The 139,283-nt window shown below is 41.2% G+C and overlaps 2 protein-coding genes across 5 annotated transcripts; both read right to left on the reverse strand.

Moving 5' to 3' along the window:
- Nucleotides 1–11,164: 11,164 nt before the first annotated feature.
- LOC115049893 (storkhead-box protein 2-like) lies at nucleotides 11,165–75,233 on the reverse strand. Of its 4 annotated transcripts, XM_029512491.1 has the most exons (6): nucleotides 30,565–30,702; nucleotides 29,986–30,067; nucleotides 28,189–28,229; nucleotides 24,798–24,950; nucleotides 17,607–20,013; nucleotides 11,165–16,638 (listed from the first exon to the last, which is right to left on the reverse strand). In XM_029512491.1, the coding sequence occupies exons 4-6, from the start codon at nucleotides 24,928–24,930 to the stop codon at nucleotides 16,434–16,436; spliced, it is 2,745 nt and encodes a 914-aa protein (XP_029368351.1). In that variant the 5' UTR covers nucleotides 24,931–24,950; nucleotides 28,189–28,229; nucleotides 29,986–30,067; nucleotides 30,565–30,702; the 3' UTR covers nucleotides 11,165–16,433. The 4 variants fall into 4 exon arrangements, with proteins under 4 accessions (XP_029368351.1, XP_029368350.1, XP_029368349.1 ...); XM_029512490.1 differs by lacking the exon at nucleotides 28,189–28,229; XM_029512489.1 differs by lacking the exons at nucleotides 28,189–28,229; nucleotides 29,986–30,067; nucleotides 30,565–30,702 and adding an exon at nucleotides 74,323–75,233.
- Nucleotides 75,234–91,298: 16,065 nt separating this feature from the next.
- Nucleotides 91,299–93,702, reverse strand: LOC115049906 (trypsin inhibitor ClTI-1-like). The gene is made up of 4 exons (XM_029512521.1): nucleotides 93,622–93,702; nucleotides 92,635–92,708; nucleotides 91,572–91,681; nucleotides 91,299–91,475 (listed from the first exon to the last, which is right to left on the reverse strand). The coding sequence occupies exons 1-4, from the start codon at nucleotides 93,668–93,670 to the stop codon at nucleotides 91,427–91,429; spliced, it is 282 nt and encodes a 93-aa protein (XP_029368381.1). The 5' UTR covers nucleotides 93,671–93,702; the 3' UTR covers nucleotides 91,299–91,426.
- Between the last annotated feature and the right edge of the window lie 45,581 nt (nucleotides 93,703–139,283).

The following is a 139,283-nucleotide window of genomic DNA, read 5'->3' on the forward strand; positions in this document are numbered from 1 at the left end:
TACTGAACTACTGGCAGTGATTGGATCTCCTTTGTAATTTCATGTACAGTTTTTTTTTACTGACAATTTTAAGGACCACATTTTGAAATTTGGTGCTGCTGTAATTATTGTACTGCTGAAGCCAGTGTAGGGGAAATAGATAATCAAATATGAATAATATAATGGGGCACCACTAGTCTTTAAAGCCTGAAAATGAGGAACATACAGTCTCAATGATCTTTAAAGAGCATATTGATAGTTAAATATTTTTCAAAATTTATATATAAACTATATATATATAAACTAAAAAATACCATTTGAAAAGTTAATGGAGGCTCCAAAATTTTTTTCAAGACCTGAGAGCGCAAATTTAGTCCAAAAAGTTACACTTTTTGAACTAAATTTCTAAAAATGCTCTTTTTTTCATTCATATTAAGCACCTCTGTCCTCCCCCACAGTAATAATGGTAAGGTTGTCCATCTATTCAAATCATCCCACACAGTTTCTAATAATTTGGGGCTGGAAATTTCTGTCAATTGGAGATGTAATATTAATATTATTACCAAGATATTACATATCTTCTGACTTTCACTCAATAGGGGTAGAGCTCAAATGACCAGGGTATGTGAGACGATTTAAAGAAATGGCCTCACTCTTGGACCAGTTGATCTTGTACCCAGAAAACCTGCCATAGTCACTGATAAATTTAAGCAGATGGGGCACAGAGTGAGCAGGTCCAGACAATGTCAATAGAATATCGTTTGTGTACAGGTTAGCTTTGAAGTCATGACTGAACAGAGTAATACCCGTTATCTTCTGGTTTTTCTTAATAGAGTGAATATGACTGGAGAAACTGGGCAACCTTGTCTAGAAGATCTAAAAAGCTGAAAGGAGGGAGAAATTAATCCATTGTTTTTGACACGTAAGACCACTCTATCAGGTCGAATGCTTTTTCAGCATCGAGCGAAATTGCAATTGCAGGATGTTGAAGAGATTCAGCCTTTGACATTACATGAAGAAAGCTTCACATATTATCGGCGGAATAACGCCCAGCAATGAATCCTACTTGGTCTAAATGAATCAAAGTTGGTTGCTGGTTGCGGTAAGCGTGTTACATTGTTTCTGGTAACTGGTGGTTGTGCTCTGTGTCACCTCATGTGTTGGCTATGCTATTCTTTCTTACCCAATTAATCCGACAGCAAACTGTCCTGTCTCCTTTCCTAAGCTAAAAACCGATATTGTTGCTCTGCTCATCAAACTACACGATTAGCGATATCCTCTAGCTCTCTCTCTCTTCTTCCTTCTCCCTCTCCTCTCCTGTACTGTCTGCCTCATGTCTACCTATTCTGCCTCCTTTTATGATAGCACCCCTTGTCCTAGATGCAGGAAGATCATATAAATGGAGGCGAAAATTAGCGCGTTAGAGTCGCAGCTCCGCACCTTAGCTAGCTCAGCTTATGCAAGTGTAGCTAGCTGCCCCCTGCAGCCAGTGCGGGCCGACATAGACCAGCTCCTACAGCAGCCGAGAGAGTTCCATACCTGAAACTGCTGGCTAAGGGTAAATGTAAATATGCTAATAATGTTATTCATGTCGGCAGTAACAACAACCAACTTCACCAGTCGGAGGTCACAAAGAATAACGTGTGTGTAATTTTGTTAAAATTATGTTGGACACTGTAGTTTTCTCTGGCCCCCTCCCCAATCGGACCAGTGATGACATGTACAGCCGCAGGTCGTCATTTAACTGTCGAGGTGGTGTCCCATAGACAATGTGGGCTACATAGATAACTGGATGAATTTCTGGGGGACCAGACCTGGTCTGATTAGGAGAGATGGTGTCCATCCCACCGTGGACGGGACCACTCTCATATCTAGGAATATGGCCAATTTTATTAGAAAGCTAAAACCTGCGATTAACGGATTGTATACAGAAACAACTACAAAGAATAGTTTACTTTGCCTCTGCCACGCAAAAGAGCTTTGTCTTCTGATATTTCCTGGGATTTCTGTTTACACCATGGGGAAGTAGGCCATTAGGTAGGTAAGTCGGCTGCTTTATTTTGAAAGGTGAAGGAAGTTTTATGTATAAACTGTATCTGACTTCCTGTCTTTCCCACTCAAACTGGAAAGGTGAAAAACCAGTTCTGTCAGTTAGAGTATACCGTCCACCTGGTCTGTACTCAAAAGGGTTAGGGTTAGCTAACAATTTTTCCTCAAAACTCTCTTTTGACCAACTCTTTCCTCATTACATTTGAGTTTACATTCATTGACTGCAAAGCAAATTCAGCTATGGAAGTTGTTTTATCTGGAGCTGCTGTGGCTAAATTTAAAGAGAGCATTCAGTCATCATTTCCAACAATGCCATATCTAAATTCAAATGAGGATTTCTCTCATACACAGGTTGATGACGTGATTTGCACTATGGCCACACTGTGTTCAAATCTTGATGATGCCGCCCCTCTAAAAAAGAAAGTAATCAAACAGAGGAGGCTGGCTCCCTGGTATAATTCCCAAATTCATGCATTAAAGCAGACATCAAGGAAATTAGAAAGATGTTGGCGTTCCTGTAACTCAGAAGAGTTTCAACGAGCCTGGAAAGATAGCTTAAAAACATATAAAAAGCTCTTCACAGTGTTAGAAGTTCATATTACTCAGCACTAATAGAACAAAACAAGAACAACCCCAGGTTTGTGTTCAGCACTGTAGCCAGGCTGACAGAGAGCCATAGCTCAGTTGAACCAGTGATCCCCTTAGCTCTAAGCAGTGATGATTTTATTAACCTTTTTACAGATAAAATTGTCACGATCAGAGTAAGAATTCATCAGCTCTTACATTAGACAATAATCTACTGAATACAGCAACTCCTGAATCAACTGCAACGCCTATTGTACATCTGGAATCATTCTCACCTCTGAATCTCTCAGAGCTAGCTTCTATAGTCTCATCATCCCGATCATCAACCTGTCTATTAGACCCAGTAGCAACTAGCCTCTTTAAAGAGATTTTTTACTTAACCGAGCCGTTCATTCATTCATTAGATCTGATTAAGTTCACCTTATCTTTGGGTTATGTACCTCAGACTCTTAAGACCGCAGTCATCAAACCTCAGCTTAAAAAGCCAAATCTTGATCCAGATGTTTTGGCAAACTATAGACCCATATCGAACCTTCCATTTATTTATAAAATCATTGAGAAAGCTGTAGCAAAACAACTACACAACCATCTGGATGGGAACAGTTTGTTTGAAGAGTTTCAGTCAGGATTTAGAGCCCATCATAGCACAGAAACAGCGCTGGTTAATGGCTTCAAACAATGGATCAGCCTCCATACTTCTCCTTTTAGATCTCAGTGCTTCATTCAACACCATAGATCATAACATTTTACTAAAGAGACTGGAACATGTAATTGGAATTAAAGGAACTGCACTAAGGTGGTTCAAATCCTACTTATCAGATAGACATCAGTTTGTTCATGTTAACAACAGCTCCTCCTACTGTAGTCAGTCATGGAGTCCCACAGGGTTCAGTCCTTGGGCCAATCCTCTTTACGCTTTATCTGCTTCCTCTAGGCAACATTATCAGGAAACACAGCATCAACTTCCACTGTTAACAGACGATACTCAGCTGTACCTATCAATGAAGCCAAATGAAGTTCAGATTCAGATTCAGAGTCAGACTGCAGACATGTCTTGAAGACATAAAACTCTGGATGGCCCAAAATGTTTTACTCCTTAACTCTGACAAGTTATTAGTTATTGTACTCGGCCCCAAACACCTCAGAGAAACGCTATCTAATCATCTAATCAGTCTGGACGGCATCAGTTTGGCTTCCAGCTCCACTGTAAGAAACCTTGGAGTAACCTTTGAACAGGACACGTCCTTTGTCCCTCACATAAAACAAGTAAGGAGGGGAGCTTTCTTCCACCTGAGAAACATAGGCAAATCAGAAACATCCTCTCTCAAGATTATGCAGAAAAACTAGTCCATGCATTTGTAACTTCTAGGCTGGACTACTGTAACTCATTACTATCTGGATGTCCAAACAAATCTCCGAAAGGCCTTCAGTTGATTGAGAATGCTGTTGCACGAATATACTATATATAAATATATATATATAGGAACTCGGAGAAGAGATCACATCTCTCCTGTCTTAGCTGCTCTTCTTTGGCTGCCGGTAAAATACAGAGTAGAATTTAAAATCCTTCTGTTTCTTTCTTCATCTCCACTCCTTGGTTCACCCCCAATCTCCATGTTATGAAAGCTAAAGGTCGGCAACTGGAACACCTCCATAGATAAAAACTGGTCTCACTGTCCACAAGGAAATGTACAACAACCACATGCTACGTTATGACACCATTGCCTGCACCAAAGCCCACTACTTCTCTAGTACAATCACTGCCAATAAAGGCAAACCCAAGTCATTCTTCTCCCTACCCAACAGTATCACCCAACCCCAGGACTCACTCCCTTCTCACTTCTTCACAACCTCCTTCTGCAACTCCATTATGAACTTTTTCACTGAAAAAAAATCAAGAACATCCACGAGCACCTTGGATCAATCCCCTACCTCAGCTTCTCAGCTGACTTCCACTCATCCACACGCCCATTCTCCTCCTTCCATCTCCCCACTCTGTCAGAAGTCTCAGAACTAATCCAGAAATCCAAGCCAACAGGAACCCATTCCCCACACAACCTGTCTGAACAGTTCCAGTCCGGATTCCGCCCACTTCCTAGCATCGAAACAGCACTCATCAAAATCACCAACGACCTACTCATGGAAGTTGACTCTGGACTCCTCACCATCCTCATCCTTCTTGACCTGAGTGCGGCCTTCAATACCATCTGTCACACCACCCTCCTCAACAGGCTATCCTCCATCAGCATCACCCACACTCCATTGGACTGGTTCACTTCATACCTCTCTGGCCGCACTCAGTTCAATCAACTAAAGTCCCTGAAATCCATCCCCTCCTCCGTTACTTCTGGCGTGCCCCAGGGCTCTGTCCTGGGGCCGCGACTTTTCATTATCTACCTCCATCCCCTCGGCAACATCTCTCGCAAATTCAACATTCATTTCCACTGCTATGCTGATGACACCCAGCTCTACCTCACCACCTCACCCTCGTCCTCTCTCCCACCCACCCCTCTCACTGACTGCATCTCTGAAATAAAAATCTGGTTCACCCAAAACTTCCTTAAACTAAACAGTAATAAAACCGAGGTTCCCCTAATTGGCACCAAATCCACTTTATCCAAAACCGACAGCTTTTCTCTCACCATTGACAACTCCACTGTTTCACCTTCCCCCCAAGTTAAGAGCCTGGGTGTCATCTTGGACAGCACACTATCTTTTCAATCCCACATCAATAACATCACCCGGTCTGCCTATTTCCATCTACAAAACATCAATCACCTCTCCCCCTCCCTTACCCCCCACACTGCCGCCATCCTTGTGCACAGCCTTGTCTCTTCCCACTTGGACTAAGCAACTCCCTCCTCTTCGGCCTCCCTCATAAATCCCTCCATAAACTTCAACTGGTCCAGAATTCAGCTGCCTACATCATAACTCAGACACCCTCCATCCACCACATCACTCCTGTCCTCCAACAGCTCTACTGGCTCCTGGTTCAGTTCCGCATCCAGTTCCCCCTTATTTGTCTGATCTTCTCCACATCCCCACTCCCTCCTGAACCCTAAGATCCTCTACCTCCATTCAACTGGCTGTCCCATACGCCCGTCTCACCACCACCACCAACTGTTCCCACCACCAGCGACTGAATGCTCTGCTCCCCATCTCTGGAACTCATTACCACCCCAACTTCGAAACACTGACTCTTTCACACAATCAAATCACAGCTCAAAACCCATCTGTTCAAGACTGCTTATCATATTTAATTTAATTTCTCTGCCTCTTGCTGTTGTTTTTATTTTTAATTTTATTGCTCCTGTTTTTAAATCTGCACTGTTTATATGCGTTGTACAGTGATCTTGAGTGTCAAGAAAGGCACTTTAAATAAAATTTATTATTATCATTATTCTGTTAACATATGAAGCTCTTAATGACCAAGCTCCATCATATCTCAGAGAGCTCATAGTTCCTTACTGTCCTAGCAGGCCACTCCGCTCTCTAGATGGAGGTTTACTTGTGGTTCCTAGAGTCTCCAAGAGTAAATCTGGAGGCAGATCTTTCAGTTATCAGGCTCTTCTTCTATGTAACCAACTTCCAGTATCGGTCCGGGGGGCAGACTTCTTTAGCAATTTTCAAGATCAGGCTTAAAACTTTTCTGTGTGACAGAGCTTATAGTTAAAAAGTTTAAGTCTATCTACTCTTTAGCTATGCTGCTATAGGCCTAGGCTGCTGGGGGAAGGACTGAGCATCCCCCATGCACTAACAATAACCACGCTTCTTAGAAATCCCTGTTTCTCCCAGTTCTAAGCATTTGTACTGCATTTACTAACCATGTTTTCCCGAAGGCTCTGTTTCTCCCAGCTCCTCTCCTCTCTCTCCCTGTCCTCTGAACACTTCACTGTTTTTATTTATTTCTATACCATTCCTTAACTTATTGTTCTTGTTGTCCTTTTTCTTTGTTGAATGTTTGTTATGTCATGTCTATTTATTTTTGTTCATGTTTACGTTTAAGTACAGTGAGCAAAGAATAACCGGATTCTAATTATTTGTGTGTTCACATACTTGGCCAGTTAAAGCTGATTCTGATTCTGATTATGATTATCCTGCAGGTGGTGACTCATCACCATCCCATGTTCCTGCGCCTTCAGCTCCCTTATCCTCATTAATTCCTACAGTAAGTAACAGTAATACAATACAGTAACTACTACAGCATCATCTCCATGAACTTCATGCAGCATCATGTTCCTGCCTACACCTGTTTTGAATATCCCCCTCTGCTGCTCTCATTCTAACCCTACTCTACAACCCCTCCTCCCCCGTGCCTCTCTGTCTCTCTCTCTCTCCCACTCCCAATCCAATCGGTCAAGGCAGATGGCCATCCACCCCCCCGAGAGCCTGATTCTGCCTGAGGTTTCTGCCTCTTAAAGGAAGTTTTTCCTTGCCACTGTCACCAAGTGCTTGCTCATCGGGGGATCTGTTGGGTCTCTTTAAATAAGTTTGGTCCAGACCTGCTCTATATGTAAAGTGCCTTGATGTAACTTTGTTATGATTTGGCGCTATACAAATAAATCTGATTTGACTTTGATATTTGATATTCTCAAAAAAAAAAAAGTTTTAAAGGTAATTAATTATTAAATTCTCTGACATGCGGACGCCAAACGATTCAGTGCGGCATACCCCTTTGTCACATGACTTTGACTTTTTAAGTATAAGCTCTGTCATACAGAGAAATTTTAAGCCTGGTCTTAAAAATTGTTAAGGAGTCCACCCCCTGGACCGATACTGGAAGTTGATTCCATAGAAGAGGAGCCTGATAACTGAAAGATCTGCCTCCCGATCTCTTGGAGACTCTCTGAGATATGATGGAGCTTGGCCATTAAGAGCCTTATATGTTAACAGAAAGATTTTAAATTCTATTCTGAATTTTACTGGCAGCCAATGAATGAATCATGCAGTTATAGTGCCTTACTAAGCTAAGCAACTTAAAGAAAAACTCACCTTTAGTATTTGTGTGCTATACTAAATCGCTTTACTGTTCCCATTTGGGGCAGCACGGTGGCATAGTGGTTAGCGCTGTGGTCCCACAATAAGAAGGTTGCGTTTCGGTTCCCGGCCTGGGTCCTTTCGTCCTTTTGTGCGACATGTACAGAAATGTCAATTTGTTCATTTTATTGAAAGGTGATTAATATTTACTCTTTAATATTTTTACTCTTTGTATAAAGTGTATAATGTGACTAATTTATTCGTCTTCTACCACTTATCCTTTTACAGGTCACGGGGGTTGCTGGAGCCAATCCCAGCTCACATCGGGCGAGGGGCAGGGTACACCCTGCACCCTGCACATGAACCTGCAACCTTCATGTTATGCGGTAACAAAGCTAACCACTATGTTGCTGTTCTGTTTGAGCAAATTAATCCTGTCTCAAGTTAGTGCTTTGAGTTGTTTTCACATGCACAAGCTCATAATTGATATGTGATTTTGTTCTTACCTATTTGTGTTGAGTAAACTTTAGTCCAGAGAACTGAATTAGGTGAGCACCATCATGTATAGAACTACCTATGGGCCAACAATTACGCAAGTTCAACAGCTTTTCTTCCTTGCACCATGCTGTTGCTCATAATTGATTGTGGTTAATTGTTGTGCAACACCGCTATCTACTGTTTTATTTCAGTCATGAGAAAAACAATAAAGGAACAAGTGTTGAATATGTTTGAAGAGTTTAGTCTCACTCTTTTTTGTCTGTTAAGACTTTGCAAGCAGTTACATTGGAAACATTCATATGTACACAAACCGCATATGAGATACAAAATATTCATTCATGACTACTTCAGCTGTTGCAAAATATGATGGCTATACATTTACATTAAGGTTATGAATGCTCTACCCCAACTGTGCAATATATACTGAAACTACTGTTACAGTCTTTCCAGTCAATATATTTGTTAGCAGTGTTGAAGGAACTGTCAAACTACCCACAATGGATGAAGTTCAACTATAACCCAAGGGACATCAGCAACACAGAAAAAGTCATTTTATAATTATAATAATTCAGTGGGAATGTATTGAAATGTTTTCAAGGCTTTTCAAGTGCTTTTCAAGAGGTCTACCCATGATGTTGCTGTGTGACCATTGAACAGCAGCTGAGCAATTGCACTTGGCACATGCACTACACAAGGATCAAGAACATAAAGGTGTCTAACAAATGTGTTGGCTGAACTGCTTCACAGTGGTGAGCATGAAAAAAGCCAAACTGGTCAAAGGGGATCCAGTACGACCTTGTGTTCCTATTGAGGTTAGACCAGTATTGTGGCTTTGGTGGAGAGGCCATACAACAAATGGCTTTCCATCATGCATAATCCTTCCCATCCCATTTTCCAACAGAATGTTACAGCTTTGTAGTTATTGCAATTGATGTACTCACCTTCGATGGACAGAGAGAACTCTCAACTCTGTTCTGGATAGATTTGTTTATAATGCTGGTGTTGGTTGTGTCCCTTTGCCTCTTCACAGTTTATTTACACCTTTATTGTTTCGCCCACCGCTTTTCCATTTCCGGGTCGTGGGGCTCCTGGAGCCAATCCCAGCTCAGATAGGGCGAGGTGTGGGGTACACCCTAGACAGGTCACCAGTCCATCAGAGGGCCAACACACAGAGACAGACAGAGACCAACAACCACTCATGCTCGCATTCAGACCTACAGACAATTTAGAGTCACCAGTTAACCTAGACATGCATGACTCCCTCCGGTGAACTCCATTTGCCGGCTCGGCTATTCTGTAGTGATATTGTAACAATGAACTGGGGTGACGTCATCCGCAATCTCTTTCTCCTTCTTTTTCCTCCCCTCACACACACCCGGCGACCAGCCGCCATCTTGGCTCCGTTGGGTGCGTAATTGACGTCACCCGATCGCCATCTTGGCCATTGTAGACGTCACTCACGTGACTCTCTGGCCATCTTTACTACTCACCCACACACACACACACACACACACACATTCCCTCTCTCTCCCCCTACACGCACACACACACCCTCAAGATCCATTGGTTCGATTGCAGTTGCTGTGCTATTATGATTATCATTGCTATCGCTGTTAGTGTTGCTGCATATGATGTTACTACTGTTACCACTATAGCTATCACTGTCGCTAAGGCTATCCATATTACTAACCCATCTTTATTACATGTGTTATCTGTTGTAGATTAGTAGCTGATGTGTGCCATTGAATAATCAACTAAGCCATTTATCCAGAGTGATGTCATTTAGAATAATTATTGCTGTGAATAAATTCTGTTATACGTTAAACCATCATTTGTGATTATTGTGGCTACAATTCACACTATTGCTGGATTTATAACAGCAATGCAACAGTGCTGGGATTCACTCCTTCTGTTAACCTTTTTGAGACTTGATATTGATGTTGCTAATTTGGACATTTGTCCGTGGTAACAGGGTGGTGCCCAGAAATGTACTACTTACAGTAAATAATTTTAGATATCAATAATCAGTTTCATAATTATTTATATTAATTGCCAATCTCGAAATTACCCCTACTAGTGCACAACACCGGGTTATATTATTCATAGACAGCACCAATGAAACAATTCACTCTCTCAACTTTGTTCAAAATCCTCAAAAGTCCCGGTGCCAAATAGGGTTGAGTGTGGCTTATGTATTTCCTTTGGACCTGAATGTCCATGGGTTTTGACCCTCAGTTCCAACCATGATTTTGAAACAACCTCACCTCAGACAGTGAAGTGTAATATTGGTTAGTGCTGTTGCCTCACAGCAAACAGATCTGGGTTAAATTGTTCTGTGTAGAGACTCCAACAAATTTTCTGCCACTTTCTGCCCCTCTGTGAGGGTCTTCGGGATGCTGAAGCCAATTTCAGCCAATGTTCTGAGGTCACCAGTCATACGACTGACACAGACAGAGATGTGCAACCACTCAGAACCTCACCATCTTCTTGCTGTGAGGAAACAGTGCTAACCGATGTGCCGCTGTGCTGCCCAACCTTGGAAATTACAAAAGTTAAAATACACTCCTAATTCTGATTCAACACACTAATGTGTACTAAAAATCTGCTAAATCAGGGTGAATGGTTGTTCACATCATTCATCACAGATCTATTGGCTTAGGTAGTGTCGAGGTACAATAACATTCTGATCTGAAGAAATTGTGTCATGGATCAAACTGTTTCTCAGTATCAGTGTGTAGTAGTTAATCTCCTGTAACACCAAGTTCTTGTCAGTCTTGGGAATTCAGCAATTGAGATAGTTGCCAATAGGAATTTGGGTATGGCTGTATTCTTCTTTTTCCATGCTCATGCAATAGAATTTTTCAAAAAACATAATAACCCTAATTCACTTGAAAATATCTGCCAACCCCAACTGAATAACAGAAGGTTCTTCAGAATTGGCGCCAGAAGGTCCAATTCTCTCTACCCATATCTCTGTGCTGTTTACCTGAGACCCCACCCAAAGCCACGCCCAGCACCTGTAGTGTTGATTTCTGAAAAGGCAGCAACAGTGATCACATTAAAGCGCAAACAGTGGTATAACCAAACTTTGTTATTTTATTATCTTAAAAAGTAACACAATCTCCATAGGGTATCACATACACTACAACAACAGCAACACCAGTACTACACATCAAAGGGACTTTCAGATATTATAGACATTTAAAAAATCCCTCTCTTTATTGTTTAAATTATTTGACTAGGCATGACAGATAAACATCATTTACAGGTATGACATACCGTCACCATTAGAAACAATGTTATTGTTGAATCTCCATTTTAATATACTGCCGCCAATGTTAAGGGAAGACATTTGATGGACTGTCAGTGTAAAAAAAGGTGTAGAAGTTCATAGGACTGTGGCTGGAGAAGGGATGGTGGATTGATAGTGGACCACTGGCCAGAAAAATATGGAGAGGATTGGGGAAAGGTGCCGTATAAACATCAGATGTGAGGGCTGAAACCCATGAACTCCACTGGGCTAAAGAGCCCTACTTCACAAGTGGAACAGAGACAAATTCCCCACTGAAGCGACAGTGCCACAGAAATTTTACTCCACCTTAGGGATGAAAAAATTTAGTGTTTAACCCAAGATAAGCGTAACATTAGTAACAAAATCTACTATTTGTTGGGACAGGGTGAAGATAACAGAAAGACAAGCAAAAACTAGCACTTGACTAACATAGTGTGGACTCCCTGTGTGTGTCTTTTTGTGGTCATTGAATAAGGGTAAGGCGCATCTGTATGAATATACCTGGCACTTCAAAGCTTTCTGTAGAGGTATCACTTGGACCTATTACAAGCATGTTGCAGGGGATAAAGACTTAGTGTTGCAGGCTCTGTAAAGGATTGTAAATAAACTCAAGAAGAGGCAGGAATGTTAATGCTGATATAGAGATGATGTGCAGTGTACTTAATGAATATTTGCATTGTGGTCACTTGAATCCCTGTGGACTAAAACCCAAGAGCAGAAATGGAACAGAAACTTTCATTCATTAGTAAATTAAAAAGAGAATAAACAGAGAATAGGGATCATATTAGTAGCTCAGTGCTCAGGGAGAAGAGGGTAATGTAATATCGTTAGTTTTTGGCATGTTGAACCTTTTACTATATAGGTAACAGACAGGGTTGGTTCATTGGCTAATGGGATGCAGGGAAATGTATTCCAGTGCAGTTTCTTGAATTTTTCATGGCAATAAAAGGTTTGAGCGCTAGTCTTCCAAAGCAGAATTTGATTCCGAATGACATTATCTCAGCTTGGTTTGTGTATGCAGCATAATGCACTCATAATGTACTCACAAGTAGAAAACCCATACAGGGTCTTGACACCCTCTATTAGTGCTATACTACTGACTCTTATTGACTGGTTGTGGTGTCTCCACAGTCACCAGGATTTACAGTAGTCGTGTGATGGCAAAAAAATGTAGGGACAACAACCTGAGCACAATTATATCACACAATAATATAAAACAGGGAAATCTCATTGTGTCACAACTTTCCTGATACACATTGTTCAATGTCACAGAATTTGGTGTTTTTGATCAGATGTGATCAGATGCGTCTAATGCGATCACAAAAAGTGGTGGCATTTACGATTGTGTTTGGTAGATTTTATAATTTCCTAAAACCAGACCCACCTCAGCCTGTCTGAACAGGCATATGAAGCTAAGAAAGTGCAGGCTTAAAACATTTTCTTTATTTTCTGAAGAACTGTATGGAACACATTGTATGTCTTTGATGAACTGAAAGTGTGCATCATAGTCACCTTTTATATGATTCATAATGTTGAGACCACAAAGACAAACAAAGAAAACACCGAATTCTTGCACATACTGTCAAGTCAGTGAAGTGCAGCCATTAAGAGGTTCTGATGGCCTTCCAGTGTGGATACTGAGAACATAGTTTAAGGTGGTTTTAGGAATTCAGAACAGGAATAAACACTGCCTGTACACTTGATCAAATGACAAACTAGTTAATGTCAAGCACACTGAACCCCCAAAGGCTTATTACTGTATATACAGTGTCCTGCTTTGTTTATGAATCTTTTGCAACTGGGTTTCAGTCCCTTTCTGGGATCCAGGCAGAGGAAGCCGTCAAGCACCACTCAAGGCTGTAGTGGTGATGAGGAGGAGTGGAGCTGCTAGGGGTGCGTATTGGGGGTTGTGCTGTGTGTAGTTGGCAACTGAAATAAAAAGCCATCATATACCATTAGAAGAATTGAAGATGGGGAAACAACAGAATTAAGTCCAGCACTTTGATGCATGATGTGTTTGTTTGTGTAGACATTCACAGGCAAGAGCCTCATGACAGCTTGACAGTAGAAATGGGCTGTGTTTTTGCTGCTGTGGAGGTAGTTGTAGAGGAGCCTATAAGAGGACCATACTGGGATGACAGCTCCCTGAGCCTATAGGTGAATGAGAAGTGACTGACCTATAGGACTGCAAGACATTTTCTGGACGGTAAATCCAGCTCAGCTCTGGACCAATTTTTCAGCAAAACCAACACATTTGAAGGATCTCAAAAATCTTTTTTCACACCTGCCTCTGCTATGTTCTTGCCCATCTGTCTGTCTGTTCAATCAACTCCTTCAAAGAAGGGACTGAATAGTCATTGCCAAAAGTACATAGGTGAAACCTATCATATAAGTGTAAACAGCCATGTATCATTACGTTCCAATATTATCCTTACTCTTTCTTGTGATTATTACCATGGCCTTCACTGACATTAATACAAATATCACCTGGAGAAAGAGCAGCTCAGGGATCTGATTCAAACTGTAATGATCTTTAAAGAAATACAAATAAAAGGTAAGGTTGTGTGACAATAAAGGGAACAAAAGATAAATTAACATTCCTGATTTTGTATAGCAAGCAGGGATGCTTTCACAGATCACTATTGGATGTACCTGGTCTGAACTGTACAAGCAGAAATAAACAGGCAGCACAGCTCCTCTGATTCAACGATTCATTCTTTACATTTTAGATCCATTACCCATTGACAGAAAATAGTAAGCGGCTTTTGCTGGGTAAAACATCACTAAAGAACAGCTTTGTTATGAAACTAAAATGTGACTGACCCTTGGGTCAGCTGGATGCAGCTGTGTCTTCACACTGCTAATATACACGTACTTAATGTTGTTGGGGTTGTTTCAAGTCTTTATTTGAATAAACTTGCTTTGTCTAACATGTTTTGGCGGCATTTCCCTAACCCTAACCAACCCTCACCCTTACTTCATGGAAATACATGTTCAAAGGTTTTTGAACTTTTATTGTAATTAGGTTTCATGGAGGGTCTGCTGGCACATTGCAAAGAGCCATGAAAGAGGTGAAGCAGTGGCTTCATAAACAACAGCTAAATAATAGTTACTAAATAGGGCTTCACCTTCTCTGACGATCTCCCTGAGCCTCAAGGATTTGTGGAAATACATGTATTTCTTTACTGCTCCTACTCAGATGTTTGTACATCCAGGCAGGTGATCTGCAGGTGACCTTGGCTGGCTGCCATGTTAATAAAAACTGCAACCTCATGTTCATATCAGTGCATGTTCAGATTTACCACATGAGCTGCCTTTTAATCCTAAATAAGCTAATGTGACTAACATTACAACAGATATACACCAGGCAGCAAAACCTAAAGTTTTGAAAAGTTTGGACAGAATATAAAGGTGAGATGAGTTAGCTCAAGGACGGATCATTAAGGACCAGTATTCAAATATCCTGTGAATTTGCAGTGCTGCTGAGGTTATCTAAACACTGAGTTTAGTGGTCACAGCAGTTAGATTCTGTTAGTTTCCTCAGCAGTCAGCATGAATACATGTACATTACAACAGGACAGATGATAACAAACAGCAAGCTTTCTGCAAGGTGTTACCAGCTACCAGTTATTGTCTAAAATACTTCATAAATTAAAGTTACATCATTTATCCTTCAAGGGCTGCAGGGCCTGATGCTGGATAAGGGTTGGGCAAAACCTGGACAGGTTGCCAATGTATCACAGGGCTGATAGACAGTGACACGCAACTACTTCACACTTACAGGAAATTAACTTACATGTCAGCAGGAAACTGAGGGCTGGGAGAATTTCACACAGAGAGGTCTGATCATTGTTGCTATGAGGAAAGCTATGCACTCTGCCATACAGCCTGGGCAAAACACACCTGGCTACAAAAGTGTGGAAAGCCATATTTGTCAAGTGACACATCGGCGAGGAGACTGTTTCTGGCAATACAGCTGAAACATAATGCAGCTGCACCTGATGGACATGACCAGTAAAATAAAAAAAAGGGCCAAAACTGAAAGATCTAAACAGTCAAATCAAATCCCATCTCCGCAACTGTGCTTCAGGCTGCCCATATATGTCACCACAGGTGGAGGAGATTATAAAAAGTTGAATGAGAACTGGAAACAGTGTTTGCACAGTTCAGAAGAGTGTTATGGCATCTAGCAGACAGAAGAACTGCTCACATTCATTCTACAGTGTTGTGGTACAAATACAACAAGTTCAAGCAGGTCCCGCATTGGACTGTCGAACCACCTCACACTATTGCATTTTGGAATGATGGTAATTTCCTGTTGTTGACCCCTCAGAGGGGCTCTGCCAGGGATGAATGTGAACAAAGAGCTAACAGAGCTGCATCAGTGAATTTTTGTGTAGTATCTATAGGAGCACTCAGCAAAGCTGTATCTCTTCAGTGTCTAATGCCAGGATGCACCATTAGAGGGAAATGTACTATCTATCTGAAGCAGTTGGAATGGAGGTGGAAATAACATGACCTGAGATTACAGATTATTCAAACATATCCACACACAATCACACAAGCTCACACTCACACCCTCTCTCACACACACACACACACAAACACACACGCGCGCGCACACGCACACACACACACACACACACGAGAACCTACATAAGTGAAACAACACGACAGCAGTGTGTGGTATGGTCAAGTGTCTGCCCAGTGGCCTTGTGTATGTTTTTTATATGCGTATGTGTGTACATTGTGAGCGTGTTTGTGTGTGTGTGTGTGTGTGTGAGTTACTGTGAGCATGTATGAGTGTGTGTGTTTTTATGTGTGTCTGAGAGAGAGCAGTTTCCTAGGGTTCTGAATAGGTTTGTCAATGTGTGTTTGTGTGTGTGTGCACACATCTCTGTTAACAGCTATAGTTCCACAGTGGGCCAGTTGCAGTTCCACTGGTTCAGTCAGTCTATCAGTCCAAAGATGAAACAGTCCTTGGGGTGGAGCTTGTATTTTGTGGCATCTGTCCATTTGCTCTCAGCATCCCGCCCAGCCCTTAGTCCCACCCCTAGACGCTGGTGATCGATGCAAGGCAGGTGCTGGGTTTCTGGAGTTTCTCTGGTTGGGTGCCAGGAGGTTCAGGGATAGTACGGAAGGAAAAGGGGGGGCCGCTGCCAGAAGTGGTGCCAAGGTGGCCAGGGCTCAGTGCCAGGTTCTGTCGACGGTTACTCTCCACTATGGAAGAGGTGTTAGATGCTAGGCTCTCCCGTGTTCTGTATAGAACAAGTAGACACGTGAATGAGAAAGGATAGAACCAAAACATCAATGGAAAACCTTAAAAATTCTACTTATCATTGAAGAAATAGTGGTAAGTCAAAACGTGGTAAGTCCTAAAACGTTTAACACATCTAGTTGTAAATACCAGGAAATAAAAGCTGAAATTCTGGACTCTTGTCTCATATTCATCTTTTGATCATAAACCCAAATGCCTTCAGTTAACAACAAAATCAATGGAATTGCCATGCTGTCACAACAATTCTGTGGGGACTAGCCTTAAATATGAAAAAAATTAATTTGACAGCTAGATGGCAAGTTAAGGGTGCTGTGAAGGGACAAAATCGAAACATATGATTAATGCGATTAAAAAAATTAATCTTGGTCATTTAATTGATCAACATTAACAAATGAATAATGACAGCACTAAATATTGCCTATAGCAAGGTTAGACTCTTTTGTAGGTTACTTAAATATTAAAACAAAACATAGATCTAATATTAAATATTCTCAGTCATTTTCTACCACCACTGCTTTTCTAATTTTAAGGATCAAAGGGGGTGCTTGAGCCAATTCCAGCCAACGTTTTGGGTGAGGGTGGGGTACATCCTGGACAGCTCCAGTCTATCAAAGGGCCAACACATAGAGACGGACAGAGACCAAAAACCACTCACACTCACACTCAGACCTACAGGCAATTTAGAGTCACCAATAAACTGAGACATGCATGTCTTTGTACCTTGTTACCCCACGCAGGCGCAGTAAGAACATACAAACTCCACACAGAAAGGTGCCAGGCTCAGGAATCAAACTCATAACCTTCTTTGTATGAGGCAAGAGCGCTAACCACTACGCTTGTATATTTTTGTCTTCAAATCAAACTTTCAACCAAAATAATCATTTGAGAAAACTACAAAATTCTTTGTTGTACATGAAACATTTTGATTTCGAGTGTAAACATTCTCACCGTGGTGAGTTGAATCCACTGTCAACAGTGATAGAGCTGGAGTCCATGCTGTCCAGTCTAGCAGAGTGGGCAGACTGCTGGTTCTGACTGGACTCAGGAAGGTTATCTTTAGCACCAGGGAAGGTCAGGGTTCTTTCAAACCTCCTCTGTAGATCCCTCTCCTTTTCTCTCTCCAACAGCCACTGCATGGTACCTGCTCCACCACCTCCAATCCCAACCACACCTCCTCCTGCCTTATCATTCTCTCCTCGATTTTTAGTTCCTCCCTCCTCCAGTTCATCGTCATCAGAGACATTGTAGTAATCAAAAGATGCCTCTGCAGCACTTGTAATGGGTTCAGTCCCTTGTGGGGGGGCAGATGGTGTGGCCACAAGAGGTTTGGGAGCATCAAAGGCCTCTTGGGAGTCAAGTGCATCACAAGATGAAGACATATTAGAAGAGGTGAGGGCTGGGGGTTTTCTCAGAGAGCTGTAGCCAGGCAATGGAAGGCTAGGAGGTTTAAACAGTGTGTCTTTACTAAAAATCTCCTTGCGCTTCTCCTGTCCAGAGGAGGTACTATGGGGAGGTCGTCCATTTGGAAGAGGTGGATCAGGAATGGAAAGAGGTATTGGAGGCAGGCTGCTGCCCTTTGGCCCCACCTTTAAGTCCTCCTTATTTTCAGTAGGATGGATTGTCTGTCGGTCTGTCTGCCTATCAGTGTTGCCAACTTTTAATCCATCATGGCTACTTTTGCACAGAGTTCCCAGTGGGTTTGCTGTTGTGAAAATAGCCTCAGAGGAACCAGAGCATTGGAAGTAATCATCAGGAGGTAAGGAGGTGGGCAGTGGTTTAGGTGAGTATGCAGGTAGGCTGTCCCTGCTCTTACTCTTCTCTAAGCTCCTGACACCATCCAATGCAAGAGAAACCCCAGGCAACTTAGCTGAAGGGGGTGTAGCATGAGAGTAGTGAGAAGAGCTCTGATTGGCTCGCAGAGTGCCATCATCAGTGTAATATCGGCTCCGGTCATCGTAATAATCAGGTGGTCCGATCAACCCAGCTCCGAGCGGACCTTTAGAATTGTCCATAGATCTAGAACGTTCCTTGGCCTTGTCACTGCGTTCATTCCTAGACTTCCTTTCCTGGGTGTGGGAGTGTGAGCGGTGGACTTTGGAGTGGTGGGTTGATGGGCCATGGCTTGGCTCAGGGAAAGGCATTTCTGTGCGCCGCTTGGCAAGCTCTCCAGACACATCCCACTCTGGTGTAACAGGCAGGTGGGAGGAATCAAGGATGTTGGGGTTGCTGTGTGCCAGGTGAAGGCGAGCCCGTTGCCGCTCCATTGCCAGGGCGTGTTCCCTCGGTGACCTAGCCAATGAGGACGAGTAGGCTCTATAGTCCCTGTCACTCAGTTCCAGATGAGGGCCATCACTTGGCTCACCGCGGGATGCCCTTGTCTTGCTATGTGAGCGGCTGAGCTTGGCCTGGGATTGCTTTCTGTGTCTACCCCCACTTCTCCTGCTCCTTGAGCTCTGATTGGCTGATGATGCTTTGCTCCTCTGAGCACGTTCTTCTTCAAGACGTTTCATGACTGCTGTATGCCTGGCAAGGTTCTCTACAGTAAGGTCAGGATTGATCCTCCGGATTATCTCCATCTCAACATGGCGGGGCAGCTGGCTGGGTGCTTCTTCATCACGCAGCGGCCACTCCTCAGGGGGAAACTGTGCAGAGAAAGTGGCTAACTGCTTGGCTTTGTCCTTCTTAAAGCTCAAACGGAATAACTTCAAGCCAAACTTTCGACTTCCTGTACCACTTCCACCACTAGCTTGTTTTTCTAACTCTGCAATTCCTCCCCCAACTCCCCCTCCCCCACCACCTGCACCACCTCGATGCTTGGTGAGTGTGTCCGTCTTGAAGGGGAACCCGAGGGTGCTACGGCTCTTTTCTGTGTTGCTTCCTGTTTGTTGAGGAGGTGTTTGTGGGGAATGTGGGGATGAGTATGCTTCCCAGTGGTCTTTGGGGGATCTGCGCTGTAGGGTAGTGTGGTGACTTGGGGGATCTTCTCCACAGTAAGTGTTGTAAAAAGAATCTCCACCACCTCCGCCACCCCCACTGTGGTTTTGGCCGGACTTTGGGTGTGTTCGATCTCGCACACCTCCAGAGGTTGATGGAGTGATGGTGCCAGAGAGCGGGGAGGTGCACTGTGTCTGCTGATGCTGTTGTTGGTTCTGTTGTTGCTGCTGCTGCTGGTGTCGATCAACAGATAGCTCATCAAAATGGTACCACTTGGAGCTCGTTCGGATTAGACTTGGAGTGATAAAGTAAGTCTGAGGGGTTACGATGAAATATCCGTCAGGTGTTGGGTAGATTTTCCGCTCACGGACAAGCATGCTTAGGGTGTGGTGCAGAACCTCCTCTGTTGGTGTTGGAACACCTAATTAAAATAAGAGGTATGAAGCAGTTAGTGAGTGGACATTTTATACAAGTAATTAGGTTCAATCACATGTTAAGAGATGTTTTTGAAGTGATAATTAAGAGTTTAGAAACTTTTTTGAAAGGGCAGAAATACTTGGCAAGTGATTCGATGCACTGTTTATCTATCATGCAACATCGTAGGAGAGCACTGGAGAGGAAACACAATAACAAACCAGCCAGTTAGCATGTCATGAGAGTTAAAGAAAAGTTACTCATTAAAGTTTCTTGGAAGGAAACCAATCCAGTAGCTGCAACACAACTTCAAGTAGGCTTCTATCACAGAAGGCTGATTTGTCTAAACCACTGAGCTTCATTTGGAAGCAAATAGGTTAACCTCACAAGGTAAGCAGAATAAGGGATCGCCAGCCATTTCTATAACTTTCTAAAACAGATAATACCTCCTTTTCATCCACTTCATACAGTGAATCTGAACTTTTCTCTTATTTTTCCACTCTCAACGCAGCCTCGACTTTTACTGAGTACTCGAGCCACATATGAAGACATCTGTCTGCATATGTTCTTCTCAGTTTCAATCAACTTTTATTGTGCCTCTGGTTTCTACTGATCTTTCCATGAATATCTAACGAAATATCTATTTCTATCTTTTAGATCTGATTAAATCTTTTCAGTCTTGTAAAAGTTGAAAATAAATAATTCTTTAGACATTGTGTAGTGTAGAGTGTAATTGCCCACTATTAGTAAATTGCAAGCAGCCGTATGATGGAGGTTATGAGTTTATGAGACAGGGTACTGTATGTGAATGTATGGGTGTTATGGAATTATTGCTCTCCGCTGCTGAGTGAGAGTATGTCAAAGGTCAGTACGTATAAAGCATAGTGTGACAATGGCTCAATTACTTTTGTGGAAGGAGATGCACAGCCAACTCAATTGCCAGCTCTCTTTCTCTGTCCTCACCATCTCCCTCCCATGTTTCTCCCACCTTCTCTCTCGCTCTCTTCGGCCTGCTCTCTCTCATCTGTTTTGCCTTTTCTTGATGTCTCCTCAGTATCTTTCACTCGAATTAGTATCTTCCACTCTCCATTCTCTCTTCAGTGTCTACTGCTCTTTTTCCTCAATATCCCCTGCTCTTTCTCTCCTTAGTATTTCCCATTCTCTCTCACTCTCTTCAGTACCTCCTGCTCTCTCATCCCCTCTCTTGCAATGTATTAAGTCCCTCCCTCTACTCTACTCAGTATTTCCTGCTTTCTCTCTCTCTCACCTCGGGATCTTCTGCTCTTTCTTACTCCCCTAAGTATCTGATGCTCTTACCATCTCTCTCTTAAGTATATTTTGTCCCCTCACTCCTTAATATCTCCTGTTGTGACTCCTTGGTATCACCTGCTCTCACTCCCTCTACACCCCACAAAATCTCCTGCTCTCTCCCCTTTCTCCTGCACTCTCTCTTCAGTCTCTCGCCCCCCCTCTCCTCTGTATCTCTTGCTCTGTTTCTCCCTCTCTCTATGTCAGTCTGGAGGTATTACTGCCAGTTACATCATACAAGCCTTCAGCCCAGCAAGAATGATGCAACACGATGCAGACAAACTGATGGCACACAGACATATGCGTTGTTTGTCCATCTATTGTACTCTCTATGTTGGCCATGCAGATGAAACAAGTTAGAGGCACGAACAGGAGGCTGGATTCAAGTTCATCCTGAAATCAACACATTTACATGCCACCAAAATAATACACAGGTGTAATGTTATCATCACAACCTCTAATAATACACTATGAGCAAGGACACAGCCCTTATGTAAAAACTGAGAGCAGGCTGAGTTTACTGTCTCAAGGATCCGTCCTACTGTGCTACAATCACATGCATAATATACACACACACACACACCAAAAGTGTGTGTGTGTGTATATTTTGTGTCAAGATATACTTTTTGATGATTTTCATTTGTACATGCGGTAGCAAACACCTATTTTGTTAACCTCCTGTCTTGAGAAATATTTTGAGAAATAAATCTGAAACAAAACAAAAAAGTTATACTTCATATACTTTTGTGGCATGGTGGTGATAGCTAGTTTTACAATCATTTGTCAGAATACTTGCTAAAGCTCAAACTGACCTTTGGAACACCACTTTCAATGCTTCAGCTCAATTCTATTGACCTTTTGCCGCTTTCATTTACATAAGTAAGCAGCTATAATGCTCAGGGTTCAGACAGCACAGCAATGAACAACAATATACAAGCCATAACAGTATGATCACCTGCCTATTATTGTGTATGTTCCTCTTTTGCCACCAAGAGGGCTCTGACCCTTTGAGGCAGGAATTCAGCAAATCTTGAGGCCTGTAAATTGAGAGGTGGGACTTTCATGGATTGCTTTGTTTGTTCAACACATGTGCATCAATCACCCTTGGCCACCTATGACTTACCAGTTCACTGGTTTTCCATTCCTAAACCATTTTTGGTAGGTGATCACAACTTCAGCACACTAACCCTAAATAATTATTATTTTATTATTATTATTATTATTACCCAATATAAACAATTAAGTTATGGCAGTTTGAGTGGTTGAATGGTTCGTGTGCATGCCATGTTATTGCCTTGTCCTGGGTTTGGTTCTGGGTCTGGGTCAATGCGCACAGGTCATTCCCCTCTCTCTGTGCCTGTTTCCTAGTTGCCTCTCTGCCACTCACTCATATAAATAATAATAAAAGCATAGAGGCCCCAAAACATTAATAACTAACTAAATAAATAAATAGACTTTATTTACTTTGTGTGGAAAAATGCTTAAAGTCTGAACGTGTTCAAACATATAAGCATTAATAGTGTTTTATTTTTATTATTTTTTTAAATCAATTTTTATATTTTTATTTTATCACTTAACAAAATGCAATGCAAAAGTGAAACAACACAAGAAAAATCTCAGTCAATACTTGACTGATTATTTGATAATATATTATTCACTTTTTGAAAGCATTCTTACTTAAAGCATTTTTTTCACACCTGAACTCTTACATAAAAGTTTTTCACAGTACTTTATAGGCCTATCCTCACAACTCTAGAATGGCGAACGTGCGTCCGTTACTCATCATTACATCATAAAAGTGTAGCTGCTTTGCTGACATGATGCAAGTTTCCAAACGAGGGAATCCCAGCACTGGCTGACAATAAAATACAAAATGAACAATAAAAAGAGTACACCTGCAATCACCAACACACTGAGACACAAATTTGTATTAATATACTTGTGGTGGACACTCATTAAAATCACATGTAAGTCTCCATTCTAACATGTCTGTTTTCAGTTTTAGAAAATAGCATTCCGTCTGACAGAAAGATGTTCAAATGGGATTAGAACAGAGCTGAAGTTGAAAGATGGTTATCCTAATTTAGCATAACAACCCGGAATGGGGGAATCAGATAGCTTATCAGCCTTTTATAATCTGCTCATTTAAATGTCATACTTACATCAAAGCCTGGTTCACCTTTACTTTGCAATTCCAACAAGGTCATCATGTTCATAGTAAGGTATGGTTTTGCTTCATTCACACCTAACCATCACCAGCTCACATGCCTTTAATTTCCACACTGTAACTGGCCCGCCTACTTCAAGCAGCGTTCAGCATGAACCAAAAAAATTCTTAAGCTCTCCAATGTCCAGCCTATGAGACAAGGTACAATGCTCTCAGCTTCCTGAGAGCATTGTACAATTGTACCAATTACCTTGTCTTCAGACCTTAATAAAACCAGCCTGAATTGGTCTGTGTTCCAAGAGTCATGTTTAGAGAAGATCCGATACAGTGGAAGCTGCATGGTAGAAGCAGCGCCTGCGCACCCATTTTATTAGGTGAAATAAAAGTAGACTGATTGGAGATCATTAATGTTACCCTGGCCTAGATCTCAGGGCTTTGGACTGGGCTGACGGTTCACCTTCAAACCCTACAATGACCCTCAGCAGATAACCATGATGATGCAAAGGACAACTCTTAGGGGCAACTCTGTACTGATCTGAATCCAATCAATCATTTCTGGCAAAAAATTTTAATGTCTTATCTTCTACAGTCTTGATACCTGTCAGAGGTTAAGGCGATCTGCAGAGAAGAATGAAGGTTGCCTTTATTTCTCCACCAAAGTCTACATTGTAAATGCTGAGTTCCCTGACTGACATGCTCCTTGATGTTTGACAACATAATTTAATGACATTGATAATGTTTGTAGCAAAGTGTTAGTGTGAAACATGTATGGCACAAACAATCATACACACTTATTAACAGGTCTTATGGGATCTTTGCTGATCAAAAGTTGGAGCTTTACTCAAACTGTACTCTTGACAACTTGTGAGGTATAGTTTCTAGCATCTTTTGGTTTTCCAAACCAGAAAACTTCACAATATATTTCCATAAATTGGTGAGATGATTTTCCTGTTGCTGATTTGCTGCTCAAGACAGCTGTTACACAGGTTAAATTACCTCAGACCATCCCTGTTGGCCCCTTCATTCTTTTATACTCAGCCATCAGGTGTGTACAATGGTACAAACATGACTGTCAAAAGAGGGCACAAATTCATCATATACATTATCAAAACCCTATAGATAAGGGAAAATAGGCTGCGAAACCAAACATGAAAACTTGTTCTGTAACTGTCAATACATGTTGATGTATTGACTGGTCAGTAGTATCTGACCCAAATGGGCAAAGGGGTCCACTTGGAACATGGCACCTCATCAGCACCAGATAGAGGCTGGTATGTGACATTATAGCTCAATGGAAGTGTGTGAGCTGATGTTACCTGGAAAACATGTCTGCAGGTGTTCAGTTAGGGCCTCCTGAGTAACAGGCTTATGGGCGGAGTTCATAGCAGAGATAGCCAATAGCAGTACCTCTCCCAAAGGGATGAACTGCGATTGGCTGATGGGGGACATACTGATGGGTGACACATCACCTGTAAAAAGACAAAAATGAAGTTCAAATGAAGTAAATCATATTAAAAATTCATGATATTTGATTAAGTTGCATCAACCCTGTTGACAACATGAGACCAAACAAGAGACCACCAGCTATTAATGTGAACATTCAGTTATTTACACCATTTGGCTGGCTGGTGCCTTTCTGTGGGGACTGTCCGGGTGTGTTTACTCTGGATGCTCTGGATATCTCCTGGAATTAAAGTGATGGTTGCTGGTCTCGAAATGAGACTTACTCGTAGCTTGTTCAAATGTACAGCTTTATTCTGGTCATCTGTATGAACGTTGCAAACACACGTGGAGGAGTGGAGGAGCTCTCTCTCTCTTTTTCTACATCTACATCAGCCAATCCCAGCCAATGTTCCAGGCGAAAGTTGGGTATACCCTGGACAGATCGCCAGTCTATTGCAGGGCCAATCATACATTTGGGCAAATTAGAGTCAGCATTCAATCTGGACATGCATGTCTTGTGCAAGGAAGCCGAGGAAACCCACACAGGCATGGAAAAAACGTCCAAACTCCTCACAGAAACGCCTCAGACCTGTGAGTCTATTGGAGCCAACCAATATTCCACCATGCTGCCTTGGGAGTATTGTTGTTTTCCATTTATGAGCGTAAAGGTGGGACCAAAGTTTATCCTGATTCTTGAATGTCAGTAGACTATCTAAAAATCATATTCTGGCCATTATACCAGCACGTTTCATTGAGTGTAAATAAACGAGGGGAGCATGATGATGGATTTTCTTAGTGCTGATATAGGGAGATCTTCACGTAAGCAATGCTGGTGATGTGTTACAGGCAGAGGCTTTATCTTCATGTTAATTGGGCCAGTACGAAGCAACAATTTACTTTGAGTTTTGAGCCTCTAAAACTGAAATCTTTGGTAACACTACTGCCCCTGTTTAAGTTAGTCTGCAGTTGTGTTTTAACCTAGACAAACAGGAAACACATGAGCAAACTTCCTGCATGGATCTTATCCGCCCATACCTTGCCTTTTCTGGTTATTGTGGTCCCATTCCTTTGCCCTATTCTGGATTAAAAGAACAATTCTCAATCGTTTTCTGCCACCATGACACCCTATGCTCATCTGTTACCATCTGTTCATCTTTCACAATTGTGCTTTATTCTCCCCATATCATTAGCTGCAACTGACCAGCTGACAATGAACAGTGTACCTCCGTTTTAGACAGCATGTTCACCTCCTGTTTATGTGAAAGCTCACATGGTGCATGTTTTCAGGTATGTAGATAGATGTAGGTAGATTTTGAGCTGAAATGTTCTTCTCATAAGACATCAACTTTTATCTTGTAGTTAAATTGTTCCTTTCTGTGATATTAAAACTTTATTCATTTTTTTACATGATATTAAGACTTAATTCTCACAAATTTATGAATTCAGTCTCAAATTCAAATTTTTTTCCCCTCAGTGTGGCCCTGATATGCCATCTTAACATTCTTGCAACTCACACATTTTACATGGTGCTTCATTTTATTCTAGAATCAAAAATTTTATCTTGGAGATGCCAAAGGAGCAGAAAAGATATGGACACTGGATGAAAGATGCAGTCTTAACTTTAGTCAACATTAATGCAGTGGTTTTCTTCCCACTGCTACCTACTGGAAAGATGGTTAATTGCAGTTACATTGATTGCTTTTCTATGTCATTGGCCTGATTAGTATAATCTTCCCAGGACTTCAGGCCACAGTCATACATGGGTGACAGAAATTTTTTGTTCCTGCAAAAGATGTACCAAGAACAAAAATTTCCTGGTACTTTTGGTCAGAAAGTGGATCTATACTGAGGGAGTTTTGTTTTCTAATGCAAATGTATTTATGAAGAGAATTCAAAAACACCAGTGTGTCAGTCTGAGTTAGTACTTTATGATTTCCTTCCCTTGTCCACTCCATGGTTACAGCTGGGATGTTTAAAATCCAAAATAAAAGTTTCAGTCTAGAAAGACTGATTACTGCAAATGAGCATCTGTTGGGGTTTATTTTCAGCAGAGGATGACTCCACATTTTGTGCTGTAATGAGAATTTGGGTCAGGGGACTGCATGCACGGATCAATGAGTCAAATTACAATGTATGTTCAAGGCGATAAAAGAACAATATCATAGTTCTTGGGAAACATTGGTGCTTCGTGGCTTGTGGAATAAGATCTAGCACACACACATTCAATGTTGTCCCACACCAGGCCAGTGTGAGGCACTGTTTGGAAAGCAGCTTCAAACAGCAGCAGGATGCAGATCTTAAGTGACCTTTTACTCCGTTGATTTGGTTTCTACCCCTGACTAAGATCTGATCACACTGATTACCTTATCCAAAATTAAGATGAATATATGCCTCCCTATTTTCCTTTCTTTAAATCCTCTACAATTAAAACTCCCAAATGTTGTCTCTTTTTCTGGTCTGGCTTATTGAACATCACATCTTGGACTGAACAGTTAACTGAAATATTGTCAAAAAAAAATCATAATATAGCCAACTGCCAAGTCCAAATTACAGCAACTGCAACTGTTTGAGATAGTAAAATGGATCACAATGCATCGTAATGCCTTGGACTTATATTTTCCACTTGCAAAGTAGCATTTTTGTTAGGTTCCCAACAAAAATCACATCAATAAATTTTCTGTACTTTTTTCTTGAAAACGAAAATACTAAATTTAACTTTTTGGCTTCCAAAATAAAGACAATATGATCTTTTTGTATTTTTCCAATGGCCCAAATTAATAATAGAAGGAACTGTCAAGTGACACTGAACCAATAGGAGTGGCAGAGATGTTGGTCTGTGAGAAATCTGGAGGGGAGTGATTTAAACTTCAGAATTTATGTTATGATATGTCAATTTTATATACGTGTCATGCAGCTAGGTGATCCCAGAAAGGACAAACCAGCACAAAGTATGTCAGTGACTGCTCCTTGTCAGCGATCCTCCATGTTTCTGAACTCTGCAGATCCATGAACCATTGTTCTTGAACATATTAACTGATGTGGTGTTTTGATGATGATGGTGATGGAGAATAAAGTGAAACAGAATCTCCCACAGGCATTCAGTACAGGTCTTCCTTATCAAACTATGATTTACCCCTTGTGTCCTCTGAATGAAAGCTCTGTCATCTTGTCTCCTCTCTGTAAATCAGTTATCATTAAATAATGACTCCATATTCATTATTCAATGTAGCCATTTTACTAGCCCTTGGTACATTTGAAACTCACCTCATGGTCTTCATCAATAGATTGAGCTGTCATGATGTGACCTAAAATAAAAAATAGGTTTGGAAGAGTAACCCTGAGCTAGTGCCATCTGCAAACAAAGACCGTCAATCATAATCAAAGCTAAAAGGTAGTAAGTACAAATACAAATTAATTTTAAAAGCCTACAGAATAAACAGAGAATTACTGTTTTTGTGCCATACACAGACCAATGAACAGAGTTTTTGCTGAATTTGGTGAAACTGTTAAACAACAACTAAAAAATTTGGAACCAAAGAATTCTAGATGGATGCACAGAGGAACACAGGACAGAACACTGCAGCTGTCAGAGTCACTATGGTGACCCCTTCTCTGACAGCTGCAGGGACCAACCCGAAATCCAACACACACACAATGAGTGTGGAAGGGGGTAAAATGCATGTGTATTCGGAAGAACAGCTGCAGGACATGGAGCTGTGTCTCCTGTTGCCTCTTGTGTTTCTGCAGGAAAGTAATTAGTCAAAATATCCAACCACATTGGTTTCTATTGACTTCCTAAGAAAGGTATTGATGATGCATATCGGTCTGATGTGTGAGACTAGACACTGCTGTTGATACTACAATGGCTGTCATTACTACTGCTGGACTACTAAGGTCATTATAGATACAGTGCTGGTGCCACTACTGCTAGTATTAGTCAAAGCAACCATCACAGTTTTATTGCAGAATGGCTAATCATACTACTGTGATACTGTGCTAAGTTTACACCCACCAACTACTACTGCTCCTGTCCCTTGGCTCAACACTGCTGTTTGGAAGTTTTCTCTATAACTCTCTAACTGAACACGTCGTCTTCCTCAGGAGAGAATGAAGGCTTAGAAGCCACTTTTGGAATGAAACCCACTCTAAGGAAGTGGGCTAGACCAGGAATAGCTGGTTAGCATGATAACATCAGCAGAAAAAAAAAAAAAAACACTTGATAGAAACGTCAGTTACCAGTGGGGTTTGTTTCCTCCTTGGAAGACAGATCACAGCAATGACTCCTGTTGTTCAGCTGTATCCGAACATTAAAAATCAGGACCAGCTTTTTGTCAACTTTGGTTTATGACATTCCCATCACTTTCAGCTATTCTTGATCAGCTTTCTATGATCAGTGCTAGCTTGGTTGTTCCATACATTTGTATTTTGTCTGAGTCAGGAAGATCAGAACTTACTAGAATCGAACAGACCGTTATAGAGGAAAAGAAGAATTACGTATAATGTCCTTCAAGTTCCTCCTTAATTATGGTCTGGAAAGTATGTAGTTGCTTCTGTACTGCGATAACACCAATCATCCAGATTACTTAAATCAAAAATTACAAATCTGTGCTCACATACGTTTTGACATTTTGCCAATAAGAAACATGGTGCACTATTATATTGTGTATGTTTTACTGCTATTAGATATTCAACATTAAAGGGGCAATTAAAATTTTGCAAAGTTGTAATGACTCGCATATTATAAAAATGTTTTCACAAGCTAAATAGATCTGATCATCTGTGTTGACAAAGACTCAACTTGTAAAAAAAACACTTTACATCCACCAACAGCACCACTATTATTATCCCACTTCCTTTATTACCACTACTGGACATAGTGCTACTGCTGCTGGTGGGTGCTGACAATTGCTATTACTGCTTATATCACATTTGGTTGTGTTCAAATACTCCATTGGTTCCTACTGCGTTTGCTTGATTTGTTTTGATCACACTGTCAAACAGAGGGCAGCTAGCTGACACACAGACAGGGCACAATGTGTAATATTGGGTGAAAATGCCTACCAGTGACTTGTACTGGTGTTTTTCAGGATCTGCATCAGCAACACAGTTTGTTATATCTGGGATTGGCTGTAAAACCACTGAGCTGGAGGTAAAGAGAAGACATTTTGTAGCATTAGCTCACAGATCTGTTTACTCCCTTACTACTACACTGTCTATCACTGAAACGGAAAAAGCTGATAGGCAAGCAGGAAAAGAGTGTTGTGAGAAGGGAAAAGAGAGTAAAAGTGAACAAATGGACCACTGATTGTTCATGTCTGTTTCTGCAGTAGTGGTAGTAAACAATCAGCCAGCCTCCTTTGTGCATTGAACGAAACCACACCCCCTCCTTTTGTCATGCTCTCCCCCCTGTATTGCCCAGTCTTTCTCACCCTCCATTTCTCCTTTACTCTTTCCTTTTATCAAACCTCCATTATCTCTCTTTGCTATAGTAGCTTAGCATTTATCATTCTCTCACTTGTCTCTCTCACTCTCAGCAGGGCTGTGAGGCTGTGGTGCTAATGCTAATTAGCAGCTTCTGCTAACATGCTAGCTAATGGCAGGCATGCAGGCAGGTAGACAAACAAACAGACAAACTCATACCTTGGGTGATAGTAATCCACTATTTCAGATAAAGCATAATCCTGCTAAAAAACCTCTGTTGGTAGCGTTTCTCCCTCTCTGTCTCTTTCTCTCTGTCTCTCTCTCTCAAACACACACTCGCACTAGCTCATCCTTCTCTCTCACTCTTCAACACACTCTGGAGCTCCACCCCCTCCTCTCTCACACACAAACTCACTGGTGTAGCCCACCTCTGTTCTCTCTCTCTCACACACACACACAAATGAACATTCACTCAGGGGCTACCCACAATTCCCAGCGCCACACAAAGACAAGGGGGTGTGACCAATCACACACTGCCTCACTCTGCACAGTGTTTTTTTCCTCCCTTACTGTATAATGCCCACTGACATACAATCTGGTGGGCGGGCTGCTGAGAGGGTTGTCATGACAACGCATCCCCAGTTGCCCTTTGTTGCCATCAGTCAGATATTTAGATACACATGCATGTACTCTTACACAAATAAACACACAGACACACACAAACATTCCAGAGTCATCTTGTCCATGTCAGCGCTCTGCCATATATCCCTGCCACGCTGCATGTGGATGCATGCTTGCGTGTGTGCATGCTTAGTATTGCAACACTGCAGCTGGGTTCTGGTGTGACCCAGTTAGAACACTAAGGCTGGATGTAGGACACACACAACTGACGGAACATTCCTTAACTATGAAAGAATGGTTTGTATCAATAGAACAGAGCAGTTACTGTACATTATCATTATGATGAAACTGAAGTAGCTCTACATATTCTAATTATTACGACACTGTTCACTGTGCTGTTACGTAAGTAGTGTAATGTTAAGTATATATTGTAGTAAGAATAAAGGTTAGACTAAGAAACCATCATTTTTGTTTTCCAGCAAAAAGACAGCTCTCCACTAGCTCTGCATTTTCTGTGTCATCGTGCTGATTAACCTTTCTTCCACACTGCACCTGTGTTTCAACATTATTTTATTTTTGACTGTTTAACTGTACAAGGAACAACAAGGTTAAAAAGAACAGACTTGTTCTTCTGAGAATATTTCATGTTCTGAATGTGCTAGCACTGTTTATTGATACTTTTAATTCAAGATAAGAAAAGAAAGATAGTCTGTGTTTTAGTGTTATTACATAGCTATAGTTTAAAACAGTTTCAAACCCCCCCAAACTCTTGGCTGGGAGAAACACTGAGGCTTTGGCAATATGTAAAAGGTGAAGTAAAACTAAGTGAGGGACAGAATAAGATTGAAATGATTGAACACCAGACCAACGGGACAACACTTTTTTAGTGTATTGGCTGTTACTAACTAATAGGGAACAACCACAGTAGTGATTAGCATGTGAACAGACACCCCTGACTATTAGACTGGTTGGGGCTTGTTAAGCTGGGCTGTACTGCAGGGATTGAATAGTTGACAGGAAAGAAAGAAAGGAAGCGCCTCCCCTATTATTCCTAGGGCCTCCCTTTCTGCACATTCTAGAAGTCCCATACCATCATTTAAAGTTTCACACAGATTTACACACTTGTCAGCTCAGTCACTGTGTCAATCACATTGACTCAAACATAATTAATGGAAACTATACTAGCAGGGCAACACGTTTGCAGTAAGATGCAACCTGCTCAGCATTTCGTAGCATTGTTCTAGTAGGCTAATTAAATACTTAAATCCTTAGAGTTTGTCACCACCCAATAATGTGTCTAATGATTCAAATATCCCTATAGCTATTGCTGTAGCACAATTTGAATTTCATGGGAGTTCAGCTATAACTGAGAACTTAGAGTTGAGTGTTAACAGTGTTCTTTCCATGATTAAGTCTATTTCTTTATGTTGCCTGTATGTCCTGCCATTATTTATTGTGTTGCCTGTGGAGTTTGCTACACACACCTAACAAAGCTTACAAACTGTATTTTTCTTCTGACAACATTGTTGATATGGCTCAGAGGAAAAACATGTCCACACCGGTAATTTGAGGAAGGTTTCAGCTCGGTTGGAAGAAGCTGTCACCTCCTCTTTGCATTCTAGAGGTTTAAGCTGCATTTATGGATTGCACTGTAGATTTTTGTTTACAAACAATAATTCCTTGAAGTGTTCCTACACCCATGTCATTTTTTCCAGTGGTGTATTGTGACAAAGTAATAATCGTAAGTACTTAAGCTGTTTTTTTATACAATTACACATTCTTTTACTCAACTACATTTACCATCGCTGTTACTACAAAAAAGAAGAAAAAAACAGGCATGTTTATCAGGGTGGTCTGGTTGATGTGCAGAAAGCTCAGCCTGCCAGACCAGCTTCAATCAGGTTAACTGTACTTTTGGCTTTTGGGTGCTTTGTATAAGATTGGTGATTCCTTTTACAAAATTAAGCAATGCTGTCTCAAGGGTTGAAAATCATGGGCATCCAATACTGATTTCCTGATTATATTATTATTTTGCTGATAGCATGGAAAGTGGATGTTGAGATATTCAAATTCTTTATAAATTTCATTATTCTGAAATTGTTTCATAATTTATAGATGCAGTTGTTTTTTTGCAGATTTGTAAGCCTCTGCTCATCTTTACTTCTGAGACTTTCTGCCTCACGAGGGTGCTTTTTTATACCCTATCATGCTAGAGATCTACTGCCTGTTAACCTCATTAGTTGCATAATTTTCTTCCAGCTGTATGTTTTAAGTGCCACTTACTTTTAAGCAATTTCTTGTCAAAAATTTTGAGACATGGTGCTTACTTCTCATGAAATAATAAAATGTCTCAATGTTAAATGTTTGATATGTTTTTTATGTACTATTAAGAAAAATATATGGGCTTATGAGAATTTCAAATCACTATATTCCATTTTTATTTACATTTTATAGTGTCACAATTTTTTTAGAACTGGACTTGTAATTCAGCACATTAAAAAACTTTGATGATGCTCATAGTTGTCTGAGTTTGATAGATGGAGCTTTCTTATAGCATGAGGAATAAAGACGTGGTCATACAAGTGAACAAAATGGTGATAAGGTTTAAAAAAGAAACATCATTCAGGTGGTGGTAGGTAGAGTTGCAAAAAGCAGGCATCCATGGAAAATGTTAAAATGAGGAGCACAAGTAATATGGATGAGGTTATAGGGGAGACCCCTTTGACATCAGAACCCTGATAATATTACAGAATCAGAAGATTTCTACCACTTTTGTTCAGTTTCCTCCCACAGTCCAAAGATATGCATGTCTAATTGGTAACTCTAAATTGTCAATAGGTATGAGTGTGAGTGGTTTGTCTCAGCCTGTCTCTATTTGTTGGCCCTGCAATGGACCGCAACTTGCCAGAGTGTAACCCGCCCTCTCGCAGGGCATTGGCTGTGATTGGCTCCAGCAACTGCCGCAACAGTGAAAAAATATGAGGTAGAAGATGAGTATGTGAGGTAACCTTGGTATTGGTTGATACTAAAATAAGTGTTTCCATCCACAGTTGACATATGCTGAATCAGACTTGGATGCTTGGTCACCAGGCTTAAATCTCCATTTCTTCCACATTTCTTCCATGAATCAGTGCTAATTACAGGCGAGTGTATGTGTGCTGTCGCGCTGCTTGTGCTTGTTAGAGTGATTATAGCATTGTGGACAGGCTGTCAGCAGTAATTGCAAAAGTTCAGCTCTCAGTAGCTGGATTTGTACATGAACTCATCTCTCAGTCATGCTTAGCTATTCACTAATACTTGAGTATACCAGATGATACTGTGTATAATTATTAATATTTTGCATAGACACACATTTTATGATACTGAACATGGTTATTTAAGACTGTGACCTGTATATAGAGGAATGGAAAAATTAAGTAAAATCTAATAGTCTAATAAGTTGCATTTCAGCTTAAAATGATCAGACCTAGATTCAGTGAAACCAGACTTAACCTTGTGGGTCACAGACATACAGACAGGGGATGAAAAAGAGGTGACTAAGAGTTTAAATCCCCTACAGCCAGATTCACTTCAGTGGTTACCTTCTCTATGAAGTGAATTAAGTCCAGCTAAAATGACTCTGCCAACTCAATATAAATGATCAGTGATGTCACAAACGCCCAGAGCAAAGTTATGCATCTAACGGAATCACTGAAGCCAGTTCACTTCTCAGTCCTTCAGCCCACCACAAACACACACCATGGGCCCTATTAGGACCCACAAATTCTATAAAACTACATGAAAAATGTTATTGTCGAAATTAACATGTTACTGTGGAAAAAGGAGCAGCATTACCACAGCTGTCTACCTCATAACATCCTGCAAGGCCCAGGAATGCTGCACTTATGAGAGGTATTCATTAATTTAAGCTGAAATATGAGTCTAACTGAATAAACCTGATTCTACAACAACAGTTGGGAAATATTAAATACCAAACACTTAAAACTGCTGGCTGAATGTTGTGAATTCCATTGGAAATGTAAATGCTTACATTAAATTTCTTATTACACTAAAGTAGAAAGCTCCCATGTTTTCCTGTGGGCCCTTGCATGGGTTGGGCCTGAGGTTGTCTCCTGGGGCTCCATATGCCCTGGGGGTTGCTGGGTGTCCATGTGGCTTAGTCCTGACCTGCCTGGGCTGGGGACGTGTTGTTCCATCCCCCCATGTCAGCTACAGCTACCCACAGCATCCAATGAATAACCATAGCATACGCATACACAGATACATACACTCACATAGATACGCAAGGTGCACAACTGATATTCGGTCATCATTTGCAGCAATGCCATATCCAAAGTCAAATGAAGATTTCTCCCATACACAGGTTGATGAACTTGCGATTAGCACTACGAAGACACTGTGTTCAAATCTTGATGATGCTGCCCCTCAAAAAGAAAGTAATGAAATAGAGGAGGCTGGCTCCATGGTACACTGTAAAAAGAAAAAAAAAAAGTAAAATTATAGGATATGTTCTGTAATTTTTTTTTACTGATTTTTCCTGTTTTCCAGTAAAACAATGAAATGCCAGTAGTTTTACAGATATTTTCAGTAATTTTAGGTTTTATGTTTAAAATTAAGGTTAAATTATTAAAGTTTTGATAATGATAAAAATAATTTTTTTTCATGACAATTTATTGTATTTGTATATCTTTAACTGTAATTTTACATATACGTTTCTCTATTTTTTACAGGCTTATTACCATTTTCCATAAGACAAATGTAATAACTGTAAATTAACAGATACTAGCAGTAATTTAATGATTTACCTTTAGAATTACAAGTAATTAACCATAATATAATATTACATTATCATTCACTTTTTAAAGGTAATTTAATGCAATTTTACATTAAATGTGAGGTATTAGTTTAGAGATCCCTGCCCATGATAATGAAGACATACAAAATTACAGAAAACCAGTCATTCAAGTGGGTTTTCCTAAAATTGCGGGTAATTGTGATTCAAATTTAAAAAGTTGGCGCCTGTTTCCAGTTTACTCGGTCCCGCCCATAACGACCGACCTTCAGACAACCAAGTCTGATGAATGACAGATGGGATTAGCGCTCGTGTCAGTCCAGTCAGTCATGCAGGGGAAAGACGTGCCCTCATGGGCACATGAACTTCAAGGAGGATGTATGAGAGAACACCTGTGATGTTTTACAATATTTTAATTCATTTTCATACCTCCAGTGGACAGCCTTGAAGCTAACGTTAGCATCCCTCTGATAAATTGCTATCCTCACATAAGCTATTGTTAACAGATAGTTCTTGTTTTGTTTGGTTTTGTCATTAAGTGACTGACGGCAGCCATGTCATTTTGTTTTACAGATAAAGTATTCATTGTTAACACACACTTTCGGTCAAAGCCTTTTCTAACGTGGCCAAAGGTTAGTCATAATTGTGTTGCTGTCTGCTGATGTATGTTCGTGATTTGAATGCGGTCAAACGGCTGTATGCTGCTTTGTGTAATGTCACACTCGTCTTGCGTGAGTCCCACAGAGACTGGAGATGGTTTATTTAAGTTTTTTAATTAGTTTCATTCGAGCATTAGCATGCTAAGTTAGCCTGCTCACTACCGTCTTCCCTCGCTAGTTTATTTCTGTATATCGCCACAGGTGTGGAGATGTTTGTTTGTTTGTGTTTAAATGTCATGAGTGTTAATCTCCGGGTCTATTTGCTCTGTACAAGTAGTTGCTGCTAATTGATACAGATGGCTGCTGAATGTGATATTGGTCCATTGGGATTTAAATGTTAAACTGAGGGAGTGAAATGCGTTTCTGGGGACCATATTAAGTTTGGCTACCTAAATGTTTGATCTATAAAAAAAAGGCAGAATTACTGATATCATCTATATTTGGGTTTCCTGTTGAACTTTAAATACAGAAGCATTGAAAGCAGAAACTAACATCTGTGTTATTTTTTATTTACCATTTATTTTTTATTCTTGACAGTTTATTGACAGTTCATATGTTTTCTAGCTCACACACTACTCACAGTTTCTGTGTGTTTCTGTCTGTTGCTACAGTTGCAAAGATCCAGAGATCCAGTCTTGACTCGGGACACAACAGACACATAAAGGTTACATATATTGGATATATGTTAGAGGATGACTTGCAGTGAATATTTGTTCAGTTGACCAATATGACCATAAATTTACAGCTAGAATCTTTAAATATACCTATTTGATGTACAGCGTTTAATTTTCCATTGTCCAATTCTCTAAAATAACTTCTGTCATACTGTAAATTTGCAGACATTCCTATTTGATTAAAGGTACATATTTTGTTTGTACATTGTGTCTTTTTTTTTTACTTGGAGAAACCACAATTATGCAGGAAATCAGTGTAGATTGACAAGAAATGACTACCCTTAAAAAAAAAAAAAACTTAATTAACAGGGATTGTCCTTAAATGAATCTGTTTTTGATGCATTTGCAATGTATTTTGCTTGTTTCAACAACCATTGGACCACTGTCCAATTGTCAACATGAACAAACTGTGTTTTAAAATAAATAATGTATACCATGAAATTACAGAGATTAATCTGAAAAGTATCTGATTTGAATGTTTTTTGACATATGTATGTCATTTTACAGTGTAATGGGAATTTGTCAACTCTAATATACTTTACTTTAATTGATTTTGACTGTAAAAATCTACTTCGTATTTTTATGGTTACTGTATGAAGTTTTGTGATAGTTATTTACTGTAATTTTACAGTATCAATTTGGAAAATTTGCTGCCAGTGCTTTCACAGGTTTTTTATAAATAGAGTATAGTTCCCAAATTCGTGCCTTAAAGCAGACGTCACGGATATTAGAAAGAAATTGGCGTTCGAGCAACTCAGAAGAGTCTCACCGAGCCTGGAAAGACAGCTTAAAAACTTATAAAAAAAAGCCGTGCTAGAAGCTCATATTATTCAGCACTAATAAAAAACAACGACAGAGAGTCATAGTTCAATTGAAGCAGTGATCCCCTTAGCTCTCAGCAGTGATGATTTTATGGGTAAAATTGTGAAAAATCAGAGAATAAATTCATCAGCTCTTACCTACATTAGAAAGTGATCTTCCACTGAATACAGCAACCCTTGATTCAACTGCAATGCCAATTTTACATTTGGAGTCATCCTCATCTCTGAATCTCTCAAAGCAAGGTTCTATAGTTTCATCATCTAAACCAGGCATGGTTTAGACATGTGGCCCCGGGGCTGTATACGGCCCGCCAAGACCCGTGTTTAAGTTTATAAAAAATAAATATCGATAACCTGTCATTTTCTGCGCCATGTTCATTTGTGGCACTAGCATAGCAACGTCTCCGGCGCCTTCTCCCTGCCTCCCGCCAGAGCAGATGCATTAAGATTTGGCGCTATCAAACGCTCTTATTGTTTTGACTGGTGGCTGTGACACCCTCATCAAGAAAATGTCTCTGTTGAAAAGGAGAAAAGTGGACATCGAGTGCAGGATTTTCCAAGAAAAATGGTCTAATTCCTATTTGTTCACGGAGGTGAATGATGATGGTGAGGTGTGCTTGGTTTGTATGCAGCAAGTTGCGGTGCTCAAGGAGTTTAATCTGAAATGCCACTATGAGACAAGGCATGGTGAAAAATACAATGATTTGAGTGGAGAAATGAGAAGACAAAAGGTAAATGAATTATTGCTGGGACTGAAGAAACAACAATCTGCTTTCACCCGGAGTCAAGAGGTTAGTGATGCCGCCGTCAAAGCAAGCTACCTAATTGCTAGCAAAATTGCATTATCATCGAAGCCGTTCTGTGAGGGCGAGTTCGTCAAAACTTGCATGTTGAAGGCTGCAGAAATTGTGTGTCCGGAAAAACGACAAACTGTTGCCAACATCAGCCTGTCAAGAAATTGTGTGGCAGAAAGAATTTCAGAACTAGCGACAGATTTGGACAGCTAGTTAAAACGCAAAGTACAGTCATTTGTGGCATTTTCTGTCGCCATTGATGAGGGCACTGATATTACAGATGTCGCTCAACTGGCCATATTCATTCGTGGCGTTGACGAGACTTTGACTATTACGGAGGAGTTTCTGGAGTTGGTGCCTATGTTAAGTACTACCACAGCTGAAGACATTTTCTGCGCTGTCATGGTTGCGCTGGACAGGGCAGGTACTGGTCTCGCGCCACCAGCTAGCTACTGATGGTGTGCTCTCAATGGTCTGGAAAAAGGCAGGTGTTGTGGCAAAGTTCAGAGAGAAGGTAAGAGTTGCAAAGGAGGGTGGTGATTTTTTTTATATTTAATTGTATTTTGCATCAGGAAGCATTGTGCTGCAAGTCACTGAAAATGGATCACGTCATGGAGGTTGTTGTCTGTACTGTTAATTTCATCCGAGCCAGAGATCTAAATCATCGTCAATTTGACTGCTTTCTCAGCGACACTAACATTACCCATGGACTGCCATACCACGCTGAAGTGAGGTGGTTAAGCCGAGGTGCTGTACTAAAGTGCTTCTTCGAGCTACGTGAGGAGATTGGACAGTTCATGATGATTAAAGGCAAACCTGTCAAAGAATTACAATGCAAACAATGGCTGCAGGATCTTGTTTTTATGGTCGACATTACAGAGCACCTGAATAATCTTAACAAAAACTTGCAAGGACGCAAAAAAATAGTCACACAATATCATGATAATATACGTGCGTTCAAATCCAAGCTGACATTGTGGGAGATGCAGAAAGGATTACAACAAACCTGTTTGTTGTTCTTTTTTCCAAATGAGAATTCATCAAGAACCGAATCGTTAAGCAGAATTAAAAATGGAATGGGAATCATAAAAATCTCATCAATTCCCATCCCTAACATTGACCATAATATTTTATTGCAGAGACTGGAACATGAAATTGGCATTAAAGGAACTGCATTAAGGTGGTTCAAATCCTATTTATCAGTTTGTTCATGTTAACAATAGAGCCTCCACATGCACTATATACGCAGGTTATACGCAGGTTGATGACCTTGTGACTAGCACTATGGCCACATTACATTTGAATCTCGACAATGCCGCCCCTCTCAAAAAGAAAGTATTCAATCTGAGGAGGCTGGCTCCCTGGTATAGTTACCAAATCCGTGCCTTAAAGCAGACATCAAGGAAATTAGAAAGAAACTGGCGTTCCAGTACACTCAAAAAAGTGAACTCTGTGAGTTGTTGAATTAAATAAATGATCATATATTACATTTAATTAACATTTCTGTGTTTGGTTTTAAAACCAAGTCCACTTTAATAAGTCTAACTTAAAATGAAAACTTCTCAAAGCAAAAGAAGCCAGTTAAGTAAATGCAACATAACACTGTTGAGTGAATTGCACAATCAAACTAAGAATGTTCTAGATGGCTTTCTGCGCATGCTCAGAAGCTGATTCCACAAACTGTTGCCGTGTGCAAATTGGCGGGGGCTGTGTTCTGGTCAGGTTTTTACCCTTCATCCATTGGCATCTATCTCTGTCTGAGTAAGTATATTTTTTTGATGTTGGAACATTTGTGAATGGTTAGAGTGATATTGTTGGTGCTATTGTACTTGTCTTGCTAAAATCTAGCATATATGAGCACATGTTAGCTCATGCTAGCTAGCTAACAAGCTAGCCAATTAACAAAATGGCAGATGACAGACATACATTAAAATAACAATTTAATTCTGGAATTCTAGTTTTAGCATCTCACCAAATGCAACATTACATTGGTTTAGTTTTAATGGCGTTTTTTAAACAGCTTGGTTAAAAACAGTGTCATTAGCTTGTGTTTTAGCTGCAGGCCAGCAGCTAATGGTAAGATAGTTGAGTGACGTTTTTTTTTTTTTTTTTTTTTATGCTAGCGGAGTGAGTGAGTGGGCGTCCAAGAGTGAGGGAGTTCAGTCAGGGCTTGGTCAGGACAGACTGCGCTGCTCACTCAGAGCTGAGTCAGCATTTGAAAAGGAATATAGCGTTGTGTGTAAGTATAGAGCCACATTTTGTGATAAAATATACTATGCAGTGCCTTTGAGGAAAGCAGAGTTTGAGAAATACGTCAGATGTGGCTGTATGTTGTGATAGAAAAATGAATTTTGGACCGTTTTTTACCCCTAGCCTAAACGATAGCAAAATACAAAGGACATTTTAAACTAGCATGGTTAGTTTTCCACCACTACGTAACTGTTGCTGCGTGCTTCAGAATTGGGGCAGACACCATAAAGGTCTACTGATTACCATTCTGCTTCTTCAGCCTTATGTTCTCACTACAGCCGTTTTGGTACTACTGAATTACATAACTGTTAAATGATTGGCTGTCTGTCTGTCTCTCATAGCGTACAGGGATATGGTAGGCTGTTTGAATGAGCCAGGCAGGGATCCCTGCACACGTGGGACTGTCAGATGATTGTACTGCAGGAGTTTTGAAAACATTACTGATGTAATATATTATCCTAGTATATATTATTATTCTGCATGTTTATGAATACAAAAGGTTATTCTGTATCATTAATAATACATAACTAAATGTGGATGATGGTGCAAAATGCATGAAAATAATAATATTACTAATGAATAACCAATTTTATATAAAACAAATAATGCTTTCTTTACCACGCCCAGAGTTGGTTATGTGTTGAATGATGATCACTTTCAGGTTTCAGTGCTATTCCAACTGTAAAACTGAACATGTGCTTGCTCTCAATATGTTATAATAGTTTGCTTATCACAAGTGTAACTGATATTTAATAGACTGTACTTGTATTTTACAGGTCTTCATTTCTGAGCTTGAGGACTGGACAGTCTGGATTTGTTTGTGGCTCTTCAGTAGTGGTAAGTACAGTTACGAAGTAATACATCCAAACTTACCCTTTAAGTATCCACAGATGTTCAAATCGAATACTCTATATGGGATGGTCATTTTTTTTTTTTGGTTGTGTTTCATTTCCAGTATTATGAATGTGGAAGTGTAGAGAGTGTGCTGCAGAGGAAACGACAAGGTATCAGTTATTGAAGCACTATAGCTTAAAACATGGCCACTTTGGCCGCAAACACCCTTATCCATGCACATATTCAAATTGCCCGTGCACATTTAAAACGTGGAATGCACTGCGAAGTCACCTGTGTAGATCACATTTTGATCAGACCTCTCAAAAATCAGTAGATTGCACAACATTCAACTGCCACCATTGTTCAAATAGCCACATTGCTTCGTTGAAAGAATTTTTAACTCATGTTAATAGCCATCTAAAAAAACACGAAACTATATGTTGCATTTTTGAGAATTGTTCCTTTCAAACAAATATTTACGGAACATATCAAACTCACAAGAACAGAAAACATAGGACATATACACTGAATGATTTAAAAGCTGGAATTGTGAAAAATGCCACAGCAGATTCATTAAATTGTTCTTTTGGAGGAGCATGTCTGACAGATAGTAATGAGTCACTTGACAATGCTGAACTTGAAGATGATGCACTGATCCCAGAACCTGAGGATGTGCCCAAAGTTATAGAACAGAAATTGGCATCTGTCTTATTAAAGTTGGAGAATTGTTTCCATGTACCAGCCTCGGCTGTTGATGAGCTGTTAAATGAGTTGCATTATTTAGTTAATTCTGCCCTGGTGCCTGTAGCTAACAACATTCTTGCTGACTTCTTTAGGAACCGTAATTTGCAGGTTGACCAATTACTCATCAAAGAGTTAAAGTGCACACTTTCTTCATCTAACCCTTTGTCAAAAGCTTTGGGAAAGGAGGGGCCATTAGCCACTGCATTTAAGCGGAAGCAATATTATAGAAATCATTTTAATATTGTTGATCCAGTTGAGTTTATACTTGATGCAAAAGCTAATAGAAGTTTTCAGTATGTCCCTTTGCTAAAGGTTTTACAGCAGCTACTTAATCAAAAGGATGTACTTAGCAAAGTTATTGAAAAGAGAAGACTCCAACAGAGAGTGAGTGACCAGCAGCATTACAGATTCTTTGAAGATGGCCAGCACTTTAAGAATAATCTATTTCTGTCAGGAGAGGAACTAAGAATCTCTCTCTGTTTATACATAGATGATTTCGAAGTTTGTAACCCCCTCGGTACATCACGGAAAACACACAAACTGTGTGCTGTCTATTGGGTTTTGGGAAATTTGCCCCCTGGCAGCCATTCCTCTTTGGCCTCAATATACCTGGCTCTCCTATGTAAATCTGATGATGTAAAGATCTTTGGCTATCACAGAATATTTGAGCCACTACTCCAAGATCTTGTTACCTTAGAGCAACAGGGTGTTTTTGTCTCACATTTGGGTACATTTGTGAAGGGGACACTTCAGAGTGTGGTAGCAGACAACCTTGCAGCACATGGAATAGCTGGGTTTGTGGAAAGTTTCTCTGGCCAGTATTTTTGTAGATTTTGCACGGCTCAGCGGGAAGAAACTCAAGTCAAAGAAGTAAAATCAGGTGCATTTACCCTCAGAAACAAAGAACTTCAACACTTACATGTTAATACTGCACAGGCAAAAGGAGGTACTTTTTTTGGTGTGAAGAAAGCTTGTATTTTCACAGAGAGACTTGCCCACTTCTGTGTCACATCAGGGTATCCCCCTGATGTTGTCCATGATCTTTTTGAGGGCATAGTCCCTGTTGAGCTTGCACTGTGCTTGGGACTTCTCATTTCCAAGAAGTTGTTTTCACTTGTTGACCTTAATAATCACATTAAAAACTTTCAATACAGGTGGGGTGACAAAAAAAATCGCCCTCACTTGGTGCCACATACTTTTGCATGTCGCAAAACAATTGGTGGTAACGCACACGAGAATTGGTGTTTGTTAAGATTGTTACCATTTATGATTGGTCATTTGATCCCTGAAGATGAGCCAGCCTGGAAAGTGATTCTAGACTTAAAAGATATTGTTGAGCTGGTGGTTGCTCCTGTCCACTGTGATGAGTCTGTGGCATATTTAGAGTATAAAATCTCAGAGCACAGACAGCGATACCAGGAGGTATTTCCAGGTCACAGACTCCTACCAAAACATCACTTTCTGGAGCATTACCCAGAAATTATAAAGCTGTTTGGCCCCATAGTAATGTTTTGGACAATGCGTTTTGAGGCCAAACACAGTTTTTTCAAACAGGTTGTCAGACACACAAAGTGTTTCAAGAACATCACACTGTCTTTGGCAAATAAGCACCAGCTGATGATTGGCCATCACATCTATACAGGGAGTTATGCGAGATCAGCCTTTGATGTGACACATGTCTCGTCAATTCCTGTAGATGTCATGAAAGAGGATGTGGCGCTTCATCTATGTCAAAAATACCCTGATCTCACAACAGTTACTCTAGCACAGAGTGTCTCTACCAATGGCATACAATATAGAAATGGAATGATTATTGTGCATGGATCAGTTGGTGGATTGCCTGAATTTGTGGAGATACTTCAAATGTGTATATTGGAAAACACATTGATCTTCATATGCAGAAAATTGGCATCATGGTACAGAGAGCACTACAGGGCTTTTGAGATACAAGCATCCTCAGCAACAGAGATTGTGTTGGCTGAATTAAGTGAACTAATTGACGACTATCCCCTGGTTGACTACAAGTGTGGAACCCGCCGAATGGTAACCCTTAAAAGATACATACACGTGTCTGGTAATTATTCTTGATTATTTTTGATGTTGACCGTGTTTATGGGAATACAGTTAAAATGATACACAAGATAACTCTTCAAAGAGCTATTTTTACACAGGAACATGAGTGCCTTTTAATGTGTCAGAAGTAGAACAAGACTTTTTGTGGCTTCAGGAGGAGGTTATTTGAGCCAGAACAAACACTACAATGACACTACACTGCATCATAAAATAATGTTGATGACGACTTTGTAAATTTATATAAAATCAAGATTCATAATAAACAGTAAGCTAATTTAGAAGCAAGTGTCTGACTTTTGTGCGTCATTCTGAGGGATGCTTTCTTTACACTATCCCTATGCTTTTAATCTCCATGATAGTCATACTGATGATGAATGAATGCTGTCTGCTCAAACTTCTGTTACATATGGTTTTAATCATTTTTTTCTGCTTTTCTTCAGAATAACCTGTCAAGCAATATGGCTACATTGGCAGTGCTTCGCATCATCCTTGGACAAAATGACTCTTCCAAAATAAGCCTGCCTTCAGGAATACCTGATTCTGTTGAGGAAATAAAAAGTGAGATAAAGAGACAATGTGAGGTGTCAGGAGACTTCAGACTGCAATACAAGGACAGTGACTTTGATGAGTTCATAAACCTGAAGTCCACCTCAGACATTCAAAACAAAGCTACTCTCAAAGTGATTTACCTCCCAAGTGCTTTGTCTCTTACTAGCCCTTGCCTGTCTTCAGTGGAACCCAGTTGGGATGACACTGCTTCCATTTCATCTGTGGACACTGACATTCTCTCATCTTCTAGCTCATCATCATCGTCCCTCAGATGTGAGCCATGGCCAGACGTCTTCCCTGTGCCTGAGTTCGGCTATGATGTCGAGCTCCAACTCCAGCGTGCTAATACTGACTTTCAAAATAATGGTATCCTCTTCAGTCCAAGTCCAAGAATGAAGTCAGACATTCTTGAAAGTTTGGCATCCCAGATAATCAAATATAAAGCTTATCCGTACAATGCTGAATTTGATGCAGTAGCTGAAGCACTCGTGAAGAAACACCCATGTTTAAAGGAGCAAGGTTCTGTTTCTAGCTTTTATGGGTGGAAAATAAGCTTGAAATATAAAATGGCAAACTACCGCACAAAACTGCGCAATATTGGATGTTCTGAGCTGAATGTGAATTCCTTCAAGCGTAAACAAGGTGATCCACGCACATCTCCAAATCAAGTGAAGAAAGCTAGAAGAGCAGAGGTGAACTATTGTCCAGATTATCCAACAGGACAATCCCAAGAGAGCTTTGAGGAAGAGAGACTGGCATTATTGTCCGAAGTGAGAAAGAGCAACAACCAACAGGTGGTTAAGGAGAAAATGGAAAAAACATTTGCTTACAGGCGGCATGAAGTGATTGAAGAAAAGCCTTTCATTGCTGAATTCAAAAGAAGGTGGCCAGCTCTTTTCTCTGAACATGAGGTCAGTCATAACTACGTTTTTTACATTTTAGGGGGTGAAGGGATGACATTAAAAGGAATCTTCACTAGGGCTGCAACAACAGATTATTTTCATCAATTTGATTATAAAAAATTATGTCTTCAAATGTCTGTTTATTTGCAACACAGACACTCAGAGTAAGAGGGAAACTGGACAATTTTGGCATTTTTTTGTCTGCAAAAAAATCTCAAGATTATTTGCTGCTCTAATCTTCACCCAAAGATGAAAATTAGAATTATGAATTTAAAAGAAAATAATTGTGTCAAATTTGTTGTACTGCAAGCATGTGGTGGTCATTGGAACTGGGCAACAGAATCATATCTGAAAATTATAACTTTTGAGATATTTTGAGAAATAACTAAGGGATATCCTTGTTGTAGTTCTATATTCACACAGTACCTGATCACGTGACAACATTTTAATCTTAGGAAGTCACAACAACATTTTGTTGGTCCGGTAATTTGATTGTTTTCTTTGACCTGTATTGTGTTGATGTTTTTATACTTTCTTAAATGTCTGTAGGTAGAAGCAGAGTTTACTCGCATCACCACTGTACCACTGAGATCGAAATTCATGCAACAGCTGGATCATCATTCTACACGGCTGATGACAATCTTCAAAAGTAAAGGAGGAGTAGCAGGGCGGAAAATAAGGACTATCATGGCAGACTTGGATAAGGTACTTTTTATTTTATTTATTTTTTATGATGAAGATTAACCAGCTGGCTACTGTAGGGCTGAAAATTAGTAGTCTGACCAGTTTGGCTGAACAGTGATGATCTGTAGTGGTAATTGCTGCACAATGCAATGCCAATATAACCTCTCTTACACACTTCCCTTGTTCTCTGCTGCAGAATGATGCTGTTGAAACAAGAAGAGCCTGTGTACTGAAAGCACTAATGGTTTACCTCAATGAAGACCCTGAAAATCTCATAAGAGAGTACATGGTGAGTATTTTGGCCTTTGATTTCTACTGTACTTTCTCTCTAGAAACTGAAAATGTGATTGTTATTTTAGTAGTTTTTGACAAGTCTATCACACAGAAGAATAAGATACCATGCAGGCTTAGGGTACACATACAAAACTTCTTAGTTGGCAGTTCCTTAGTGCCTTGGATCCAAACATGATATATATGGACAACAAGAAAAAAGCATCAGATTGCCTGAAGGCTGGATAGATAATAAATGGTATGTATGTTGTAACTGAAGGTGTATTTGTTTTGTGTTTGAGGATGTTGAAGACAACCAGGAGGCTATGGACCAGACAGTCCTGGGAATCTTTGCCATAAAGATGGAAGGTGCAGAGTCTACAGATGGCCTGGCAGATGTTGGGATGATCATTGAAGGTGTGGAAGTGCTCCATGACCTTGATAACATTTGAGTACACATTTGAGGTTCTGCAAAAACTTGTGATGGAACTAGATGGCAAGAAACTCTCAACAAAGGCCCAAGTGCTAAAAAACAAACTACTTGAAGGAACATTTTAGACAAGTGTAGTGCTCCTAAGCAGCACAGATGAAGCTTGGAGGACAAACTCCATCTCAGACCATCTGACATAAAACTGATTTTTGGACCCTGCATGTTGAACTGTGAACAGTGAAGAGTGGATCAGATGCACTGAATGTTAAGTTGTTAAGTTAAGAAAATGTTTACAAATAGAAGAGACAGTAACAAAATTGAAAAACACAAACGAGAAGTTTGAATTCATGTCAGTTGCAGAAGTGGACATCAACAATGTGAAATGGAGAGTGATAGGTGAATATTGAACGTTGTAGCAAGGAGGATGAGAGAAACAAATGGAAATCGTGTTTATGGTGCTGTGATCAAATGTTGACCAAGTTCCTGTTCATAGGATTTGGTACTGTCTGTTGAAAATGTATGTTGGACTTTTTTTCCCTTTGTGGTTTAATTTTAGAAAACACTGCACTGATTTTTTTTTTTTTTTTTACCCCTACAATGCTGAAGTGGCAGGGAGGAAAGAAATATTTTTGAAGTATTTTTACTTGACATTTGTTCACCCTATTCATGTAGATGGTTCATCTTTAAAAAATCAGTATCTAATGTTTCATCGTACAGTGTTCAGTAATTGTGAGGGGAAAAAAGGGAAAAGAATATAGCTTTAAGGTTTGGTTTGGTTTTGTAGGTCCTGGAAGAGATTTTTGTTTTCATTGGGCATTTTATACAAATTTAACTGTAAACAAAACAGAGTACTTTATAGCATAAAAAATATTTTAATATAAACATTTTTATTTAGAAATGGGGAAATAAAAATAAGCTATACATAAGCTATACATAAGCTATACAAACAATGTTTGTTTGATATGCAGGAGCATTTTTAAAGGTATAACTCTCGCAAATTCAAAGTTTGTGGTTTTAAATTTGTTTGTTTGTGCTTGTTGGCAATAAATAACATTTTTCTACAGAACTAATGTATTGTAATTTGAATTTACTTAACTACATTGTGTGGAAATTGTTGACATAACTAGGTTTAGTAAGTCCAACGCTATTTACTAACTTGATAACAATGAAAACTGTTTAAGTACGGATTATTCAAGTTAGTTAAGTTGGAACTACAAGGGGTTGTTCAATTAGTGTTACTCAATGCAGCTCAGTTACATTTACATTAGTGAGTTAGGTCAGTGTTATGAACACCTGTTTAGTTAGCTGAACATTGCCTGATCAATTAAGGCTAACTTGACCAGATAATATTGAAATTACTTAATACAGTCTTGTTGGTTTCACATAAGGTTATTATTTTCTCTGTAATAGTAGTATTAAATTAGTTTGAACACAACACAGTTTTGTGGAAATTGTTGACATAACTATATTAAGTACATTGAACAAATTATTTTTTTGAGTGTAAGTCAGAAGAGTCTCACAGAGCCTGGAAAGACAGTCTAAAAACATATAAAAAAGCTCTCCGCAGTGCTAGAAGTTCATATTACTCAGCACTCAAAGAACAAAACAAGAACAACCCCAGGTTTCTCTTCAGCACTGTAGCCAGGCTGACAGAGAGCCATAGCTCAGTTGAACCAGTGATCCCCTTAGCTCTAAGCAGTGATGATTTTATTAACTTTTTTACAGATAAAATTCTCACGATCAGAGACAGAATTTATCAGCTCTTGCCTACGTTAGATAAAAATCTCCTTCGGAATACAGCAACTCCTGAATCAGCTGCAACGCCTCTTTTACATCTGGAATCATTCTCACCTCTGAATCTCTCAGAGCTAGCTTCTATAGTTTCATCATCCAGATTGTCAACCTGTCTATTAGACCCAGTACCAACTAGCCTCTTTAAAGAGATCTTTTATTTAACGGAGCCATTCATTCTAGATTTGATTAATCTGACTTTATTTCTGGGTTATGTACCTCAGGCACTTAAGACTGCGGTCATCAAACACCAACTTAAAAAGCCTAATGTTGATCCAGATGTTTTGGCAAACTATACACCCATATCGAACCTTCCATTTATTTCTAAAGTCGTTGAGAAAGCTGTAGCAAAACAACTACACGAGCATCTGGATGGGAACAGTTTGTTGAAGAGTTTCAGTCAATATTTAGAGCTCATCATAGCACAGAAACAGCGCTGGTTAAAGTCTTCAATGACATTCTAATGGCCTCAGACAATGGATCAGCCTCCATACTTCTCCTTCTAGATCTTAGTGCTGCATTCGACACCATAGATCATAATATTTTACTACAGACTGGAACATGAAATTGGAATTAAAGGAACTGCACTAAGATGGTTCAAATCCTACTTATCAGATATACATCAGTTTGCTCATGTTAACAACAGCTCCTCCTCGTGTACTGTAGTCAGTCATGGAGTCCCACAGGGTTTGGTACTTGGACCAATCCTCTTTATCTGCTTCCTCTAGGCAACATTATCAGGAAACACAGCATCAACTTCCACTGCTATGCAGACGATACTCAGCTGTACCTATCAATGAAGTCAAATGAAGTCACTCAGATAGTCAGACTGCAGGCATGTCTTGAAGACATAAAAGTCTGGATGACTGGAAATGTTTTACTTCTCAACTCTGACAAAACAGAAGTTATTGTACTCGGTCCTAAGCACCTCAGAAAAATACTATCTAATCATCTAATAAGTCTGGACGGCATCACTTTGGCTTCCGGCTCCACTGTAAGAAACCTTGGAGTAATTTTTGACCAGGACATGTCCTTTGTCCCTCACATAAAACAAGTTAGTCAGGCAGCTTTCTTCCACCTGAGAAACATTAGGAAAATCAGAAACATCCTTTCTCAGGATGATGCAGAAAAACTAGTCCATGCATTTGTAACTTCTAGGCTGGACTACTGTAACTCATTACTATCTGGATGTCCAAACAAATCTCTAAAAGGCCCTAATTTTCAAGACCAGGCTTAAAACTTTCCTGTATGACAGAGCTTATTGTTAAAAAGTTACAAGTCTACTACTCTACTCTTTAGCTATGCTGCTGTAGGCCTAGGCTGCTGGGGGAAGGACTGAGCTTCTCTCTCTCTCCTTTCCTCCCCCCTTGCATGCACTGATAAAAACCATCCTTCTTAAAAAACACAGTTTCACCCAGTTCTAAGCATTTATACTGCATTTACTAACCATGTTCTGCCAAAGTCTCTGTCTCTCCCAGCTCCTCTCCTCTCTCTCCCTGTCCTCATCCTGCAGGTGGTGACTCATCGCCATCCCATGTTCCTGCAACACCTGCTGGTCCCATATTTCATGAATTCTGTACTACAGCTCAACTCCATGAACTTCATACAGCAACATGTTCCTGCCTACACCCCCCCCAAATGCCTATCTCACTCTCTCTCTCTCTCCCACTCTCAACCCAACCGGTCGAGGCAGATGGCCGCCCCCCCCTGAGCCTGGTTCAGCTCGAGATTTCTGCCTCTTAAAGGAAGTTTTTCCTTGCCACTGTCGCCAAGTGCTTGCTCATCGGGGGATCTGTTGGGTCTCTTTAAATAATTTTATAAAGCATTTGGTCTAGACCTGCTCTATATGTAAAGTGCCTTGATGTAACTTTGCTATGATTTGGCGCTATACAACTAAATCTGATTTGATTTTGATTTGATTTGACTATAGCCAATTATAGAGTTCCACAGGGCTCTGTACTTGGACCACTCTCTACATCTTCTTTAGGCAATATTATCAGAAAACACAGCATTGATTTTCACTGTTATGCTGACGATACTCAGCTGTATTTATCAATGAAGCCAAATGAAGACAGTCAGCTAGTCAGACTGCAGACATGTCTTGAAGTCTGGATGACCCATAATTTTTTACATCTAAATTCTGAAAAAACTGTAGTTATTGTACTTGGTCCTAAGCACCTTAAAGAAAACCTATCTGATCATCTAATCAGTCTGAATGGCATTACTTTGGCTTCCAGCTCCACTATGAGAAACCTTGGAGTAACCTTTGACCAGGACATCTCCTTTGTCCCTCACCTAAAACAAGTTAGTCGGGCAGCTTTCTTCCACCTGAGAAACATTAGGAAAATCAGAAAGATCCTCTCTCAAGAGGATACAGAAAAACTAGTTCACGCATTCCATGGTCCATTCCAGGTCCATGCATGGGTTTTTGTGTTTGTATTGCTTAGTTTTTCCTGTGCTCTGTTCTCCCCCTCCTTTTGTGTTAGGTTTACAGGGTGTGTGGCAGGAGACGTGGCTGGCCAAGTTCCACCTTCCCGGGCTTTCACGAGGTACACCTGTCCCCATCTCACCTTCATCAAGCTCTCCATAAAATACTGGTTCAAATCCCACTACACTGCCAGATAGTTCCACCTTGTCAGTACATTGCGCTTGCGTACTTTTTGTCCCTCGCCTTTGCCTTTGTGCCAGTGTGCTTTCGTTACTTTCTGGAGTTGATCATTTTGGTTTTCTCCTTTTGTTTTTCTCTAGTGTGGTGTGCCCCATGTCTGAGTGTTTTCATTCCTCTTTGTTCCTGTGGCCAGCCTGCCTTCTGCCACCGCCCTCTGGATTTTGCTTTTCTTTTCCTTGAGGAGCTGCTGTTTTTGTGTTTTTCTTACTATGAACTGATTGACTATTAAATACTGGAAGGCTGTTCCTGTTTCCATTCTCGCCTCTTGCTACTCTGGTCCATATCAAAACTTACTCAAACATCACAAACTTCTAGGCTGGACTACTGTAACTCATTATTATCTGGATGTCCAAACAAATGTCTGAAAGGCCATCAGTTGATTCAGAATCAGGAAAAGAGATCACATCTCTCCTGTGTTAGCTTCTCTTCATTGGCTGCTCTTATAGAATTTAAAAATCTTCTTTTACCATATGGCTGAGCTCCATCATATCTTAGAGAGCTCATCATTCGTTACTGTCCCAGTAGGCTACTCTGCTCTTTAGATGGAGGTTTACTTGTGGTTCCTAGAGTCTCCAAGAGTAAATCAGGGGGCAGAACTTTAATACTACTAACCATGTTTCCCTGAAGCCTCTGTCTCTCCCACTTCCTCTCATCTCTCCCTTTTCTCATCCCACAGGTGGTGAATCATCACTACCCCATGTCCCTGCAACGCCTGCTACTCCCATATTTCTATATACTTCATACATTATCATATTTTCCTGCTTTCATCTGTATTGAGTATCCCCTCCTTCTGCTCTCATTCTCTCCCTACTCTACTCAATTCCCTCACCCCCCACCCCCACACGTCTGTCTCTCTCTCCCTCTCTCTACCCAACCAGTTGAGGGAGATGGCCGCCCCACGAGCCTGGTTCTGCCTGAGGTTTCTGCCTCTTAAAGGAAGTTTTTCCTTGCCACTGTCACCAAGTGCTTGCTCATGGAGGGATTTGTTGGGTCTCATTTTTTTTAAAGAGTTTGGTCTAGACCTGCTCTATATGTAAAGTGCCTTGATGTAATTTATGATTGATGATTGGCACAATATAAATAAATCTGATTTGATTTCATTTGATTTACCTCTCTGGTCTCTGATAGCTCTTTCTATCCCCTCCTAAGGCTCAGTCCAGTAGCTTTACCAGGAGCCTAATACCATTGCCAATAAAGGTAAACGCAGATGGTGACAGGAGTATGTAATACTAATCTCCCCTTGAAGTTTTCTGTCTTCTTTTGTAGGAAATTAAAACAATTTCCAAGCAAGACATCCTGATTAATAATTGCCATTCAAACATCAGCTTGCAAAAGAGCACTCACAGGATGCTGCATCTCCTGAAACCCATTCCAATGAACAACCTCTCACACTGAACCACGGGCAATTTAGTCACCAATTAACTGGAACATGCATGTCTTTGGACAGTGGGAGGAAATCAGAGTACCCAGAGGAAACCCACACAGGCACGGAGAGAACATGCAAATTCTTCACAGCAAAGACCCAGGCCTGAGAACCATAACCCGCAATCTTGTTGTTGTGGGGCAACAGTGCTAAAAAGTAAAAAAAGTAGTTTTTTATTTTTATCCGTATGGACTCAACTTTGAAGTACTTCTATTAAAACATGAACTAGCACAACACTGCACATTACAGTAGAGGAGCACCCATTACATCAGCTTATCCGTTTGTCCATTTGAGTCTGTGTGTGATGCATCAGCTTTACGTGAGGAGCAGTGGAAGAAGGTGAAAAGGAAGAAAGTGTCTTTCAAAGTAAAAAATGATCTGTGATCAACCTCTCCTCTTCCTGATTTATTCAGCATTCAATAAATTATAGTTCATGTATCTTGACAGAGCAAAGTGTGGTAAAAGATACTCAGAAGAATTTCATCTGCACACAGCTCCAATGGAAGACCTCCAACTTTACAATGAGGACTCCTGAATGCACATGTACCTGTCTTCCAAACAGACCTTTGGAATCATGACGCTGCCATTCTCCTTTGTTGGTAGCTATATCTGTAAATTTCAGGTCCAATGACTTAAATATCAAGTACAATGATTTCAATTCCCATGGCTTACTTCTTGTAAAATTAGAGACATATTGCATCATCGGTGCTGCTATAGTGAAATCTTGCCAGGCAGCAAGTATGAAGATAACAGGAGTCAGGGCTGGACCCTGAGGGCCATCACATGACAGAGACTCTTTGTCTGACATAAACTCACCCATAGAAGAAAAACTATGATTCGCAAGAGTATGAGAGGCAGTTCTCAGCAGACCCAGAAATAGTCACCAGCCACTACTCATTTATCTAAAGTTAAAAGCAAAGCTGGGGTAAAGTGAAACATGGAAAAAATATATATATCTTTCCCATCATTTCTAATCATCATAGTGACATTTGTCACTATTTTCTATTATTCACAATTCTGATTGAGAGAAGCAGCATAAATAAAGACTTATAGCTAATAGAAGTTATTCATAGGAGAGGCTGAATAGTGAGCTTGAACTTGCTATGGACAAAACCCATTCAAAGCAATTACCTGATCATAGTAAAAGAAAATAGTAATTATGTAATCAATACCTGAACCAATTTCTTCACATTATCACATTTGGCTGCACATCAGAAGATCCACAATTCAAAATAAAAACAAATAACTCATAGCACACATTGGAAAAAAAACTGGAAACAGGACAAAAAACAGGAACAAGAAAAAACAGGGAAAAAATATTGAACAGACTAAAACTAACCATGTTTTGAATAAAAATATTAATTAAAACAACCAGAATACCATATTTTGCCCACAATATATTCCATATATATTTAGTTCTCCATGAAAATGTCATGTCGGGAAAACTTGAAAGCATAAATAAAAATAGAAATTTTTCAATTCTCAAATTACAGCCACATTAGCTCCAGAAACAAGACACATTTTGTACACAACTGAAAGCATCCAGTAGTATGAGTTTTACGTGCGCTTCATACAGCTGGCCCATTAAAAATTCAACATTTGCAACGATCTTGCTTGCCGGATATGATTGTATCCTGGGCCGGATGTGGCCCACAGGCTTTGAGTTTGACACATGCTCTAAGTCAGTGCTCCTCAAACAGTGGGGGGCATGCGTGCCCCAGTGGAATGTTTTTTTTTTTGCTGTACTAGAATAAAGTGTGATCTATATTCCTTTCTTTATTCTTTTTTTGTTTTCTTTAATGATAATAAGAATAAAATGTGTACTTATAACAATTTTATAGACAAATGATACTATTTATAGTCACGGCAGAGAGTGGGGGGGTATTTTCTTCTTCCTGGGGGGGCGTAATAATTGAGAAGCACTGCTCGAAGTGAACATCATCCCTAGGTGTTCCAATGTACAGCATGTGTGCTGCTCAATATAGACGCCCAGAAACGTGTTGTATAAAATTCAAGACTCAGTAGTATTAATAAATTGCAACATTCACTATTCAGGCAGGGGAGCAGACCAATCTGCCAGCTTGATTCACTAAGGACTTGAGTTGAGCTGTTCTATGTGTATCTTCACCCCAGTTAAGAGATTGTTAAAACCGCATTAGTTATAATAGTATATTGCTTCAAACCCTGGCATAAAATTTACAGCATTTCTTGCCATTCTCCCTGCATTCTGTATCAGTGCAAACATTTCCTGGCATTATTTGATATATTTGAAAATGTGTTCAGGAATTACCTGCCTTATAACTGCTCTCCCATCAATAAAATTATGCACAATACCAATAAATTCAAACACGACCCTCATAGTTTGTGTCATGCCTTTGCTTCATGCTCACATCCTCCGATCAGAGAGGGATGTACAAGAAAGGATGGTCTGTATTTTGTACCTTAAAGTGGACTAAAGTTAGAGTTTACATTATGCAGCTAATCTCTCATATACATTTATATGTAAACAAATGTAACATTTTGAAGACCTGACATTTAAAAAAAAAACATTTTAAAACATAAAAACATAGTCTGATATTTGTTTCCTTCCAGAATGATGCGGACTTGGTGGAGTATGAATCTTTGAGAAGGAAAAAAGCAACCTCAGTGCTACCGAAGGTCTGATTTGCATCAGTGAGCCCAGGAAGGACCCTTCCACCGGTCGCACACCAAAGACAAAGAAATGTGCACTTGATGATTTCACTGGACTGTCATTCAAAAAGAGAAGCATGAGAGAGCCTGTGATTTAAGCATAAGCCTTTACAACTGAGTGGCAGATTGCATGCCACCATGAGGCTCTGCTTTACCACAGATGATTGGACTGAGGTGTGTGTGTGTCTCCCTGGGACAAGTGTGTTGCATAAGAAATATTCCATGTGCTGCGAGCATCATCACTATTCAGGGGGATTGTGCTCATCTATGAGTATAATGATCAACTGAAATCATTATGTGGATCTATCAGTATCTGTTTTAACAAATGGGAAAAAAAAAAAGTTTTTTAATTGGTGTATTTGTGTTATACAGGAAACATAAAATACAAAACTTCAAAACATAAAGTCAAATCAGATTAATTTTTATTGCGCCAAATCATAAAAAAGTTACATTAAGGCAGGTCTAGACCAAACTCTTTATGGAATTATTTAAAGAGACCCAACAGATCCCCTGATGAACAAGCACTTGGCGGCAGTGACAAGGAAAAACTTCCTTTAAGAGGCAGAAACTCGGGCACGTGGGGATGTGGGGGAATTGAGTAGAATAGGGAGAGAATGAGAGCAGAAGGAGGGGATGCTCAACACAGATGCAAGCAGGAAGATATGATAGAGTATGAAGTATATAGAAATATGGGAGTAGCAGACGCTACAGGAACATGGGGTAGTGATGATTCATCACCTGTGGGATGAGGACTGGGAGAGACAGAGACTTCGGGGAAACATGTTTAGTAGTATGAAAGATCTGCTTCCAGAATTACTCTTGGAGACTCTAGAAACCACAAGTAAACCTCCATCTAGAGAGGGGAGTGGCCTACTGGGACAGTAAGGAACATGGTTAGTAGTATGTTGGTGCATGCAAGAAGGAGGGGAGAGAGGTACTCAGTGCTTCCCCCAGCAGCCTAGGCCTATAGCGGCATAGCGAAAGACTAAATGAACTTTACCTTTTTAACTATAATCTATGTCATACAAAAAAGTTTTAAGCCTTGTCTATGAGCCCTTTGTGAAAACTGGGGGCGCAACAGTAACAATATAATAAGTTATTTCTCCAAAGCAGAATATGATCAGTGAGACTGGAAAATAAACCATGTAGGCTACTCATCCCAGCAACAGCCCCCGTGGCACTCAAAATTTTCCTGGAATTTTCTAGTTAGTTATTCTTCTGCCCAATTTCAGAGCGTACACGTTCTGCAGCTTTGAGAAAACCCCACCAATGTATACATCAAAATGTGCAGTTCAATCAGGAAAGTTTCCAATTGGAAATGAATGGGAACTAAAAAATTGATTGATATGTTGGGTCTATTTAAAAACTACATAGAGTTATGTCTGGGCATGCTCTATGTGTAAGGCGCCTTGATGAAACTTTGTAATGATTTGATGCTACATAAATAAATTTGATTTGATAATCATTGGAAAGCACATAAATGTGTTTTCAGTTCAGAGAAAAAAGTATTACTTTAATTCATCAATTCGTCTCCAGGAAATTACAATTCAGATATGAAACAATTTTCATGTTTATTTGAAGAGTGTGCTAATTACTCTGTTAGCGTTCTGTTAAGATTGTATTTTGTGTTATAGTTGAGAGTGTTGCAGAGCTGTCAGTGTTTTGATGCATTGTTACTTTTGACATAATGTATTGATAATGCTGGAGCAACTTAACTTGTGATCCCCCTGGTCCCAACTCTAATCCAGTTTGATCGTCTCATTTTCAGAAAGAAGGAAAGAAAATAAATGAATAAAAAAATTCAAACTACTACTACTACTGATTTTGAAATTAAATTAAGAGAAGTTGTCAGCTTACTCTCTAAAAAGACTGGTTCATCATCTTGAAGACACTGACTATTGAACTAGGTCTATAGGGGCAGAGCCAGCAGTCCTGTTGGGATGTCAAACTGTCCCAGTCTACACACAAGTTACTGAATGAACACCAGTCAGCTTCTCCTGCTGAGAACTGCTGCCTTTCTGAGGTTACTATGAGACCAAATGAAGCTCTGAGAGTATGCTCCTCATCTCTTTTTTCAATTGTGTAAGCAATCTGACATAATACAAATATTCTATTCACAACATTTTAGTTTGCAGCCCACTGCTTTGTCACACAACCTGAGTGCCTTCCCAGCCACATCTTTTGAACATTTTGTCTCTCTCTCAGCCACTATCTGCCATATAACTGGGTTTGAGATTTAAACAGTCAGGCTCATTGAAACCTTGTTCCAGTTTTTCTATGCTGTTGGACATGTAAAGGACAAATCTGTTCTTTCTGTTCTTTTGAAATTTCAGTATTCATTTATAACAGAACAACACAGCAATAATCAAAAGAAATTAAATAAAAATGAATATAAAGGAAGGTCAGTATTGATCAAAACATGTTAATCAGACCTTGTCTCCTTACTTACAAAATGTCCCCATCAATGGCTGCCCCACCAAGGACTGGTTCTGCCTCTTAAAGAAAGTTTTTCCTTGCTTGCCATTGTCGCCAAGTGCTTGTTCACCAGGGGATCTTTTGGGCCTCCTTAAATAACTTTAGGAAGAGTTTGGTCTAGACCTGCTCTATGTGTAAAGTGTCTTGATCTTACTTTGCTATGATTTGGCGCTATACAAATAAACCTGATTTCATTTGATCCCGGAGGGCAATTGTTTCAGTCTGCAAGAGAAATTCAACTTGAAAGCCCACATTTCAATTCAATTTGAATTTAATGGTAGTTAACACCTGATTCCTATGCAACCTCATACAGCTTAAAAAAAAAAAAAAAAAAAGAGTGATTGAGACCAATCTATATCTAGAGTACACAGTACTCAGTACTGTGACTGCAACCAAAGATGCATCTACTAAAGCAGTAAAGCAGTTCTCACGAGGGCACCTTGATTGGAATCAAATGAAGCTTGAAAACATGACAGATGACAGATAAGGTGAGTAACTCTGGATTATCTCTTCATCATGGTACCTGTTAGTGGGTGGGCTATATTAAGCTGCCAGTAAACATTTTGCCCTCAAAGTTGATATGATAGAAGCAGGAAAAATGGGCAAGTGTAATGACTTGATTGAGTTTGACAAGGGCCAAATTATGATGGCAAGACAAATGATTCAGAGCATCTCAAAAACTGCAGCTTTTGTGGGAAGTTCCTGGTCAGCAATGGTCAGTACCTAATAAAAGTGCGCAAATGAAGGAACCGGCAACAGGGTCATTGACAGCCAAGACTCATTGATGCCCGTGGGGAACAAATGCTGCTTGTATGGTCTGATCCAACTGACTGTTGCTGAAATTGCCAAAGAAGTTAATGTAGGTTCTGATAAAAAGGTGCCAGAATACACAGTGCTTTGCAGTTTGTTCATATGGGGTTGCATAGCTGCAACCTAGTCAGGGTGTCCATGCTGAATTGTGTACCGCCAAAAGCCCCAACAATGGCCAGGGAAGCAGCAGAAATGGACCATGAAGAAATAGAAGAAATGGAAATGGAATTGAAGAAGGTGGCCTGGTCTGATGAATCAATCTTTCTTTTACATCACATGGCTTGCCAGGTGTGCTTGCATCGCTTACCTGCGGAACGGATGGCACCAGGATGCACTATGGGAAGAAGACAAGTTTGCAGCAGTGTGATGCTTTGGGCAATATTTTACTAGGAAACCTTGGGTCCTGCAATCTGCGTGGATGTTAATTTGACACGTACCACCCACTTAAGCACTGTTACAGATCATGTACACCCTTTCATGGAAACAGTATTCCCTGGTGGCTGTGGCCATTTTCAACAGGATAATTCACCGTTCCACAAAGCAAAAATGGTATAGCAATAGTCTGAGGACCAGAACAACAAGTTCAGGTGTTGACTTGGCCTCCAAATTCCCCACATCTCAATCCAATTAAGCATCTGTGGGATGTGCTGGACAAACAAGTTAGATCGATGGAGGCCTCACATCACAATTTATAGGACTTCAAGGATCTGCTGCTCACATTTTGGTACCAGATACTGCACAACCTCAGAAGTCTGGTGGAGTCCATGCCTCAAAGGGCCAGGGCTGTTTTGGCAGCAAAAAAGGGGAAGAGGTTTTGAGGCTTGTCTCTGTGCTGTTTGGTGTATTGTAAGAGGGATGCTTTGTGGCATTTGCATAGGAATGGCTTTCCTCTGGCGACTCGACCATGCAGCCCATTTTTCTTCAAGTGCCTCCTTATTGTGCATCTTGAAACAGCCACACCACTGTTTTTTGAGAGAGTCCTGTATTTCAGCTGAAGTTATTTGTGGATTGGATTATTGTGGATGGATCTTTGCATCCTGAACAATTTTCCAAATTTTTTGTTGGTCTACCTGACCGTGTTTTGGTTTCCACAGAATCCCTCATTTTCCACTTCTTAGAGTTTGAACACTGCTGATTGGCATTCTCAATTCCTTGGATAGCTTTTTTTTTCCCTTTCCTTTTTAATACAGTTCAATTACCTTTTCCCGCAGATCCTTTGACAATTCCTTTGCTTTCCCCATGACTCAGAATCCAGAAACGTCAGTGCAGCACTGGATGAAAGATGAAAGGGTCTGTCAGGAGCCCAAACACTCACTGACCTTTTATACACACACACACACACACACACTGATTGCAAGCAAACAGATCACAGGTGAGGATGATTACCGTTAGTAGCCATTCAAACCCATTTGTGTCAAGCTGTGTGCATGTTATCAGGCCAAAATCTCGAGGGTATGTAAGCTTTTGATCAGGGTCATTTGGGTAGTTTCTGTTGTCGTTATGATAAACACAGTTGTTTGACAATAAATGGCTCCACCCAACCACTAACCATGAGTGAAAAAAAGTTTGTCTCTTGTTCATATTTTCTGGGAAGAAAAAAAAAAAAAAAATCACAAATTCTGCCAGGGTATGTAATCTTGGTATGTAAAATGAGCACGACTGTAAGTAAGGCACTGCAGAGTTTATAAGCCTGGTGCTAAGCTGATGCTCTATGACTGTGTTACCGATTAATTTCGATTTATTCATTCATTTATACTGCTAATCAGACATAGAATAACTAATAGAAGAAGCTGCTGCTCAAACCAAGAGATGCACAGCAACACAGGTGATGTAATCTGCAGTTGTTCCACTTCATCTTCTCATTCCTCGTCTACAAGCAGCAGAATGACTTTCAAAAGATCCATGTTTACAGATAATATAATACTTTTGTTAATTCTTCTTGGTGATTTTTCAGCTATCACACATTATGAATTAACTGAAGTAATGGAGGATCAAATATGTCTCTTGATTAGCTGTTGATTTTCACATGTGATCAGTTCCAAATTTTACACTTAAATAACTGTAAATAAGAGGGAAATCAATATTATGTGTAACTCCTTCATCACAACAATTTTTCTCTGAAGCTGGTATTTACACACGTCTTCGTGTAAAGGGTGATCAATACTGGCCCTGATCAGCAAGTTCTCTGGCAGGGTCCGTTTCTAATAGTACAAACGTTTAAAATAATAATAATAATATGTGGAAGTTAATATTGCTATTGTTGTTATTACGATAACGTGAAATATGTAGTTGGTCTGCCTGTCTTGGTCTTGGACCAGGACCAGCCAGACCATTCATTAAAATACACATCTGAAGCTGCCCAGTACAAACAGTCTGACCTGATACTCACCATGTATTTCCACAGGACTTCATTCAAGGCCTTTTAGTTAGCAATACATGTCTAGATTTATTGTGCTGGCTAGGGGATCAAACTAACCCTCAACCCACACACTTCCTTCATTACTTGCACTTGGAAACAGCTTAATGTTTTTTCTGTTTGTGGAGAAGCTGGGCCAAGTCTGAAACTATATGTCAAAGTGGTCAACACCACTCTGCAAAGAAGAACTACTGAAGGTATCAGCTCGCATTTGATTATATACACTCATTCAGAAGGGTTTACTGAACTGTTCCACAATGGTGTCTACTTTTATCTCACTCACAATACGCTCACAGCCAAATGCTTTAAGAACATTATCTCTGTGTATTCATTTAACCACTTAACCATTTCCGGGTTGCGGGGGCGTTGAAGCCAATCCCAGCTCACATTGGGAAAAGGCAGGGTACACCCTGGGCAGATCGCCAGTCCATCGCAGGGCCAACACAGAGACAGACAGAGATGAACAACCATTCACACTCACAGCCATACAGAGTCACCAATTAACCTAAACATGCATGTCTTTGGGCGGTTAGAGGAAACCAGAGTACCCAGAGGTAATCCACACAAGCACAGGGAGAGCATAAATACTGTGCACAGAAAACCCGGGAATCAAGCTTGCAACTTTCTTGTTGTGGGGCAACAGCACTAAACACTATGTTGCTGGGCTGCCCCTCTGTTCATTTATAACACATTAATAATGTTTATGAAATTTGACTCCTGTGATCAGACAGTAATATTTTTGACAGCCCAGCTAGAATGAGATATCCAAACCTACACATAAACAACAAACGACTCCTTGCCAAACCAGTACAAACACACTGTCTGCTGTGGTAAACACCAACACTGTACCTGGGTGCATGTAAGCAGGTATACTCCGATACTGTGGAGGGTGGTGGCTCCTCTTGCTGTGCTTGTAAATTCTATAGTCCTTCTCACTACGAGAGTGTTGTCTTCTGTGAACTTCAACATAGGCTGGTGGTGGCAGGTCAGAGTTGGGCCATGCCCACCTCAATGTGCTGCTGCTTGTCCTCTTCATCCTCACCACTTTGGTTGTGAAGAGCACACACAAAGGCTATCTATATATAAGTCAGAATTGGTTTTCCACAAGAACATGTCTGGGTAACTTGGTCCAGGGGTTGACCCAAGGCTGCATGATCCTCATGTAAATTCCATTATGCAGCTTGAGTAGTATGGAATCAACCGAAAAAAAGAAAAGGACCACCATGATGTAGAATGAAAGAATTTCAATTCCAGGTTGGCTGAAGTCCCTCATGGTCATGGCACTGGTCATATGATGAACTCCAGAGAATGATTCAGGAAGGCACACTGAGCAACACGTGTTGGGTGGTGTTACCTTGCACCCTGCATACACACCTCTGTTTCCGCTAGTTGCTCCTCTCAGGTCAGAATAAATCCACAATGGAACATCTATTTATCTGTCAGCCAGAGTTTTTCTCATGCACACCCTAGCAGTGACAAGTTGAGGTGCCTTAACAGCTCCAACAGCTAGCTGTTAGCCTGGCCTGGTGCTTTAGCACAGTCAGTCTCGTCTTATCTTTAGCCAAAGCAGGAAGAATGAGGGGAAAGTGCTAACTGAGTCAGTATGAAGGGGTTGCTGGATGGAGAGAATGAAAAAGCCAGAAAGCCTGATTTCCTGTCAGACAGACAAAAGGCTGTGCTGCAAAGGGAGGGAAGAAAGCATTAAGGGAGGGTGTGCTGATACAAAAGAAAGCAAAGGAAAGAGGCTGCTCAGCCAACAATGAGAGAATGACACAGTCTTCATAGGAAAAGCAGATGCACTCCTCCTCTCTACCTACATCCTTCCGTGATCACTCCTCCAAGACTCCCTTCACACACCCCAGGTGTTAATCAAGAAAAACAAGTATGTGTCCTGTGTGTGTATGAGAGAGATGGAGAGAGAGGGGTAGAAGGAGGCACACAGAGAGAGTGACAGAGCTGAAGGGTGATGAAAGACATGTAAAAGAGAGAAATCCACAAAAAGCAAAATTCAATCAAGAGAAAGGGTTAATCCAGAGTGACACAAAAGCTTCCCCTGCCTCTCCATTGTCTTCTCTTTTGTCCATTCTTCTCCCTCTCACTGCTTGCAGCTCGCCATTCTAGGCTCACTGTCGCTCCCCGTGTTGATGTGGGAGGGGGGGGGGGGGGGGGGGAGGGAGAGTCAACGACTACCCACTCCCTTGCATCTTGTTCACTCCTGCTGTAAGAGCTGAAGGTTGCTTCCCATTCATAGAAAACGCATCTAGGTTGCATAGTTGAATACTTCTCACACACGCTCAATGCGTTGTGTTGTTTTCAAGCTGACGGGGGAAATGCTCAGAGATGTGTGTTGTTGGATAGAAGCCAAGTCCACTCACAAGACAGTCAGCAAGGGGCTCTTAGGTTGACTATTGAGCGAGCTGCACACTGACCAAATGTTGCAACACATTTAGCAACCAAGGTGTGGCCACTCATGATCTGTGGTGGATGTGCTGTCCGAGTTGCTCTAAGTCCCCAGCTCCTGCATTATAATATTTAAGCACCATGAGCTCTGCTACCACTCAGGTTCAGATTCTGTCCAGTGTGTCCATGTCATGGCCATATACATTCTCCTCACTATCTCCTAAATTGGCATTAACCCCATTAGAGTTTTAGACAATCATTACCGTCATTATTTATTCACTAGAATTTTTGTCAGCCAACATTTTCAACTTAATGGCACAAACAATGTAAAACAAATGCTGTGTGTTTGTCAGTGTGTCTCTAAGAAATTGTGAAACATATTAATTTCTTTACCTGTAGAACTGTATGTAGAACTGTAGAACTGTACCTTTACCTGTACCTGTAGAATGGCAGCCATCATCTGCCATTGTATATGGCAGATGACATAAGAGACAGCGTTTGTTCTTTTAATGCAGTTCTATGAAACAGTGACTTAAAGAAGAATAAAATGTTTGACATCCTTCTGTCTGTTTGCTGTGATGATGAAAATCGTAGCGCACATGTATTTTTGATGACATATATGAGCCACTATCGTATGAGCCAGTATTCCACTCTGTTTTGCAAGACCCTGACCACCCCATCAAATAGAAGCTCGGCTTTTTTTGTCTTCTGTGTTAATTGCTGTTGAGAAAGAGATGCCATTGAATGCTAAATAATAAACTGGCAGTTAAATATTATGAATATTAATTTCACAAAAATTAGCCTGGTATTTTTATAACTTTTTCCAAAATAAAACAAGTCCCATTAATCTCATTTATGTGATACAATTTGTTCTGAAATTGTTTCATGGTATTCCAGACATTAGGGCGGAACAATTAATTGCATTTGAAATATTGTAATATAATTATATTTTTTCTTTTAAAACAAAATTTTCCAGTAAGATAACATGCTAGCGAGAGGCGAGTGGTGCAACTAAATGAGGATGCAACACGTTACACTACACAGTCAACAATGGCCTTGGCTCGACAGAACCTGGCAACGTGGAAACTTTGTCTAAGAAAAATAGTACTTCATATTTGTGTATATTGGCTTTTCCCTCTCTCTTTGCCCCATGCATGTACATTACAACCTAACATCTCTAACTTTGTCTGTTCCAATAGTCTGTTTTGTCCCTCCTGTCCCCATCCTCCAGGTGCTGAATCATCTCTGCTCCATATTTGTGCTCAGTACTTGCTGCTGCATGAGTTACCTTTATTACTACTCACTTCCCATTGTAAGTTATTCTTCTCCCCAACTCCCAATATTTACTAGTGCACATTTAGAAGTTCCAGGTTGAAATCATTGTATGTTTTCTGTATGTTTTGTTTGTATTTTCCATGGCATCTTCTCTTCTTTGTTCTTATTCTCTCTCTCGCCATCTCCACTGAGTCCCCCCCGGTCTCTCCTTCAAGCCAGTGGCAGCTCCAGAGATTTTCTGTTGCAGGTGCTATGGGGATGCTCAACACGCAAGAGATTGTGCCTTGAATTTTTCAGGATGTCATACTGAAACTATATAAAAAAAAAAAAAAAAATGCAAGTAGAGAAATGCTGCAGAGCTGAAACACCAGTTTTTCACTACAACTGACGTGATCAAGCCATATGGTGGATAACGTATCTGCTATATGAACATGAAAATGTGTCTTTCATACCTATTCATGCATTATGTAATTTAATCATAAAATATAGGCCTGACCTACAGAAACAAAATATTGATGTTCAATATATGCAACATTGTGTTGGTTATAGAATGATTTATTTCTTGTTTGTTGAACAATAAGGAATATAAGTAATTTATTTATTGAAATTTTAAAGATGTTTAATGATGTCTTTAAAGTGCAACACTACACAAGATCCCGGGGTGGCTAATGGCACTGTTGTGCGTTAGCTATTCAGCTGTCAGATCCCCATTAGCTGATGGCATGACATGCAATGCATTTAAAATCAAAACTTACAAAAGAGGAAATGTATGCATACGTTAAAATCTATACAAGAAAACAAATATCAAAAATAATCCCATCAAAAAAATATCTTCACAAAAAAAAACAAAAAAAACAAACTAAAACCATAATACGGATATCATACGAAGATTAACATTACAGTTCAATCAACTGATCAAGGTAACAACAGGTGGGCAACAGTTATGCAGTCTTCTTGTAAAGTCTTTTTATTGCTCCTTATATATTTCATAATTTTAGGTTTAGGTGTTTATTACCATTTTAAAACTGTATTTTGCATAAATTCTTTTGATATGGTTAGGCAAGGCGTTCCACTCTGTAAAGGCAGTATAATCAAAAGCAGTACCTCCCCCCAGCACATGCTACTTGATGAAAAAAGTACTTTTGCTTTTCATACTTTATTGCATTTGTAATAAAGGTAAAAAGAATGAACTTTAATCTGTTTAATTCAACTGGAAGCCATTTCTAAGATGATCGTGCACAATGAGCAAATAATTCAGGCAGTTTTATTCTTTGAAGTTTCCTGATATCTTTGTAGCTGCAGATGGCCAAATGGCCAGGAAATATCTGGTTTCAAGATTCAGTATATCAGATAGCTCTACATTTGTCTTCACCCCAATCTACATGGTAGAATCATCTGCATACAAGCACTTTTCCACCACCCACAAAAATGGAGGGTAATTTGTAAAAACAGGATACAGGAAAGTCCTAGTACACTTCCCTCATGAAAACCAAACTGCAAATCTCTGTTATCAGATCAGCTACCATCAAAAGACACTCTGCCTTCTACGGGTCAGGTAACTCCTCACCCAGGACAAAGCAATAAATTGAAAACCATAAACCCGGAGTTTATCAAGCAAAATAATATGATAAATTACATCAAAAGCTGCACCAAAGCATCCAGTCTTTTGTTATCCATCACTTATTTGGATCAATGCTGTTCTAGTTGAATGTCCTTAGTATATGTGCTGGAAGCTTGTAAAAGACTGTGGACTGTAGTGTGTGTGTGTAAAATGGCAAGTCGTTTAGGAAATAATTTATATGTACGATGCAGTTTATGGAAAATATCGAATTAAGTTGAAATACATATTGAATAAAAGTCTGAATATATTGAATGAAAATTTGAATATACGGAATAAAATTGGAATGTACTGAATGAAAGCTGGAATATATGGAATGAATTTTGAGTAATGAATTGCATCTAATAGTGGCAAGGGGCTTCTATTTTTTGAACTCCAGATTTTATCTGACTTTTATTAGCAGGAAGGCTAATGTTAGAGAGAGAGCCTTTATTTAATGAATTCTCTGCTGCATACAGCAGCATTTTCTCCTTACACTCCACGGTTAGCATGTGTCATCTGACGGCCACTATGTCTGCACACTGTGTTCTGTAGAACTGACACCTGCTGATATGTGTGGGAGGCTACCAGATATTATAGTAAAGATAGCTACAGTCAGTTACTTAGTCACGGTACCTGTTTTTTTTTTTTTGTTTGCTTTATTTTGTTTGAATGAGGGCCACTATTAGAGGAAATATGGTTTTCAAACTTCATTCCATATATATATGCATATATATAAACAAACAAACAGGCAGATGGTTTCTCCCATGAGCTTATACTGCTAGTCAGTGATTGTTGTAACTGTCAAACAGATGCCTGATGGCTAAATTGCAATTCAGACATCTAATTTAATATAAAATGCTATAAGTGGATGTTGTGCAGACCAGAGCTGTAGCCCTGGTTTTGGTGCAAACTGTAGTGCTCCAACATAGGAGTGGTGAAGCAAGTTATCTCTGCCAAATCTTTCTCCTTGAGCACTTTATTTTCCACATGGACCACCGTGGTGTCAGACAGCTTTGGGGCTATAAGGGAGGTGGGTGATCTAGTAGCTGGGGCAGCAACAGTGGAATATGATGAATGAATTTAAAGGAGAAGGACCACTGTACCTTTTGCAAATGACAGACTGATGGTGACCTCAAGGTGAGTGCATTAAAGGAACTTCCGCCAGTGGCGACATGATGTGATGAGACAAAGCTATATAGCAGTTCATTCCTTTTTAAGAGCTATGTTTTCAGAAGGTGGATGTCAGTGCTTTACTGGGAGTAAGCAATCACTCTGCTGGGAAGGCATAGGATCTGTTTACAGTGTGTATACTGTATTACATCACACTACAGGCAAGGTAGGGGAGAGAAAAGAAAGATAGATAACCTGTATTGTCCCCTGGGGAAATTTGTTTTCACAAACTGTGATACTGAGCAAACAGAAGCGAAAACATCACCACCAACCATCAAGTACACATATATGAATACAAACACGCTATATAAGCACTACTGAAGGAATAAGTGCAAATCAAGTTGAAAAAAATTCAAATTCCATATCCAATGACCAAGTCCATTGATCTGCGCATGAATGCCAATTATAACTTTTCACATTGACAGTAAGGGGGGTTGTGAGATGTTTTTTGTGCTACATAAAAGGCCTATTGTCAAAAAGGTCCTCCTGAGAGTCCTGAGAGTAAAACCTGAAGCCACAGAGAATGAACCCTAGACAACTCTCATTGAAAGAGGGGCTGCATGATATTCAGAACCTACCTTTTAGGTTGCCTTCTGTGTAACAGTGAAAGACAATACAGCGCAGACAGGAGCTGTACATAGCTGATTAAGCTGCTGTTCCTCCCAGGTTATGGGCTTTTACAGGAGTGTGTTTGCTTCAGGACTTCATTTTGAATGTTGCCATAGTGATTCCATATAAATCAGTATGTTGGACAAATCATACTTCACTCACTTAAAAGTGTATGAACAATCAGAAAAACCAACAGACTCCCTGCAAGAAGAGGAAATCCTGTAACACAAGTACACTTGCAGCTCTGAGTTGAGTAGTTGAGTTGAGTTGAGTAGTGAACAGAGAGAAGATGAAGTTGCAAAAAAAATCCTAACCCTAACCCTTTAAATCATAGGCCAGATATGAAATATTAAAATCAAATCAAAATTCCACCCTAAAGAAATAAATCCTGTCAGAATAAACAATACAGTATTTAGACAAAAAATGAGAAACAACAACACTACACCAACTAGAACACTAGAGCACTGTCACTTACTGTGATGATTTCACCACGGTTTGTGTTCTCATATGTTGGTTTTTTTTTTTTATGTATTACTGGCACATGTTCTGGTGACAGAACATATGACCACTGCAAGTACAGAGTGCCCTGGGTGAAACATTCAAGCATGCTTTTCTACTGGTGTCCAGCTGGTGGCAGCAAGGTACATGATTAGGTGTCTCTCTGGGCAGAGAAAGGGGTTAAATGTGTGCGTAAAAACCATAGTTTTGCAACTTCATCTTCTCTCTGTTCACTACAACTCAGAGCTGCCCAAGTGCCCCTAAGCCAAACAAATATGAATAATTTTGCAGAGGAGTTGCATAGACAACGAGTGAGATCAGCACACAGAGCAGGACTGAAACTAACAAGATGCAACATTGAAAAAGTATACAACATATAAAAGCACCCAAAGCAGTGTAAATCAAATTAGTAACTATTTAGGTAACAAGACCTAAGAAAAGGCAAGAAAAAAAGATTCCCCCCTGATGCCTCATTAAAAAAATGTAAATAAATAAAAAGCTTTATTATCTCCTTTTAGCTGAACCTAATCACTAAATTTGAGATATTCTCAACTTTCAATTTAACAAAAATCAATAACTCCAATATACTGCTTATAAAAATGAAAAAAGTTGTTTGGTCTTTTCTGTATTTCAGTAAAATATCATGGAAAAAATATATCTGATGAATAATGTGTACCAATGTTGGTGAAAAACAACTATGTATAGCTTTCAATAAAACCTGTAGCTTAGTTACTACTTCCTGTGCCAACAGGAACCAATTACTTCCTCAGATGGCATTCACCATAATTAACAGAGTGAACGTGAAACTAAACAGTGATGGTTTCCCAGGTGAACGTGTCACCTCTCTCCATTTTTAGCTGGGTAAAGATTCAAACTCACTCACAGCAAACTGTCAGGTAAATCCAGTGTTGTATTCTTATTCTTTCTTGCCCGATATACTAAGGTATAACCACCTCACAAAGAAACTGCTTGTGTCCTTTTATCATTGCTCCATTGAGAGCATTTTAACATACTGCATGTGTGTTTGGTTTTCCAGCTACAAGGCTGCAGACAGGAAAGTGCTCCAGAGGCTCGTCACCACAGCACAAAAGATCGTTGGCTGCCCTCTCCACTCCCTGAAAGATCTTTATAGTTCCCACTGTCTCGGAAAAGCACACAGCATTCTCAAGGAACATCTCACCCAGCACACTCACTCTTTGAACTGCTGCCCTCAGGTAGACATTTCAGGACAATAAAAGCAAGAACAAACAGATTAAAAAACAGTTTTTTATGCCAGAGACATAATTGCACTTAACTCAGAGAATACTTCAATACAATCCTTACTATGCAATTAGAAGAACAGGACCCATCAGCAGCCTCAACTGCTACACAGATACGGGTAGGACTTCAGTCTGCTAGGAAGTCATACAACTTCTCTGGACTTCATAAGCAGAACTCGTTTTCTTACATCTACTAGGTAAAGTTAAATATGTGCAAGTTCACACGGATACATGCAGTAGGACTTTCATGCTGCTAAAATTTTACATACAAAAGCTAAATATATCTAAAGTTTAACTTCATATTCACAAAGTTGAAGTATGTGATTTTCAGTCAAACAGGTCTTGAAAGTTCAAACCCTAACCCTCACACCATCTTTGGAAGAGAGCTGTCATAAGACAGTTTTTTGCATGAGGGCATATAAAACTAAGCAGTACAATACAGACTTTTTTCCAATTAAAGATTCATGTTAGACTTTAAGTTAGCTGTGTGAACTATAATATTAATCTAAGCAATTTAAAAGTGAGACTCACTTTGGAATAAAGATGCCAGATCATCTTCAACAACAAAAGAAATTTCAAGATGACGCATCTTTCTTAACCCACATGAACACAATTACTCTGTCAGTGCTGAAGACAAGGAGCCAAATCTTGGTCACTAAAGTCTGCCTTTCAAACTTATTGTGAGTTGACTACACTTATATAGAGCTTTTCTATTCTTATCAAGGACACAAAGCTACATTTACCCATACAGCACTTCTCCATGCACATCAACCAAAAAAGGTATAGTACAAATACCACACATAGACACATTCAAAAACCTAAGATACAGTGGGTAAAATAAGTATGAACACATCACCATTTTTCTCAGTAAATATATTTCTAAAGGTCCTGTTGACCTTTTTGTTGTATGAAATTTTCACCAGATGTCGGTAACAGTCCATGCAACCCACACATGTAAAGAAATTAAACCTTAGATGTCCATAAATTAAGTTATGTGTGATAAAATGGAATGACACAGGGAAAAAGTATTGAACATGCGAAGAAATGGAAGTGTAAAAAAGCAACAAATGCCAAGACACCAGCTGCAATCTACCAGTAATCAGAAAGCAATCCTGCCCCTTGTCAGTGCAAATATCAGCTGGTTCAGTCCCATATGACAGCCTACAAAAATGTGCCTCATTGTCACACAAGAAACATCTCATGATGGGTAAAAGCAAATAGCTCTCTCAAGAACTTTGTAACTTTATTGTTGCAGAAAATACTGATGGCATTGGTTACAGAAGGATTTCTAAACTTCTGAATGTTCCAGTGAGCACTGGTGGGGCCATAATATGGAAGTGGAAACAACATAATTTTACCATAAACTGGTTGCAACCAGGTGCTCCTCACAAGATTTCTGACAGAGGAGTCAAAGGAAATATTAGAAGAGTTGTCCAAGTGTCAAGGAAGACTTGTGTAGAGCTTCAGAAAGATCTGGAATTAGCAGGTAAAACAGTTTCAAAGAAAACAATAAGTAACGCACTCAACAGCCATGGACTATATGTACGTTCACCATGCAAGACTCCACTGCTGAAGAAAACTTTAAAATTGTATTGTAAAATGTATGCTGCCGTAAACATGACTATTTCAGTTACAAATGAAACATCTGGATGTCACTTCTTTTACAGAAATAAACTAATTCAAGAGGGGTTTTCAATCTCTTTGCTGGAAATAAAAACTATGGTTTTCGTGTCCAAAGAAATGAGCTACCAGAAGGAGGGAAGAAAAGCATCTTATGTTCTTAGAATAAAAGTGTAAGACACATATTGGGGATGCAATGGTACAGGTACAACACAGTACGGTCCGTACCTTGGTTTTTGGGTCACAGTTTCGGTATTTGTCTTGTTTATAAAGAGATGTTTTTTTTCTACCAAAATGAATTATTTATTTTTTCTTGTCGGAACAAGTTCCAACCAATTCTGGTACTGAATAACACTTTAACAGTTGGTTAACAAATACAACACTTAAACTCGAATAGTAGATGTGTCTCTTTTTCCTTGCCTACTACTTATACCTTAGCATAAATTATGTATAAAAAATTAGAACATACAAAAATGTAAACAAAAAACACTTTCAAATGTTGAAGTGCCTCTTAGTATTGACTATTAGTATACATAAATAGTAGCAGCGATGGAAATAAAGAAATTTTTTTCAGTAATGGCTAATCTAACTAATTTCTATTTCCATCATTACAACGCCGTTACCGTTACCGACAATTAAATGTGGTGCGTTATGAAGTGTGAAGTGAAGCAACTCATTGAAGCTGCCATCCGACTTGGCTTTCAGACAGCCAACCATGAGAGCTGCAAAGCGCGGGGGGGTGGGGGGCCAGCAACCACATAAGCGATGATAATTGGCTAAGGTAGAGTAAGATTTTACAGTAAACCAACCAGAGGGGGGGTCTTGTTTACACACAAACACACACGGGCACAGCAACCTCACACAAACTATCAGAGATAGCCTGCAACAATGGGGAGTCCAGAGGCGATATTACAAATCCTACTACTGCCAGGCCAAGACCCACCTTACCCGCCAATCAGAGGCAGAGTAAGGCGGGTCTTGGCGTGGCCATAGTAGAATTTGTAAAATCGCCATCCAGAGCATTCAGATGTAAAGTTGTCGTTTCCAAGGTAGAAGTTTTCCTTCTTCTGTGTGTGTGAGCTACAACGGCGCCAGTTGCAACAGTGTGATGATAGGTTAGTCACCGTGACTGGGCGGGGGCACAACAGTCAAGGCATTTCATTTTTGACCATCACTCTTCATATCATATGCTTTACTGATGTTCTTGATCAGCAATGTGAACAAAGAATCAGATGAAATGGACCCATCTCACTTGTCGCTTAACCAGTCATTTCACCAACCTAATCACTTCCCAGTTCACTTCACTGGTCACCAAATCAGTCATCACCACCTACGAAGATGTATCGGTTCAACCTACAAATATCTGTAACATTTATTTTGGAATTAATCATTTGATCAAATAATTCCATCAAGTCTCATTGAAATAAATATCTATGTCTAAATATATCCTATGTCTATTTACACCTAGCCAAGTTTGTGCACCTTCTGATGCTGACTAAGACACTGAATGTCCAATTGATAAGAACCTCTTGCAGCATCAACTGGCATGAGTTCAAAGGTCATTGACACTGGACACAGCTCAAACCATCCAGTGCAGTGAACACCACTACAGGGAAAGAGTAGAGTTAAGTTAACCTCTCAGGGATTCAGGTAAGAACTGCGCGCTTGCTTATAGTTGGAAATCAAGGTACTGAATTTGAATTTGTAGTTGCTGGGACAGCTGTGAGGGTTGGAGGAGCAGACAAGTCTTTTTATCATTATAGCCTGTGATGAGTCAAAAGACTTGATCAAAATTGACTCACTTGTCTGAGATTGTGGCTTGTTTTATTTCTTGTTGTACTTATTTATTTGTTTTATTAACTAAATTTATTCAGTCTGGTTTTGAACAAGTACAAACAGAAAAAAGATAAACCAAGTGTAAATTAGAGGATGAAGTATCAATCCACCTTTGTGATTTTAAAGCCTGTGTCTTAAGACATTCAAATTTCTTTAGTTCGAGTTATATCTGAATGTTACAGAGAAAATGCTCAGAACATGAGTGATAGCGATGATGATAGTGGTGATGAGCATTGTCATGGTATGGTTGCTTCAAGGAGGGGTAATAGCATGATAAGGTATGAACGCGCACTAATCAGTGCGTCTAATTCTAAACAGGGGGTCAAACAGAGAGCTTACCCAGGTATTTGATCATGAATCCACGAGGTGGATTGAGGGACCTCCGCATCCATCCCTCCCTTAGCACCTCCAGGTGGTCCTCCTTCCCCTGGATCAACAACACATGCTCGTCTATCCAGCCAAGGAAGAAGGTCTCTGACACAGCCTCGGTAATCCGCTGGCTCCACAAATGCTGCTGGGAATTTTCTGCTTTAAAATCGGCAAAAATCTCATAGCCTGTGTGGTGCCTCGGCAACTCGTCGCTCTCTAGCACCCCGGCCGCCCCCACCGCCTCCCCAGTTCCTACCCTGGACAGCACTATTGCCAGGGAATGGGGAGCTATCTGCAGGAAAGATTCCATTATCTTGTTGGCCTTTTAGCTGTCTGAAGAAAAGAGTGTTCTCATTGCACTGACCAAGGTGTCACACCGTGAGGTTCAGCGGGAATCACACCATCCATGTCAGCTAGCAGGGCGTGTAGCGAAAGCTACGCTCTGGAGACTACCTCTATATTTCCATGAAGCTAGCCCGCTAGCTTCCCAACGTTACATCAAACCCATTGCCATCCTCTTCGCTTCTCCGGAAGTGATATATCGCCACGTTGTCCGCCCTGCTACTTACTGCAGACTCTTGTGGAGCGCTGTCCACCTCAGACAAGAGCTGACATTCGTGCTTTGTAACGTTTGGTACCTGGGACAACAGCCTAACCCTAACCCTAGCTAGATGCTAACGTGTTAATGAATTCACCGAGGCAACAGATGCGTCCAGCCCCCCTTCTGTCGCCAACAGCAGCACCTTGCTCGTGGGACACCTGTATGTTTTTTCCGCCCTTCAGGGTTGACTGAAGATGAGGTGAGATGTCTCTGGCCTGGCACGGTCCGGTCCGGTCCTGTCCAGAACACAGCGGGATTCTGTCGTTCAGGTAAAACGATGGCAGGCTCTGTACGGAGTTTGGTAAAGTCAGTAACGATGGACATCAGCTTCCGGACAGACTGTCAAATTAAAACTCACACATTTTACATGCAACCATTGAGCGGTGTCAGCGCTCTTGTTCATACATATGGACGTGTGGGTGTGCCTATTGAAAACGCATGCGCAAATGACGAAAAGAATATAGATACATAATTTAACACAAAATTTAGACATACATACATAAACAAATGCATTTATTAACATGAAATTACACACACACACACATACATATATAGTCAAGACTTTCTGGCCTGCTGAGTTCTGTGCTTGTCTTTATATTCTGTGTGGAAAGCTCTACCCTTTTTACTCAAAGGACGGGGCGGTTCCTTGGATTTTTTCTCTAAAATTCAATGGAGATTTTCTCCAAAAATATTGATGTCACCTTTAGTAATACTGGACGTGTCCGCCAGCGTCTTTCCTTATTATCTAATGGTGTTGCGTCTTGGTCATGTGCTCAGGTTCATCCCAAGTTTAGTCTCCACATTTGCTTCCATTATTTCTTGACAAATTACTTCACTGCACTAAAAATTTGAATACGCAAAATGTGTTCAAGTAAATACACAAAGCAAGTTCCATTGATAGTTTTTTAGATTTTCGGTATACAATTAGCATCTCAGCCTGGTAAGCACATGTACTGTATTTTCGCAGGTGGGTCTTTTCAAAGTACTTTTCACTTCACATACATTATCCAATCTGCCCCAAATTTGCGCCACATCACCAGACTCCTGCCCTGAACAGGAAACTGTCAATATTGTATCAGCATTAAATCATCAACTGCTGGCACCATGAAGCTCATTCTTAGTATTCACTTGGTATTTACTCCTAAGAGGTGGGCCAGATACACCTAAAATTGGCTGGGCTTACACCTAGCAATTTTTACATTCACCAACTAAAAACTCACTCAAGTCAAATTGAAATTGTTGGAGTTCTACTGACGTGATACCATCAACAAAAAGAGATGAGCTCAAACACAACTAAAAGGGGAAAACTTTGCAGAAATTGCTATTCACATGGAGTGGCATAGACAAACAGAATGCAAACACACCTGATTGGCCGATGTATCAGAAACATACATTTGATTGACAGCTTTATCAGCCAATCGTGACGTTGGTTGACCTGCGACATCAGGGCAGTCTCAAAATTCAGCGTACAGATTTTGTGAATGCACATCCAGTAATACGTATGCTCCTTGAATTTATATTGCAAGTGTGCCTCAAAATTACACTTGGGAAGTCCAAAATGCAACTAAAAAACAAAGCATGTGCATTTGTGAGTCCGAAGTCTTCTGATGTAAGGTTGCATTTGTTTTAAAACATTGATGCATTTCCCTGAAGCCCATGACCCTTCATGAAATGTTGACACCATGGCACCACTTTTTTCGCCAAGAAATACGATTATTGGTTTGAGGGGCAAGGGATGCTTCTGTAGTCCTGACACTTGACACACACACGGAGTGACCCCTTTGAACATCCTGTGCAGGACATTGGCTTGGACAGGGCTTAATGGCTCAACACAGCCCCCTTGACAATTTGTTATCTGAAGCCCTGTCTTCTAAAGTGATGCAGAAGAATGACATTAATTATTGCTATTATTATTATTATTATTTATTTTATTTTATTTGTTGATTGTCCACCTGCTGAACACTGTCAGGGTTCGTCATGTGTCTTATTAAGTTATCTTCCTTTGTGTACACTTTCAGTGTATTGCTTTATTTTAATAAGTTGTGTTTTCTTTCTGCCTCTGTAATCACCAGGCCCCGCACTGATGTGTTTCACCTGTGTCTCGTTAACCCTCCCCTTTCCCTGTGTATATAACCCATGTTCCCGCGTGTGCTATTGCCAGATTGTCTTGTCTCCTAGAGCAACAGCCAGCATTATTGTCTTCCCCATGTCTGACCAGTTTGTTACTTGATTGTGCGTCTCTGTCTGCAGTTTTTGTACCTTTGCATGTTTTTGGACTGCCTGTCTGGTTTTTGAACTCACGCACGTTTCCTGCTGATTTTGTACCTGCCTAACTGCTGCACTGGTTTTTGACCTCAGACTGAATTAAAGACCCTGAGATCTGAATCCCGCCTGCCTGCATTTGTGTCTGCCAGTTTCATTGACAAAAACAGCATGTTCACGTTGATTCAAAATCACCCAGAGCTCTTTTGTACAACGAAATGTCATCAAAATTTGATAAATTTTCCAATCTCTTTATTCAGTTGCAGACATGAACTTTTTTTTTCAACATATATTAATGCGGCCATTTTCTCCATAGCAAGCCTGACAAGCAACATAATACATTATGAGGGATTTTTTTTGGGTAGTTTGTTGACCTTGATATTGAGTGGAATGACCTTTGTGTGACAAGGAGAACAATACTACACCTCAATGAATATAAGGGGGAAATGAAGGACAGAGAAGATACAAAAGGATACACAGGGGAAGGGAAGCAGGTGGTGCTGGTAGGGACTAGTTGAGTGAAGGATCCTGTGCTTCTCCAGTTACCTAACTTAGGGCTGAGTCGAGAGGGTTACTGTGTAGATCTCTAGAGATGGTTATCCAGGTACCCCAAAAAAGGAGCAGAGTCAAAGAAAGAATACATAGTGATGGAACGAAAGAGCAGCTCAGCCCGTTTTAGTCAGGATTCATTCATTCTTGATGTGACCCAACACAAGCTGGAAAGTGACACCACACATGCATGTGTGTATTCCCTAAATATGAGTGAGACCATCACCAGGGTCCAGAATCAGGTCATCCTGTGCGCGGGATGAGGGCATGAGGTACCAACCCAGAGAGCCACCACAACCACGTGGAGCGTTACAGCCCCCAGTTTTCCAAGTAGGCAACAGCGAGCATCACTAGACGTCCCAAGAAAGTGCACAATGGAACAGGACAGGAGGGCCCCACGCCCCCCACAGACATCTCACACCCCAAACCCCACCCCCAGTCCAACAAACAAGCTGGAAGCACCCCACCAACCAAAGAGACCAACCCGGGACCCAGTGCATCCGCAGGTGGAAAGCTGTGAAGAGTTACGGTTAGGAAGGACTGCAGGGGCGGGGGGCCGTGCAACCAGACCCGTGCCCCCAACATAAATGGACAAAAGAGACCGCAGGAGGAGGAAACCCTGCAAACACAGGGATTAGCCCCCTATCCCCCACACAAGGGCAAGAGGAAGTGGCAACAACACACCGGCCAGCGCCAGACCCACAGAGGCCACCAGCAAGCGCCAGCACAGCACCAGGAGGAAAGTCCCTCAACCAGACCCCGCCACCCAGCACAGCACAGAAACACCAGCTCATACTGCCACAGCCCACAGGGCAACCCAGGAGGAGCCGACCATCAACATCCCCAGACCATGGGACAGAGAGCAGACCCTGGAGCCACGGGGAACCCCATACAGGGTGCCAGAGCACACCCCCACATGGGGGGGAGGGAGGCCGGTTGGGTAGACCCTCCTGAGCCAGAGATCCACCCATCTCATGGCATTCTCAAGGTGTTGCAGTCTGGGGATCCAACATTGCAATCCTGAATGTGGAAGGTAATAAAAGTATTGCTATAAAAAAGGGTTATCACTTTAGCAGAGAAAGTAATATTGTAGTGCAGGGAAGGTAAATGTAGAGATGGCATATGCTAGCAGGCTATTTCAGAGGTTCAGAGAGTTGCTGAATGTAGCCCAAGTTTTTATAAAGCAAGTCAAATAGTTTTTTGGGGTAGCAGATATTTTCTCCAATAATATAATAATAATAATAATTATATATATATATATATATATATATATATATGGTGATGGCTCGAGCTATGAGAACAGATTGGGATAGATGGTTAGGTAAATTGGTTGTTGTCAGGTCAATAAAAAGGCAAAAGTTCAGGGCTAGTGGGATTCTACAGTCCAAGATGGAGGAGAGTTACTCTGTTACAACTGACCAGAAGTGCTACACAGGAGTACAGAACCAGAGATCCTGGAAATAGGAGTCTGATGTGTTCTGAGTGCATTGTGTGCACATATCAGAGTGAGAGAAGCCCATTCTCCGCATCTTGTATTGAGTTGTGTGTCATCTGTTAAGTACCTTGAACTGGATGAGATGTAAATTCAAGTTTTTTGTCATTTTAAATGTATTTTGGCAGATCTGAGTCCAGAAGTCGAAGTCAGCAGACAGAGACAGATCTGTAATCCATTTTGATATCAGTAGATGCATTGAATGGGTGCTTGAGAGTAACTTATATATTTTAGAGAGGTCTTTATTTTTGGAGAAAGCTTTGTGATGTTAATGACAAATTCTGGGGGCTATATAGTATTCAGGAGTGTTGGAATTTTCTTCCTTATTGTCTTGATCACCTGCAGGTTTTGGGAAAAGTTTCTGTTTTGTATTACAAATGTCAGGTCTCTGTCTTTATGTTCTTGGACTTCCTGTTTTATTTTGTAATTTGTGTTTATTCCTGTCATGGCTCATCACTTCTTGTCAAATTCCTTTGTTTTGTTTCCCGCCAATGATCTCCACACCTGTGTCTGCTGGTATTTAAGTGCATGGTTCATGCCCATTCCAATGCCAGATTGTCACCGTTACCTCCATGTGCTTTGCTCTCTCGTGTTCATTCTTTGTGAAACCTCATTATATGACCTGGTTTTGTGGAACGCTGCCTTGCCCTTTTCACATTTGTTTGCCTGATTTTTCAGACTGCTTTTTTGTGTGTGACCCTGCCTGCCCTTCAGTAAAGTTTTTTAGATCTTTGAATGCTTTGTGTTTGGGGTACTCACTCTGCGACTGAGTCTCTCCATAGCCATAGGCCTTGTCACCAAAAGCCTAAAATAAATTTGTGTGTTTCAGACGAGGTGATGGAGGTGGGTGATTGTGCTAAGATGAAGAAGAACTGTGTTACCAAATCAGGGTTGTGTCAGATTGGGAAGGACATACAGGGTTCCAGTTGGGAATTTATGGAGATAAATTTGAAGTCAGTCAAACGGCCTCACAGAGCGAGCAGTGTGCAGTGCTAAAGAGCTGATGGAAAAGTCCCACAAAGAAGGAACTGCCGTGTTCTTCAACCTTCTTATCATCTGAAGCATTCCCCTTGATTCTATATTGGGTATCCTGCTCAGTGTCTCATGTCACAGGAGACATGAAAAGCCATCCTAGTGAGCACTAACCTACTGAAACCCTCATCGAAATGCACCCAACAAATCAATGCCCAACTTCTTCAAAAGGCTCATTTTAACAGCAACTACAAGCCAAGTCACCCTCTAAAGTCTAGCAGAGCATAGCAGAGGGATAGGTGGTGCACATGCAAGCCCCTAAAGGATATGACCAACTTGGGGCTGTACAGGAGATGAGCAAGGAGCCACGCTCCTACATGATCTAGTCCAAAGGGGCAACATACAGAAGGAACCGCTGCCACATCTTTCCTGTGACAGAGCCACACCACAGCCCTACACAGAAGACTCAGACCCCCAAGTCACTGGCCCCTCCTTGACGACTTCTGTTCCCCCCACACCACAAATGCCAGAGCCAACCAGCATGTGTTCACAGCCCCCCTTCCCCTCTTCGCCCAGAGTGCCCACACCCCACTCGCCCACTAAGAACAGAACTGCCCATTGCATGACACGTTCAGGAAGCAGCTGTAGAATGAACCCCAAATGTATGCAGTGAATCCATGTTTTGAAATGTCATGCATGCTGCTGGATTTGTACAATTATTACTGTTTCTGCATTTAATTCTTTCAGTTGTGCACTTGTAGTGAAATGGTATAGTGACAGGATGCACTAGTTAAAGTGATGTGTTTTCTCATTTCTCTAGTGTTATCTAGGTTTAAGTGAACTATGAATAACATTATTGGGTTGCTTACTGATAATAGTATAAAATGTTGAAATGTTCTTTAACGCTAGATGACCAGCGACATTTTGTAAATCATTGAAGATTACACCCAAAGAAAAGGGATGTAGATCATTGGCTATATGATCACTGTTTTGTTTGTCATGTGCCACCATACTTGTGCACAGCCTAGCTATCTAGGTGTTAGTAGCTCCATCTAGTGGGTCCCTCTCGGTTTATGCATGCTGCACGTTCATTCTCGGGTCACCTAGTTCGTTATTAAAAGCCAGTGTTTTGGATTCAAGTGGTTGGTTCTTCACACACAACATACAAGTTTCTACAGGGCAGTCCTCTTTCCTTTCTGCCAGTGTTCCTTCAGGATCGGGTACAACACTTTGTGCCTTGGGAATTGGTTGTTCATCCCGAAAGAAGTTCCTTTAAGTCCCTGTACTTTAATCTTAATAAGCACCTTCTGTTGGAAATGTTCGAACTTGGTGATGATGGGATGGGGATGGTTTATTCTTCAGGCCCCGAGTCGGTGGACATGGTGGAAGGTGATGTTATTTACTGTCTCCATTGGAGGTTTGAGAGCAGACAGCATAAAATTTTTCAATCAGGGCCCCTGGATTGTCCAGGGAGCTCCATGGGATTCCTGAGAATATTAGATTGTCCTGCATACTCCCACATTGTATGTCTAGGACAGTCTCTTTAAGTTGTTTTTTTTTTTTTTTTTTTTTTTTTGAGCTGGTCCACCTCCGCTGTAATGGAGGAGACATCAGCTCGGAGCTCAGCCTTATCTCTCTGCAGGTCATTGATTTGCTGATGTGAGAACTGCAGGCTTACCAGATAGTGTCTTCACTATGGCAACGATCGCTGAGGATCTTGGGTGTTGTAGGCGAATATAGACTTCTGCTAACGTCCACAACTTTTCTGGTCATATGTGTGTATATATGCGCGTCCCAATGTTAAAGTCATTCCTACACCTTTGTACCTGCGTCATTAAAAAGCAGGTGCAGCTGATGAAGGAGATCAAAAGGTGGACTCCAACTGCAGGAGGGAGGGAGGAAAAGCTGGTCTCGAGGGGTGCTGGAGCCAATCCCAGCCAACTTTCCAGGTGAGGGGTGGGGACAGGTTGCCAGTCCATCAAACGGGTCAACACACAAAGACACACAGACACAAATAACCACTCATTCTCACATTCAGACCTACGGACAATTTAGAGTCACAAGTTAACCCTTCTTTGGAAGGTGGGAGAAACCGGAGTACCTGGAAGAAACCAACACAGACACAGGGAGATGCAAACATGCAAATTCTGCGGTAACCTAACCCGGAACCTTCTTATTGTAGCACAACAGCGCTGACCATTACGCCGCTGTGTTGCCATTTGTGCAGAGCTCACCTGTCAAAATCACATTTCATGTATCCCAACAGCTATGTCTACATTCTGACAAAAAATTATTGGTCTCCTTTTCACGGTTTGGCCATGAGCTCGAGTTAAAAATAAAAATGATGGTTATTTTTTCATGCCTCCACTCTAGCTTTGATGAATGAGTGATTTGGACTCTTCCTTTGAATGCTCATAGTTTGAAAGGTTTACTTTTTATATTTTAAAGTTTGAATGACATTTCTACGTGCAGGTATGAGAGAGCTAGCTGATTCAGAAAGAAGGTGACGTTTTGTGGTGTTTTTTTTAGTTCCAATTGATTTCCAATTGGAAATTTTGGCCATTTATTGGGAATAACTTTAGTAAAAATTGGAATTGCAAAGAGATCGTATCTCTTTCCTGATGGATCTGCATATTTTGATGTATACATACTTTTCAAAGCCACGGAACATGTACGCTCTGAAATTTGGCAGAGGAATAACAACTAAGGTATCCAAGGAAATTTTGAGTGCCACGGGGGCTGTTGCTGGGATGAGTAGCCTATATGATTTATTTTCCAGTCTCACTACTCATATTCTGCTTTGGAGAAAGTACTTGTTATTATATTGTTACTGTAGCACCCCCAGTTTTCACAAAGCTTAAAACTTTTTTGTATGACAGAGCTTATAGTTAAAAAGTTAAAGTTCATTTAGTCTTTAACGATGCTGCTATAGGCCTAGACTGCTGGTGGAAGGACTAAGCACCTCTCTCTCTCTCTCTCTCTCTCTCTCTCTCTCTCTCTCTCTCTCTCTCTCTCTCTCTCTCCTTACCCCCTGCATGCACCAACATATCAGTAACCATGCTTCTCCTAAATCCCTCTCTCCCAGTTCCTCTCCTCTCTCTCCCTGTCCTCATCCTGCAGGTGGTGAATCATCACTACCCCATGTCCCTGCAACGCCTGCTGCTCCCACATCTTGATGAACTACATACAGCATAATTTCTATGAACTTCATGCAGCATCATGTTCCTGCACCTGTTTTGAATATCCCCTCCTCCTGCTCTCATCCCTACTCTACCCAACTTTGCCCCCTCTGTGTGTGTCTCTCTCTCTGTCTCCCTCCCACCCTCTCTCTCTCTCTCTCTCTCTCAACTCAACCCAACCGGTCGAGGCAGATGGCCGCCCCCCCTGAGCCTGGTTCTGCTCGAGGTTTCTGCCTCTTAAAGGAAGTTTTTCCTTGCCTCTGTCGCCAAGTGCTTGCTCATCAGGGGATCTGTTGGGTCTCTTTAAATACATTTATAAAGAGTTTGGTCTAGACCTGCTCTATATGTAAACTGCCTTGATGTAACTTTGTTATGATTTGTCACCATATAAATAAATGTATTGTTTTGATTTGATATACCACACACTTTCAAATTGTATCAGCCATCCACGCCCACTGAGCTCCGCCATTTCTGTCTGAAAGAATAAATGAGCGATTACAGTCTGCTGGACCTACTTGTATGTTTAGTTGGGCCTTCCGTGCCTATATATTTGGGACAGATGTGTGATGATCAGTGTTGCCAGCTCCTCAGTACTCAATCGCCATCAACAATTTGCATAATTTATTGACAATAGGCATGTAATTCAAATAGACACTGTAGGATAGATACTAATGTCGCGGGAGAGACAGAGTGAGTAAAAAACATGTTAAATGTGTTCACAGCTATAAAATAATGTTTTTTCTGTTCTTCTTTCTTCTTTGCCATTGAAACAGGCCATCAATTCCCTGTGGAGGACCAAAAGGGACAGAATGAAATATATAAATAAAATCTAAATAATTACTTAAATGTGGCATTAATTAATTAAAATACCAGTTAATTTAATGTAAAAATATATATAATTATTTCACTTTGTATGTAATATTATTATTTCATGGTCCTGTGTTGCAGTGCTTCATTAATTAATTCACCCATCAAAGGCAGTGAGCGGGGCTAAGGCAAATCAGGTCTAATCAATTGCTTTAGATTGAAGCCTGGAAGTCTTTCAAAACATTGCGGCTATGGAGGATGTTGGTGAAAGACATTTTAAGCCTTTTAAGAGTATGTGGAAGTGGGACCTGCTGACCCAGAGCATATAGCGTGTAAAGCAGAGGAATTTTTCGCACTATAAGGTGAACTTAAAATCTTAAAATTTCCTCAAAATTTGGCAGTGCACCTTATGTATGAATTCTTGTTGTGCTTACTGACCTTGAACCAATTTTATGTGGTGCACTGTACTCAAAAATCTCTCAAAATGTTTTAGTACAACTTTGGTATGCGACGAAGCTGCTCCACTTGATGGATTGTCGGAGCATTCCCAGCTGACACAGGGACGTTGTATTAATGTTGGTCCTTGGTTGGATGTGGGTTGCAACGCCAGACAGCCACATTACATAGGAAAAATCTAATATGTCCTGTATTGTTTAATGTTAGAATATAGCACAACCAAAGGTCTTTTCACAATGAAACTTTGCATCTAGGGTTGGATCAGATTTCATTCACTTGCTGTCTGAATGCTAATGGAGGGGTAAGGATCTCCTCTCTGCTCTGACTGCCTTTGGGAAGCCGCTGTGAGGGCTTTGGGCTGGGGCTCACGGCTGTTGCTCTTTGAGAGCTTCAGAGCAATGTGAGCTCTGATGTCAGTTTACTCCAGAAAAGTCTCCATTAACACCAGAAACAGTCGCTAAATCTAGCAACAAAGACACTAAATTGGCAACACTAGTGACGATAACACAGTCTTCAATGTGGCAACTGTTGCTAATGTAGCCTGCTGCTAACGTCCAAAACCACCACTGATTTCTCAGAATCAGAGGAAAGATTATTAAAACTGGGTTGAGAGGGGGTGCAGTGTCAGTTTAAACAGGCTGCTGGACCTACTAACATGTAATGTTAATTCTAAAGGCTTCATACCAGAGCTATTCATATACTTAAATTGTATGTTATTGCTGTGCTTGTAAACATTACAAATTCACATATGACACAAAAATGTAAAGAAAATACCTCACACTTAGTTGCATGAGCTCTTAGATACATAACACTGAGGAACAGCTTCATCTTTGTCAGCTCCTGGTGGTCTGCAAAGACACTGGCAGGTTTATTTAGGTACGGCCAATATTTATTTTATTTTAGTTGTATTCAGTTGTATTCGGAAATTAAATAAACTCAAACCACTTCTGTGCGCCATTGCATACAACTATCATGCTTGTACGCACAAAATGAACTTCCGATTGAAAGTTTGAAAAACGTTTTAGCTAGCAATGAAAAAAATTGGAAAATTATGCTGGCACGCACGAAACAGTAGATTAAAAAATGTGACCATTTCACAATTTCCCATGAGACTGGATTGAACTATAGTATCTGATTGCAGTAATGAAACCTACAGGGCAACAGAGGGTCTGTACTTTTACCTGAATCCGCTGTCCACTACACACCAGGATTATATTAAGTATATTTATGATTTTATTAATAATGTCAACAATGTACACATTCCAGTAGATTCAATCTTTTTAATCGAAATTGATACATTACCTGCCAAGGTTCTGGTTCATGCTTTTATTTTGCAGTTCTGTTACATTCTGTTTCCTGTGTTGTTGTATAACCTTCAGAGTTTCTTCTTCCATTTGTGTTCCTAGTTTTGAACTAGTGATTTTCCGTTGCTACTTTGCCCTGCATTTCCTAGTACTACTAGTGATTTTCTGTTGAAACTTTCTAACAATATTTTGCCCCTGGAATTTTCAGCGCTTTTTGTTACTCCGTTCTCTTCAGTTGTTACTTTCCTAAAGGCTCAGCCACTGCCCCATCCAGCTCTCAGTTTTGCTGGCTGCGTTGTTTGTTATTGTTTGTTTCTACATTTGTTTGCTACTTTGTCATTAAAGCTTTTTGTTTACCATTGTCTGAGCCTCCCGCGTCAGCTTTTGGGTCCAGACTCTGTCTGTTTTGCAACACAGCCTTAAACATTAAGGGGGGCAATTACTGAAAAGCATTTTGCCAAAAAGACAGGATAAAAAAGTATGACAATAATTGGAAATACATTTGGCTGGGAACAATTTTAAATGGAATGGCCAGGATTATTTTTTTTTTTTAGAAAAGAGGGGAACAGCTATGTTCAAGACATTTGCGCCTGCTTTTGCCAACATTTTTATGGCAGATTGGGAGACAGGGGCTCTACAGCAATGTGACAAGAGTCATATAAATTATTAAAAATATTTGTATGGTATCTGGGGCATATTAGCTTTTCCCAAACACTCAATAATTTTTATCTATGTATTAACTTAAAATTCGCATTGAATCACAATTCAATTGAGTTTTTGCACACAACATTTAAAGGACGCAAAAATAGATCAAAAAGATGGATACACATGTTACTACTGAACACCAGCTTTCATCTGATGAAGGCCTGATCAATCATAAATATTAATATTCCACAGGATCTGCACACAGTATTTTAAAGAGGCCACTCTGGTACTCTTCTCTGCACTGGCCAGCAGAGGGAACTCTTGAACCGTTCTTAAATCATGCTAGTACAGTTCCTCCAGATTAAGCCCTATGATGTGCCCAGCATAATTTCCCTCATCACCACATGATCTCGACAGTGAAACTGATCTGAGAAATCAGGGACAACTTTGAAGTCTCCACAAGGGGAAGGGAGCTGCAATTGCTGCATTCAGAAATTATAGCGAGTTAAAGGATTATCTGGTGAAAGCAAAAACTTAAACACTATTGGACCCCAAATGAAAATGACAAAATCACAATTTGATAGTAAAATATGACCACATTCACACAACACATATACAATATTTTGGAGGAAAGACATCCACACTCCACTGGTTTAAAAGTTCATATACCGTGGCTGTGCTGGGCCCTGGATTACTGGAAAGACAATTGTAATTACATTATTATTGATTTTATTATATGATTAGAAAAAATAGTATTGTTATCAAAGTTCAGATGTTTTTGGAAGTTTGATGTTTTATATTCATAACATTATATCTCACCTTCACTCACAGTGATCAATATTTTTATTTTATTTTTATTTATTTTTTATTTACCTTGCACCATCGGTGTATACATTTTATCAGTTTACCATCAATTCACATATTGATAATTTACTAAGCCTATGCTTCACAATCAGCCTACCCTGCAGTTTGTAAACTTAAACTTATTCACAATATACACCATCAATTGACATATTATCAATAATCATTTACATCTCATTCCACACAATTATTTGCATTACTTGTTTACATCTCACACCATAAATCTACATCAATCAAATAAGTTGTTTGCTAAACTTACTTACATGTCACAACATCTAACCACATATCAGCAGTACCCAGTCATTACAAGACAACTTTCCAGATATGTGTCACACCATGGTGAGGTTGTCTTGTCTGGGCTTACTGTGTCTCGTCATTTCCTGTTTTATTTTGAAATGCCTAACTCTCCTCTCGTTTCAGAACACTTGCCCTTCCTCATGTCTCCTGTGTGCCCTCATGATTTCCAATTGTCTCCACCTGTTCCCCATTTTCCCCCACAGTTCAAATAGTCTGTCTTCCCCTTGTCTTGTGCCAGTGTGTCGTCGATTCATGTCTCACACCAGCGCTACGTCCATGCCACAGCCCTCGTTTCTTTGTGTAAGCTTTTGGTCCTCGACTGAGTGAATTTTTGTTTGTAATTTCTATACCAGAGTTAGCCCTTTTTCCCCATAGCCTTTTATTCTTTCCTCTGCATGAGTGACTTTTTGTTTGTAAATTCTTTGGATAGATTAATGTTCATAGCTTTTGTGTTTTCCTCGTTAAGAGTGATTTTGAGTTGTTTTCATGTTTTCATAGAATTACCTTGATCCTCTGCTTAGTAGCGTGAATGAGTTTCTCTTGTTTTATTAGTCAGATTTTTCCTCCCTATGGAGTGTTTTTTGTTTTCCCCCTTTTTTCCTTGTGACATCCCTTTTAAGTTAGTGTTTCATAGCCCTGTTTCCTTTTTTCACTTGGGTCTGAGATCATTGCAGCCAAGAATAAAGTCTGTGTCTTACAAAGCCTCTGCATCTGAGTCCTGGTCTGACAATATGATTTAGATCAATCTCTCTACCTTTCCTATCTGTCTCCAGTCTGTGCATCAAAGTGTGTGTGAGTGTGTGTTTGCACGTGCGCGTTGTGTGAAGGTGCCAGTAGCAGGGGAAGCATTCATAGATTCAGGTTTATGTCAAACAACTGAACAGGTTCAATAATGAAGCTCTGACACAGCGCTGAGTAAATAGACTGATTGAAAAGACTGATTTTTCACACGGTAAAAGGAAAGGGGGGCAAAATTAATTATTTTAAAAAGTTGTATAATGGTAGCTACACTCATGATGAATATAAACACTGAAGCGGAGGGAGCTCAGCTCCTGATGGCTATACTGCCGAGGTGAGGTAGCAGAGCTGAGCTCCGGAGGGCTCAGGCCCAATTTAATCTCTGTCCTATAATTTTAATAAAAATATTATTTTATTATTGAGCTGAACAAAGAAATTGCATGAGAGTTTTGCAAGAAAGGCAAAGAACAATCTGGCAACTGGGGGAGTGAGGAGCTGGTGAATATATGGTGGGCTGATATCAGTAGATAAAGAGCAGCTGTGATCACAGGTGAGTAGAGATGGCTTAATGGGGGGGTATGGCTTGGCAGGTGGAGTGAGGTGGTGTGAAAAAGGAGGAGGAGGTGAGTGGAAAAGTACTGAATGGGAGCTGGGTGACAGAGCTGTGAGAACAACTCCAACACCCTCATCAAATTCATGCCGTCATCGTGGCGGCCTACTGTTACACCTTGTTGTGTTGCAGCACAACAAAAACGAGCTGTCTCTGTGTCTTGGGGCCTGTATCATGAAGCTGGATTTAAATGCCTGGAATCTCTTTTCATTAACTGGCTTCACTTACCCAGACATCCATAATCTGGATAATCCGTGTCACAAAGCCGCTCACAAACTCGCTAATTGAAGCCAGATGTTTTCCTATCTAGATCAGTGCCTTTCCACATAAAAGAGGCGGGGTTTGCCGTATTCGACCAACTGCAGTGTGGAGAAGATGCAAAGAGCAACTAACAGTATTTCCCAATGGAGGAGCGAAGTGTGATATACCAAAAATATCAGTACAAATTAATTATTCAAGCAAAGAGTAACACAACTGCAGCAGAAAGAAGCAGAAATCAGCAACTCTGTCAATGCACACATTAAAGGGATCATAATATTAATTCGCCACCACATCGGTGAGAGTTATGTATGTTCCCCATAAATTTCTGTTTCAGTTTTTTTTAGTCGCTTGTTTGACAGTTTGAACCCCATTATTCCAGTTACAACAACAGTTGAGCAAAAAGAACTTGATAGCAAGTGGAAAACAAATATAAGAACATAGTTCAAAGTGGTCAGTGGTTCTGTAATATCTTATACGCTGTATATGTGTCCCTGTTGTGGGCAATAACCAACATGTATAAAGCTGTAATTGAAACAGTGAAGCCCTCCATAAGGGGTAATCAAGGGTGAGGGATCTATCACATATGGGGCTGGGGGGTTTACAGGAGGAATCCTCTAATTCCAGATGGTCACTATATTGTGTTGTACAATGTATGCAGAGATTAATTTGTGTTCCCAGTCTGGGGCCACCCTCAGCCCACGGACACAGATGAAACAGGCGTCAATGACCCCAAAGGCCATCTCCATCCTGACACTGGTTTGAGAGAGGGCCACATTGAACAAATTTTGGGGCACGGCCCTAGGGTCAGGACAGGGGGTCATCAAATATGTGTGGCATGCATATCCCCTGTCAGCCAGTGGCACTCCATATTGAGTATCATAACAACTTCAAAATACTTAGCTGTTACATGGCCCACCTCTTGCCGATAATCCCGATCCTTTCTCATCCTGTCTGTCTCCTTCCTAACAGGCGTGGCTACTTAGCGATTAAGGTGCCTATATAGAGGGGAAGGGGACTGCAGTTCTCTCTCTTCCTCATTCTGGCCAGGCAGCAGCAGTAGAGTTTTGGTGGTGATTTTGTGATCTTATGTAGCTATTTTTGGTTCTCTTTCCTTTTGTGTTCTTGGTGGGTCCAGTGGTTCAGTTTTTGTGGCTTTATTTCTATCGTTTAGGTTTTTAGTTGGATTATGTTCAGGTAGAGGGGAGAACCCTGTTCCGCCGGCCCCATGACACAGGAAGATGACAGTATAGTATTTGAATCCTCAGTGGGAGAGGTGAAATTAAGTGAAAAAGCCTCTCACTAAACATTCCTGGACCATGGCTGGTAGGTAAGGGAAAAGCACGAAGCATGAAGGTGGAATGGAAGTAAGACAAGTGTTTATGATAAGTACCACATAAATACCACAAAGGGATGAGTAGCACCCTCCAGCCAGTGCTTCCATTCCTGAAGTGCCAAAACGACTGCCAGCTGTTCTCGGTTCCCTAAATTTTACGTTCTCACAGCAGGGATAAGCCGGCAAGAGAAGAAAGTGCAGGGATGCAGCTTCTGGTCAGAGGTGGAGAGCTGGGAGAGTACTGCCCCAACACCAGGCATCAACTTCTACCCCAAACTGAATTGCACGATGAGAGTGGAACAGTTTGGTTACTGGGGAAACAACTTGACTATTGCTCCGAATAAACCTGCAGTAAAAACTGGCAAACCCCAAAAACCTTTGCAGTTGCTCCCTTGCTGTAAGAGAGGGCCAAATGGCCACAGGCAGTGGAAGTGTTAGAAGATGGATGGAAGGTTCACTCTCCAATCTCTCTAATCGAAGATGTCTCCAAATACCTCATGTTTCCTCAAATTTCACTCGTGTTTATACTGGTAAAAAGCCTTGGTGTCTGAATATGAAAGGAAACACAGGAGACACGCATAATTGGTAAAACTTTAATTACAAGGCAAAATACATTGATTAGAACTGCCTATGACACCAAAAGTGTATATGATTACATGTGTGTCTCTGTGTGCATGCACAAAAACTCATGTCTCTGCCACAACCAGTTAAGAGCACATCCCTTTGGATGCCACTAGCACATTCTTCTTCTCTGTCCTGTAAGAAGAAAAGAACATGATGTGTACATGATGGTTTCACTGGAGTGTATATATGCACACATAGTGCACTTGAGTTAAGGTGTGTGTTACATACCTGTTAGCAAGGCACAGAGTACACTCAGTGCTGTAGGTCTTTCCATCACTGCCACATACTGGATTGTACTCTTTTGTGCAGACTGCTCCCTCATACTTGTTACACTCAGGCTGAACACATGGTCACATAATTACTGATTAGGCACCCTTACAGGTGATGCAAATGCAATGTAGTGCTGTTACAACTGGATCAGATTAAACTAGATTTGATATTGATGGTATCTAAAAAAAACTAGAAACTAACTGCAGTCTTTATTCTAGTGTCACTCTTTCCTTGTCTAGCAGTGATCTGTGGTTCGTGAAAGATTTGCTCATTCTGAACTAATCTTGTATGACTTGAGAGTAACGAGTCATTTCAGTAAGTGATACATTATTTTTTGCCTGGTCCAAGCATGCATGCCACAGGATCAGATTCATTCACTGCATATTCTCAGTGTAGCTGGAACTACAAGGAACTACAAAGCTGTGGAGGTAACAACAGGCTCAGTGTCAAAATGAATGATTCGTTCACGACTCATAACTATGGGTTTTCGGGTCTATCATTCATTATTCACATGGTTACAGCAATAACTTGACCAATGCTGTTACTGCTGGTGAGGAGAGCTATCTGACGTTAGCACGGAAGTTAACATTATCTGTGTAGCTATGGGATGGATGTTTAATTTGCCTTACACTACGGGTCTAGTAGGCTAAAAAGAATAGCCATCATAGAATGACAATTTTTTAATGATACTGGCAAATTAAGTAATCAGTAATTTCAATTTACATAGTCTATGGCCCAAAAGGGTGGTCAATAGGTTAACAAAAACAAACTTGTGTATTATATGCCAAGTGAAGCAAACCATGTTGCTCTTCAGTGTTTGAAAGCCATGCTTTTTCAGACATTACTCCAATGACAGCTACAGTGCCACACTGGTTCCAGTGAACGAAATGAAAAAATTAGCTGAAAAAAAGATTCATTCATTTTACTGAATGAAATTAAAAGACCCCAGTCAGTAAAAAGATCTGAACTTCCCATCACTATTGTCTAGCAGTTTCTGGTAATATTGTTTAAGCAATCTCACCTCTCTGGGTTCATTGTCAACTGGTTTGCCAGACATCAGCCCCTCATCACTCTCTGAAACTGTCTGAGAGAAGACTTCATTCATGCGCGCGCGCACACGCACACGCACACACACACACACACACACACACACACGTCTTAAGTGAAGACATACATTGACATTCTGCTTTACATATCCTCAAACCTCAGTCCTGATCTAATTTTAGACTTGATTCTAACCTGAATGCCCCAACCCTTTTAAAACAAGTTTTGCCAGTTTTTCTTTTATCTTAGCTTCCTATTACTCTGCTGCTCTTTTTGTGTAGCTGTTGTTGTACGAACAATGTAGAATCTGACACTTTGAATCATTGCTCCTTCATCTTACTTACCCCTTATCCTATCCTTCTTACTAAACCTTGGACTGATGGCTCTGATATCACTGTTACCAACAGTTGTTGGTTGGCCTCATGTTAACCTCAGGCACCACAGCATCTGTGTGCTGTTTGACTGGTAAATAAACATTGCTGCTTAAACCAGCTAAGCCGTGAGAAGATGACAGCTGAACCACAGCTGAGAGAAATAAGCCTCCCCAGTTAAAGAGTTCTGCTCCTCTCCAAAATCACATTATTTTACCATAATTTCTTTTAAAGAAAATAGATGTATTTGATTTGACAGGCCCAAACTCACCATTTTTAGATATGTTTATTTATCATCTTTACAAAAGAATTTTTCTTACACTACGATTACCAAGTGTAATCAGTACACTAAAATAAAACCAATCTTAAAGAATCAATTTGTCACTTAAGCAGTCAAAAAAACAAAACTGTGGTGGCATTACGTCATCTCTCACTGTGTATTGTTCATTGCATTCCCTCTTTTTGTCTTGTTTTAACATCCATTTTCCAGAAACAGCATTTCACAGGAGCAGGTGTACTTCCAGGGAGGTACAGGGTAAAAAGTCTGTGACCAAAAGTTTAAGATCATAAATTTAACTTATAAATGGACTCACCAGAGACAGAGAACAGCAGGCTAAGCAGCAGCAGCAAAACCAGCTTCATGGCTCCTAGACTGTGGACAACAGGTGTGTCACACACGCATTTCCTTTTATACACTGTGACTACGTGTTCAACTGGCTTTGACCAACCCCTAGCTTGATTCTGATTGGCTGTAATCCATTTTTTCTTCATTGATTTATTGGTTAGGTTTAGGCATGAAGATTGATGATTGGTTAAGATAAGAATACTATAATAACAGTAATAATATTAGCACAACAAATAATAAAGAAACTAACACATAAGTACTAATACAAATGATTGTGCCAGTGGGTGTTGAGCTTAACCATGAGGAAGGAGGTGGTGCGCTCTCACAGATCCAGAGGTGGAGACAGCTGAGGGGAAGAGAAGAGAGAAATAGGGTTAGAGAGAGAGAAGTATTAGTAACATGAATTCATAACATGAATGTGTGCAGATAGAAAGGAAGAGATGAGGAGAGAGGACCTCATCATGGGACCATATTTGTCAGCTTCAACTTTAGCAAAGAGTACAGTTTTAAGCCTCATTTGAACCCAGACAGGGAAGTGATTCCACAAGTGAGGAGCCTTATGGCTCTATTTCCTGAATACTTTCTGTGAACTGGTAGCACATGAGAGGAGCCTAATAGCTGAAGGATTTGCTCCTCATAGAAAACCATGATATTACAAATAAACCTACATTTAGAGAGTGCAGGGTGCTGTTGGTTTGTGATATTGTGGTTGATATTGCCTATAAACATGTTCAAGCATAAGGTGGCAGATTGTTATGGTCCTCATTATCTAAAAAGAGAACCAGAAACTGTTCAAAACAGGTTATTGTGCTGTTCAGTCTAACCAGGAAAGTCTACTCCAAGCTGCTGGGAAGGAGACTGTCTCATACAGAAGGAACAATGTAGATTCTGTCCAGGCAGTGCACCAAATTTTTACCCTTCCCAGGATGCTGATTGACAACATCAGGGTTTTATGTAAATACATCAAAAGAAGTCCAAATGTGGAAGTAGCATCTTATAGTGATCCTTGATCCAGACCATAGAAACAGACACATACTGGACTAGTAGAAAATAAGGATGCGTTTCAAGTAATAGCTTAATATATTCTACTGTATAGGTGATGACCTGTGACTTTTTCATCCAAGTCACAGTAATATGTGAGGATCAACTTCAGTATTTGATACAATGGCGCTGTCCTAACGTTGTACTGTTAGATCAGAGACATGAACAGGGCTTCTTCCTGGTATGTTACCTAGAGTGGGAATAATGCATAGCAGAATCAGCTTAACTGAAACCAGAACAGGTTTTGAGCCTGCTTGTACAAGCAGGTTCAAAACCTGCTTCAAAACCTTGTGTTACCATCACAAAGGTTGCCACACATTCCTGTTTTAAAGCTTTGTTTAAGTAAAAAAAGTTTCAGATGTTTAAGTCGTTTGGTCACAATTTGGATGAACTGAAATCAAATCAGATTTATTGGTATAGCTCCAAATCATAATAAAGTTACATCAAGGCTCTTTACATATAGAGCAGGTCTAGACCAAACTCGTCATAAAATTATTTAAAGAGACCCAACAGATCCCCCGATGATCAAGCACTTGGTGACAGTGGCAAGGAAAAACTTCCTTTAAGAGGCAGAAACAGCCTCGGGGGTGGCCATCTGCCTCGATCAGTTGGGTTGAGAGAGAGGTAGAGATAGAGAGAGAGAGAGAGAGACATGGGGGCAAGGAATCAAGAACTGTGGCATGGACATAGCGCTGGTGTGGGACATGAATCGACGACACACTGACACAAGACAAGGGGAAGACAGACTATTTAAGATGTGGGAGGAAATGGGGAACAGGTGGAAACAATGGTAATCAGGGAGACACACAGGATAAATGAGGAAGGGCAAGTGTTATTTTGAAGTTAGGAATTTCAAAATAAAACATGAAATGACAAGACAATAAAACCAAGATGAGACAACCTCACCACAGTGTGACAGAACCCCCCTCTCTAAGACTGGCTACCAGACGGGTCAGGCTATTCACGGTAAAAGTCTGTGATGAGGGTTCGATCCAAAATGAACAGCGAAGGAAACCATTGTCTCTCCTCTGGGCCTTGTAGATGGGACCCCCGTCTATCACCTCAGGAGGAGGGGGTGAGAGGGGCGGGACCAAGGAACTCTCCTTGGCTGGTTTGACCTGACTGACATGGAATGTGGGGTGGACACGGAGGGAGCGAGGCAGGCGCAGACGGACAGCTGCTGGACCGATGACCTTGGTGATGGGGAAAGGGCCCACGCAACGTGGAGCCAGTTTCTTGGAGGGAACCCGGAGGTGCAGATTCTTGGCAGAGAGCCATACTCTTTGGCCTGGCAGGTAGGCAGGTGAGGATCGTCTCTTGCGATCCACAGAAACCGAGTAAAGATGGCCCTTGGGGATGCTGGAACTAGGGATCAGATCTATGGCGCAGTCATAAGGTCTATGAGGTGGCAGCGACAAGGCCTTGGATTTACTGAAAACCTTGCGGAGATGGTGATAGCAGGAAGGGACGGACTTCAGGTCTACCTCTGAGTCTGTGGCAGCATGGAGAGAAACATGATTAATAAAAGGACACATTATGTTCCGGGTTTGGGATGTATTCTAAATGCTTAGCACATCCCTCCTCCTATCCTAAGATCTCCCCAGTTCTCCAATTAATGTACGGGTTATGAATGCACAACCAGAGGTGGCCAAAGATCAGTTTCTGTGATGGTGAGTGACAGAGGTAGAAGTTTATGTGCTCCTTATGTCCGTGAGTGTGTAGTTCCAGGGTTTCAGTGATGTGGGTTATAGTAAACAGTTCTTTACCATTGAGTGCGCGGGCTATAATGGGTCTGGTGAGTGGCTCAGGATTGAGCCCCAATTTGGCTGCCAATCCCCAGTCCATCAGACTCTCATCGGCCCCTGAGTCGATGAGTATCCTTAGCTTTGTGGTAGTGGTGTGGTGAATGACCTTTACGGCTGTGAGGATGCGTGAAGCATGGCCATGAACTGCAGGTGGACTCACCAGATTGGTTCCTTTGGCAGGACACACAGCGACCGGACTCTCCGCAGTAAAAACATCTGCCCTCCTGCTGTTGTCGTCGTTGCTCCTCAGGCGTCAGCCGCGTCCTGCCCAGTTGCATGGGTTCAGTCCCCCCAGCCCCAGGCTACCGGTCCATCCTGTGCCACAGCGCGCCGGTACCTTTCCGATGACGGTCAGCGCTCCTGATGTTGATGAAGTTCGTGGAGCCGGTTGTCGGTCCGGATGGCTAGGGCGATGAGTGAGTCCAGGTCCACCAGAACCTCCGGGATATGGCGAATATCGTCCGGCGGACTGCCGGATGACAAGAAAGCAGCGAGGAGTGGGCCCAATGAATCACCTGTGGGCGTAGGTTGACCGGGACAAACAATCGATTCTCGGGACACCCACTAGGTGATGGAGCCTCACCATTAGCTTGCTTAACCTCATTCTCTATCTGCCAATTCACCACTCCAACCACACAGGTCAGTGGCAGGATAGGCTTGGGTTCCTTGGCAACCGGCTCAGGGTCATAGAGGCGTGACAAGGCGTCAGGTTTAATGTTCCGGGACCCTGGCCTGTAAGAGATGGAGAAGCGGTTAAAGAAGAGTGCCCACCTGGCCTGACGGGAATTCAGTCTCTTGGCCTTGCGTATATATTCCAGGTTTTTGTGACCCGTCCAGACAATGAATGGCTGTTCGGCTCCCTCCAACCAGTGTCTCCTCCAAGGCCACCTTGACCGCTAGCAGCTCCTGGTTGCCGATGTCATAGTTTCGCTCTGCTTTAGATAGCCTTCGAGATAGGAAGGCGCATCGTCCCATCCTGCTCGGACCGTTGTGAGAGGACGGCCCCGATTCCCTCATTGGAGGCATCCACCTCAACTGTGAACTGTCATCTGGGGTCCGGCTTTGTGAGAATGGGAGCTGTGGTAAAGCGGGACTTCAGGGTCTGGAAGGCCGCCTCTGGAGACCAGGAGAACCGTACCTTGGACGAGGTTAGTGCGTGCAGAGGGGCCACTATGGCGCTGAAGCCTCTGATGAACCGCCTGTAAAAGTTAGCAAACCCGAGGAACTGCTGAACTTTCTTGCGGCTATCAGGTGTGGGCCAGTTGGTCACAGCGCTAACTTTAGCCGGATCCATCTGTACTCTCCCAGGGGCTACGATGAAGCCCAGGAAGGAGATGGTGTCGGCATGGAACTCGCTTTTTTCAGCCTTAACATATAACTTATGAGTTAATAGTCGATGAAGGACTGCGGTTACATGCTTTCTGTGGGAGTCTATATCTGGAGAGTAGATAAGAATATAATCTAAATAAACATACACAAATTGGTCGAGGAAGTCCCTGAGCACATCATTAATCATGGCCTGAAATACTGCCGGTGCATTAGTGAGTCCGAAGGGCATGACCAGGTATTCACAGTGGCCGCTCGGAGTGTTGAACCCAGTCTTCCATTCGTCCCCCTCCCTGATTCTTACAAGGTGATAGGCGTTTCGGAGGTCTAATTTGGTGAATATTTTGGCCTGTTGGATTTGGTTGAAAACGGAGGACATGAGAGGTAACGGGTAATGGTTTTTTATTGTGATGTCATTGAGGGGGGCTGTAATCAATGCAAGGCCTAAGGGAACCATCTTTTTTCACCACAAAGAAGAATCCTGCTCCAGCGGCTGACGAAGAGGGGTGGATCAGCCCCGCCTTCAGTGAGGTCTCAATGTATTCTTTCATGGCTGCTTTCTCTGGCCTGGAGACCAAGTAAAGGCGGCCCTTGGGGATGCTGGAACCAGGGATCAGATTGATGGCGCAGTCATAGGGTCTATGGGGAGGCAGCGACAAGACCTTGGCTTTGCTGAACACCTCCCGCAGGTGGTGATAACAGGGCGGGACGGATGTAAGGTTTATTTCTGAGTCTGTAGTGACATGGAGAGAAACATGATTAATATTTGACAAGACAGCTTCAGGTTTCTGGACATATCTAGTGTGCTCCACACATTCCTTCCCCCATCCTATGACCTTTCCGGTCTTCCAGTCAATGTGGGGGTTATGGGTACACAACCAGGGGTGACCCAGGATTAGTTTCTGCGATGGGGAGTGGCAGAGAAAAAACTGCAGGTGCTCTTGATGTCCGTGAATGTATAGTGGTTTGTATAATGTATAATGGTTTCAGTGACATGGGTTATCGTGAACAGTTCCTTGCCGTTAAGGGCACGAGCTCTAATGGGGTTGGCCAACACCTCGGAATTGAGCCCCAATTTGGCTGCCAGCCCCCAATCCATCAGGCTCTCATCCGCCCCCGAGTCTATGAGTACTTTAAGGTTTGTGTTAATGTCATGGTGCGAAATCCTCGCCGCTGTGAGGGCGCATGAGACGCGGCCCTGAACTGCGGACGAACTCACCCGTTTGGTCCCTTTGGCGGGACACGCAGCAATGAGGTGGCTGGACTCCCCGCAATAGAAGCATCTGCCCTCCTTCTGTCGTCGCTGCCGTTCCTTGGGTGTCAGACGTGCTCTGCCAAGTTGCATGGGTTCGGACTCCTCCGCCGGTCTTTCCGAGGTTGAACCCTGGGCCGCCGGGATATCTAGTCCCTGAAAACGTCGGAACCTCCCCGACAACGGTTGCTGTTCTCGATGTTGGCGGAGCTCTTTCATCCGGATGGCTAGGGCGATGAGTGAGTCCAGATCCCCGGGTAGGTCTACTGGAGCCAGCCGTTCCCGTATGGGTGTGGACAGTCCCTTGAGGAATACGTTGTATAGTGCCGCGGAATTCCATCCACTCTCTGCCGCTAAGGTGCGGAAGCGGATGGCATAGTCACTGACCGACCCATCGGCCTGTGTCAGCCCGACTAGTTCTCTGGCTTTTTCTCAGTCTGTGGTTACCGGGTCGAACGTTCTCTGGCGAGCCGCTTGAAAATCTCAGAGTGAGTAACAAAGTGGGGAATCACGACCCCATTCAGCCGTGGCCCATGCCCTTGCTCTCCCGGTCAGATGGGACACCATAAATGTAATCTTTGCTCGGTCTGTGGAAAAGGCGTGGGGGGAATGCTCGAAGTGAATAGAGCAGTCTCTCAAAAACACCTTGCAAAGTCCAGGCTCCCCGGAGAGGAGGGGGAAAAAAAAAAAAAAATCGCTCTGGGGGCGCCAGTCTGATGCCGAACCCAGAAACGGGCTCGGAGCCAATGGTTCTGGTTCAATGGGTGGTGTGGCGGTTTGCTGCAGGTGTCCAGCCAGGGTCTGCACATGGGTTGACAGATGGTCCAGCCGCGTAACCAGCATCCCCTGGAACACCTCCTGGTGGGTCAGTCGCGCTTCCTGAGAACGTAGTGCGGCTATCAGCTGGGCCGCCTCTGCTGAGTCCATACTGGCCAGTGTGTACTGTCAGGCCGGGACTCAGGAGCAGAGGCTTTGTAAGTCACAGACTTTATTCTTGGCAGCAATGATCTCAGAACCAAGTGAATAAAGAAAACAGGGCTATGAAACATTAACGTAAAGGGAAGTCACGAGGGAAAAAGGGGGACAAAAAAAAAAAAACACTCCGTAGGGAGGAAAAACAAAAGAAACTCACTCACGCTACTAAGCGGAGGATCAAGGTAATTCTATGAAAACATTATGAAACTCAAAATCACTCTCAAGGAGGAAAACACAAAAGCTATGAACATTAATCTATACAACAGAATTACAAACAAAAAGTCCCTCATGTAGAGGAAAGAACAAAAAGGCTATGGTGAAAAAGAGCTAACTCTGATATAGAAATTACAAACAAAAATTCACTCAGTTGAGGACCAAAAGCTTACACAAAGACTCGAGGACTGTGGCATGGACGTAGCGCTGGTGTGGGACATGAATCGACAACACACTGGCACAAGACAAGGGGAAGACAGACTATTTGAACTGTGGGGAAAATGGGGAACAGTTGGAGACAATTGGAAATCAGGAGGACACGCAGGCGACATGAGGAAGGGCAAGTGTTCTGAAACGAGAGGAGAGTTAGGCATTTCAAAATAAAACAGGAAATGAAGAGATACAGTAAGCCCAGACAAGACAAGCTCACCACGGTGTGACAGAAAGGAGAGAGGAGAGGGAGGGAAGTAGAAAACGAACACAAGAAAAACACAACACAACCACAACCAGAATCACAACTAAACATGACAAGTCTGGTTAATTTTTTGTCGCACAAGTTTCTTGTGTTTTTTCTAAATATGCAAAAAAAAAAAAAGTTTTTTCCTGAACATTTTCGTCAAGTTTGGTGTGTGTTTGGCGCAGCCAGAAATGGTAAAGTGAGCTCTTCTGAGGAAAGTGCTTGCAACCAGATAGAAAAATGACACCACTTTTCCCATCGGTTGAAAAATACACTACATTCACTCATCAAAAGATTATATGGCAACACACAGCATTTGGTTGTTGAGGAAGATGGGGAAAGTTGTGGGCATGACTGACAGAGACAGCCATATCATTTGTGAATTCTGAGATGGTAATATTTTTTGTGGCATTTTATCGCGACACCTAATTGTTTTGTAGCCGTACATATAACACCTGAGGTGTCTGCCTGGATTTGAATGTGAATAGTTGAAAATAACTGTGCTTTGCTTTTTAAAGTTTAATTTCTACATAGGTTTTTGAAATGTACAATTTATATTTGGACCCTGATATTTGTTAAACATGTTTGTGGTTTTGACAGTGAAAAAACTACCTTTTTCCAACTCAGATTCTATGATTTTGTGTGATTTTAGTTCCAATGTGCTAAAACAATAAGTCAAAATGTTTGTGTTGGTCATATCCTGTCTTATTTTGAAAGACTTGTCTCCCCTTTGTGTTATCAATCCCATGACAATAATTCAGACAAGGTACAATTTTAAACTAGTTCCAATTTATAACTCCAATTCAAAGGATTGAGATGGATCAACTTTTTGAACTTAGTGAAATTGTAGATTTGATTAAATTTGTGCCAGGGCATCTGGTTCAGATGTTTACCCCATAGAGTTGTACATAAATAAATCTGATGAATTAACTCTGTTCCTTTCAAAAAATTTTAATCACTCTGGACCAGTGTTTCCCAACCTTTTTTGAGCCATGGCACATATTTTACATTAGAAAAATTATACGGCACACCACCAAACAAAAATGTCACAAAAAGTATATATAATGAAATATAGTGAAAAGAATTTTATGTCAATTTACTTACTCAGTGTGAAACCTGGGCCTGTTTAGTTGAACACAAAGCTGATATTCTTGCAGGAATTGAAGAAAGACAAACACAAAGATCTTCCTCAACAGCTCTGAGCCGCTCTCTTTTCTTGGTCTTTATAGCAATCATGCTTGAAAAGCCCATCTCACATAGATAGGTTGTGGAGAAAGGGAGAAGAGCTGAAATTGTGTTGTTTCCCAGAATAGGGAACTCGTTGGCAGCAGTCGGCCAAAAACTGTCCAAAGGTAGATCAGCAAAGCTCAGCTTTAGATCAGTTATTTCTTCTTGCTCCTGCAAAGTCATGTCCCTTCCAACTGCAGTTGAGCTATATGGGTTCCTCACCCAGTCAAGGCAATCAGTGGAAGGTGAAGGGAAATAGCATGACAACTACAGCTCAAAACTTTGCAGATGTTTACCTATTGTCTCACACAGTGCAGCACTGTGGACACTCTGCCATTTCTGGGTGTGTGGGAACATTTCAAGGTTGGCACTTTCCACATGTTGTTTCCAGAGCAGCACCTTTGAACAAAATCCCTGTATTTTATCTGTACTTGTGAGCAGGTTGTCATTTTGGCCTTGCATTCGTGTGTTCAGGTCATTCAGATGTTGAAATATATCTGCCAGATATGCTAGTCTTGCACACCACTCATAACTTGAGAGCAACTTAGCATCGTCATACTTCTCATTTGTCAAAAACACTTAAAGTTCCTCCCACAGCTCATACACACGAGCTACTGATCCACTGATATCCATAGATTCATCGATCATCGATCGTTGCGATACAAATTTCCCGCTGATGCGCAACTTTTCCAAAACTATCTTCTCAATGCCTGCAGTCTTGAATACGTCTGGAAATTGTATTATTTGATAGAGGGACTTGGGCTATTTCTTGAATGGCGCCAGGGCCGAGCATCTCTTTCAAGATAATTTTGTAGGCAGGCATTATTAATGTCTTGATTTGACGATGAGTTCAGCAACTTGGTAGCTAGCTTTAAGAGCTTTTTCACCCGTTTGGTGGTTTATCTCAATAATGCTGCCTGTTTCCGAGTCCGTTCATGCAGTTGAACAAAATAGTCTGTATTCTTGTTTTGAAGTGATGGGTGTTTTGTCTCTAAATGGAACCATGGCACTGTTGGAAAACTTTTCCCCACACACCAGGCATAGCGGAGTTTGCGCACTTAGTTCCCCGGTAAAAGTAAATCCATTGTCTTGAGCTCACCTTTTTTGCTTTCTTCTGACCAGTACTCATGATAGGACCTTCATCTGGATCGTAATTTTCTGCAGGACCCAGGTCAGATTGAGTACTTTTTCTTTTCAAATATTTATCCATCGTTATTACCTGCAGTCTCACTCAAATATCGCGCTGATACACTGCCCTCTATTAGAAGAGCATTTGATTGTTCTGCCTGTCACTACACGCTGCTCACTTAGAACCAGAATCAGGTGAAATTGGACAATCTTCCACGGCACACTTGATGATTTGTCACTGCACACTTGTGCACTTGTGCATTCCCAACAGCGGTTGGGAATCACTGCTCTGGACTGAGGAGCTTTGCCTCAAACTGCCACTCAGGCTTGAAGAACCCAACTCTTAAAATCAGGTGAAGAACACTCCAAATGCAGTTTTTACTACCCCATACCCCATTACTAAAGTATATGTTGCCCTCCAGGCTTTGTCGTGGTCAGTGGATTGGTGATAACTCCCAATTATGCATATAATAAAGAGGCAGACAAATGGAAAGTGTGTTTTGCTTAGCTGCAGGATTTAAGACCCGCCAAGACATGAACTCCTCTAGACCCCTGAAGCCGTGTTGTGGTATCTGGTAACAATATGTTTTCACTTTGTGCACTGTGCATTATCCTGCTGAAAGAGGCCACAGCCACCAAGATTTCCCAGCTGAACATTGCCCAAAACATCATACTACTTCTGCCAGCTTGCCCTCCTCCTGTCGAGTGTGCTGGTACCATGTGTTCCGCATGTTTGGAACGTACATGCACCTGGACATCCACATGATGTAAAAAAAAATAAAAAATAAAAAAAAAATAAAAAAAACATGATTCATGATACCAGGTAACCTTTTTCTATTGTTCCGTGGTCTGGGCATCAGCATGGGCACGCTGACTCTGGTCTACAGCTAAGCATCCTCCAAATGAAACAAGCTGTGATGCAATGTGTTTTCTGACACATTTATATCAGAACCAGAATTAACTTCTTCTGCCATTTGAGCAACAGTAGGTCCTCTATTTGGTTGGACTTCACGGGCCAGCCTTCACACCCCATGTGCATCATTGCGCCTTGGCCGCCCATGACTCTGTTGCTGCGTCATCACTGTTCCTTCCTTGAACCACTTTGATAGATACTGACCACTGCAGACCAGAATCACCCAGCAACAGCTGCAGCATTGAAGATTCTCTGGTCCAAACATCTAGCCATCACAATTTGGCCCTTGAAAAACTTGCTCAATTCCTGACACCTGTCCATTTATCCAGCTTGTAACACATCAGCTCCTTGGACAAAATGATAGTTTTGCAGTCAAATGTATCCCACCAGCTGACGTGTGCCATGATGAAGACGTAATCAGTGTTATTCACTTCAGCTGTCATATCGTTACATCTGGTTGGTGTGCATGTATTTCAAATCAAATCATAACAAAGTTACATCAAGGCACTTTACATATAAAGCAGATCTGGACCAAACTCCATCTCAAACTACTTAAAGAGACCCAAGAAATCCCTCCATGCTGTCAGTAAGCACTTGGTGACAGTGGCAAGAAAAAACTTCCATTCAGAGGTAGAAACCTCAGGCAGAACCAGGCTCAGGGGGGGGCGGCCATCTGCCTTGACTGGTTGGGTAGAGAGAGAGAGAGAGAGAGACGCAGAGGGTGGTGGGGGATTCCCAGTGTATACCCAGTTACAGGAGTCCACTGGACCAGTTCTCCGTCTCACAGGTCCGAATCTCCAGTTCTAACAGGCACTGACCTGAGTAGAATAGATTTGTTTGAGCTGGTAACTACCTACATCCGGGCCCCGACCCTGGTCCCTCCAGCGGTCAATGCACAATACAGTAGCTGTGTTGACTGTGACTGACGCACCCGTTAACGACAGCTTCCCTCTCAATGATCTTGGCTCTTGGTGAATCCCTCAGAAATGTTTGAAAGTTTGAACTTAATAGCTCTAAGGGTCGGTTCATAAACTCATTAAACTGGGCACATAAATTTGTGATAACCTTTCAGAACCTCAAGTTGTATCATGTAGCCAAAACATATCATTTTACACTTATGATGTAGAAGCTAAAATAATAGGGATGAGATTAGCAATCTTTACTGCAGTGGTTTTATTGCAGGCTTCAAATTTGCAGTGTTAATGCAGCAGTGCAGTTAATGGGATAAATTCATAAATTAAATCAAATAACGCTTAGAGTAAAATCATACTAAAAACCATTCTTGATGATGTGTCTGATGTGGTGTTTGAAAAAAGTTTGAATCAAAAAAGTTTTTCCCTCAGTGCTTCAGGACCAATGACCAGTATTGTTTTGTCCTGGTTGAGCTATAGGAAGTTTCCTGCCATCCGAGACTTATTGTCTAATATGCAGCTAAAAAGGGTATCAATTGGCCCATGTCATCAGGAGACACAAGCAGCAATGTAAAGCTGTGTATCATCGGCATAACTGTGGAAATTAATGCCATGTCTCCTGATGACATCACCTAATGGCAGCATGTAGAGATTAAAAAGAAGTGGACCTAAAATTTTGCCTTGGGGGACATCACAATTCAATTCATACACACGGATGAACATTCATTTAAACTAAACTAAACAAAAACTCTCTGTTGATAAGATAGGATTGAAACCAATTCAAAACAGTACCAGATATACCAATCAGGCTGTGAAGTCGCGTATAAAAAGTGTAGTTAAAATGTTAACTATAGATGCTTACTAGGTATCTTCATATGTTTGCATACTATTCCATTGCCTTGAAGCTAACCTCGAACCCCCACCCCAAAAATAAGGAAAAAAACTTTTTTTAAAACACTTTAACACAAGTTAACACAAGTTAATATGCCACCTGTGCCAGAGCAGCTCAGAAAACCAACGAGCCTCTTGTCCCCTAACCTAACATAAAAGAAACGTTTTTCTTATAATATAATATGCCCTACAAGTCATAAACACTGCATGAATGCAAACTTACAAGCTCATAGAAGACATCAAGGGCCTCAAATCCACTGCAATAATGTTGGTAGGAAAAGTGATAAAAATGTGGCGACTTTCACTTCCTGTCACTCATTCTTTTCTACTTCCTGTCTGACCCTTCAAACTAAAAGTATGCACAAATGGACTAAAAAAACCCATCAGTAATTTACCGAAGTAGCTCTTCAACAAATTAAAAGGCTCTGAAACACTGCAAGATCCAAATCACTCTGCCTGACATCAGTAAATGTCATAACTCAAACTTATTAAGTATCAGACACAAGAAGAACCATATCTGTAATTGGTCTCAGGTATGATTTGCAAACGCCATACTTGACAACTTTGACATCTGCCTTCCTGATCCGTCCATCAGTGCTGGGGTAAGTCTTCATCGCAGAGAAGGCATCCAGAAGGCTGTGACTCAAGCAGGAAAACAACTGCTACTTGGGCACAAGCTGGGAAACATCACTGATGATGTGCCCAAGTTGCATCAGAAGATGTGTGTAAGAACCAGTACATCCTGGCTTGGCCATTGACCTCTGGGAATAACTTCAATAGCAAATCCAGGGGTGCTGCTAACCTTCAACAAACATACTCAGTTCTCCCCTGACCAAACTATATCTGACCCCCACAGGCGTTACGTTATAGTGAGTGGGACTTTATATCAAACTTTGGTTGTACTGGTTAATGTTTATGCCCCTAATTGGGACAACCCAAATTTCTTAACCTCTCTTTTTTCAAAAATTCCAAACTTGGATACTCATTGTCTCATTTTAGGGGGAGACTTGAACTTACTGAAACAAACTTGACTGATCCCACCCGAAAGTACTTACACCCTCTGCAATGTCAAAAACACTACCTTCTATTATGAGTCAATTAGGCTGCATAGACGCTTGGCGCTTGCTCCATCCATTTTCAAAAGAATTTTCTTATTTCTCCAAAGTACACCAAGATTATTCCTGCATTGATTATTTCTTCTTAGACAGAGCTCTTCTACCTCTAAAATCCTGTAAAATCCACTGAATATTCTGATATTGTTATTTCTGACCACGCTCCTCATATTTTAGACTTAGCACTCTTACCTAATACTTCAAAACTATGGAAGTTGAATGCGGGGCTGCTAGCTAAAGATGAGTTCTGTGATTATATTTAAAAAAAAAAGTGTTTTCCTTGCAAAGAACAAAAATTAATCCATCTCACCCTCTCTGTTATAGGAAACATTAAAGGCAGTAATTAGGGGAGATATTATCTCATACAGTGTACATCTGGCCAAGAAAAATAAACAAAAACAAGAAGAGCTCATTGACATTTAAGTTGGAGGGCGAGGAGACAGCTGGCTTTATCACCATGTTCATAGTATGTCCCTTTGGTCCGCCTTAAAAGGTGCTCTGCATCGGTATCGGTAGTAAGAAGATAATAGTCGGCTTGCGATTTCACTCTTTTTACATACAATACTGGACAAAGAGATCTTGAATATTCTCTATCTATACTGAGCATTGAGTCAATGAGCTCTTCTTGTTCTTCTTCAAGTCCACAAGTCTAGTACTAAAAGGTAGAAAGGAAAAAAAAAAAAGGACAGGACCAGTATCAGTACCAAGCTTAACATGTAATCTTCCAGCTGAAATGTGCAAGTAAGGATAAAAAAAGGGAAAGAAAAACAGAAGAAAAAAAAATAGACTGGTGGTTTCAGTCATTAAAGTCACAAAAATTTTGTTCTCCCCATGCCTGTGTAGTTTTCTTCCAGGTACTCCGGTTTCCTTCCCCTTCCTAACCCTAACCCTGCGTTGGACTGGTGACCAGCCAACGTTCCAGCTGCCCCCACCCAGAACTTTGGCTGGGATTGGCTCTAGCACCCGCTGCGACCTGGAAAAAGAAAAGTGGTAGAAGATGGATGATGTTCTTTGAGTAGAATTTTATAACAGCAGAATCAGAAATAAACAGCAGAAATACATTTTGTAAACACTTTGCCGTGGGTTTGAAATGGAATCATGTACTCATGTACAACTATAGCTATACGCCCCATAAATGAGATAGGAAGATTGTTCCAGTGCCACAGGTCATCACAAATTTTCGCCAGGACTGGATGAAAGTTCAGGTGGACTAGCTATGTTGACTTCGGTGAGATAATTATACCCAAGTATTTGATGTTGCCTGTGGAGAAGTAAAGTTGAAAATTTTGGTCTGCAGGATCACATACATAGGGGCAGCACGGTGGCGTAGTGGTTAGCGCTGTCACCCCACAATATGAAGGTCGCAGGTTCGGTTCACAGCCTGGGTCCTTTCTGTGCGGAGTTTGCATGTTCTCCCTGTGTCTGCGTGGGTTTCCTCCCACCGAATGTATGTGATATACATTCTCCATTATTAGTAATATTGTTAATTTGGACTAGTTAATTTAAGTAGTCAGAAAGGGCTGAGAAATTTGAGATACAATTATTTGTTTCCTGCAATTATCTTTGAGGTTGAGGTTTGAGGTTGTTGTCGAGTAATACATCGTCAGCATATAAATTGATTTTGTGTTTGGAAACAACCGAGAGGATACGTTTGATATTGGTGTTCTGATGCCAGTGGTTCCATGAATATAGGAAACAATAGGGGAGAGAGGGGGCATCCTTGTCTTGTTTCCCTCTGCAGAGGGAATCTTTGCGACGTGATTTAATTTGTGGTGACTGTAGCCTTGGGTGAGTTAAGCATTATTTTTATATTTGTGCTTTTGTATTGAGATTGAGATACAGACACACAGAGACTGATATACAGACACACACAGAGACTAATATGGAGACACACTCGCGCACACACATACAGACACGCATGTACAGACATAGGTAGACACACACACGCACATATAGACAGACGGGCACACAAAAACCCAGTCAAACACATACAAAGAGACACAAATACAGACATATACAAATATACACAACCGTATTCAGAGAGACACACGCACAAAAACACAACCAGACGCACAGAGACACAGATACACACAAACACATAGCTGACGAACACTATGACTACAGCCATCACTTTGAATGATTTCTTCTCCGACTCGGACAAATCAACTTATTCATTCCAGACTCCTCTGATATGAGAGCAGTATGAGAACAGTTACGACTGACATTCCTGTTAGACTGCAGAACACACACACAGAAAGATATTGAGATGCGCGCACACACACACACACAGACAAATATACAGGTGCAGTCACACATATACACAGACACAAAGACACTGCTGCTGGGATGGGGACGCCAACTTGACTAGTCAGGCAGAGGCGTCAGGAATTGATGAAGCCCTTTGGATAAGAGGCAAAACTTCTTTGACAAAACCCAAGTCCTGAGTTCAGTTGCTTTCGATTCAATTGTTGGCCGGATATTACTGTGACCTGTGTGAATGTGAATATACACAGACAGACATATGTCTATCTGTTGTGTGTGTGTGTCTGTGTGTGTTTGTATATGTGTGTGAGTGCGTATGTATGTCTGTCTCTGTGTTCTGCAGTCTAACAGTAGTAACAGTAGTAACAGTTGATCAGCTGCTCTCATATCAGAGGAGTCAGGGATGAGTACATTGATTTGTCACAGTTGGAGAAGAAATAATTCAAACTGATGGCCGTAGTCATAGTGTTTGTCAACTGTGTGTGTCTGTCTCTGTACATCTGGCTATGTTATTGTGTGTGTCTGTGTATGCTTGTATATGTGTTTCTGTAGGTATGTATGTGCCTATGTATAGCCCTCTATGGCATGAATTTTCATTTTATGAGGAAAAAAATATTTTACCCTAGTTTTGGGAGCTTGGGGGGGTCCTTATAACGTATCAATCAGAAATTGTCTCCCCCCCACCCCCCCACCAGATTTTGGTTTGTTGCCTCAGGGCAACAAGATGCTATGAAGGTACTAAAATGCCAAGGTTTTCTATATTATTTAATAAGTGAAATGAGGAACAAACAAGCAATAAATACATTAGAAGAAGTTTTATTTCAACAAACAGCCACAAATGGTTTATCAATTAGTGCATTAGAGATTAGCTGCAGTGTGTGTATATTTTTTTTCTGAATGTGTGTTCCTGTGGGGTACTGAATGACTGTGTTTCTCTTTTTTACAAAGCACAGTCTGTATTATTCTGTATGGAACCTCATGAAGCAGTTGCTGGTGTCATTGTCATCAGGCAGGTCATCTGTTTTGGTTTTGTTTCTTACCTGAAACCAGTAAGCATAAAATTAGAATAGGTCATGTATACCTCTTTTCATCCACTGATGCAAGCATGCACACGCACACGCGCACACACACACATACACAAACACAAACACACATATACATGTTCATTCCATACAGTATGTTACTCTACTGACTGAACCCTGATCTCCTAGCTCTCCCTCAAACCTGATTCTGGAGTCCACTCTTCCTCACTGTCACTCTCCTCAAGCTCACTGTCCTCACTGTCGGAAGGAATGAGCCTAACCACTTGATCATGTTACTTACACCCATAAAATGTCCGTGCATCCATTTCCTGTTAGTAATAGTAGATAATACAGCAAAAAAATTTATTATGTTGATAACTATACATCCCTACACATCTCCATCCATGAGCATGTTATAGTTCACACCAAAGTGGTGTAACTGCACAATGTTGCCCTGAGACAACGAATGAAAAACTGCCATTTTAGTATATAAATGAAGACAAAAAGTGTCTTTACTCAATCAAATATGCTTTTTCACTTATTCATGCACATCACAGATATTATTTATAGAAAGTTATTTAAATTTAAACATGTTAAAAAGTGAAATTTATCTTACCTTCTGCTAGCAGTGTGTGCAAGTCAGCTGTGGTCCCAAAAAGGACTGTTCACCCCAAGATGAAAGGTCAAAGCCACACCCAGCTCAAATTCCATTGGTCACAGACTTGACCAGGCCCGTACCAGAGACAGTTCCAGTGGCCGGAGGCTCCCGGAAAGCCATGACTGAAGAACCGCAAACATCAGCCTATACTTCAAACTGTGTACCTGCATGAACAGTGGAACAGAGCGAAGCTGCTTGAACCGTGTATTGCTCCTTGGGAAATATTTTTTATTTTTTTATTTTTTAATTTTTTTCAGACTATAGGAAGGAGAAGAGGAGGAGCTACAGAAGAAACAGGTCCCCATCCTCCAAAATAATTAGATCGCCATCCTGCAGGAGTTCACCAAACTGCAGGATGGATTCCGGATTCCGTGCAGACACCTCGATAGATTCCTTGACAGGTTGTATGCACTGGCGTATGTGGTTTGAATTAAAAAAGTGTGACATGGAGCAAAAAGGGAATGACGACTGTAGGAGTTTTTCAGACGACCCTTTTCTTGCAATAAAGCTGTAACGAATGCTGTAAATCAATTGCGATCTGTAATAAACAATTTAACTATAGAAAATTATTCTGCAACCGAGCCCCCTGTCTCTCCTCATTTCTCTCGGCTTGATTCACCTTCTTCACCAGTTGTTTCACACACTGAATGTTTGAATGCCTTAGACAGGGCCGTACACCTGTTAGATATTCAGGAGGGGGGAAACGCAGGTGTAGTTTTCAGGGGCAGTGGAGAGGGAGGGGGAGGGGGCAGAGGGGCAAAGGGGGATGTAGGGAAGTGATCAGAGATAGATTCAATAATATAGAAATTAGGCAAATTTTAAATTTACCGACTCCATCGGGCATAGCCAATTATAGAGAGTTTTACGGGGCTGTGATGGGAGCCGCTCACGAGCTGTCTGAAAGAGTCTTCTCGCAAGCACAGCCTCGTGACGTTATACAGATGGAGCTGAGGGGGGACAGACTGAGTAAATACGTGTCCTCAATAGTCAGAGCTGAGAACGCTGATGGTGGTCTCTCCGCCTTTCAGAATCTCCTGGACTGGTTCAGTCCAACATGTCTGTCATGACAGACGCCAGGAGAAGTAGGAGGCGTTAAGTACATCTGGGAGTATCTGGGATGTTTTTATCACGTTTGCCCTGTGTGCTTTCAGCCTCAAGAACGCTCTCCTCTCACAGGGACCAAATGTGAGGAGCTCCACTCTAGCACAGTGAGGAGACTAGAGAGGTTGCGTTCGGTGCACGCTGTAACACCGGTCGTCATGACGGAGCACAGGTGTGCGGAGATGGAAAAAAAAACACGAGGGGGTGAAAGATTTCCTCAGACATTATGACGCTCCTCAGCCTCTGTCACCCCACGAGGCTTTGTACGGAGGCAGGACGTGTGCCGTGAAGCTGAGACACACTGCAGAGCCTGACGAGACCTCCCTGTATCCCTATGTGAATTGAAGTTTCCCTTATCCTCTGGTTCACCCTGAAATAATTCTTAAAGATTTTGAACACCCCAGCAGCTACTTTGGACTAATCAAAGCCGTAGTGTATCCGCCCAGAGGTTTGTTTTTCCCCATTCTACCGTAAAGAACTGTCTCCGGTAAACTGGTGTTTACTCTGTGCCGCACCTGCGCAGAGATGAATTTTCAGCAGGGGCCATGCACTCAAGGTGACGAGGCCAGAGCTTTAAAGGGGGTCTGGGTCACGCCAGAGTTTAACAAGGCTTTGGAGATGGGCTATAATTTGGCCAAGATCACAGAAGTGTGGCATTTTGATCGCAAGGTCGACACCAACGCCTCCCAAATGAAACCAAATCCGGCAAAAAGACAAATTTCTAAATTGTGTCTCAACAGCTTCTGGGGAAAGTTTGCTCAGAGAAATAACCTCTGTCAGACGTCTCTCATCACAGAACCCAAAGAGTTTTACTCTTTTATGTCAAATACTTTAACTTCATCAACGACAGAGTGGCTCTGATCCAGTGGGTGCACGGAGGTCGCTACATCGCCACTCCCAACAAGGTAGACAATGTGTTTGTAGCCGCTTTCACCACGGCCTACTGCAGATTAAAATTGTACAGTTACTTGGAACAGATGCAGGACAGAGTTCTTTACTTTGACACAGACAGCCTCATTTACACCACTAGAAAGGGCCAAAACAGCTGTCAAAGAGTCAACTTTGACAGCATCAAACGACTGGTGGAGAGTTATGTGAGACAGCATGCTGAGAGTGGGGAGGCAGAACATTTTAAGGGATAAAAGGGGATTTCTCTTAAAAAATTCTTCATTTCAGAAAAAGTTTTGCGTTGTGTTTGACAAGAGACGGTTGCTGCTTACCGGTTGTACTTTGCCTTTTGGTTTTTAAAAAAATGTCACACCTTGTTGAAGAAATTGATTTTGATCCTAGATTGGTCCTGCCTTTTTCATGCCAGATTGTGGGACCCAGCAGTTGTGGAAAAACTTTTTTGTAAAAAATTTATTGGAAAATTGTTAACATGTTATGAACTGTGTACCTGAGAATATTGTATGGATTTATACTTCTTATCAAAGCATGTACGAAGAACTGCAAAAGAAAAAGAAAAATATTAAATTTGTCGAAATTCGGCCTGCCGGATTCTTTTGAAGACGCTCAATTATTTGTGCGTCTTCAAAATGTCCCGGTCAAAAAGATTTTTTTATTCAAAGTTTTGACGACGCTACTTGAGATCCTCTCGGTTATTTATTGGTGGACCTCACACCCGCCTGTCCAGAAAGATTCAGACTCAGGGCAGGAATACTACCTCGCCAGAGGCCGGTGGTTTATTTGCCTAAAATAAAGTGAAATCATTGAACGCTTGCAAATATAAAAAACTCAAAAGCCAGAAGAAAATTATCAGACTGCTGGCGGACAAAAAAACTAGTCTGAAGAGAAAACGATGGGTTTTGATGAAACAGACCGGAGGTTTTCTTTTGCCTCTGCTCTCTGCCGTGGTACCTATGTTTGGTCAGCTTCTTGGCGGTCTGATTCACAAAAACTAAATCATGACTCAGAAAATGACCTAGAAGATGTTTCTGCTGAACCCTCAACAACTGAGCCGACTGACGCAGACGCAGGCCTGACAGTCGTCCTGGGTACGGAAACACCGGCTCAAACCATGAGACATGCGGCTGAAAGTGATTTGGATGAAAAAATGAGGGCTGTATTAAACGAGGCAGGACTAACTCCTTATGAGAAAATTAAAAAATACAACGCCCTGTTGCAAAGATATCGCACCCTCGTCAAACAAGATGACAGAGAGGGGGCTTTGAAGAGACAACTTACAGCTGATGCCGCTGCAGAAGATAATGATAATAATAATAATAATAATCCTCAAGCTCGCAAACAATACAGCAGACTCTGAATGGGGGGGGAGGAAGAGGAAGAGAGCAGATTATTAATTTTTATGTGTGTGTGTGCATGCCTTTAGTAGTAGTCCACCAGTACTTGTCGTTTGGAGTTGATTTCCAAAATAGATTCGTAGCCAGCATAAACGATCAGGGTGGTGGTATGAGGTAACGGCACCCAGTATCTAATTTCCAGCCTTTAATTTCCGTTGGAAACAGGGGACAAGGTGTTGGTGTCTTCAGCGGCATTGAGGTTAAAGACAAACAGAGAGTAGCCCTGCTCAAATTCTACCCTGTTGATGCTTAGATGTAAATCTTTCAAGTGTCTCCCTGTGGCAGGGAGACACTTGAAAGATTACAAACATGTTGTAAAACTCTCTGACGGACATACCTCGGTTAAATTGAGGTTGAAAAGCTTTGCCCGGAATTTGTCTACCATCACAACACTGGGCCAGGTATTCCACGTCATTGTGGATAAGATTGAACGGAGACAATACTCTTCTACTTGTGAAAGCTTTGTGGTGCACCATAGCCAAAACAACGTATTTGGGCATGGTCTCCAGAAATAGATTCTCTTGGTTACATATTCGAGAATTCTCCGGGATGGTATAAGTTTTCACATTCACCCGGGCCAAAGGATAGAGAATGTTTCCCTTTGCTAAGGCCGCAGCGTGACCTGAACGCACCGCAGGGGCCACGGTGGCTTTTTTCACAAACAGAGAGGCTCCCAACACTTTTAAACAGTAGGTGGCGTCACCGGCGCACATGAGGCTGAAGGTGTCACTGGCTCTGGTGAGCTTGACTCTCAAATCCACCGTGTTCAGAAGAAACCTCTCGCTGAAAAATTTGTCAGTGTGGAGAGGTCCCAGCAGGTGGACCTCTTTGGACTCAGAGGTGAAAGCGGCCCTCTCGCACAGGCCTTTGTTGGGCCCGTTGGTGACAACCACCGAGTCCATAGCACCAGCCGTGTCTTTGTAGAATAACCCGGCGCTGAACTGACCTTTTAAGGCGTCTTCCGAATAGTTTAGTAAGGTTTCTATTATGGCCCTGTACGGGTGAGTGGCGCTGGATTGCGATATCAATCTGTCTCCCAGAATAACATTGCATTGACAAGAAATTGTATTTGAGGGGTAATTTATCAGGCTCACGCTGGCGTCGTTGGCCAAGTCCGTACCATCTGCGTTGGTGATTTTCACCCTCAGGTGCAGCAAGGTGTTGTTCAGATCCAGATATTTGTCACCGTCTCCCAGTATAAAAAAACTACTGCATACTGCATTCGCTCGATTTTTGGTGTAATAAGGCCATCCTTTATATATTTATTTATTTTCCTAAAGAAATATATCTCCGGAGTTCCGAGTTCCTCCCTTTAGGACGGTTTCTTCCAACTGATTTCTTCTTGAAGCCTCCTTTGCGTTTTTTTACTGTCGGCCTTCCCGAAACAACACGCTCCCCAGGAGGTCTCTTCCTAGGTCTTCTAGCCCAAACAATGATACCTCCGGCGCCCTCTTGAGATCCGGGGCTCTCTCGCCCACCGCTGCCGCCGAATAATTTACCCACGGCGCGGGTAAACACTTCAGAGGCTTTAGCGACCGCAAAGCCCTTTCACACCAAATGCATTACAAAACGAAATAACTTACTAAATACAGAGCCTATAACTCTTCCTTACATAACAAGGTACCCGTAAAAGCCAGGAAGTGCTCCCCCTACTTGATTTTCATAATAACTCACAAAACGGTGAGGGTCTGTTTTGAGACTCTGAATCATTTTTTATACACCGGAAAGAGTTTTGACAGGCCTGAAATGTAATTTCAACACAGTCTTGCCAAAGGTGAAATCGACAGGTAGGTTTTGATCCGATTTAATCTTTATGCAAATGTCTTCAATGTGGTTCTTGGCCACGGCAGATAGTAAGTGTGGTTGAAATATTGTGTGATCACGTCCCCATACGTTCCCTGCACATCGACGATTCTCAAGAGAGAAGCGTAAGCGTCACCCACCACCTGGTGTTGTACCACGTCTGTGTAACAGTAGAGGTGGTATATCCTCACCTTTATATCCGCGGGATAAAGAGCTGTCTTCGATTCAAACTTGATCCATTCTCCAGGCTTTACACCTAGGATGTAAGCCACGGGTGGAAAACAATGAAGATGAACCTGACCCCCCGCGTGATATTCAAATTTCTTGTGAATGTTGTTAAAGACTAGTTTAATGTCCAAATCAATACGTCTAAGAAACGTGTTGAACTTGTCTGCAAATTGCTCGGCGCTTCTCTAATAACCTTCCGTAAATCTTTGACGACGACACCCCCCCGTCTCTTTCTTGGACGCGCTCGCAACCGCCGCTACCTGCACATCACCTTCTTTCTTTACGAGAAGAACGGCCTTCACCTCTTCTCCCGCTTCCTCATCCTCTTTAGGTTTCTTTTTCCAATCAAAGTACCCCGCACCTTTTGGTACGTTAAACCAGTTCTGTGGGTACGAAATTTCCGTCAAGACCACCTGCCACGGGCTCAATGTGTTGAGGTAAATCCACCTGGAAAACGGAGGCCGTATTATTTTTAAAGACCTTGCGGCTGGCGTTGGTGGGAAGGGTGATGTAAAAACCCTCGCTATCCGTCCCGTTCATGATCCAACTGCTGAATTTTTTGGGCCAAGTTTTACATTGCACCAAGGCTTGCTTTTCACCCCACACCACCCTCCTGGCAAAAATTTTCTCCACTCTATAGAGCTTATCCGGAGCTGTCTTTACTTTTTGCAACTCGGCTTTGTAAAAAGTGCCCTCAATAGGTTTGCCGTCGTAGTCTTTGAGTTTATACTCCGGCGGTAGACGAAATATGCATTCAGACACTGTAAATAGCTCGTTGGTAAAGCTCTGTTTGTATTTTTTATCAAACTTTCCCCTTAGTCGGGATATCCTCACTGTGTCCCCCTGTTTCAAATTCATCTTGAACCTGGCTTTGTATCTGAGAGGAAAAGAACCGTACAGGTTTTGAAAAACTTGAGAGGTATTTTCCTCGGTCACCTGCTGAGGAACTCATAAACTCTCCAGAGTTTATGAAAAAAATCAGCGAGACTCTACTTTTTTAATACAACTTTTATTTTTCATAAAGCATCAGAAATACGTTGCAAATATATGAAGGTTCAAAATATATGATGGATCAACACACACACACACATTATAATATTTAAACATCAAGGCTGTACAGGGCAGTCCTCATCACTGAGGCTCCAATGGTGGCTGTAATAACACAATGAAGCTTCAGCAATTCACTCGAGACATGCGTAGGCACATTGTTTTGTACACGTCGATTTATGACATCTACAATCAAAGCATATATCATAAATAGATGATCCACATTGTCATAATTCATCTCTGATCATTTCATCAAATGCTTCGGGTAATGACCGTTCGTCCGTGAATTGCGAGGCATCAATGATGAGTAAACTCCACAAAGGTCCTGCATGACTTCGAACCGAGTCCAACCTCTTTCTCATTTCATCGACACGATTATCATTTGTTGTGTTTTCAATCACCCCTTCTAAAATAAAGAATAAAGAGCCGGTAGTCCAGTGATCCTCCAAATGCGCCATCAATTTTCCACAATAATCCCCATTTCTTCAACTCTTCGATGCTTTTCAACTCCAGAGCGTTTCCTTTTTCAACCAGTTTATCGTACAGGTTGACGATTTTCTGGTTCACGCGTCTTTCGAATTTCAGATCGTTGAGAAAGGCTTCTGCCAGTTTAGAGAAAACACAAGAAACTTGTGCAACAAAAAATGGACCAGACTCAGTGATCACCTTCCTAGCAACAAAATTTCACCCTGCTCTATGTTCCCTACAGATAATATCCAACTAGGCCAGTGAGCGGTGATAGCTATTATGTCTTTGGGGTCATCAGGTGGCAACCTCCTTTCACCGGTGTTTCGTCTAGTTAGGCCCACAACACCTCCAGAAGGCTCGACCGTGAACACTGGCGTCCCAGAGTCACCCCCTAATGCCAGCCATCACCACTCCTCACACAAAGACACTATCTCAAACAGCACGACTATCACCTACTCTGACCTCTCACCAACTGCACCAGTGAAAGCGGGGTGGGGATACAGACCCTGGTTCGGGTAGGAGAGAGAAATAGAAGAGGTGGAGAGAAAAGTAGGGATGGGATACAGACCCTGGTTTGGGTAGGGGGCATGAAAGTATAGAGGGTGCAGGAGGTGGAGGCAATACAAGCTGCATTAGTAGATTCAGCAACTAAACTCACCTAAACAGTCCTATGCTCAAACAACACCAACACTCCAACACAGGCCAGCTCACCTGTACTAACCGCATGGTGTCAAAGAGGCACAAACACATTTTTTTATTTTTAGAGAAACACAAGAAACTTGTGCGACAAAAAATGGACCAGACTCAGTGATCACCTTCCTAGCAACAAACTTTCACACTGCTCTATGTTTCCTGTAGATAATATCCAACTAGGCCAGTGAGCGGTGATAGCTATCATGTCTTTGGGGTCATCAGGTGGGAACCTCCTTTCATCGGTGTTCCGTCTAGTTAGGCCCACAACACCTCCAGAAGGCTAGACCGTGAACACTGGCATCCCAGAATCACCCCCTAATGCCAGCCATCACCACTCCTCACACAAAGACAACTATCTCAAACAGCACTACTATCACCTACTCTGACCTCTCACCAACTGCACCAGTGAAAGCGGGGTGGGGATGCAGACCCTGGTTCGGGTAGGGGGGAGAAATAAAAGAGGTGGAGATAAAAGTAGGGATGGGATACAGACCCTGGTTCAGGTAGGGGGCATGAAAGTATAGAGGGTGCAGGAGGTGGAGGCAATACAAGCTGCATTAGTAGATTCAGCAACTAAACTCACCTAAATGGTCCTATACTCAAACAACACTCCAACCCAGGCCAGCTCACCTATACTAACTGCATGGTGTCAAAGAGGCACAAGCACAAAAGGAACTATCTCAAGCACCACTGTCAACTACTCTAACCTCTCACCAATTGCACCAGTGAAAGCAGGGTGGGGATACAGACCCTGGTTTGGGTGGGGGGGGGAATAGAAGAGGTGGAGATAAAAGTAGGGATGGGATACAGACCCTGGTTCGGGTATGGGGCATGAAAGTATAGAGGGTGCAGGAGGTGGAGGCAATACAAGCTACACTAGCAGATTCAGCAACTAAACTCATCTAAACAATCCTATATTCAAGTAAAATCAACACACCAACACAGGCCAACTCACCTGGACTAACCGCATGGCGGCATAGAGGTTCAAACAGGCCACACCCTCCACTTAAATACACTTCCCCTTCCTGGATTTCTTCCTCTGCTTCTCCCTAGAGTCTGTCTGTTTTAAGAGCTCCCCCTGCTGGGCCCCCAGCTACTATTACCTCTTCTAACCCAAATCCACTGACTGGATCTTACTGCCTCATCTGACATTTCCTTCACTATTTTCCTCACCCTCTGGCCGCTTCCTCCTAACTCCCTCAACAAAGCAACAGCAGATCTTGCTACAAACCCTCTACATTCTACTTCTACTGGACAAATCCTAACCTTCCATCCTTGCTGCTCAGCATCCTTACCTAAATCTGCATACCTGAGCTTTTTCCTTTCATATGCTTCTTCAACTAAATCCTCCCAAGGCACAGTCAGCTTGATGAAATATACTTTCTTTCTACTCCTAAACCACAAAACTATATCAGGCCTTAGCTTTGTGCAGGCTATTTCCTGGGGAACAACAAGCTTTCCTCCTAAATCTACCTGCATCTCCCAGTCATTAGCATCCTCTAAACTCCTTGCTTCCTTATTATCTTATTAACTTTCCCTCCTTCCTGCACAAACTGTATTGCAACTCTCTTTGTCTTAGACCCTCCTAAAACTGCCTGCCTCCGTATATCTTCAATGCCTGCAGCTAAGCTTTTTAAAACCTGGTTATGTCGCCACGTATACCGTCCTTGTGACAGACTAACCTTACAATCGGACAAGATGTGTTTTAAAGTTGCAGTACCTGAACACAACATACCGGGTCTCCATTTACCCAGAGTTTTAGGTTCTGAGGAGTTGGCAAGACATCATATGTTGCCCCTATCAAAAATCTAATCCTACTTTCCTCCATACTCCACAGCTCTTTCCAACTAAGCTTTTTCTTCTCTACACCTTCCCAGTTCAACCACTGTCCTTGCTTAGCCTGAGCCACTGCCCTCACACCTCTTAATATTTCCTCCTGTCTACGAACCTGCTCTACAATTAGTTTCCTCTTCTCTTTGGGCTCTGCTCTACTCCACTCCAGACCTTGGATCCTTTCACCCACACGTGGATGGAGCGATTTTTCAAGGCCGCGGCGATGGTGGGAACAAATTTATCCATCCAAAGTCTCTCATTCACCTCCTCAAAGTACTTCAGGTAGAAGTAGTCCGGCACATCCTCCAGACACTCGTGCTCCTTCTGACTTGGGTGGCCGGTGATGCAGCCGTAGCAGATGGCCGAAGGAAAAACGGATATGATGTGGTGCAGCAGATGAGACACCACAGCTTTCACCGTGTTCAAAAGAGCGGTGGACAGCCGTCCGTTGGTCACATCCTCACTCTCCACTGCACTTTCCATTTACTAGTGGCTCGCCTGCGGGGAAGGGGGTGTGTTAGGAGCAATCTGCGTAGCGGTCGGGGAGTTTGACGGCGTTGCAAGATATCCGCTCGACGGATAAGGAGCGATCCGGGTCAGCTGTCTTTTCCTGCGAGAATATCATCCATTTTTTAAATACATACTCAATCTGCTCCTTTCAATCTAGCAAAACACGTCCTCCCTCTTTGCCTGTCAACCTGGAAATGAATTTGCCGCCATTCTGCTTGTGCCCGCCCTCGAATGATCTGATTGGTTGTGACCTCATCACCAGGGACGTGGAAACACTAGGGGAGTGGTTAGGAGCGGGGAAATGCTCTCATTGGTCGAGAGGGTAGGGGTCAAAAGGTCAACTAAGCTCAAAGGACCTGTCAAGTTTGACAAGAAGGTGTACATATTACTCTCTCTCATGTGTTACATCACTTGATCTAGACAGGCACTGGGAGATCTGGAAGGCGAGAAAATAACCAAAAACAAAAATACATAAGCTGTCAGGCCAGGACTCAGATGCAGAGGCTTTGTAAGACACAGACTTTATTCTTGGCAGCAATGATCTCAGACCCAAGTGAAAAAAGGAAACAGGGCTATGAAACATTAACTTAAAAGGGATGTCACAAGGAAAAAAGGGGGAAAACAAAAAACACTCCGTAGGGAGGAAAAACCTGACTAATAAAACAAGAGAAACTCACTCACGCTACTAAGCGGAGGATCAAGGTAATTCTATGAAAACGTTATTAAAACTCAAAATCACTCTTAACGAGGAAAACACAAAAGCTATTTACAAAATTTACAAACAAAAAGTCACTCATGCAGAGGAAAGAATAAAAAGCTATGGGGAAAAAGGGCTAACTCTGGTATAGAAATTACAAACAAAAATTCACTCAGTCAAGGACCAAAAGCTTACACAAAAAAACGAGGGCTGTGGTGTGGACGTAGCGCTGGTGTGAGACATGAATCGACGACACACTGGCACAAGACAAGGGGAAGACAGACTATTTGAACTATGGGGGAAAATGGGGAACAGGTGGAGACAATTGGTAATCATGAGGGCACACAGGATACATGAGGAAGGGCAAGTGTTCTGAAACGACAGGAGAGTTAGGCATTTCAAAATAAAACAGGAAATGACGAGACACAGTAAGCCCAGACAAGACAACCTCACCATGGTGTGACATAAGCGAAACAGAAACAGCAGCAGGAATGAAAAAACGAACTACACAAGAGCATGTGTTCACACAGCCAAATATACACTGCACAAAAAGATTATTATAAAATATTCCTTGTCTGTGCTGTACTGCTGTCTGCAGAGGAATCATCTCCGGATCTAAACCTAACACATTAAATTAACCCTCTTCATATTAGCAAATCATTTTACGAAAGACAGAAGGGGAGACAAACTTACTTGGAAATTGGGTCTGGATCCTCACTCACGGTGTTGGCATCTTCCTCTGCAAAAAAGTAAAAAGATTAAACAGAACCATGTAACGTTTTTGACTATTGGGTAACATTAGCTTCATGTTTCCCACCCATCCGGGAATAGAACAGCAGCAATTGAAAGAATTCTTAACCTCAGCCTAACCTATTAGCATTTACCTGAATCTCCTCTTTTGCAGTCCAGTTTCTTCCCTGACACTGATGTCCCTATCGAGTCTGAACCTGTTGGATTCCTCAACCTACAGTTGTTAGTTAGGCAATGACAAAATAAGCTGCTGCTGCTGATGCTATCTTGAGCTCCCTGTTTTACATTCGAGCACATTGACCTTCTCATCATCTTTATGTAGATATTGCTGGCCCAAAAATATTAAGTGTGAATATGATAAAAAAATAAATAAAATATTGATAGAGATTCGATATGACCCTCTGAATGACATGACTGAATCAATTTCCAGCCAACACATACTACTGTGACACCAAGATCAGACAAATAGATATGAATAAGTTGAAAACATATATATATACATATATATATATATATATATATATATATATATATATATATACATACATACATACACGACAGCAAATAATTTGCAACTTTTTAGTGGCATGTGTTGACTGAAGAGGCTGTTAGCCAGTCAAAATACAATATACAGGACTGTGGTAACTTTAATAAGTTTGGAGAACACCTGACCGAAGACATTTATCAGGATGTGAAATGTAAATGTGATCAATCAGTGTGTTCTTTTCAGTGGTCGAGTCCGTAATTAATTGAGTGTAGCCTCTGGACAGAAACAAATCTTTGATGCTTTTCTTACCTTTGGAGAGGAGATCCTCATTAAAATCTCCACAAATAACAATTGGCTGGCGATTTAATATGTCCAATGAGTCCAAGAGGCTTTGCAAATTTGGTAAAAATTTTGCCAAATAGAAATTGGGTGGTTTGTAAACAGTTGCTAAAAGTACTGTGACTGGGGCCGCAATTTTAACAACCAAAAACTCCAGATCTGTGACACCTTGCATGTACCTGCGAGGTTCAGCGTGAACACTGCTCCTGCAGTACACCGCAACTCCACCTCCATCTTTTCTTGCCATGTCCACACAGCTGTTGTAAGACAGTTGTCTGCTGCTTGTGAACATGCTGTATCCCTCCAGATGGAAAATTTGGTCAGCATATATCTTTCTCTCATCAAAGTCTGTGATGGCGAGACCAGATCATCTGAGGGGCCCAAGATCTTTTTCCAGAATTTCTGTCCTGCTGTGGGATTATCCAGCTGCAGTCCAATCATCTTCGCAGCTTTTGGATTGTGTCGAGTCATCAAATGTGTGAGATTGTACCAAATGCCCCATTGACAATCCCATCCTCCACGTCGAGATTCCTGGTCAACATAACACACACACCTTCAGTAGCCATTATGTTGTCAGGAAAGTCTCAGTTTTTGCCTTTGACCTTTTGGGACATGATCAATATGCAGCCTGTTCTGGGATCTTTTCGGTAGTCTTCAGCCGAGATGTCGATAAAGTCCTTGTGGGGAGCCGCTATAGTAGCGGAATTGCGACAGTCGACCTCTTTGTTGGTGGCGTAGATGTAGATGAACATTTTGCCTGAGATGTTGAAGGCTGCTGTGCCAGTGAACGCAGTCAGCAGCACTGCAGGCTGGGACATGTCAGCTTGGTCCCAGAATGTGGGGAGCTAACGCAGAATCCTGGTTGCCTCCTGATGAATGCACTTCATGACGTGTGATTTGCCACAACCAGCCCCTTTTGAGACAAAATAGTGAAAAGGTTCTAACCCCACACACGTTTAAAACACCATTCACGCACACTGTAGAATATAGACGCCTGCGTTTCGTTTAGACTTTGACTTACTTGGAAACATTTTCGGATTTGGAAAACTCTTCATAAGTGCTATGTTGTTTGTTGGTCAATTCATTATCTGCTCTGTGAGGGAGATAGAGCTTTAGCCGCCGCCTGTAAAATTTCTCTGGCGTTTTCTTCTCTGGAAAGCGTGCAAATCTGATGATCGCTGGTTTGCCCACACTCCTCTTCTGAATGAACCCCTTTTCATTTAGGAGAGGTATGGCCGTTGGACATCCAATTTGCTGGCCATAGACCACCCTGTACTCCTGTACTCCTCAGCCAAACACATACCTGCGAATGTTCTTCTAACTGGTCTGTGGAAGTATTTTTCAGGCACTCCCAACATCCACACCTCCATGTTTTTCAGTCTTTTTAGGGGTTGACTCATCTTCAGACCATCCTCATCAGTTTGGAGGAACAAGACGGTACAGGAGCACTTCTTAAGGGGTAGGCTGCATTTGCGAGCTACGGCTTCTTGAGCACTGAATTCTCGATTTTTAGCGTAGGCTTGCATTATCTGCTTCATCTCATCACACTCGTTCACTTTTTCCTTTTTCACATTTTGGATGACAGTATTGAGGAAGTTGGTCATCTCGTGCTCTAGCTTGGACACGTACAACATCACATACATGATGCAGCTGTCGTCGTCCACAACATATTGAATGTCCATAACAGAGCTGCATTGTAGCCATTGTCCCAGCAATCATTTGGATCACGCTTGAGCATCACTACAAAGCCACTTGTCAGAGAGAAAACGTGGCCCAGGTACTCTTTTTCCGTCATGTTCAGTTGGTGGAGCAGGTCTGAGAAGCTGCTGAATGAGGCGTTTGGATCCATGAGAAGATCTGTGAGGGGCTGAAGTTTGGCTTTGGCTTCCTTTTGCTTCCTTGCCATCTCTTTCTTCCTCATCAGTAACTTTTTGACCGGATCTTCGTTTGCATTTGCTCTTTTCGCCTGGTCATCATTGTCAGGTGCAGGGATGTTGATGGCTGTCACTGGCATTGGGAGTTTAGGGAATCCAAATCTGCAGGAAAATTGCCTTTTTTGCAAGACTTTGAATGTTTCCTGCTGTGCACTTGAACCTCGGATATAATTTTGTGGAGCTCTGGGTCCGTCTTGGGGTCGGGCATCTTGCAAGTAATATGCCGATCTATGAAATTTTAGACGTGGCTTTCCAGGTCTTCTCCCAACACAGGGGCATCTTTAATCCAAATGAACATACGAAGGTGTGGGCTTTCTCTTGCTTGAAACTCCACACGGTAAAAGTAATCTTCCACCTCGCTGATGGGCTGTGCAGGTGAGAGGATGAGGTTCGTCATTAGTGCATCTACTCTTTTCTCAAACATGCGCATGACTGTGACTGGATTGCTGCGCAGAATGTCGAGCTCAGAGAACTCCCCCACTTCTCGTTATTGACTAACCTGACTAACCCTTTTAATCTGTAACTTCAGGCCATCTCATCTCAGCAGCAGAAAATGTCAGGAAAAAAAGGTTGGTTTTCCTGTTTGTCTGACCATGGCATGGTCATCTCTCAGAGTTTTCTCCCAATAAGTCGGTGTACCTCTGAGGGGTTGCATGAATCGCGTTAATCTTTGTTCCGGATGAGTCTTTCCACCTCTTCCTTGTCCTGAATCATTCTGTTATTGATTTTACCATGCCATCTTTACCTTTTGACTTACCTTTGCAAATCTGAGTAGACATGCTACAAGTGGCCAAGTGTGTCTCTGTGACAAACTGGGCAAAGAAGAGGTAGCTTTGGTCACCAGCAAGGCGCATGTCAGCAGCAAATAGTCTCACATTGAAATACATACTTGGGGAAACTTTGGCTAGCCTTGCTTCATCCAACGTGTTCTGGCATGTTGGAAACTGCACAGTTGGGCAGGTGCAATATTGAATATTCCATCACCATATGAAAGGATTTCCTGTGCAATATCAGGGGGCTGCATGCAGGTGTCCAGTGCCAGACCAGGGTTCCCCTCTTCTCTTGTCTGCTTGACTGGGCTGCCGGCTTGACTGTCCTGGTTCTGGCGCTTGGTTTTGTTCCGTGTCTTTATCAGTTGTCTCATCATCATAAACACTCTCAAATGTGACGCTCTCATCAATAGACACATATTACTGTGACCTGTGTGAATGAGAATATACACAGACAGACGTATGTCTTTAGTTACACATCGATTTATTTCAGACATCTATTTCACACGTACACCCTAAGACACTACTGTAAAAACTGACAAGTGCTGTCTATCTGTTGTATGTGTGTGTCTCTGCGTTTGTATCTGTGTCTGTGTGTGTCAGCTGTGTGTCTGTGTTTAAATTTGTGTGTGTGTGCATCTGTATGTGTCTGTAAATATGTGTGTGTGCGTCAGTACATCAGTCTCTGTGTCTGTTGTGCAGTCTAACAAAACTGTCAGTAGTAACAGTTGATCAGCAGCTCTCATATCAGAGGAGTCTGATGACATCATTTATTTGTCAGAGTCAGAGAAGAAATCCTTCAAACTGATGGCCATAGTCATTGTTCGTCAGCTGTGTGTGTTTGTGTCTGTCTGTGTGTTTTTTCATGTATTTGTGTGTGTGTGTGTTATGCGCCTATGTTCTTATATGTGTTTCTGTATGTATGTATGTGTTTATGTATAAGGCTGTATGTCTGTATATTTTTGTCTTCTTGTATATGTCTGGCTGTGTTGTTGTGTGCCTGTCCATCTGTATAATTACTGAAAAAGTGACGGAATAATAATAATAATCATAAGTATGGAGAAGATTAAGCAGGGCCTTGTGTTTCAGCACAGAGGCACTATTGTCTCTATCACTAAAGGTTATAAGAGGCAATAGTGACTCTGTGTGATGTTATGTTTTGAGATTTGTCAGGTTTCATCATCAGGTTTTGAGTTTTGTCATTACTGTCTGGTTTTTAGTGTGCTCTGTTTGTGCTGTCCACTTCCTGTTTTATTTTGAAGTCTTCGTTCTGTCATGTTGCCCGTTGATTTACTTCTTGGCTGTGCCCTCCTGTTGATTGCGTTCCCTGCCCTAATGTGGTTCACCTGTGTCTTGTTTAGTTAACTCTGTATTTAAGTCCTGTTTTTTGTTTAGTCCGCATCAGATCCTTGTCTCTCGTTTGGTTTGTCGCTCTGTGTTGCTGGGTTAATACTTGTCTCTTGTTTGGTCTGTCTCTCTGTTGTCCCTCTGAAGTGTCTCTATCGCTTGTCATTGATGTCGTCTCTTGTCTCAGTGTCAGTCACTTTGTAGTTTTTGGTTTTGAGAGTTAAAAGTTTGCTCCTCAACTTAACACTCAGTCTGCGGCTCCTGCATTTGGGTCCTCATTCCTGCATCACCCCCACCATTGTGACAGTGCAGAATCATCGCTGATTGGACGAAGGAGTTGGTCCGTCCTTTGAAGGTCATGTTCTCAAAACATGAGCAGCACCAGTGATAGCCCACCTACTCACGTGATAGTTGACATGCTGTCTACTATTCACCACATTATGATGAGTGTTTGAATGCTGAGGACCCATTTTAAAGTAAGGTTATTTAGATGATGGAACAATCCCCAGCATGTGAGGTGAGGCATAGACTTTGCGTTAAAATGTGAAGTTTGATGGATGAAAAGTATGGTGGAAACTGTGTAGTGATCACCTCTGTCTGTGTTAAATTGACCAGTGCTGATTATTCAAAACCCTTTCCTTGTTTGTCGTTGTGATTATTATTCACAATAAATGGAAGCTGATAACAGCCTTGGCATTAGACTCTGGACTTATCAATAGGCAGCCATGAACACCAGTGCTTACTGAGATTTAGCTTCAGTAATGTTCTGCAGCATGACCTGGTACCATGTATGGAACAAACACCAGATTCTTTATTAATGTCCTTCAGATCTGGGGCAGCGATGTCAGGATGTGTGGAAAGGCAGACTTTTCAGATTATTGGTAATACAAGGAATATTTGCATGTCACAGTTACACACTCATCATGATCAGGCTCTAGCATATATTTACAAAGTGAATACAGGACAGTCAATGTAATTGGCAGAGTAAAATGGTTCTGGAAGACCATTGTCAAGTACAACACACTGTTTCTAGGGACATCACTCTGATCAGAGGAGCACAGAGGAACAGAGATTAGAGGAACCACGCAAGATATTTGCCTAATGGTTCATTTATACCTTCATTAAACAGCTGCAGACTAACTGTGATGTTAGATAATGACTCCTAACGTGTTATTATGGCTGAAAACTAAACCTGCAGAACCAGAACCTGACCTATGTCCCGGCTCTCGTCTCCGAGGCAGCGCGACTGCAACACAAACGTGCCATGTAAACTGTGATCTCTTGCTCATCACTTATAATACTACACAAATACACACAACTTAACACATATGTAATCATTTGATACACTTTTTTAAACAACATTTTGTCTCAAATTAATCATTGCACTCATAAGCCCTTCAGGATGAATGGCACACAACAACCACATTCTCCACAACAATCTTCTCACACTTACGAAATATGTTTGTGTGTATGTATACTGTAGTTTCCAGGGAGGCATTGCTGAGCAAGGTTGGGAAATGGACACAAGTTAGCTAGCTTGCTTTGTGAGTAAATGTCACAACATCCAAAAGTAGCCTAACACAAACATTACATTAACGTTACATCCGTTAATCTCTGCTTGATTGTCGTGCATGAGTTTGGTCACTGTCAACTTCTTGCAGCCTTTATCCACAATCACTGCAGGAGTTGGGTTTTATCAGGAACTGGTGTCCTTCGTCCAATCAGCGACGATTCATGTCACCTGAAGGTACCTACCCTTTACCCTTTTGTACTTCCAGGCCACCATAAATTTATTCATCAGCGAGAGAGGCAATTTCTCTGGATAAAGCAGTGCTTTTCAAATAGTGGGGCATGCCCCACCAAAGTGTGTGACCCCGTGGAACATGCTTTTTTGCCGTACTAGAATAAAGTGTCATTGCAACTCCACTACAGTAGATGGCAGTGTTGCTCTCATTGTCAGAGTGTGCGCAGGGATTTTTAGTAGGGTTTTTATGCACCGTTACAGACCGAATAACATACATGATAAATTATTCTTTGTTGTAAGTTGATCAATATTCCTTTTTTTCTTTTTTGTTTTCTTTAATGATAATAAGAATACAATGTTATGCAGAGGTATACTTATAACTATTTTAAAGACAAATGATACCATTTATAGTCGTGGTGGAGAGTGGGGTGCAACAGAAAATAATTGAGAGGCACTGGGATAAAATAACACATGTAGTTTTCCAATCTGTGGAGTCGAGGATGATGAATCACATTCAGCTTTCACTAAAAGTAAAGTAATAACTTTATTTTTCTTTAATTTAAAATTTTAAAATGTATGTTGAATCAGCAGAGCTAACATTAGCATTTGCCTTTTGTATATGTTAAATAGTCTGTGTGGCGTAACCAAACGTTATTCTGATCCAAAGAAGTTATTCAAGAATTTTGAACCAGTCATGTAAGTTTAAGTTACATTTATCAGGTGATGAGCACATGTTTAAGCTCCTGCAAACATGTAGGCTAAATAAAAGTTGTGACATGACAGAGACTGAGTCTTAGCTAGCATGCTAGTGATAATAAGTTTATCCAGTTAGCATGATAAGTTAACAACCCAATACTATTAATTAAAAAACATTAGATCGCCCAGATGCTGCTACTTACTGCTTGAAGTAAATACGTTACTGGTAATCTGCCGCCTACCAACCAAGTTAGTGTTGGTGTTTGTTCCTTGACAGCAACAACTAGCATTAATAACAATAAAATAGTAATATAGCATTTAAAAAAGAAACATAGTGTGGTAGTGATATGTATAGCGTAGTATGCGTGTGTGTGTGTGTGTGTGTGTGGGCTTTGCCATAATACATGTGCATGCTGATGTTTACATGTTTGTGTGGGCATGGTTGAGTGTGTGAGTGTGTGCAATGTACAGACAGGCATATAGTGTTCATTGTTCATAAGCCTGGTTATCTGCTGCTCCAGCTTTGAGGCTGCGGTACCAATGGCAGCAGCTGAAACAATCTGTGGTTGGGTTTAGAAATAAAGTTGGAATACACTTGGAATATAATAGAACCGCTCAAAATATGCATGTTTTAATTCATTGTTAGTATATGAATGTGTCACAAGTATTTTAATCATGGTAAAGATTTGAACGTTGCATTCCCCTAGCCTCTTCCTGAGTCATTTTGCATCACTGGCACAGCCTTCAAATATGGCCTGCATGGTTATTGGAAGGTTCCCGGCCTTAACATCAACATGGTCATACCCAGCCTCACCACCCTGCAGGAGGGTGTCCTCAGCCTGGGAAAAGCCAAGTAGAGTTCCAGTAACTGCTAGGTGCTACACTGTATGGCCTACTATCTTTTTACCAGGTGTGTGCACTGTGCAGTAGCCTTGACCAGGGGCATAGCCATCATTTTAGAAGTGAGGGGGACAAATTATTCTTCGGTCTATTGCCTTGGCCTTGACCACTCTGTTGATATCTGTTTCACATGGTTCCTACACAAGCATGGAAAGGGTTGAGGAGCTGATTCATAGACAATGAATGCAAGAAATAAATATAAAAATTTTTTCAATACCCAAATTAGCTATTTTCTGTAGTAGCCTTTAGGTCTGTAGTCTCCCGGTTGACTGGTCAATTAGTTGGTCGATATGCTCTCTTCTGACCAAATTCTCATTGGTCAAATAATAATAATAATAATAATAATAATAATAATAATAATAATTCTCTCTCTCTCTCCCACTCTCAACCCAACCGGTCGAGGCAGATGGCCGCCCCCCCTGAGCCTGGTTCTGCTCGAGGTTTCTGCCTCTTAAAGGAAGTTTTTCCTTGCCACTGTCGCCAAGTGCTTGCTCATCGGGGGATCTGTTGGGTCTCTTTAAATAAATTTATAAAGAGTTTGGTCTAGACCTGCTCTATATGTAAAGTGCCTTGATGTAACTTTGTTATGATTTGGCGCTATACAAATAAATCTGATTTGATTTGATTTGATTTGATAATTCCCGTGTTGCTTTCATGAGGAGAAAAGTGCTATATTGAAAGCCTTCTAGGATTAATCCATTATTTCCTGTGGCGGGAGGGACACACTAACAAATTACCTGTGAAAACAAGGTTATTCAAAACACCACCGTAGTTTCCACAACTTTGAACTTGTTAAACTTAATTGAGACTGCTAGGTCTAACTGTACTCCACGTCTACCAAGCTGAATGTTTACCGAATCAGTGTTTCACCCTACTACGAGTATCCCCGCCAGGCCAAAAAATATTTTTTTATGCAAACATAATGCCAAATATGCAATCATTTGGAAATTGGTAGCATTTGGGAGCCACTGTGCAGTGCTGTTCTGAGGTGAGGTGATAAGCTAGTCATCAAGCTCTGCTGACGTCTGATAAGCAGCCACTCATTTGAATCAGGTATGTTGGAGTTGCATTGCAATCTGTCCCATTAACCCCACCTGGCAACTAATCAATTATTAGAAGATTATGTACGATTTCAGTCGACCAAGATTTTCTTTGGTTGACTACAGCCCTAGTAGCCTTTCATTTCTGAAACTGAAAAAGTACTCAAACACTTGTCATCACATCACATCTTTCTCAATTTATTGTTTTGAAAAAGCTGCAAACATTATCGGATGACATCACAAATTAGAATTTTAGAAAAATTATTCATTTATTTGAGAGAGATTTGTTCATGTTCACTAACAATTTGAACTATCTTAGACCATTCGAATAGCATGTATGAATTAAATTGGCTGGAGTTCCCCTTTTACGAGAATGCAACATTCAAGGCATTGTACTGATGCAATGTACGAAACTGCTTTCGCTTCTATTTGATATCTGTTGAAGTAATCTCAACGAGAAATAAATTAAGACGTTCTAGCAAAGTATTGTTTGAGCTCTTATTGGGTTGGCCAGCTTCAGACCCACATTATGATTTGATATTCCTGTTGAGTGGTTTATAACTTCTGAAACTTTAAACACTTCCCGAAGCCTAGCCTAGTTTTGAGACACAAGACTCGCTCTATTCATTAACTGGTATTTCTTCATAGATACTCTAAATTTTGATAAAGGCACTATGCCTACCTTCATAACAGGGCTGCAGCTATTGAATATTTTAGTGAAATTCTATCAATTACTTGAGTAATTGGATAAAACATATTTTGTTTAGTTAAAGAGCAATTATAAATATACATGAGAAAATAAGACATTTCACTAAATAATGAACAATTGGTTTCCTTTTTTAGACACTCAATATTTATCTTTATCTTCGCTTTCAGTGTTGTCACGTCTTTCTGCCACTTCATCTGTTTGTGTTTTTCTCCATTTTTGTCAGTTTACATGCAAACATGCAAACTAAGTTTTCCAAAATCTCCACTCTGGTCGGAGTTTTTAGAATGAATTGTTTTCAGGGACGAATTCTCCAATTGTGTGTAAACGAAGGGCACAAACAAAGGGAAATTTCTATTTTTAAAAATAACCATGTACGTGTAAACAGAGCCTGTATTGTGTGCAGGTGTCTCTTGTCACTCTCCGTGTGCTAGCAAACAAATACTGAAAAGCTGCTGTGTGGTAATGTGCTCTACTAACAGGGTAAAGAAACCTGATCTAAGTTTTTAGAAGCTGCTGAACAGAAAAAATGTGCCTAGCCGACTCTTCAAGGCTGATGTGTAGCTGATGACAGCGCCTCCCATCTTACTGCCTGTATCTACTTTTCGCATCTTAAAGGCAAATTTTTTTCATCAGCCAGCCTCCATCATGTATAATGTGGAATGAGAGTTTGTGACGATTGTACACGCACAGCTGAGGAGGCAGTGTCACTGTCTCTGGGAAAAGTAACAATGTGCCAAATTGAAAAAAGAAACTATGTTACATGACCAAATTTTCCATAACAGCATGTTACACTACTTTTTACCCCAAAAAAAGTAGTTACTCAACTGTTGTGTTACACCCAACACAGTTTATGGCTGAGGAGGAGGCTGATGTCTTCACACTGATATGTCAGGGGAATTTGATGCACAACAAACCCAATGAAAGACAGTTTTTGTACAACACTGATGAAACTGACTTTTTCCCATACTGTAATGTTGGAAAACTCCATGCCAAACTATGTTTCGTCATTTATAGGTATTTCGGTTAGGTTATTTGTAGTTGTATGACACTCATTAGTGTTAAAGTTAAAGGGTGTAACACAATCAACTTTGTGTTACACCCTTTGTGTTAACCAGTGTTGATTTATTGTAACACTCATGGGCATTAAAATAAATCACCATTTGTAATGATGATTTTGTAACAATGACACAATTGTAGAACACTGTTGGCACTACTAAGAGTTAACCAGTGTTAATTTTTCAAGAGTGTATCAAAACTTTCAAAAATGTCAATCTAACATTGAAATGAGTGTGCACATATACATACTATAAGAGATTTCTGCCTCTTAATGAAAGTTTTCTGCCACTGTCGCCAAGTGCTTGTTTGTGGTAGTATTTGTTGGGTTCTTTGAAATATATCTATAAATATTTTTTGGTCTAGATTTGGCAATATATTAATGAAATTTGATTGATTGATTTGGGACAGCACAGTGGCATAGTATTAGAGCTGTTGCCTCACAGCTAGGAGGTCATGGATTAGCCCATCATAACCCATCATAACAGTTACAAGGGTAACTTACAACTTAAAGTTACATCAAGGCACTTTACATATAGAGCAGGTCTAGACCAAACTCTTTATAAAATGATTTAAAGAGACCCAACAGATCCCCTGATGAGCAAGCACTTGGCGATAGTGGCAAGGAAAAACTTCCTTTAAGAGGAAAAAACCCTGGGCAAAACCTGCCTCGGGAGCGAGGCATCTGCCTCAACTGGTTGGGTTGAGAGAGAGACAGAGACACAGGGGGAGAATGAAAACAGGAGGAGGGGATATTCAATAAAGGTGCAGGCAGGAACATATGATGCTGCATGAAGTTCATAGAAAGTTGGGAGCAGCAGGCATTGCAGGAACATGGGGTGGTGATGATTCACCACCTACAGGATGAGGACAGGGAGAGAGATGAGAAGAACTGGGAGAGACAGAGACTTCGGGGAAACATGGTGAGGAAATGGTTGCACATGTTAAGAACTGGGAGAAGCAGGGCAATTGGTATGTCAGCTCATGCAGGGGGAAGCGAGAGAGAGAAAGAGGTGCTCAGTGCTTCTCCCAGCAGTCTAGGCCGATAGCAGCATAGCTAAGGAGTACACGGACTTTAACAATTTTCAAGACCAGGCTTAAAACCTTATTGTTTGACAGAGCTTATAGTTAAAAAGTCAAAGAGTTCACCCCCAGGGCCAATACTGGAAGTTGGTTCCATATAAAAGGAGCATTATAACTGAAAGTTCTGCCTACTAATTTACTCTTGGAACCACAAGTAAACTTCCTTACAGTGGAGCTGGAAGCCGAAGTACTGCCATCCAGACTGATTAGATCAGACAGAGTTTCTCTAAGGCGCTTAGGGCCAAATACACTAACTTAAGTTTTGTCAGAATTTAGAAGTAAAAAGTTAACGGCCATCCAGACTTTTATGTCTTCAAGACATCCCTAACCCTAACCCTAACCCTAACCCTAGCTACCTGAATAAGCCGAGTATCGTCTGCATAACAGTGAAAATTCATGCTGTGGTTCCTGTTCAAAAACCCTAACCCTAACCCAGCACTGAGATCTGAGAAGAGGAGAAGTATGAAGGCTGATCCATTGTCTGAAGCCATTAGAGTATCATTGTAGACTTTAACCAGCGCTATTTCTGTGCTGTTCGAGCAAGCCATTCTTATGCAGATGGTCATATAATTGATTTGCCGATGATGAGACTATAGAAGCTACCTCTGAGAGATTCAGGGATGAAAATGACTCCAGATATAAAATAGGCATTGCAGTTGATTCAGGAGTTGTTGAATTGGGTAGAAGATTGCTGTCTAATGTAGGTAAGAGCTGATAAATTCTTTATCTGATTGTTATTCTTGTTGTTCTTGTTTTTGTTCTGTTAGTGCTGAGTAATATGAGCTTCTACCACTGTGGAGTGTTTTGTTTTTTTTATATTTGTTTTTAAGTTTTCTTTCCAAGTTGCTGGAACGCCATTTTCTTTCAAATTTTCGTGATATCTGCTTTAAGGCACAAATCTGAGAATTATACCACAAAGCCAGCCTTCTGTTTGATTACTTTCTTTTTTATACGAAAGTAGGCTGGGACTGGCTCCAGCACTCCCGTAACTGCCATGGTTAAGCGGTAGAAAATTTGTGAGTGACAGAGTGCTCAGGTGTAAAGTTGTGGTGTAATCCTGTGGCTGTGTGGCTCAAACCCCATGTTCCAAGTCAGTCAGCTGAAACCAGTGCTGTCGTATACAGTTCCCACTCTTAGGTTCTTCAATATTTCTGTTCATTTATTTATTTATGTTTTATTCAAGCACTCATATTGTTCTTATTCAAGGTGACCTCACCTGGTCTTTATCTGACTTCCTGCCTGTGAGATTGCCTGCTCCCCCTGAATGGGCCTAATAGTCTCTTATATACATATACAGTACATACCCCTTCTTTAGTGTTCTTTGCCAATTTCTCTTTTGTTTCTTTGTCATTTGTCATGTTTCTTTTCCTTGTCATTGTTAGTTGGTTTCTAAGAAGATTACAAAAAAGATTAAAAAATGTAAATTGAAGAGGGAGGATTTTAATTTAAATTTAAATTTTAATAAATCGGTTGAAGCATTATCTTAAATGTAAAGATGGTGCCCATTCTTGGAACCAGACTGGTAGCTGCTTCCACAGAGGAGCAGCCTGATAGCTGAAAGATTTGCCTTATCAATCCAAACTGGGAATTGGCACCCAGAATGTTCTGTCTCAGGATGATGCTGAAAAACTACTCCATGCATTTGTAACGTCTAGGCTGGACTACTGTAACTCATTACTATCTGGATGTCCAAACAAATCTCTAAAAGGCCTTCAGTTGATTCAGAACGTTGCTGCACGAATATGAACAGGAACTAGGAAAAGAGATCACATCTCTCCTGTTAGCTGCTCTTCAGTGGCTGCCAGTAAAATACAGAGTAGAATTTAAAATCCTTCTTTTAACATATAAAGCTCTTAATGGCCAAGCTCCATCATATCTCAGAGAGCTCATAGTTCCTTACTGTCCTAGCAGGCCACTCCGCTCTCTAGATGGAGGTTTACTTGTGGTTCCTAGAGTCTCCAAGAGTAAATCTGGAGGCAGATCTTTCAGTTATCATCCTCTTCTTTGGAACCAACTTCCAGTATCGGTCCGGGGAGCGGACTCTTTAGCAATTTTCAAGACCAAGTTTAAAACTTTTTTGTATGACAGAGCTTTGTAAGTTAAAGTCAATCTACTCTTTAGCTATGCTGCTATAGGCCTAGGCTGCTGGGGGAAGGAATGAGCATCTCTCCCTGGTTCTGCCCAAGGTTTCTGCCTCTTAAAGGCCACTGTCACCAAGTGCTTGCTCATCGGGGGATCTGTTGGGTCTCTTTAAATAAATTTATAAAGAGTTTGGTCTAGACCTGCTTTATATGTAAAGTGTCTTGATGTAACTTTGTTATGATTTGGCACTATACAAATAAATCTGGTTTGATTTGATTTGTTGGAATCACATGGAACTATGACCTCTTGGCCATCAAAATGAAAATTACTTACTCAAAAATGACTCATGTGACCCCAGAGCTCTATTCGTTTACCATTGCATTTTCACTTATTGATGTTACATGCTACTCAAAGTTGTGTACAAGATTATGTGAGTTAACTAGATTACACTTAATTTATGTTTGTTTGTTTTTAAGCACCACTGAAGGCAATTCCTGCTATGCAAACATAAAGACATACAAAACCAGTCATGCTTTCGTAAATTTTAGAGTCACAAATGAACTTAAACACGCATGTGTTTGAACTGTGGGAGGACGCTGGAGTACCTAGTGGGAACCCATGTAAGCTAAGGGAAAACATGCAAACTTCAACCTTCTTGCTGTGAAACTAACCATGCCACCATATTAAGAATTAAACACGTCCTTGATCATGCCAGGTAGGCCACTGTGCAAAGCTGTGGGGAAAATGGATGACACTTGATTAGGAATTTTAGAACACTTCTAAAAATTGTGATAAATACTTTCAAGGCTGATTATAGTATTTGTTTAATTATCAAATCTGCTAGTTTTGTGGAAATACGTGTTTAGTATTGTTAACACCTTTGTGTTCCTTTTATTGTGTTCTACGGCCTTTTACAGGCCTCAATGTGTTCAAGTGTCCAATAATTTTTTTATTTAATTTTCTCACCTTTGCATGAAGCTACACGCCCAGATCCGTGTGGTCCACACCTTTAAGCACGCAAGTATTCATGCAACGTCATCAGCATGAAAAAAAAAAACAGAAAAACATCTGACATGGAAATGCTCATACATTATTCAGTTTTCTACAGCCCAAAGTAGCTTTGTTGTTTTCAAATGTCATAGTCATAGTAGTTAAAAAATAAATAAAACCTGATACAAAACAGTTTAAGGTCTGCTGATTTTTTTGTGTGACTCATAATACTGGTCTTCATTTTGCACAATCACTCTTTTGGAACAACAGTTTTCATCGTAAACACAAGTAAAAAAAAAAAAAAAAAAAAAAACAACCTTTCAACACATTTTCACTTTGCAAAACACACGATGCAGCGTGATGCAGAAGAGTAACAAGTTAGGTGATGGTCACAGACACACATTGATATAATAACATTTCTCTGCAAGACTAAAAATGCATTAATGAAATAAAAAGCATTAAACTATGACAACAAATGGAAGTGCAGCAAAATTTAATTTATAGTTTACACACAACTCAAAATTGTTCACAGTGGTTGCTGATGATGTAGTGAAACCAATACAAGCCCAGTTTGTTTAGGTTTGAAAGAAACAATGTAAGAAAATCAACTGAAAGGTGAAGGAGGATGAGGGAGAGCAAAACCAAAACTGAAACTATGGTGGATGGCTGCAGCGGGCGTTGGGGCCAGCAAACATAATGCAGCCTGAGGGGTATATGAGGAAGGAAACTCAATAGAGCCAGGCTTTTTTTTTTGGGAGAGCTGGCTCGACAAAACCGAAAACTCGAACCAGAGATAACGAATATCGCAACAGTGATATCAACTTGATTTGTCGACCCAGGCTCGACTCATCAGGCTCTGTGTGTGTTCACATAAAAAGGGGCGTTTGGGCGTCATTTGAAACTATTTCCGCAGAAAAATTTAACAATTACATGACGCATATTTCAGCCAAGACGAGCAGATTATGATAATGGAGAGCTATGAAGAGTGAACCAATGTCTGATAAGCAGTTAAAAGCAACACTTTTGCTGCAAACAAGGCAAGACAGAAAGCCTGGAAAAAAAATTGCAGATTGTGTAAGTTAATATAGCCGATATAATATATATATTTTCTATTTTTATAACTTTAATTCCTTCCTTCATTGTCTCACAATGAAGGATACATGGAAATCACTTTGATTAGGGCCAAATCAAAGTGAGATTTATTTGATTTGTCTTATTTGTGATAAATAATTTTATAAAGAATTTGGTCTAGACCTGCTCTATGTGTAAAGTGCCTTGATGTAACTTTGTTATGATTTGGCGCGATACAAATAAATCTGATCTGATTTGATCTGATTTTGATAAAGTCTAAGCTATTTTCTAAATGCTGTTCTATTAGTTGTAGCGCCAGCAGTTAATATTATCTTAAGCAAACAAAAAGAAAAATGAAAGGAGAAAGACTGGAGGGGCTAGCTCCAGCAGATTACACAGCCTCAGAGGAGCTGGCCTTTGCAAACAGTGAAGGACGGCTGATCATGGAGGGGATACAAGGAGCTCTTCAATCAGACCCTGGAGCTGGCAGCTCCCAGCAGCTATTCTTTGTCCAGGGTATGTATAAGTGCTTTGGCGGTAAAATACCAAAGGCATATTTATTGTTTCTCAGATGAGAAAAGTCTTAATCTAATTTACAGTTGAAGGAGACACTGTAGTGTTGCTCAAGCTGCCAGCACACACCCTTGGTGACCCCCACACAGAGGTAACTGTCAAAGCAAGTTGTCATGTACTCTTATCTTTGTTTGCTGTGCTGAATCCACTTTATTCATTTAAACTATTCCACAGGTAGAGATCAACGAT

The sequence above is a fragment of the Echeneis naucrates genome, chromosome 10, assembly GCF_900963305.1.
Source record: "Echeneis naucrates chromosome 10, fEcheNa1.1, whole genome shotgun sequence".
In the NCBI taxonomy this organism is placed as follows: Eukaryota; Metazoa; Chordata; class Actinopteri; order Carangiformes; family Echeneidae; genus Echeneis; species Echeneis naucrates.

Excerpts from the sequence above, each read along its gene's own strand:
- LOC115049893 (XM_029512489.1), bottom strand. The coding sequence starts at position 74,662 with ATGGAATCTTTCCTGCAGATAGCTCCCCATTCCCTGGCAATAGTGCTG. Across the intron at positions 24,951-74,322 it reads ATTCATGATCAAATACCTGG|GTGATGTGTCACCCATCAGT; the intron begins GTAAGCTCTCTG and ends GTCTTTTTACAG. Across the intron at positions 16,639-17,606 it reads AGTGGATTCAACTCACCACG|AACACGGGAGAGCCTAGCAT; the intron begins GTGAGAATGTTT and ends TGTTCTATACAG.
- LOC115049906 (XM_029512521.1), bottom strand. The coding sequence starts at position 93,670 with ATGAAGCTGGTTTTGCTGCTGCTGCTTAGCCTGCTGTTCTCTGTCTCT. Across the intron at positions 92,709-93,621 it reads CCTGCTGTTCTCTGTCTCTG|TCTTCTCTCAGACAGTTTCA; the intron begins GTGAGTCCATTT and ends GCATGAATGAAG. Across the intron at positions 91,476-91,571 it reads ACTCTGTGCCTTGCTAACAG|GACAGAGAAGAAGAATGTGC; the intron begins GTATGTAACACA and ends TTCTTCTTACAG.